Here is a 144,179-nt window from a genome sequence, read left to right as displayed (position 1 = left end):
AATTTGAAGTTGATTATATGAGTTCATTAGAAGGCGTTCCCTGATCACTGAATTATAAGGTATTTTGGCTTGGCGATATAGGATAGACCCAGTCCCTCATTTCCTCCTTCAGAGTCAGTAAGTGGCTTTGGAATGAACTTAGTTACCGTTTTGTGACACTTAGTGGAATTTAATGAGTGGCAAATAGTTTGTACAATAAGAAGTGGTGGTAACTGTTAAAAAAACTAGTCCTGAATGCTTTCCACTGTTACTTGACAATGTCTGTGCAGTTGTGACCATGTTTTGATGTTTATGTCATACTTAGAAAGTTGGGATTAATATTGTAAATCTCTGTGAATCCTTTAGATTAGATGAGATGTACTTACAAAATTCACTTTTAAATCTTCAAATATGTAATTTTACACAGCAATGGGCATTTGAATGCACAGTTTTGATTGCTGTTGAATTATATAATGAAATTCAATTTGAAGGCTCCTGGTTCTAGATCAAAGGTCCTGCAGCCATGAGTCACAAGTGATGTTGCATTACAAAATCACCCAGTGTCTCATGTGCATTCCAAAAATATTGCTTAATGAACTTGTTACCTATGGGGTTTATGCCAAATATTCTGTCTTTCCACAACTAGCATAAAAACACAAGGTCAGCTTAAATTCTGACTCCGTGCTTTGGCTGATTTGACAGCAAGATTCTGTGCCTGTGCTTAATCTTGAACTTATCTATATTTATAGGAATTGGACTGTAAAGACACGTACACAATGATCAGAACAAGATATGACATAAGTCAATATGAAAAATTTAAAAAAAAAAAGAAAACTCTGGGAAAAAAATCTTGATATATATCATTGTCAACTCTAAGATAGTACAGCCAAGCCTCACTTTTTCATTTTACTTAATTCAGAAACCTTTGGTGTCTATTCAGGATACAGAGGTGTTTTGATTCTCATTTCGCTGTTTGCAGCGCTCCACTACCAAGTAACACTTGAAGGGATCAGAAGTGCAGGTTGTTGAATATCCAGACAAATTCATGACATCACTGGATAACAAAGGTGCCATAGTTATTAGGTTCCAGAATTGCACTTACAGTTGAATTGGAAAAGCAGTTTGGTGTTATCCATCTCTGGATCAGCAACTGACAATTAAAATAGAAAATTTTATAGGTCTGTAATTTTTGAAAAATGAGTGAAATCAGAATTGACATAATGAAATCCTTGTTGGAATTTTAATTTAAACTCAAAGTTTATTTTTGTCAGATTTAAAAGAACATCTGTCTCCTCAAGTAGTTCAAGGAACACTCATTGTAGAAAATAAAATGCTTTGCTACCTCAACTTAAAAAAATTGATATGTTTAGTTTTCTACTTTCTAGTATTTCAGTTTGTGTTATGTCTGGAACCCAGGGAGATGAATCAATAGCATCAAACCTTCTCTCTGTGGGAACCCAGAGAGAGCATACTGTACCAGATGTTATTATGAACCAGCTGCAGAAGCAGAGCAAATGCCTAGTTTGTCAAAAATCACTGGAGCAGAAGGTTTCAGCAGCTTATTTAATCTAGCAGGACTTACCAAGACATGCTTCAGCAAGAGCGACTTACAAGTAGCACAAGTTGTTCATTCTAGTACTCTTCAGCCAAGTCAGTATTAACATCCATCTGATGATTTAATGTGGAGAAGCACTGCTACCACCGGATAAGATGGCTTCACAAATATCTCAGTGGCAATCACACACATATATATGCTTTTAGCTTCTAAGCTCATCTGTCTGTCAGTCTGTCAGTCTGTCTGTCTGTCAATCAGAGTAAAATGGTTTTAAGCCTCCAGCTTTTTCTTCCAGTTGGACGCCAGTCTCCCTGACCTAGGTAAGAGCTTCTGCTTTACATCAAAGAATAAGCCAGGTTTTGAACGCTCTTCTCATACCTGAAATCACATGGTTAGACTATGATAAAGCAGGTGTCAAGGACAGTAGCGAAAATGCAATGGATCTGTAAAAACATGTAACTTCCACCAAATATCTCTTCAGCGGATGCCAACAAATCCCTGTCTCCCACTCGAATGCTGTGGTGCCTGTTACAAAAAACTCTGTTAGGAAGAAAATTCAGAAGTGACATTAGATTTGTTGCTGCTTCTTAAGGTATTTAAAATGGTAACTGGAAAACTTGTAAAAAGTTGAACTAGCTACTGCTTAGAGACTGTTCTGTTCTGCTTATTATCCGTGATGGCAGCAAACAAATTCCCCTCTACATTAATTCTGATGATGAGTTCCCCTATGATTATGAAATCCAAAGAATGTTTTCACCACATAATTGTCAGACTTAATTTAGTGTAGCTCTTTCTTAAAAAGAAAAAGGGATCTCTTTTCTTCGGCTAGCTGGACACTAGTTGTTTCAAATGTACTTACACCCCTGTAAATCATCTTCTGCCATTTTTTTTTGTTGTTGTTTGGAGCATCATGAGCTCATAAATCAGTGGACTTTTCACATTTTCAGGATTATCTCTAGAAAATCTTTATAACCCTTAAGCTGAGTCCCACAAGAGTGTTTACCACACTTAAATGTCTTATGGGATAGTCTGCCTCCACACATTTAGATCACATGGCCAACCACTTCAAATGTACATTAGAGAAATCCCTGATGCCTTTGTTTTTAGTAGGACTTCAGTGTCTGCTACGTTCTGCCATGAGAGAATTTCCATAGTCTTTGAGGCAACTTAAGCAGAAGTGAGAGTTTCTTCATGTGGCTGTGTGACAACACAGTGGAGATGTTACAACATTCTCTTGCAGGACTTAAGTTTTCTTCTCAGTTTGATGCCTCCTCTCTTCATAGTCTCATCCAGAGTCTTCTAAAACCCTTAAAGCCTTTGATAATCTGTGGTTTATTTCATCATGTGGGTGTGCATACTATAAATGGTGCTTCTTAGTGGATGACTTCATCCAGAGCAGACAGCAAATGCCTAATGGTGATGTTAGATAGCATTTACAGGACCTGGTTTATAAGTGTTTCTTTATCTTTTTAAAATGAAGAGTAGAAACAAAGTTATCACAAGTCCTATGGACCTTACAGCTACCAATAACACAATTTTTTTCAAGAGAGTGTTAGAATCACCTAGATTATTGTTATGTGGAACCAATGGATCAGAGAAGGAGAGGAACCTAACACTGAGCTCATGAGAGAGCATTGTTAGTAAAAAAAGAAAGGTCTTCAGAGACACAGAGGATTTCATTAAAGATCCTGGGCTGAAAAGTATTGCTGGAAATGGAGACTAGGTGAAGACAAAGTGCAATTATTTCCCCATTTTGGGGAAGAGAGTGGATAACTGAAAGGCAATTCATAACATAGGAAGAAAGGTAAGATAAAGGAAAATAGTTAAATCAAAATGAAAAATTGCCCTCCTTAAATATTTATGACTTAGATCGATGAGATTCTTGTTCCTGATCGACAACTTGCAGACTAATGAGCTTTTAATTGTCCTTGATGCAATTAAAGGTAATGGTCTTTTGCTAAATCCTGAGTTTCAGCCATAGTTTATGTAAGTTGTTCACATTACTCAACCTATAATGATGTACTTGGCTTCATTGTTTGTGGTCTGGTTCTCATTTGTCTGGCATTACATTCTAAGATTGCAATGACTCAGATTTCCTTTAGTTTTACAACAAAAAGCACTAGCATGTATTGCATGAGGCATCTCAAATTTATTCACTTGTTTGTGGTCTTCTTGCGCAGGCTTCTCAAGCAGGTGTATCCAGACACACACCTTTGCATTCAGAGGATAAATAGGAACTCCTTGCTGTAATGTCACTATAGTGACTCCTTCGCTATCTAAAGACTGACTTACATTTGAAGTTTTTGATGCAATTTGAAAATTTTCAGTCCAGAATGTTCCTAAGAAATGATGTAACATAGTCCTTTATTTTTAATAGAGATTGAGATCCATGTCTTTCTTCTTAGAAATTTTTTTTTTTAAAGGCATGGAGGTGAAAGCTATACTGAAACCAAACTATGTAGGAGAAAAAAAAAATTGCACATAATCCACTTGGCAGTGCTTCCAGCAAACCTTGCTTAACCTTTATTCAGACAAAGCACTGCTAAAGTTGATAGGTCTTTTACCTGGAGCAGGAAGGCAGGAGATGGCCACTGTGGTGTTACAGTATGTTTTCACTTATAAAAAAAGAACTGCTATATGTTTTAATTGGCTTTAAGTCAATTCGTATTTTTGCTGTAAGCAATAAAAAGGGCTATCTGAATGTTCAGGCTGATAAAGTGAAATGGATTCAAAAATTTTAATAGACTTTGGGATATGACTTTTATGCATATTCAGACAGCAGAAACAATGGTATAAACTTCAGCAGATGCTAACCAAAGCATGTACTCAGATTCCCCCAACAGTCTATACTTCAACTGTTTCTGCATGCCCATGGCTTCATTGTCACTGAGTCCAGCTAGGATTATTAAAATTAAAATTATTCAAATTAAACCAAAGAGTCAAGTATATGCTATTGTCTTACCTTCACTTTGTCATCCACGTACACAACTGGAACACAGTATGTCCAGGGAGAAAAAGTCCAAAGAAAGAAAGGATGAACTGTAGGTAGGTACAGAGATTTTGGAAAAATAGAATGATCAGTTTTTCTGCTGGGCTTGGAAATAAGATAGAATTCAAAGGGACCTTGAATTTAATTCCTAGGTTCTAGATTCCTACGGACATTCCTTTGGGCCTATCACTCCAAATTGACAGGTGACGGGGATAAGAGTGGAAGAGGACATTGAAAAGACTTAGCAGGGCCAGATGATTTTTGAGAGAAGAATGCATATTCTTCTACTATGGATGGAGACTATTATTCCCAGGATTTCAATAATCAGTAGGACCCAGCTAGTAGGCTGAGCTCAGAAGCACTATATAATGATTACAGAGGACTCTGGATTAGATTGACACTGTGAGAAGCAACGCAGTGAAGCCTGAGAAAGTCACATTTTGGCAAAAAACAGATTTTCTTTTCACTTGCAAAGACTCAGTCACATAATAGTTTTAGTTCTACACAAAATTAAACTACAGTATTTAATCATTCTCTATTATGTTCAGCTATAGTCTAAATAAAAAAAAAAAAGTAAGTAAAAAACCAACAACAACAACAAAAAATCCAAAGAGATGACCTTGAGATCCTGAACTACAGACTGCAGCAGCTGGATGCGGAGAGCCAAAATTTTGTGGTCAGGGTCTGCAACAGCTCATCCTCTGTGGATAAATAAAGGGACAAATCGACTCAAAATACCTACCAGGAGGTTTTGAATAGAGTCTGTGTTGAAATAGCTCTATCTTAGTTATACATGGACAGATTTATCATTGACAGTCTTAGATATTTTCATGTTCTCTGATTATTGCAATGGTTTTAATAGACATTGTGTATTTCTTCAAATATCAAAACATGTTCTATCTTCCTGCAGTGGCCAAAAATTAACTAGGAAATCAGAAGTCCTCCTGACCATGGAGAAAACTTGTGTGTATGCCTGAAAGCTGTTGTTGGCTTACTCTCTTCCTTTTTATTTTCTTTTTCTGTGGTATCCTCAGCACTGACCCCTGAAAACCAGGCTCAAAAAACCAATTTATTTTTCTTTTCTGTGAAGAAATGGCCAATAACAAAGATAAATATAGAAGACTGGATGGCCATTGCCCTGATTCATTTTGGCAGTTCACAATAATCTTATTTAAAATTCAGTTGTTTCCTGGAGTCTGACCGTACATCATTATTGATGCATTTCCTGGGGTCCTAGCTCAAATTCACTCAATCAACCCCCCAGGCAACTCCAAGGATTCCAGATCTCTTTCTCCAGGGCACACTGTTCCAAAACCAGTATTTGTTTTCTCAGAAATTACTATAGTGGCATACCAAAAGAAACTTTACACCCCCATATGTGAATTTATAACATCATAGATGATCCCAAGATTTCAATAAGCAATGCAAAGTGATGCTGATGAAAGCAATCAGCTTTCAAACTGTTCAAATATAGAAGACAATGGATCTGTAGTCAGTGGAAAGGCTACCCTTTCCAAGGTCACTTCAGTTGGCTTCAGATTAGGCATCACGATTATTATTTTCCCATGAGGACAATGAGGAAGGTCTGCATTCCTCATTCCACTATGCAATTCACCTTGACGTGCTTTTTACATTTGAAACTGTCCCAAAAATGTAAAATATGATAGTCTTGTTACATAGATGTTTTATTTTCAGAACAGCATTAACAAGAACATTAGAGTTTCAGGAAGAGCAATAAAAGTAAAAACACATTACATAATGCTGTTTAAAGAACCTGCAAAGAATTAGCCAGAGCTGTAAATACACTCAGATGGACTGTAATAATTTTGAATCAGGAGGAGAACACTAAGACTCAAATTTCATATGGGCAAAACTCTACTTTCCTAACTCAAATGAGTAGCCCCGCAGGAGTCAGTGAACCAAGAGAGGAGTCATTTTGTTTATGCAGGGCTTACAGAGAAGAGAAACATCTCCTATTCACATATTCCATGCTCTTTCTTCTTAGGACAGACATGAAAGCTATGCTTCCAACTGCAATTATTTAGAATCCCATCTTAGCCTGCCTCCTTCTTGAGCTGACTGATTTGCAGTAGGAGGGGCCCAGAATGGTGAAAATTGAATGGAAAGAACCATCCGTCATCCCCAGCAGAAGTGCGGGATTAGGAAACTAAGGCAACTTCATCCTAGGAGACAAAGCACCTCCAAAGCAGAGAAGTTTGTGCAAAGACCATTCCCAAAAGCAATGTCACCGCATTGTCATAAAATCCTTCTAGTTTTCTGCAGCTCTGCATTCTACTACATGCAAATTCAAGACTGAAAAAGATAAAACACATTACTGGCTTACAGGTAGTGTTACACCCAGGAGAGGATCAGGGCTCCAGTGGGTTTAACTGTGTCTAAATTTCACCTAATGTGAGGTCTCCACCCATGGCTAGTGTGGCCCACTGGAGAGGAAGCCATTGTAAGATTCAGATGTGAACCCCAACTTCAATCTCAAACTGTGGAATTTAAAAAAAAAAAAATTAGTTATTAAGGATACTTTATGTTCCATTCCCATAATTTTAAGGGGGTTTCATATTATACAGAATTCTAACTAATAGCAGCTTGTGGATATTTTTTTAAAACTGTATCATTTTGCAAGTTTTCCCTTCCTCTATAACACCAGATAAAAACGTGCCATTTTAAATGCATCATAACTCTACAGCTTTTCGAGCTAGTACCACAAAGAACCATTTGAAAGATTAAAAATCAGTATAAATTCTGAGTTTAACAAGATAATTTAAAACAAATTATCCTCTTTACCTTATTCTTTATCAAACAGTCAAAGTAACTGTTGAAATTAAATCCTTATTAAGATTTATCATATTAAGTATACAAGAAACAAGTGCTAATAAACACAAAAAATATAGAATGCCTCCAAAACAAAGTAACACTTTCCATGTTGAAACTCCTTTACAGATTTATAAATACTAGAAGAAGAGCTATCAAAATAACTTGTTGTCCTCTCTTCATGTTATATTCACTAATATAACCTGACCTGCTCTTCAGAGAGAAGGAAGCACTGCAGCACTCGGGGCGGGGGCACAGGGTGCAAGTGGTTATCCTCATGAACAGACATCAGAGTCCATCTCTCAGTCCTACAGATTTTGACATGTTAGTGGAAGAGCAAAGGCCACCCTTACAGCACTTGCTCCTTGGCTGCAGATCTCTGACCACCACTCACGGCACATTCATACTTGAAAGCCCCTCTTTAACAAGAGTACCTATGGCAACACAGAGGAGATATGGGACTGTATTATCCCTTAGTCTAGTCCAGGATGCTGACAAAAATGGCATACCCTGTTCTCCTTTGGTGAAGCTCCAGGCACACAGAAAAAACTCCATGATGGCCTAAGCAGAAAAAATAGAATGAAGAAAAAGAACACTGATGTGAAAAAAATGTCTCTCCCTGTATCATGTGTCCTCCACATACAAAACCATCATAGTTCAATGACAAAGCAAAGATGAAAAAAGATAATCTTTGACGATAACACACCCATGTCAGAAAGGAAATACAGAAGTAGCAAACACATAGTTTTCCCAAAGAAACACACATCAAAAGTGAGTCTCTTTCTGACAATATAGAGTCTGCAGCAGAAATACCAATACCAAAGTATTCTGATACCTATAAGTTTTCAGTAGGCACAATGGTCTTCTCTTTCCCCTGTATTTTTCTCAAGAGACAGATATTCTTAGTGATAAGAAGCAGTGCATTATGAAAAATAAAACTAACTGAAGAGGTCTGCCTAAAATAAAGTAGCAGCACAAAGCTGACCAATTATAGGCATGCATGCTCACAAGGCAGTTAAACATTTCCAAGGTTAAGATATGAAAGCCTTATTTAAAAAAAAAAAAAAAAACAACAAACCACAAAAAACACTAATGTAGCGTCCAATGCAGACTTGATTAAAATTGTTCACAAAGCTCTTGGAATGATTCTAGCTGGAATCCAAATCTCTAACCTTTTGGCCCAGAAGAGAGAACACCAGTAAACCCATGCTAGCTTTTGCAGCATTTTGCTTGTACAGTCTGATCAGAGTTTAGCTTGTCGTATCCAAACATAGTTGAGCAACATTTGATTATGATTATTTTATTTGATTTTCTGAAGTATTTGCACAATATTCTTGTTACTTTGAAGATACCTCACTTCAAGCTGTTCAGCTTTTATTCAACAAAGCCAAACACAATTTCTTTTTATGAAACACTGTAAATATAGAAAGCTGTAAATTAATTTGCTTTGAAACAGAAAAAGCAATTTTAAGAAATGTCAAGTGATATATCTAGCTTTGAAATCACTCTCCATGGGAAGGAACAGGACTTTCCCTATGTTCCTGCCACAATGGGAAGCAAGAAGGCTAATTCAATTTCAGGACAGAAAAAAGAGAACTATCTTAATAAAACTGAGTAATTAAATAATTATTCAAGAAAGTACATATATTACAGTACTGATATGAATGGTTCTGTTAATGATACGAGCTATTCTTGCTTTTAATATGCCTTTCATACATTGAACCATCCAATCATTTTGCTCTAGATAGACCTGAAAGGTATTCTTCTGTATGGGCTGGTATCTATTAAAACCTTGCCACAAGCAAAGATTTTGGAGCAGAGGTTTCCAAACCGGTTTGCTGAGCAGAGCTTGAAGAGTTCCCCAAACAATGGTCATGGGTTACCTGAGTTGAAGCACTTCTACACAAGCAGTTCCAGCTGATTCCTACTATGTCACTGCTGTGTGCTGCAGAGGTCACCTCTTGGCAGCCTGTGTGATTCACAGCTTTTGCTGCAAGAATACAACCAGCACTGGAACCTGCTCTTCAGGCTCAGCACATGGGAGCAGGGCCAAGGCAAGGCAGCTTGCTTGGAGGAGGGAGTCGAGATGCTCTAAATAGGCTTAAGTGTACAATAGCCTTGGCAAGGCAGCTGAGTTTGAATGGGAATGCACAATGAGAAGGCAGGACCTTTGTAGTGGGGTTCTGCCTTTAGGGTTTTGCAGCAGAAAGATGGCAAAAAGGGGAGAGAGATGTTAGACTTCCATTTCACACACACAACCTGCATAAAACAGGAACAACCAGAATTTTAAAAACCCGCCTACTAAAAGAAAAAACAGAAGGCAAATTTGGGGATATATGTAAAATGTTATTTGTTCAAAACAAGTCCAGTTCAAGACCAGTCCCATACCATGCTGGTCAAGTGGGTAAACTGCTGAAAGGTAAGAGACCTAGAAAACCTGTAATCTTATTTCCACAAAACTGGTGAAGAAATTTTTATTCTAAGTTTCTCATTACAGGCTATATATGTGCAGGTTCTTGTATAGTGAATTAAGTATCTAAAAAATTCAGTAAGAAATTTTGCCCAGAAGTTGAAAGTGATTTCTGAAAATGCAACTCTATTGGCCCTAATGTGTATGATTCCACCATCTACTTAGTGGAAAAGTTTCTCTGTGTTTACACTCCCTTCCAATTATCACTGGTATTGCTCATTGTACTTTTGATCCTCCTTAGAAGCAGTTTTTTGGGGCAATATAAAACAGCCAGTCATGCTTTGTAGATTAATAACATACCTGAAAAATGTATAGATAGGCCTCCATTAACCCAGTGCTCAAAACAGTATTGGTGTTCAATTTGTTGAGAGTACACTAGTGATGATAGAACTAGAGCATTATACTGCGCAAGCAATATAAATATATAACCTCAGAAGTTATCTCCTAGTACGTTTTTGAGTCCTGATGATCAATACATCTACATAATCACACCTGAAACCTCTAACTATTCTACTATTACAGCCCCATACTATAGTGCTTGCTTATGGAAATGAAATTATTCATTAGGACATTACAAGTAAGGACCCCACTAGCACAAGCAGATTTTAATCTCCTACCCAATCTGAACAGAAAAAAGACGTACTATGAAAGCTGACAGTGTAATAACTGGTAGATTTTTCATACCCAGACTTCTGATTACAGCCCATTTTTTACCACCCTTCCCTTTCATTTAAAGAAAATTATCTACAGAACTTTTATTTTTGTCCAAACTCCTGAAATCCAAATAGCATGTCTCCCGACTAGGCTTTGTTAGTTTTCTGCTAAATTTCTGCCAGAGAGCATTGCTTGTTCTTTGAGATTATCAGCAACTTTTTGCCAGATCTATCAGCTGCAAGGAGATCTCTCAAGTCCTGAGCAATTTCTCCTCCACAAGCCACCTCCTATTAGGCATAAAACTTGCTGGGATAGTTCCAAATTCCCTCTTCATCCCTCTGGGATGTTTCTTAAATCTCTGCACCAGGTTCTCAACAAAAGAATGAGCTCTTGGTTTTGGAAACAACAAGAATAAACTGTTTAGTTTCTTAATTACTGAGTAGGCTCTCTCCAAAAGGGACTAAGTTTGGAATTCTTTTCCTGGCTACTTTTTCTAATCAAGAGCCAAGCATTTTCTGCTCCCTGGATGGGCACATAATTCTTTTAATTTCTTTTAGGCTTCTACTGTCTTTACTTGCAGCTCAGAACTGCTTTATACTCAGGAATACTGTGCTGAAGGCAGAGATATAACAACACTGCAACGACAGCTACCTAAAGAGGACTCTGATAATTATCAGTGCCTTTTTGTTAAGGCACAGGAAATCAAAAGTGCAAAAATAAGCTCTGGGAAAGTAATGGATAATAGAACACTAGCAAAGACAACAAATGTTATTTTTATATTCTAGTATTTACAGTCTTCACCAAGACTTTAAGCATTTAATTTGCAGCCTCCAAACTCCGCACCAATCAAGCTCAATTTGTTCAAGTGCAAATCCCACAGCAACTTTTAGCATTGCATAAAAGTAATTTCCCATACAGAAGCCGCAAGTGACTAGGATCAATTTGGAAATTTAACTACAATCTAGTTCATAAAAATCCTTTCTTCACCAATTCAAATCCTTTTTGCTGGTCCTCTGTCAAAAGTCACTCAATTATTTGGTACTACAATGGCACTGCCCACTCATCCAAACTGCATACAAGTCTTCTGTACTTTCAAACTGCTGAATTTCTTCCAGTCTTGAAGAAATTTCCTAGCCCTTTCTAATGGTCAATTCTGTAATTGGAAGTGCAGGAGCGTGGATGACATTACTTTAAACTTGCTTTCTCTTCTTGTGTATTAAGGTGTGAACTCTAAATTGGCAACATGCATTTGGATAGCTTCAGGATCCTTCCAGTTCCTACCAAATAGCTCTCCTCTATTCCAAATGATTTAAGTACTTGAGAACATCTTCCATTCCCAAAAACTTGGGTTAGCCTACTTACTGCCCACTGGCGAATCCAAAGAGTGTTCCACAATGAGGTTTTCCTCACTTCAATTATAGCCAGAAACAAAATATATCACACATTTTGCTCCCAATGTTTAAGATTGTCTGCTACAGGAGAAAGTAATTAACTATCTTGATCTACCTGTGCATTAGGGATCAGGATCAGCACATGTCCTCTACTTTCTGTCATACTTTTAAAATTATTACTGTAAAGGATGTCTAATCAGCTCATTATTTAGTTTCTTTTATCTTTAGGTGATACACCATAAAATCCTACAGAGCGACTTTCTGTCAGTAACTCACTCTGGTTTAAGCTTGTCCTAGTAATGCACCAGATCAAATCTCTCAAGGTTTCTGTTATTTTGGAAAATATAATAGCATATGTTGAGAACTGTAGTTACAATTGCTGCTTCCTGTTTCTTCGGTTCTCTCTTCCAAGGCATCCTCTAGATCTCTGACTCATGGCAGCTTCACAGCTCTTGTTCTCCTGTGATTAACTTTGCAGCATAAGCTGCAATGAACCCAGTGTCCTTGGTCTGGTTTCTAACTGACTGGTTCTTGGTCAGCCTCAGTATTCTCAACCATACATCCCTGAGGAGTACAGCTCTCCCCTACAGACCAAAGATTTTCATTTCAAATGCCAGTGCATTCACTGCCACAATCCATTGCTAGTTTTATGCACTTGCATTTCTACTTAATTTACTTTGGTTTCCGAAACTTTCTCACGTAGAGTTGGCCTTTTCCATATGTTGTCCCACTGACCTTAGATGATAATTTTGCCATGATTAAGCAGTATTCTGTACGTGTCATGGCTGCAGAATTCACCCCTGACATGTTCACCACATCGTTCCTCCCCCACCCCATGTTTCCTTTTATTCCTCACACACCCTATAAGCTACTGAGCTGCCAGCCAGGGGAGCAAGAAGAGTCAGCACAACTATTTCACATATACTTAGAGCTTCAAAAATGCTACTACATCATGAAACAGTATCCCAAATCATAAGATTTATGGACACCATTGATTAATTTTGAACAAGACAGGACAGACAAATTGCAACTACATGAAAGCAGCCACCAGATGAATCTAAAACTAAGTGTCTTAACTAGGTAATTTCACATTGATGTAATCAAATCAATTTGATCAAATCAATTAATTTAATCAAATCACATTGATTTAATCAAATCTGAAACAATATCAGCCAGGAGTGGGAGGGCAAGATGAAATTTAGATTCCTTTCTTAAAACTGAAATTTTTGCTAATTTCTCTTCTAGAAAGCTATCATGCTTAGAGAAATCAGACTCTTAGAAACAGTGTACTGTTTTCAAAAAGATCATGGGGGTGTATATGTCGAGCACTTGGTTTAGGTAGGCTAGAGCCAGTGAGAGTGTTCTCTGTTAAAGGAAGACATTTTGACCATCAGAAATGAAAGTATTTCCAAAGTCCCAAAAGATTTGCAGGAAGACAATTTTTTTCCTAGAAAATGAAATGTTTTTGCAAAAACATCCTGTATTTGAAAACTGAGTTTTCTATGAAAAACAAATACGACCAAAACCACTTGATCGCTTTTGGCTGGACGCATGGTGACATGTAGTGAATCTATTTCTGAAGGCTTCTGACTTACGGTGTTCCTCCCTTGATCATCAAAGCTTTGCAGATATCCATTAACTAATAAATCTAGGCAACATTTAAAAATTCATTCCTTTTAAAATAATTTTAAAATATGTAGAAATATAAACAGGACATTATTGAATTCTCAAGCATGAAGAAAGCAAGACTTTTTTTTGGGCATTGCCCTGCAAGAGGAAAAAAATAAAATATTCTCTGAAGCAATTAGAAGGATCATACTCAAGAAAACTATACACTCACTGTGTTTAATGTATGAAGTCATCACTTAGTCAGAAACAGAAGCAAAGTAATCCCATGTCAGAAAGTTTAATCTCTTCATTTTTGCTATTGTGTTCTCTTCACTGAGGCACTAGCAAGGTATTTTATCATGCTTAATAACTGTATTATAGGTGCACCCAGCACCACAACTGCAATTTAAGTTCTAGTGTGCTTGGTGCTGCACAAACTTTAACAAAAATACAGTTCCCTTCACAGTCCTACAGTTTCATAATTTGGATAAGATCCTAAGAATACAATTCCCATTTAATTCAATGGTAAGCACATAACTAAAACCCTGTGCAAAGCATTGAACATTTAGCACAGTATTCACTAAGTAGATCCAGATGATGGGCCAAATCCAGCTCTGATGTAGGTGGGCAAAATGCCATTGAAATCATTTGAGTTGCAACACTAGAGCTGAATTTGACCTTATATTTTTTGAACATGATGCCAAATGACTGCAAAAACAATGTAGTTTTTACTCAAGTGCAAATGAATGCGGTGGTTTCATCCTAGCCCCTGGAGGACATGTATTCAGAGCACAAAAGCATCACACAGTTTGGCACAGCTTGTAACTGCTTTTCTGCAAAGATCCAGGACTAGAGTGTTCAGGGCGTTGCAGGTCATGAGCGAAGGAGGCGAAGCAGGATAGCTGCGTGGACATGGCTACACACTGTTCGCCTCTTGCTAACCTCTTGCCAGCACTCGTTTCCTCATTTTCATCATTCACTTTAATGTTTCAAGAACAACAACAGCAATTTGAATTATTTTGAAGTCTTAGTGGATGTGCATTGCTCCTCCCCAGGGCCTACTGAAAGGCAACTCTGTAACTTTGTATTTATGCTGATAGAACTACAAGCTGAATTTGTCTTACTGTGGCTATTAACACTTGGCCTGTGTAAGGTTTTACCTTCAAAGACATCAAGGGTCTTTCTGAAGGCAAATTTATAGAGGGCAGTGATAAATAGGACCAGCATTTATAATGCATGTACTTGTTAGCCATTCATATTTTCATATTTAGACTTTGGCTTCCAGAATTAGTAAGCATAAGGAAATTTTATTAGCTTCCTTGAGAACTTTTATTAGCTTCCTTCCAGGGACCTCATTCAGGATATAAATCCAAGCCTTAAAGTTCTCCTTCAAGTCAGTGGCAACATCTTCAATTAGCACATATAAGCACAAGACATTGAAAAAAACCAACAAATCTAGATAGCCTACAAAAAGGCTGCCTGGGTCATGAGATTCAGCAACTAGTTAATAGGAATGTAATCAAGAAGGACTTAAACTTGTGCCTTCTCACCGCTTTATGAGGGTGTTGAGTAAATTAGCACCAACATCCCCTGACTGCTGCTTTTCCTATTTACCTTTTCTGTCTTGAGGGTAACAAGAAAATGCAGAATGTGTTCCACAGAAAAAAAGGCACAAAAATGGCATGGGGGAAATTTCCTCATTTTGAATATGGGGGGGACAAGGTCTAACAAGTTCAATATTCAACAGAGGAAGAAGGCACAAGCCTTCTGGTTTTGCTGGTATTTCATAAGAACAACTTTTGTTCTGCTCTTTGTTCATCTCATTTGTACTCTTCCAAACTGTACTGTCACCAAAGAAACTTCCCTGAAAGAAATCACAAGGATAACACCCCAGGGCCACAGAATAGCTGAAGAAATAATCTGTACTTGTTCTCTTCTCACATAGGAAATATGAAAGGCAATTTGTTCCTCACAACCTCCTCCTCCACTTTCTTAGCAGTTTTTATCACCAGTTTAATTCTTCTTTCCAGCATTCTCTGATCTGTCCAAATGAGATATTATAGCAGTGATCATTTTGCAGCTGTGTGGATCCCATACTACCCCAACCTGCAGACCAAATCTACAAAGCAAGCTAAAAACCTGAAGTAAACCCAAAGCAGGCGATACCAATGTAAAGTGAGCAGAAGCAACTCTTTGGTCACCTAGACAGACTATTAAGGAGCAATTGTGAAAAACACAAATGGAAACTGAGGATTTATCACGAACTTTCCCAAAAGCAAGTGGAACTAAAAGTCTAAATTCATTAACCCCATTTCAACTATCTTGATTTACTGCTCTTCAGGCTTCTGATTTGGGATTTTAATTTCAATTAGTAGTACATGCATTCAGTGTTTTCCAAGATATTCTAGAAGACAAACGTTCAGATCTCACAATTCATTTACACATCTTTCAAAGAATCTACTCAACCAACAGCATGCAATGTCGTTATACCTACATAAACTTACTTCATTGAGTTGCAATGCCATCAGAATTAGACGCTTCACAAGGACTTTTAAACTGCTGCTGAATAAACATATAAATTTATCTTCTGATAGGTGGTGGATATAGTTTTTCTTGCCCTTTTCACTGCAACAGGTATCAGAAAATTGGTACAGAAAACATCATGGAAAACAAGAAATATATTTCTCTATGAGCCAAAACCTAGACTTTTAAAATAAAAATATGTGCAACATAGTTCTTTTAAAAATGTACTTTACAACCTTCTTCTTTTTTTTCTCTAACTCATTTTTTCTTACACTTGGGATGTCTGGAAAACTGTACTAAATTGGCTTCCAATTCCAGTAAGCCCCCCTAGGAAAGCAGCTTTCCGTTCCAGGAGAAAATTTTTACTTAGTGGCTAAAAGACTTCCAAGTAATGATCCAGAACAGGCCAAGAGCACTTAAAAGTCAACAACATCATAAATTAGTTAAGTAAAACTAAAGTACTGAAGTATCTGAGGTTGATTTGGGGGATATCAAATCAGAACTTAGCTCAGACTTCCAAACGCTATTTAATTTTCTTATAGAAATTCTATCTCAAAAACCAGTCTGTACCAAGATACTACATCCCACAAAATCCACCACTGAAACCTTGAATAGGCTTTTGCATTACTAAGGCCAAACTTTTTTTTTCCCCTTGACCATCTTTTTGCTAAATCAGACTTCAAATAGAGCTTTTCTGGGAGGAATTAAAAAACACTCGCAAACTACCCGCCATTGTATATTGACTCTGACATTTCATAAGGATGTTAGAGCTAAGTCTAGCCAACTCTTGCGTGGAAGACTTCCAACCCCGGATTCTGCGGTGCATAGGGCTGGTGGATAGGTCACATTCTTTCCTCCAGCCATACAAACTGATGTCCTAATATGGTGCTAGGTGTCACTACGTTGTGAAGAGACTCTTTTCCAAATAAAATGTCACTCTTCATCACTAAATGCCACTGTACTGTTTGACAAAAGTGTGGTGTTAACCCATTCTTTGGCAAATCCAGGGCATGAGCTACCTTAGTCCCACAGCCATTTCAACCACCCTGTTTTGGTTCAGTTCATACATCAAACTTTATGTACTGCTGCTGTTACAGAGGATATAGGTTTTCCTGTCTATTTTAAATGCTTGTGCTTTCTAAGCAGGGTCCCATTAATCACAGAATCACAGAATCACTAAGGTTGGAAAAGACCTGTAAGATCATCAAGTCCAACCTAAAAAAAAAAAAAAAAAAAAACACAACAAAAAAACAACAACAACAAAAAAACCACAACACACCAAAAACCAACCCACCCAACACCACACAGCACCATGCCCATCAAGCCACATCCCACAATGCCACATCCATACGCTCCTTGAATACCTCCAGGGAGGGTGACTCTACCACCTCCCTGGGCAGCCTATTCCAATGTTTCACTACTCTCTCAGTAAAGAACTTTTTCCTAATATCCAGCCTGAACCTCCCCTGGCGCAACTTGAGGCCATTTCCTCTAGTCCTGTCACTCGTCACTTGGGAGAAGAGACCAACACCCACCTCTCTGCAACCCCCTTTCAGGTAATTGTAGAGAGCGATAAGGTCTCCCCTCAGCCTCCCCTTCTCCAGACTGAACAACCCCAGTTCCCTCAGCCGCTCCTCATAAGACTTGTGTTCCAGACCCCTCACCAGCTTCGTCGCCCTTCTCTGGACACGCTCCAGCACCTCAATGTCCTTCTGGTAGTGAGGGGCCCAAAACTGAACACAGTAAAGTTAAGGAAATATTTGAAAACATTCAATAGAGTATTCATTTGTAAAAGCTCTGTGAGATCCTTTAGAAGAAAGGTTCCAGATCTATAGGAAGAATTTTTTAATGAGATAAAATTTAAAATCTTTGCCCTGTGCTGTAGGTGATTCAGACTCATGTTGCCCTACTTCCTAATCTGCTGATTGCTGTAAGAATATATGGATGATTATTTCTTTGCAGTGTACCCTTCACACCTTCCTTCATCCTCTTTCTTTTTGGGCATCACTGCTGTACAAGGATCCGTGAAAAATAATTCATTGAGACAGGACACCTATTTAGGGGACTGAAAGCCAGAAACTTGAACCGGAGTACTAAATTTACAATTAACATCCTGTGACATTTTTAATCTGTGTGCCTCAGTTTCACCTAGAAGATAATATATGGCAGTATTTTTCCATGCTTATGACATGTCTTGACATAACTAAACTGTGGCATCCAAGTGTCTCTTATTATCCCTTCCATATTTCACAGATAAACACAGTGTATATAGGCAAGCAGATTTGCTTTCCAAAAATGTAAAGCAGCAATGAGGGGGAAAAAAAATCCCACCTCCTTATCATTTAATCTTCCAAAATTTCTTTCGTGTCTTGGTGTTGCAGTCACTTAATGTAGTATCACTTTCAGATGATACTTCCATCTGTAGTCACTTGTAATTCCTATGTCTCCCCAGAATACCCTTGGGGTTACTAATCTCTTGTATTTAGCTCAATTTCTTGCTATAGTCCAAGATTTTAAAAATAGCAACACTGGGGACCTCTAATAAAAGCAAAGCTATTTTACATTTATTTCTTGCCATCCATTCTTACTGGCAATTTGATGACATTCTGAAAACATTTGGCATTAGGCAAGCAATGTGATTGGGCTAATTAACAATGATGTTCTTAAATACTGCACATTATTGAAAAAATCCTCTAATAACAGACAACCAGTTTTCATTACAGGAAAGCCATAGAACTCTGTAGACATTAAAGCTATATTTTCCCAAGCATTTCAGGTTCAGCTTATTATAATAGGATACCTGTTGAAGCTGCATTCCCAGGTTTAGGCTCTCTTTATAAATAGTATAACAGACTACAATAGAAAGGTATCAGTTTATCATGAACACATTTTGTGGAAAGAAGCTCGCTCTTCATTAACTGCCAAATGAAACAAAGAAATAGCTCAAAATCAGAGCGGGGTGGGGGGCAGAGTGCATTTTGTTTTGTCCTTTTCCCATCCCCACCCCTCTTTCTAGCTGGGCTGTTCCCTTATATATTCTGTCCTGTGGAGGGGCATTTTGCACTCCTCTTCCCTGGTCTCCAATTTGCCCATCTCACCTGAAAGACAACAAGAATGGGCCAGCTAGCAACGGCAGAGCTTGCTATGGGTAAGGCAGCAGAAGAACTAGCACGTAGCACGGGACAGAGCCATGCCTCCCCTCCAGAGCGCTGCAGCCCGCACAACTTCGCCTCCCTTTCCGAGGGGCAGGTTATGGCCGGGAGGAGGGGCAGCCCCCAAGAGATACACTTTCACACTCCAGTCAATTTGCAGACATCAAACAGCTCCATGGGGTTGTTGCACTAACACTATCCCATTTGTTGTCATCTCAGGCTCTGGAGAAAACTTTTGAGTAACACCGAGTTTACTTAGCTGCAGAAAGTTTGGTGAACTTCAGTTCATTCTGAGGCCTGTTAACAGCAGGAAAAGTCCAGCCTACAGCTACAGAGGATTCACTGCTCGATGACATTAATAAGATCCAGATCCAACAGGTAGAGACAGCTTGATCTTCCGTACCCTCTGCCCTGCAGGGTGAGTATGCTAAAGCTTTTCATCCCCTTCATAATGTTAACTCTCCCCATTCAAGTGCTATGGGTGAGGGGAAAACAGGAAAAATTAGTGCTCTAATTTTGCATTAGTAAGAATTTGTAAACCCCCGCTGAGCAGATAAAGCTTAGAGAGACTGCTGTAAAGATACTCCAGCCTCACCAACTTTTTAAACAGACAGACTCATTAAGACCAGAGAAACAGAAGCTTTTTACAAATAGCAAAACCAGGAAAAGATAAACACTCGCATAAGGAGGCTGACACAGGCGTTTCTTTGATAAAGTCAAGATTCTGGAAATACAAACCACAGCAAAAAAGCTGAGGATGCATTAAGCTCTGAACATACTTTATAAAGTGATTTCTATGTCTATATTGTGTATTACACTAAAAATGTGTTTTTCATGAACAGACATAGATATTACCACAATCTTTAATGAAATGCCTTTGTATTTTCACATATCAGCATCACAGCTGAAAAATACAACAAAGTATCTCAGGGGGAAAAAGCAATGTGCCTCTTTAGCTTTTGTTGCTTTGTCTTTTTGAAAAATTCTTCCATTTCTAATGTGAGCAATTACATTAAGGGCAACAGTTTGCTTAGTGTCAAGTATCATTTACATATGAGTTATATATGAAGTGACTGCATGCCACAAGCTATTCAGACTAAACAATTTACATTCTCTATTCGAAAAACAGAGAGGGCCCTATTTTGAAAATCATGGCTTGTGGGTAGCCACTGATCACTGCTGGTATTTCTTTGAGCAGAGGTTAGCAAGAGTAAGTTGTCATCTGTGCACCTGACAACAAACCATCAAGGAAAATCCACACAGACAACAGATGTTTATCCTAAAGTTTAACGGCAACACACACAAACCACATCAGAGAAAACACAAGAACCCTTTTGAACTGTATTTATTATTGTCAGGAAATATTTACCTTTCATCTCATGTAATGGAATATTTTGGTTTATTAAATCTAACTTGAACAGGTGAAACAGTAAGAAACAGTTCAGTTAATAGCTTATCCTTTAAATTCAGATGATATCGCTATAGTTAAAGGGAATATCAACAGAAGGCACGAAAGATAAAATTAACAAAGTCATAAGAGACTAAAAGATATATTTGTTACTGCTTTAGACCAGTAGCTTCCAGCAAAATGTTTCTTCGGTTATTGACAGATGGAAAATCTATTATCACTAGAATCTTTCTAGTCATGGGTTGTTTTACTATCCTTATAAACATGATTAATTATCTGGTTTCAAAATAACTTTCATGGAATAAACAAATTTTACTGTATACAACTGAAGTTCAGAAGGAACCATTATCTCTAAATCAGTGTATTGCCTGTGTGATTTTTGTCTCCCTTCTACAGTACTTATATTTCTAAAACGTGCATGACAAACAAGAAATTTTAGCAGTTGTGTAATTCAAAGTTGCTATCCATGCTATGCCTTGACTTTAATTGTCTGAGTTCTGTGTCTGTATCATGCAATAGAGTTGGGATCTCATTTAGGTACGGCATTGTTAACATTGGTAAATAAAGCAGTGCTTTCAGAATGAAAGCAAAAGAATAAATAAGAATTTGAACATGCAGAAAGTTCAAATGTTGCAGATGGTTCCTATCAAAAGACTGATATCTGGATATAACTTTATTTGAAAGCTAAATATTTATAAAATAATTTGGGCTTGTATTTAAAGGTCATCTAATTAAACAAACAAGTAACATTAAATTAGTCACAAATGTTCTTAAAATATTGGTTTGTGCCATTTACAATTAGCCAGTAGAAAGTTGACTCATACTTCTCACATCTGACAAAGTGTTACTTTTGATTTTTAAAGCAATAAAAATGTTGTAAGCTGTATCAGGCTACTAATATTTAAATGGGAATTGAAAATTGGCTTTGAGTCATATTTGGCATAATCTCCTACTTTTCCTCCCAATGGTAAAAATTATTGCTGAATTTCCCACTAACTTTCACAGCAATGTTCTTTGGACACAACCGGACAAATTTTACCCAGATTTACACTCTGGAATCCCAAGCAGAGCCAGTAGAGATGCAAACTATGGCCAAGCAGCTATCTGCCAAAAGGTGACATGCTGTGATGTGTCTGTTTGCCATCAGGATACTGCTGTGGTAAAAACTAATATTACAGTTATCCCAAACACCTTTTCAAAGCCACTGCTCTTACTTTGAACATTTAGGCAGTGTTTACTTCAGAGAAACACTAAACTGAATGTATGGAGAGTTAATCTGATCCCTGCAATTTAGCACCTTTGTAGTACAGCATTTGTAAAGGAACAGATAACTAAGTGGTTTCAGAGGAAGGATTTTAATGAGACAGCAAGATGCCTTTTTTTTTTTAAAAAAAAGGATGGCACTAGATACATCTAATCACTGTAGTACCCACTAGTCTTCTGGTGGTGTTGACAAAGGCTTTTACAGCTTTATTTAATACCTTCTTGATTTTTACTATAGAAAGGGTGATTACATACAGTCCCTCACTGAAATGTTTGCCCATTTGCCAAATGATGTGAAATTAATTAACAAATATATACCAACAAAAGTGTTCCCCTAACTACAACAAGCCAACAAGCTGTAAGAAGTTCTTCGCCCAATACAGCAACATTTTACAAAGCCCTAACAGCATGGCCCTGGCAGGATTATACACACCAGTTTCAACTGCTGTAGAATTATTTTCACTTCAAGACAGTTCATGCGGAGAGTACGTTCAGTTTTAGTTTGCAATGCTCAAATCTATGATCTACAACATGTTTTGTTTTGATCTAAACTGGCTTCAGTTTGGAGGTCATTTTGTTAGCATAAAACAGAATTGATGAATTCTCAGTTGTACTTGATTCCATTTTTCCATTCTGGGCATAGCTATGCTCCTGAAAAAATTAAAATGACAAGGAAATACAACATATGCCCAAATCTTTTTCTGTAGCATATGCCAAATAGTAATATATGGGTTCCAGTTCCTGCTTCAGTGACAGTCTGCAGCAAAATTCCCATGGGTACAAAACCACATTGTGTCATATCCTCTTGACACAATATATAACAATATCCAGCAAGCTTAATACTCTACATAATATATTTCAACATCAGAGCCACAATTATTTTTAGACATCTAATTCTCTAAGCCTTTCTGTGTTATTGTAAGGAACTTTGGCCATCACATTTGTCCCCCACCCCTCCAAAGTAGGCTGGAATAATACCTGTCAAGAGCTCAGAACTCACTACAGAGCAGACTGGGAGACTGCCATCAACCCCAACAGTCTACAGAGTTCCTCCCACTAATGACACGCAAAAAGAGGCTGAGATTTTCAGTCTGATACAAACTTAATAGCCTTAAAATATTTGTAAGGTGAATTTGAATGCCATTGCAATTCACCTGTTTAATAAAATTTAAATCCATGTGAGACAGCAAAATATGCCTGCCTATTAAGGTCGTGTCCTTCTTTCAAGGATTTCAGTCCTTCCCTAATTAAAGAAAATTGCAAAACTCCTGCCCATTTCATTGGGAGAATAATAAGATCCTTTCAGATCTTTACCAGGGACTACACCCTGCTATGCATGTTTTTACATGAGAATCATCTATATCCAAAAGTATTTTTGCAATGGGAATTAACACAAAAAATTAGGCGCATAACACAGAATCCAGAGTAGACAGTCAGTACTATTTTCTCAACCCCTAGCATTTGGACGTCTTACTTAGTCCCAACAGGCTAGTTATAATCCATTTCATAGGCTTCAGGATGTAGGAAAGATCCAACAGTCAACAACATGTAGCTGAAAAAATAACAAATGTGCAAGTGGAGCAGGGCGTCCCACTTGCTTCATTACAAGGCCTAAGCATACATGTGCTCAGCTGAGTGTCACGGTCAATCACGCTGTAGGACATCGTAGTAACCAAAGCAGCTCTCACCGCAGTTGCTTTGCGTCCTTATCAGATTGTGCTGTCCCTTCTTCCCGGTAAAAATAGTCAAATTTTCCTCTTGGGCACACCTTACAAAACACTGAAGTCTTGGTATACAACCATTTCTAACACTTCTATAATTAGCTTGAGCTCTGGCTTGGAGGGGGTTGGGGAAGGAGCAGGAGGAGAGAAAAAGCTGTGTGTTAAATATTGTAAGACTTCCGCCGTTTTATATGTAACATCAGAAAGAGAGAACTTCTGCATAAGGTCGTTCTCATGGTTTTCATTATCGCATATAGTTAATCAAAAACACTTCAACCCCAGGCAACCAACACACTGCAAAGAGAATATTAAGAGGGTATAAAAGCATCCTACTCACTTGGAAACTAATTAACTTGGTTAAAAATGAAACAGTTTTTTAAAAAGTACTGTAGTGTCAGGAAGGGCTTGTTGATACCTCAGATTTACTATGTGTGTGCACAAATGAAAGCCAATTTTGCTTCTGTTGCAGGTAATGGCAAAAGTCCACCTCCAGTGCAGGCAGATCAGGCCTTTAGCATTACACTTAAATCTTGAAATAAATAGGATAGCTATATAGTGGCTCAGGTTTTAAAAAAAAATAGGGTTTAGGTGCCTGATGCTAGTTTAAGAGCAATTTAGGCACTTAATTCCCAAATATCCCTGAAAATCCCTCTTCAACAACTTCCTAAACTTTGCAGTGCATCTATTATTTTGAATATCTATTTCCAGTTTGGCACAGACTAAACAGCTTCTTTCTTAAGTGTTATACCGCTCCCTACTTAACTTACCACTTACCCGTGGCCAGATGTAGAACCAACGCTCTGGGGCCAAGACCCTTCCATCGAACTGCAGGGGTCTCCAATGGTAGTGCCCCATTCTGACATTATCAGCAACAATCTTTCTATGGTCAAGGGAGATCAAGTCACTGTAGTTAATGGATTTTGGGACACAACTCATCTTCTCCCAAGATTTGCGCAGAAGAATTCTGGCATAGACTCCACTCACTCTATCAGCAACAGGACAAGTACATCAGATGTTGATACTTAGAGGTAGGTTAAGAAGAGCTCTGCATTTGGGGTTACTCTTCCTATTTCTCTTATCAAGCATGCATTCTCTGAGCATATCTACTGAACACTAGCTGAAACAGGATCTGCATATAATGCAGTAGCAATTCCTTTCATTTAGAAGATGCCTGGAAGAACTGCCTTCCCCTTTACACCAAGAGATCAGAGCGCACATGCAGATTATGCAAGCATAATTTTCTATCTGAAGACATTTGATTTCATGTCCCCAGATATGCCAAAGCCCTCCAGGTATTGGCAAGTTTGACGACTATGTCAGATGAGGCATTAATGGTTTCAGACCCTCTTGATGAAGCTGTTCCACTAAATAAACAAACAAAAAAATTTAGAGGTGGAAGAAGACAGCAAGAAGGAGCAAGGCTTTTTGCAGCATGACGTGCAAAACCCCAGTCTCCTGAGCAGACTCCAGAAGCAAGTGAATGCATTCTTTCTCTTCTGCAGGAAACCTACCCCTCAGCATGAGCCCATATTCCCACCTCTCATGAGATGGCCATGCTCAAGTGTCCCACCCACTTGGAACCCCACAAGGTTTCCAAATTGAGATCCCTCTCTGAAATCCTGAATAAAATGTATAAAACATCCAAGAGCAGAACAAAAACCATCTTGTTCACCGCATTTCACTCAGACTAGCTTGGGTGACTCTAATCAACTGGTTTGGATTCCATCTTGAGGTTTTTCTCTGTATGGAATTGGTATTAATTCTGGGTTATTTTCCAGGCACCAGTTTGATAAGAAGAATGCAGCTTCCTTAAAATGTGCTCAGTCTCTGCCAATTTCAGTCCTGAACTTGCACTGAAAGCCTCCCGGCTAGACCCTGTACCTATATGGGAAGCCAATGAAATCCTCAGCAAGTGCTTTAATATGTTATGAGAGTTTCTGAAGAATGGAGGCCCTGATTTGAAATTCTCCCTTGCTGACATGGATTAAAATTAGATTAGGCAAAATGAATAAATATTTCTACTTAAAAAAAAAAATCACATCAAATCCTACATTAGAGTATTTTTAGTCATAGGATCACAACGATTTAAACAAGGATCTCAAAACCAGTACAGAATAGGTCTTTAAAATTGTTACTGATGCCTATTGCGTACTGGGATATTTTAAGAGTTATTCTATTGCACTGATTAATAATAGACAGAGCACATTAGAGTGGTTTTATTTACTCAACTTTCTCTCAGATGAAACTAATCCACACATACATTATTGATAAATAATGCACACCTCTCCAGTTCACAGCATCTAAATTATGCAGAATTAGGAACAGCTGACAAACTAATACACATAACTGTTTATCCTAGTAGATATCACTGGTTTTGTTGCCAGCATACTTGGTGAACTGCAGTTTTGAGTAAAACCTGCAGTTTTATATATAGATGGAGTTTTTCCATAAATGCCACAATGTTTGGCATTCAGATGAATACCACTCTCATCACTCTTTTGTTCAGATAAAATATATTAGAATTAACTTAAATATATTCAGAAGTATCACTTGAAAGCAGTAATGCAGCCTTTTAAAAGTGAAAAGTTTTGCAGTATTTTAGAGTATATTAACTTGCAATGTTTCAGTACTGCATTGCACTATAGTTGTTCCATCAACAATAAATAACCTTCTACCAGTGCTCACTCATGCCTTGTTTTTTCAAAGCAGTGCTTATTTTCATCTGGGAACTAAACACAACATTGTCAAGCAACATCTCTCAACAGCCATGAAGTATTCAGCACAATGTTCACCTGAGAGCATCACCTAGCGCAGATTTTCAAAGCAATAATCTTAGGTTACATTTGCATTGGGTTTCCAAGAGGAAGTATGAGTTTTCCTATGCAGATTCACAAGGCCAAATTCACCTCATCAGTTCACTTAATTCACGTCTGGAATGAATTTGGGCTATTCTCTATTCAACTGTGTTGAATTAGACTTTGCATCTTCAGCTTTATTTAGATGGAAGTAATTACCTGAGAAAAGCCCTATGGAATATTCATTGTTTAATGTTACAGTATTACAGAGAAATATGCAAAATTTCGCATAAAGTTTGTTATACACCATATGTTCTGCCAGTTATGACTGGACAGCTTTGGTGAACAATTCGTAGGGCCAATGACGTACATTGTGGGGTTTGGGGCTTTTTTGATCACTGGAGCAATACAAGGACGAGACGAAAGCTTAAAACCCTAAAAGCAAGCCATTCTTCAAATACTGAAATCTAAATCCCATTTTATTATGCTGTCAATGAACTGCCGAGATTCTCTTTTGCTTGTTAACATGATAGCAGACAGATGAGAAGAAATAAAAAGTACTGGCCTGTGAAAAGCAAATCAAAAGGGGAGATTGAAGGGAGATCTCGAGTTACTCAGGTGAGTCTTTACGCCCCAGCCAGTGACCCAGCCAGTGGTCAGAACGGTGCAGGTTCCGTTTGGTTGCTCCGAACGCTTAGACACGGTATCCAACTGTCTGCCCAAAAGGCTGAGAATTTGCAGTTTCTTTGTAAGCTTACTGCACAATAAACAAAAGAGGGCAATTTGATACTAACTAAACAGAGAATGAATAGTCAATAACATTGTATAAACTTTTTCAAGTCACAAATCTTTATGCAGCAGGAGCGACTTTGCATGTTACTGGAGTCTTTCACTGCAAAGATTGCTTTTTTTGTTCCCTCCCCTCATTTTTTAGGTGTAAAATGTGTTTTTCTAAGATGAAACCCTCACCTGTTGGCAGATAATGGCATTGAATCCCTAGCTCCTATAAAAGAAAGGTAAACCATAGATTAAATATAATTTAAAGTGAATAAAGAAAATTAACAGCACTATGGTTACAGAGATACTTAAATATTCTGCAGAACTGCAAAATAATTATTTTATTACTTTCAATATGGGTGTTTATTTCATGTTTTTGAAATAAATTAGTCCAGTTAAAAAAAAGTATATTTTTTCCATTCTTGGATCTCTAATTCCTAAATTTTAAAAAGCATTTAAAGTACCATGACCAACATTTTGAATAAAAAATTAAAATATGTAACAAGTTCCATGGTATCATAACTCAACAACTATGAAATGAGGTGGCATGCGAAGAAGAAGCACAGAGGACAAAATGCAAACACAAGGATATTTGTACAACAATTCTGAGTGCAGTTAACTAGAGTTTATAGACCTAAACCTGAATACTCTTACAGTGGAAACATTATTGTATGCATCATGGTGTATATTTCTCAGAATGCGTTAGCTGTCAAGTTTGAGTAATACCTTACATGCCCTTTTCGTAACTTGCAGAATTAGCTTTATGAAACCCAGCTGTTCAAAATAAAGCCTGGACTAGCAGTGCCATCTAGCATCTTTAAAAAAAACCCCAACAACAACAAAATCTCTGTGCACTTACAGAATTGGTTGGTTAGCATTTATTAAGACTATCAATCTTTGTAATAGATCTATGCATCAAGTCGTAACCCTCAAGTGAGCAACAGGACATGTTTTGATAATCAGTGTATTACCAAATATAACATCTGTACGCGTCACAAAACATCTGGACAATAAAAGTGTCAGATAAAACTCTTTAGCCTTTGAAAGTGCTGAACTAAGGCTGGGAAGAAGAGGGCTGCATTTACTCATGCAATGTTAGGTTATAATACAAAGATAGAGTGAAGCTGTGATAAAGATGGGAAGAAGGAGTAGCAAGAGGTTTTCTTCCTTAAGCAACATAAAATACATAGAATGCTTTAGATGACCAAAGAAAATATTTGCTTATGCCAGTAAAGAGAAACATCTGCTTTGCATGTCTTAAAAAATGAATTCCCCATTCTGAAATCTGATAGACTTCTGCTTTGCGCAGGTATATAGTGACACGCAACAATGCATATGAAATATATTCTTTTGCTCCTCTCTATGTGGAGTTACAAGGCTTAAGATTTGCAAAAGTGTAACAGTGAGCAAAATTTCACCCACTTTTATTGTTTGTTGAACAGAATGAATTGCTTGGCATTGCATAAGACAAAACATGAAAACAAACACTGCTTCTCAGAGCCTACAGTATAGAAGACAGGCTCTGAAATGACAGGATGTACTGGGAAGCCTTCAAACACAGTCATTAATTATCATTATTGTTAGGAGCAAGCCTTTAGAAAGAACTTGAGTGCAAACAAGGATGGGAAGACACTGTAGCATAAGGAGCTCTGAAGAAGAGAAGTGAGATGAGTTATTATTACAAGCTCAGCCACAGCAGCCCCTTGGCACAATACAGTGTAGATACAGGTACAGGCACACACCTTTGACCCATAGCTAAGAATCATTTCTATACTGCATAAGACAGAGGAATTAATTATATCACATGCATGATAATTAGATTATGAATCTTTCAGTTGAAAGCCCCTGAAGAACCATTACATTGTAAAAAATTATTAATGCCATGGTGACTTTCAAACAGATTTCATCCGTCACTGTTTTCCCCTGTTCCTGTGCATTTTTGTGTGAACGTTCCCTGAGAAAAATTTCATTGTTCTAGAACTGTAAATTTAAGATACAGCTTGCAATACCCTAGATTATGCTGTTCATGAAGCAAAATTCTTCCCCCATCCCAGCTAACTTTTCTTGGTATAGAGACAAAAACAGAGTGCAAAGATTTAAACAAGTATCTCTGGAGCAAAACTAATCCCACCAAATCTAGATGCCCAGTCACCCAGCTCAGGTAACCAACGTGTCCAGTCTGTGACACACCACTAGCGAACTTTGTTTCCACAGAAATACATACAAAACATATCAATCAAGAGGTAGTTTAATATAACATTCTGCATCTGGCTTACATGTTAAAAATAAACTAAGTTATGTCAATGTAACTGTTTGGCAGCCGCTATAAAGTCACGTGTAACTATCTCAAAATCATTGTTCCGTTAGCAGCCCCGGGAGAAAAGTGCTATATCTAGGTATTTTTTAGGTGATTTTGTTTCAGGGAACAAGTGCCTTGTATTAGTCAAAAGCCTCACTTTGTTATTATCTACTTATTACAAGTGGTATTACATAAAGTTTTATAGGCTTCAACTATGGCACAGCATTCAGCTGAGTTAGATACAAACACTAAATACGTATCCACGATACTCTCATTTTTCATGTCAGGACTTGGACTGTTTGCTTGTTTATTTTTCCAAAACACTTTTTTCCTAGAGAGAAATGCTACTCTGTAAGAAGAGTTATTTTTAAAATATAATGTGTCTGCAGCACTTTCAAAAAGACCAGCAGGTATTACACAGAGAAGTGGAAAAGCAAACTGTCAACACTATAGTTTGGATAAAATGTTTTTACCTTTGTAAAACAAATATACAAATGGTGGCAGCATGACATATGTTTTCCAGTACAATCACCTTAACTTTAGACCTACCAACAGAAGGAAACACCATGCACTTTGAAAGAGAGTCTGAAGGAAATGTGGGAATGGAGACATGGCAGATGTTTTACAGAGCTCCCTTCTGCCCTCAGTTGCTTATTTCAAGCTTGCTAGAAAGGAAATGCTATGAGATGGTAACCCAGAGAATGTTTTCTTTTCACACTCTTCAACTTTCTGTTTAAATGCAAGTTAGTATCTTACCTTTTTGCTGTGTTCGAACTAAGAAACTTTTATTTTCCCTACTTATTTCTGTTACAGCAGGCTGGTGTGATGGGGAATTCATCCCCACTGGGTGAGCCTCTGCTTGTAGACCTAGGGAAGCAAGGTGCCTTACATACACTAGTATAGCTATTTATGCAGATCACATCAGTTTATTGAGAAGACTCGTCATATCCCTGCAGAGCTTAGGGCTTGATATGAGAGTGCTCCCATTTGTTAAGCATCATCCCCTTAGTGTTTAAATAGTAAGAATGTTTCCAAAGGAAACCAGCAGCAGAGAATAAAATATGGGGCAGGGGGAAGGGGAAATACACTTAAACTAGACACTCAACCACACAACTAACCCACGGGCACAAAACTGATTAGCCACCTAAGGCCACAGAGCGCACAGGCACAGGATGTTTTCCTTAAGAGAGGAGGGGCTAGCTTGACCTTTTAATTTATAAAGGGAAACCACACACCCAGGTGTTGCAGCTCTGCTCACTAGGACCAATTAGGACATAATCTGGGTTGTTTATTTTGTTGGGTTCAGAGGTCTATGCTGAAAGATCAAAAAAGACTTATAGTCACTCAGTAAGCTCCATGCATGTGATGTTTTTCAACTGGCTTTTGTGTTGGTATTGTCTAGTTATTTGTTTGTTTGGACGCTTTAAGTAGGAAATCGCACTTGGGCTACAACAAGGCAAATTGCCCCTTCATGTTAAAGTTGGATTTGAAAGGAAGAGAAACTTGAAAGGAAATCTGTCTGTACAGTGAGCAGCAGCCATTCAGTTAAAGGTGTATTCTTACAACTGCTACAGTCAATCCTTTCTAGATGAATCCACTTTTACTGAATACTTTGTGACTTAAGGTATATTGTTATAAATAAACTTAGTAAAGAGACTGATTTGGTATATTTTAAACCAGTAACAGGGTTCAATGGCTAGAACAATTCTGCTTGTCATCTACAGAGACATATAAAAGAAAACATACAGCCATCAATTACAACAGGTGCTTTAAGGGACTCTTCCGGGCAACAGTGACACCAATGTCACAGCCAAAGTTGCACAATTACCTCTGTGACCTTCCTAGAATGAAAAAGCCAAGCTCTTCTGACCTAAACTGTGCCAGCATGGCAAAGAAACTCGGGCAGTATTTCAAAGAAGCAATAAAAAAAATTTTCTCAGGCTGTCAGCACAGAACCAATAGTGAGAAAGAGAATATGCTGTGGTATTCCCAACCTCTGGTATCTTGAATCTCTCCAAAGATTTATAGGTGCTGTCCTAAAAGTTCTGCCCATTAGTGTGATCTCAGGTTTCTTTAAAACAGTCCTGAATCGAAGATGTGCACAGTAGACCCTTTAGCCATTAAATGGGTTCAAGGATAAATCTGACTGTAACAGTTTGAGTCACTTTTTTTTGTAATGGCGGTGGAATATAGTACTTAAATAACAATTGCTTGTGTCATCCACCCAGGAAATGTAGGTCCCTCTGTGGGATAAGACCTATCATTTACTATATGGATATGCAACTTTTAGCATATTGTAATGTCTTGGACAATCTTCAAGTAAGAAAGAGATTCTTCCCCTCTACTAAAGTGCCTGGTAGTTGATCTGTCATCAACTATCCACAAGAGAGGAGGGTAAAAATAGCCATTCTTCACAACAAATTACTTTCCAGATTTTTCAGATACCCTGTTATGTAACAACTGTTCTTGCAGCTACAGGGGACCTTGGCCAACAGGACGGCAGGTCAGCCATACAGTGGAAAGTCTCTGAAATCTTGAGATCGGCACAGAAAGATGTCAAAACTCACCAACAGAGTTACATTACTGCAACGACTAACACAGGCTGGGATACCACAATCTAGTCTTGCAAGTCTTGCAAAGACTTGTACACAACCTCAAATGAACATACTGTTAGCCCAAACCAGAAAACACTGATATTAACGGAGAACTTTTTCCAGCTGATGTGACAGACGTTTGGCTCAGGAATTGTAAACAGCCTTGTTTGTGTGAGTAGGGTTTCTGTCAGTGTGTGAACTTAAATCATGAATGTTATGACAGCAGCACCTACCTGGGACATGTTGGGATATGGCAGTCAAAAACATTAGAAAGGAATTTATACAGGGTGCTTTTTTTCCTGAAATATTCTGTTTATTTCTAATGTGTGCTGACATTTATTCTTACATCAACAGGAAACTTTAAATAAAGACAAACTAGCTGTTTGGTCTTCAGTAGTTAGAAATTTCCTCTCTAAGGTTTTAATGGAAAGGAAATAAAACACAAGGCTAACATCTCAACCATAAGCCTAGATATGGCCATTTCTTTTCTTTCATTTTTTTTTCCACAAAAATGAAGCAAGTATGTTTTTCTAAAGGAAATGGCATATAAAAAATTTGGCACTGTAAATCTGATTCACTGCAATGTCGTCTTCTTCCATTTGATTCTGACTAACGCACAGACCAGTGATGTAGAAATGTCAACCCTCGTTTTATATTACGTTAATCTTTTCTACAGCTTTGCTACTCTAAAACAAAAATTACAACAGAATCAGTTCTGCTATCTTTAGCTTCAATGAAGAAAAGCTACAGCATTCTATAAGATTCCCAAAACTCATTTTTCTTTCATCAGAGCTAAAAGTTAATTCGCCGTGGCACAAACAGGAAAGAGAGAGAAAATCTGTTTCTGAATGCATCTGCTGGTTATGAACACAAATTAAGCTGAGTTTTTGTTCTTTTCAACTGATGGAAAAGTTTAAAATCTCAAAAATACAGTAAGAGCAGAAAATAAAATATAGAAGTTTCAACATTTCATCCAAAAATAAATGTTCTAAACTTAGACACCAATTGCTTCACTTTTATATAACTGGAACATGTTTTCATTGTTTCAGTTTTGATTTTTTGGGGGTAAGGCTATTGTACAGATTCGTGGATTTCTAGTCCTTTAGCCAGTGGGTGTCATAATCAGAGCTTGTTCCTCCTCACAGTGTTGACTAGAATCCACTGCTGGAGGCTTCTGGAAAGTTACTTTTAGCCTCAAGTTATTGCACCAGCTGCAGGAATTGTGTGGAAGATAGACAGGGGAAAGAGGAGCTTTCTGTAGCATACGTTAGAATGCAAGATGGATCTGATAGCTGTAATAGTTATTCCTGGCTCTAGTGTTTATGAGAAAAATAAAATCTTTATCAATGACGGATATAAATTTTATTCCATATTTTAAAGAAAGCCTACCATCTACAAAGCTACAGAACCACAAAGCTGGTAGTAATTTGAAAAGAAAGGCAAGATGTAATTGAGAAATAGAGAATCAAAGTCAATGGTTTATTTTTTAAAATTTTAAACTACATCAGATGAGCAAAATAGCAAATGAACAAAGAAGCAGATGAGCAAAATCTTATTTTGACAGCTATTTTACAATCCAAAGTAAGTGGACACTACATGGGAAGAAAGAATTTGCTGCATAGATGGAGTAGCAGACTCGGGTTCTGGAGATTTGGCTCTTACCTCTGCTACTGGCTGCCTGGGTTGCCTTCAGCAAGTCACTTCCATAGCTTGTACCTCAGTTTCGTAGTATATAACATGGATTACCTCTGAAAAGCATTTTGAGATCCCTTGATAATGCTATCACAGTTAAATTGTATTGTTTTCCTATTCTACTGTGATCTTATCTTTTTTGAAGGTAAAATATAGTTTGGGCATGTGGGATATAATTTATCCCACAGCACTACCCCTGGCCAACTAGTGTTAACCTTGGACTATTTGCAGTATCCAAAATGGGATTTAGGGCGGACTTATGCATCTGAACTTTTGAGAAAACCTTTGCTCAGATGTTGTTTAAAGTTCATAGGGGCCTCAGGCTTCAACAAAGGTGCACTGGCACCTACAGATCAACTTCTAGTACGTAAAAAAGCATCTAAAACTGAACAGGAGCAAGCAACTCTGCACACTAGTGCATACCTTGTATCATGGTGTAAGCACATGTCCTGCTGGAATCCTGAAACTAAATCTGCTTATTTCCATGAGGGATTCAATCCAGTGGGTGTTAACAATCATACCTGTGAGAAGAGAGACTTGAATTTCAGTGCCTACTTGAACTGCTGCTTATTTGTTTTGCATTAGGCAGTCATAAAATGCGTAACTGTAACATGGAGCAATGACTGGAACCTAGATCTTTATTTTAAGAGGAAAGCTTTAACCCTAGGCAACAGTTGGTGTTTTACTGGACATGAGTGCATGCAAAGTGGAAAAATGACATTAGAACTGAGTAAGAAGGACAGAGATTATTTCATGTAACAAGGCTCAAGCACTTTGTTGGACGGGAGGTGTGGACCTAAATCCTCTTCAGGCAGAGGGATTTGAATTGAAACGTCCCATCATATTAGTAAGAACCTGGGGATGAAAAGCAATCACCACTTGTGCTTTCACGTCTGTTTCAAAGTACTGATTCTTACTTCATTTGAACAACGAAGATTTACCTGAAGTGTCTATAAATTCAAAGGAGAAGGCAGCACCTTCCTCTAGTATGAAAACAGCAGCTAGGTCTCCAACAGAGTGGTAACTGGGTCAGAACGTTTTCGATATACAGACAACAACCTAGATGCAACAGGCTGTAGCTTCTTCTAGAGGAGCCAAGCATCTGATACTTAGTGACTGTAATGAACTTCACAGTGCCGAAATCCTTTATTATGAACAGATTCTCATGGTAGTTGTATTGCACAGAAACAGGAGCTTACTTGTAGACATGATGATTTCTCCAGACACCCAGCAATCTTTGGAGGTTCTTATAGTGTTTCAATTCAGATTCCAACTTTGAAACTCATACATTTTCTCATAAAACTAGGTAGGAAGAATTTTTTAGATATCTTGCACTTACCAGTAAGAAATGACATTCAGACAGTCACATAAAGGCATAATCAGTAACTAATCTCACATGAGTCAAACACTGTCCATGTGTAGTTCAAGTTCTTAGTACCTTAACCCACTGTCATATTTATTAAAGCTAATTTCAAGAACGTTGCAAAAAGCTGTCGGTAGCAGAAGTGGGGAGTAAGGGTGTGTGTATACACACACATTTCTGAAGAGGTTGATTCAGTCAGGATTTGTGGTAGTATAAATTACAACTTCCTGAGTTTTTACTACTAAATTATTTGTTTGAATGCCGACTATCTGAGGATACAATTCTTGGTATTGTTCCCTGTTTTTCACATCTTTTATCTATACAGAAAATACCACAAAATCTGGCTCAATAAAAGACAAAGACAAGACTACCTCAAATTGATGGAGTATTTACAAAGTTAATTTTTTGACACAATTAACACGGTTAAATTTTTGACACAATTTAAAACTGGCAGGACCTCTACGAGTAAACAAGCTGCAGAATTGGTCTAGGACCATTTACAGGACCTGGATTGTTTAACGTAGCCTTGAGTAAGAGTGACAAATGAACAGCATCATGACAGAAGAAGCCCTTCTGAGTCAGATAGCCTCTCAGGACTTTTTTCCCCCTTTCCATGAAGGCTGATAATATCACCAGCAAAAGATTCCTTCCTCTAACTCAGCACCGGAGGATTAAGAGGAACTTAGTTTACCGGTTCTCTGCTACCACCATCCCCAGCTAAATACCTTGGTGCACAAAGCGCATGCACACATAGCTCCTACTTACCGCTGCCATAGCAGACCAATGTCCAAGACAGCAGAACACGGGTAGCTGAAGAGGTCCTCTTTTTCTCAGCTGTAAGGATGCATTCTTCAGACTAATTGGTTGCAAATGTTCACTTAACAAGCAAAGTTATTCATATGTTACAGTAATGCAATAGTGAGTCTTGAAGACTTTAAATGTTGTTCACTTGTCTTTCTAAATCAAAATCACCAGCAATTATTATGGAAAAAAAACCCCAGTACTTAAAGCAAATGTCATTTTTAATCTAGGGTAAATTCGTATCCCAGAATTTAATGGATTGTTAGCATTCTTTTTTCTTTTTTTTTTTTGTTTTGTTTTTTTTTTTTTTACCAGAGAGCAAACCCTGTATATGAATGCATAGCATAGCTAAAAAAACCCAAGGATTAGAAATAAAAGTAGAAGCCTTTTGCTGCTATGCTATTGATTTTTTCACTCAGATGTGATCAAATAGTCATACTCTCTGACAGGTATTCAGTGCACTGTACAAAACAAACTGCTAAATCAAACTCTAAGGGATGTACACACATGACACAAATATACTACACTGGAAAAAATATAGGAAGAATGAAAAAAATCAGCATACACTGAATGAGCATTAATTACTGCCTTCCTTAGTCTACACTGGGAATTTCTAGGGAATTTTTAGAATTGCCATGCCCTGATGTATTTTCTGCAGTTTGGTCAGCGCAGTAAAACCACATAGATTCTGTTGAAGTCAGCTCCCAGAGTCAACTGAAATTTGAGTCCTGTTTATTTTCTAAGTTTTGCAGAATTAGAGTTTTAGAGAGAGAGGATCCTCATAAAAAGAAATGGAAAATAAATTATTGTGAAAGGATGAGAGAGGTTGCTCTGTTCTTGCTTATGCTGTAGTTTTGCAGGAGATGTCACTTAGTAATGCAAGCATTTTGTTAAGCTTTTAATCAAGATCAATTTGTTTTCTTCAAATTCACGAAAACTATACGAAAAGAATCCAGCAACCATCTAAACTGATCCCTGCAGCAGATCAGGTCCGCCTAGAACAACCGAACAAATTTCTTTCTAACTTACTTCTGAAACTTCCCATGAAAAAGTTCATACAACCTACTCATTCCTTATAATGCTTATCAAAAGCACCAAACATTGTGTCCATAATAATGACCTCCTCCTGAGAAGTTATATAACGGCTACTTTGGTACCATTCTTTCCAGTTACGAAAATGTTAGTAACTTTCAGACTTGAAAAAGTGCCATGCAAAAATAGTTTTTTATTCTCACATTTTGGGTGGTTTTTAATCCCTTAATAATCTTGATAATGTCACTCCTGATACCCTGATATTCTTTATGCAAGAATTCCACACCTGAGGAACTTTTATAAGCCAGCTGAAAGTCTGAGTAGGAAAAGCTGAATAAACCTGTCCTAAGAGTACTTAAACACACACATAGCATTGAACATGTGTGCTGTCATATTGAAATTTATTGGAATATGCAGGTGCTTAAGCACAGGCATAAGAAATTGTCTAGATGGCTGGCAAAGGGCTCAAAGTTCTGTAGGGCCAAGCCCAGTTTTGCTTGAAGACTGCTAAAAGATTAGAGGGTCTTATTTATGGATAGTGTTTTCTACGTCATGATTTGACAAGTGGAGTTGCGTTTATTTCCCTAACATTAACCTCGGTAATTATTTCTTCACAGATATGACTTGCACATTTGCTCCTGTTGTAGACGACAATACTTTTTACACATTAGCTGCTGTTGATTGATTTGCTTTTGTCAGAAATCCAGGCTGGACATAGTCATTCTTGATGCCAGGCTGCTCCCTACTCCAAATTCTATTCAGTGTTCAGAAAGGATATCTACATGAGTCAGCCATCAATCAAAAAACTGGGGAGACGACATCCCAGCCATCACTTCTCTGCAGATGCCCCATGTTGGGAGTAGGATAGGGTGTTTTCAGGGTCTGCAATACTGTGCATTTCTGAACAGACCTTCAAGGACAAGTTTCTGTTTTGGAGGCTGTGTGGCTTCTACCTAGCTCCCATTTGAGGTCACTAAGCAATTGCAAGAGAGTGAAAGGATCTTTGTTCTGAAGGCCACCAGGGAGCAACTTGTCCAGTGGAGCTGTGCATAAGCTCCCAGTCTTAGACTTCTGGAGGAGCACCTTTACTGCAAACTGTAGAGAAAAAAGAGCTTTATTTCCCTCACCGCCTCTCCTCAGAGAGCTGACTTGTGGTGGCTTATCTGATGATGTGTTTTGCTGACAAATTTGAATGCATGTCCATAGGAAACCAGGAGCAGAAAGACTGTTTGGTAATTAAATTGGCTGCTCTGAGTTAATACATCATTTGTAAATGCTTTTTTAAATTTTTCTGTCTAATCACCATTTAGTAACCATGAATCTAACTAGCTGTCTCTCAAGCCTAGAGTTTTTTGTAGGGAGACTTTACCTGCCACTTTGCTAACTAACTAATTAGCTAACTAATGAACTAAATAAATAATATAATTGTTAATTTAAGAGTTTTCTGCCTTTTGGTGTATGCCTGACACAAGCACCAACAAGCGAAGCTGACCTGGGGCAGGCTGAAGCAAGGGTCACCAGAGCCACAGAAGTTCAGAAGACACTAAAAGCAGCAGTGTTGAATGCGTTGGAAATTAAGCAAATATTTTAACCCCTGCATCATCTGCGGATATTGTATGCTGGCCTATCTATTCGGCCCTTCCATATCCTCTCCTCTGCTTAGACAACATCTTGTATAAGTAGTGCTTTTCCACAGACAACAGTCAACGTTTGCCACAACTGAGTAACTTGTTCTTTGTTGTTTGTATTTCTGTTGTTCAGACATACAAAAAGGGCTCCAAGATTATATTCTTTTCCCAGTAACCACGTGAATAGGGTAACTTGGCGATTCAGGCCTTCAAGGAATACCAGAGGCAAGACAGTATGACAAGCAGAGTAGAAGAAAAAGAAATGGATGTGTCCCTCCTTTGGCTTCCTCCCTCCATTCTTTCGGTGCAGGAAGCTCTTGTATGCTTTTGAAAACTGCTCAGAATGAGCTTATACCATATACAGAGGCTTCTACTGATTGTTATGATCAGTAATGTCTCTTGGTTTGGCAAATTCCAGCCTGGTTTAGGGGGTACATATTTCTGAGCTGCACTGAAAAAAAAATGCAGCAGTTTTTTTTAGTATTTAGAAATATCCAGGGAAGGTATTTTACCAATTATTGGCATGCAAAAAACAATGTGTGTCATTTTCAAAGTTCCTTGCTTTTAACTGCATGTAGGATACAGAAACGTGATGTCAGGTTTACTGAATGTAGCATTTAGGAGCTAATCTTTATCAGCAGTAACTGGCAACACAGTTAAAATCTGCAAAAATTTGGATCTATGTGGCTCGTTGTTACCCGCATGCTGTAAAGAAAAATAATCTCTTTAAGCCTCACAGAGTGGATGACTGCTCTTCAGAGAGCTGCTTAAATCTTTAACATGCTGTAAACATTTAAAACAATGCTAGAAAGAAGATACCATATTGTTATCCTTTGTCTCTGTGTTTTGATCTTAATAAAAAGCTAAACATTCTGCTAATAAATACAGAACTAATCAAGCTGCATTTCCAAAACCATAACCAGCAGCTGGAGAGTACCCTATAACAGAAGAAAAACACCTTTAAAAAGATCACAACTCAGCAATAAGCTGACTTTGAGGGACTCGTTCTTTGATACAGAGCCTAGCACAGCAGTAGAGCCTGGCTGTTCTTTCTGAAATCCAGGACTAAGTAGTAAGAAGGGCGTATGCAGCTGGGCACTTGTATCTGAGTCATGGTGTTCTTACTAATAACGTTAAGGGTACTAGTATGCCCTAAACTGTGAAGTACTTAGGAGAAAATCCCATATATCTGAACTGACTCCACATTTGTTTTTTGTCTTCACAGTATCTTTGACGAGACGTTTGTCACATACATGTGAAAAGGTATGGTCTTAGGAAAGGGGATGTGCAACCCTGCACAGCACTTCTGCGGAAAACAGGTGGAATGTACCCTGTAATAGATACTGTGCGCCATATCTCCTGGATGATGCCATACTTAGGAAGGCTGACAGGTGTCCAGCCTGGCTTGCAGCAACTCCAGCAGTGCCCGCTTGGCGGGAGGCATGGGAGCTGTCCGTGGCTTCCCAGCCCTGCCCCACGCTGCTCTGCTAGCGAAGGGCTTGCTTCCATCACCCTTCCTCACGCTGAGAGGTGCTTACTCACAGAAGTCATTCCAGTGACTGCTACAAATTAACTGACAAAGAAGAGGCAATGTGTGAGCTCCCCCTGAAATGTGTGAGCTATTAACTAGCTCAGAGAGAGCCCAGCTGGCTACCCTGGTTGCCTGCGGTGAGGCAAGTATGTTCAGCTGTTGGGCTGATGTTCCTAGCTGTCAGCTCTGTTTCAAACAGCTCCACAAGCAATGCCTAGAAGTGACTTCTTTGCTCCCTTCCAGTAGCACTCAAGAAGGATGGAGCCTAGCAGAGCTGCAGAGTTTTGGTTTGGCTTTGTTGCCTTTCTGAAAGGGATCTTGGTTGGATCCAGGAAGAATACCGGATAGTTAGCACCTTTCAGGGTACACACCCCTGTTCATAAAAAAAGCTTGTATAAATTTTCTGGTTTTGTCTCATTACATGCCACGCAAAAACCTTTTGCAGTAAATTACTAGAAACAATTTAAAGATACAAAGATGACATTTAAGTACCAAATTGTCTCTATTTGTGGAAAGTTTCCTCCCAGGAATGGGAGCTTCAATGTCACAAATAAGCCATCACCTTGTTTCAGCTGAAGGTTTGGATCCTGGCAATGATAAGTGAAAATGTTTATAGTGTATCTTCAGAAGAAGTTGTATAAACAGTTAGAATAACCAGTATGGGGGAAAAAAATTCATTACCATCAGCATTATCCATTACAAGGAAAACTCACAAGTGTATAGGTTTATGCGGAGGGAGCGTGTATCAGAATGCACAAAGTATTTCCTCAGAGTCCTAGTGGGTTTCCCCATAGAAAGTGTAGGCTTAGATGAGACTGAATGCGGAAAAAAAAGACTCTGGAAAGACCTGACTGACATTTGCCTCTTCCTGGCAGTTTCTGACAGTTTTGTTCTCAATCACTCATATTTATATGAGTATTTAAGTGGCCTGCATTCATGGTAGTTCTGTATGAAATGAGAAAGCAAAACAAATCCTCTAAGATTAAAGTAACTCCTTGAAAATATTGTCTTTTCAATTATGTTTGTGCTGCAGAGTATGCAAAACTGGCTGCCAGCAGACCATTACTAAACACGGTCAGTGTCCAACCCACGCACATAGCTATTTATGGCACTTGCAGCTCAGTGTCTGGGGGTCTGTAGTCTCCTCTAGCTGACCTCCACAGAATGTATTTTTTTACTTATTTCTTCTTCTTTTTTCAATAGTTGTAATTATCAAACAAAAATCATGCAGATATTTTCAGATGTCATACATCTCTGTAATTTCTTTGTCAGACATAGCATAACTATAAACATGTTCTAAGAGAATAGCCATAATTAGCATTTTAATAACTATAAACATATTCTAAGAGAATAGCTATAATTAGCATTTTAAGAAGAATAAACAATTTTCTTAATTGTCTACTTAGAGCACAGCATTCAGACAGTTTTGCCAATACATCTATGAGAGACAAACACATATTACTAGTTTAAATACTGGGGTAAATCCTGCCTGGTCCCACAATTTATACGTCTGTTTAAAAGAAGATGACGTGTGCCATCCTAAGAGTCACTCTATTTTGATTCTGTTTCTTAAAGAAAAACATAAAACTGGGTATATTCCAGCTAATCATTACTTATCACCAGTTGGCAGTGCCAGCCCAGACAACTCTTTATTCTTCCACCAGCTCTCACCAAGTGAGTACCATCTTATTCCTCCTGAGGACTGGCCTCAGCCTGGGCAGGGCATTTGGGTGGTCTCACTAGTGACTCTGTAGGCTGGGTGGAACCAGCTCTGGCTGAACTACATTTTGGTTATCTCAGACTCATTTTGCACATGTCTGTTGTTATGTCTGACCTAGAAATGCAAGTCATTTTGCAATAAAAAAGAAATGCTGAAACAAGCATTTTATTAACCTCTGCTAAATTCTGCTCAAGTTTTTCTCCAGTTTTAGATACTTAGTTGGAAAGGAGTATGCACAGCGGAGCCAAGGAGTATGCTCCACACACTACCAAACCCCACTACAGGCAGCTAAAACCGTATTCTGATTTTATATGTCTTATTCCAGCTTCATACACACAGATGAGTTACACCACCTTCAGTCTTGATCTTTGACAACTTAAGGGCTTATTTTATACCTCATTCTATACATAAAATTAGAATAATATTTGTATTTTGACACTTTTAAAATGACATGGAGGTACATGAAATGGTGAAAAATATACGATGGTGATTTTGCAGATTTCTCAGAAGAAAACAACTGTAATGATGATTTTTTTTTTCCTCAAGCATTAAGAGATTCTTTATTCAGATAAAATGCAATGGCCTACAGTCCCTGTTGATGGTGAACTCCACAGTGTAAAGATTTCAGTAAGCAGCACTGCATCTCAAATCAAACAGCTTGTCCCATTGCTGGTTGGTGATTATGGACACTATGTGCCACTGCCTTTTCTTTATAACCAAGATCAGTGCTCTACAAGACTGCCAAGTTCTGCAGTTCAGAACTGACATACAGACAGAGCCATCTGAGCCATCACTGGCATCTGGCATTCCTCACCTCATTTCTGGCAGAGCTGTCTCTCTGGGCCAAATCTCTCTCAGTGAAGTCACTGGCAAATTTCCCAACACCTTGAATAAGAACAGAATTGGGTCCCATGACCAGAAGATGCATGTGCATCTCTTATTGTACTGTAAGCAGCAAATGTTCATGATTGCTATCTAGCAATCCAAACTGAGGGGTGGTGACATCTGAGAGTGAGTTGATTATATTAACATTCAAAGGCATAGACAGAACTTATTTATGCCACCAGAAAAGATAACGCCTTGCCTAAGGGAAATCATACAAGGCAAAATCTATTCCAACTACCTTAAAATATTCCTTCTCTGATTCAAGCTATCTACTTAACAAGGAAAAAAAAACCACAAACAAAAAAAAGCTCAAAACACCCCTCCTTGCTGATCAAGAGACAAAAACGTGACATAAGCTATTGCTACAAGAACCAACAAATATTTTGTTTAGGCTCTTTGTCATTAAAATTCACCTGTGTAATTAATTTCCCTGAACAGTCTTTGGAAAGAAAACATCCCAAAAAGAAAATTGTTAAAATATTTTTCTTCTTTTTGCACATTTTTTAGAAAGGGTTTTCTTTATTTTATTCTGGATGGGTCAATGTAGTCCAGCATTTATAAAACTGCAGCACAGGAAACTTTTCACAGAATCTTAGAGCGGTAAAAGGCAAAACAGAAACACTGTTTTAGAAGCAGCAGGTACCATTTCTGGTCTTAGACCTGTACTGAAGGTAGCTGCTTTTCAAGCTTAGCAATGGAACAATTAATAAAGGAATCCATTAAGGTCTGATTGTTGCTGCTAAAAAGGAAGGTTGAATTTCAGTCCTTTGAAGTAACTGAGAATGATTCAGGCCTCATTACAGAGATATAATCTACATTCATACATTTATGTTAGTGATTCAAATCTGTTGGGACAGATTGAATTCCGTTAAATAGTGCATCTTTCCTGTGGAACTTTTCTCAGGCTTTCTCAGGCTAACCTAAGAGGTGACCTGACAATACAAAGTAGTGGGGTATTTAGGGATTCAGCTGTGCTATAAAAGAAAGGCTATACAGAAAGTAGAAAAAAGAATGAGATATAATCTAAAAAGCTATGTCAGCTTTTCATTTGGACTCTGTTTTGTAAATGCCCTCCCTGTCATCGCACAGGATAGAATGGACTCTATGCGTTGTAGTAATTTTAAGTACTGCACTGAATACTGCACCTGCCAGAAGCAGATTTAATATGAAATTCCAGATATGTGGGTTTTCTTCTTAACCACAAGATCTTACAACCAACACACAGCCAATCACAAGCTAGAAACAGGTCTAAGCAGAACTCTTCTTGAGTAAATTCAAGACAGTAACTTATTTTTTTAATGAGTAGGGGTTAAATATATGTTTGATCCCAAAACTACTAACTTCTCCTGCCACCAGAGATCCTAAAAGGCTGATTCATTGTATTTTCCAGCATTTGACAGGAAAAGGAGAAAAAAGGAAAGGATTCTCCAAATGTACACTTTCAAGACATTATAGTAATTATTTATGATTTAAGCTGCTGGAATCAAAAGAACTTCAATTGTAGAAATAATGTGTTGTAGCCTTCATGACCTAGACAGCAAGCAAACGTTGACATCAGCTTTATAGACGTACATGTAAGCTGTCAGGCATTCACCGAAAAGTACGCTTTTGCTTTTCATTCTGGTTTTATTTCTTTTTTTTTTATTAGTTGCCACAAAAGGAAAGCCTAAATCAGATTCACAAAAAAATTTCTGAAATGCTTTGCACTCAGTGCAAATACAAGCAGAATAAATACTCTGAAGTACCATAAACAACATCATAAAACATATTGATTCTAACATTAAATGGTTTCATTTTTAAGGCTGTTTAAATGTCACCCCCAGAAGCTGAACACATAAATTTGGGAGCCGACTCTCTCCAGAATAAACAACATAATTGGAGAAAATCATTTCTAATTTCTGTTGTGAAGTTAACAATATATTTAACATCCTAATTTAATGAATCAGTCTAATTTTAGAACTATTTGTTCTTTTCTGCATTTTCTGTTGTTTAAATTAAGATTTACTCCAAATGCCAAATGTAATTGCATAGGCAGTTTTCCATTGCATTCCACTGATCTGCGTTATTAAACTGCCTCTATTTCAAAAAAGTTCTGGGTTTACATATTGAGCTACTCACTGCGTTTCTGTACCGCTTCACTTCTCCACTACTCCATTCTCTTACCCAATGTTCCACCTACTTGCATTCCAAAACAGAACAGCTATTTTACAATACTAAATACTAAACCTAAATTTAACGTCTTGCATGCTGCCCATATCCTGTCAGTCCCTGATCCCTTATCCTGGTGTTAAAAGATGGTACATCATATGTTAATTACTGGGAAAGTTGACAGTTCAGTGACGGGCTGGAAATATGAATCTGTCATAACATTCAGTATGTGAAATGACAAATTCATTAGGAGAGATGAAATCAAAGGAAAAACCAACAAACACATGCCCCTCCAGGAAAATAATAGCTTGAAAAATCTCTTTAAAATAGCCTTGAAAATGGAAAATATGGTTTTTTCTGGCAAAGGAAACTGCATCAGTTTAAAAAAAAAAAAAGGCAAAATATTCAGGCAGATTTTACGGGGAAACCTTTGCAATCCCAATAAAGCCCCTTTTGCTTTGAAGTCAGACGCGTGATTCAGTAAATGACTCATGTTAGCAATTAGAAAATGGTCATTTAGGGCCCTTATTTCTTTTGAGACAAGGAGGGTGAGGGTGGGGAAAGAGACACAATAAATCTTGAGAGGCTTAAAAGGAAGAGCAGGCTAAAGTGTGAACTTTTTATTTCAGCAACGGAAGTGAGAAATCAGTGATTCATTAAAGGAGGGAGAAAGACCTCCATGGAAGCTGGCAAAGAAGAAGGAAAAGGAGCTAATTATGTCTCTTCCCTTTCTACTCTCTCTGACCAGCATATAATCTGCTTTTCCAGGGTCTGCCTGTAGTATATACTCCTTTCCAACCTCTCCACCCAACCCCTCCTCCAGCGGGGGGGAGGGGGAGATGTAGCAGGCAACAAGCTCCAGGTGGCTTTCTCAAGCACTTCACTGCCAAAAAAATAAAATCCTTCGCTAGAAAACAAGTTTCTTTTTTTTTTTTTTTTTTGGGGGGGGGGGTTGGGGGGGGTGAAGGGGGAGGGAACCCTCCCTAGAGGGGATTGGTTCAGCCTGGAAGACAGGGAAATTAGTAAAGCATGAGCCTCCAAGCCGTGCTGGTGGCCGGCGCTCCGAGGAGAAGGACGCTTTAGGAGCAATTAGCAGCGAGCCGAAGGCGGCGGCGGCGGCTGCTGCTGCCGCCGCTGCAGCCCGGGAGGAAGCGAGGGCAGCTCCCGAGGCTCCCTCCGCAGCAGGCACCGCTCGCTGCAACTGCAAAAAGGTTTCAGATGTCCCACCGCTGCTTGACCCCCTGCAAATAAGGGTTGACCACCAGAGGCACATCCCACCTCTGACTTGTAATCGCTGACATTTAGGCTACAGCTTCCAACCTGTTTACAACCAAAGGGGGAGGGAAAGGAAGGGAAGGGAAGGGGGGGGGGGAGACAAGCTGGGATTTTTCCCTCTCTCTCTGGATTTTTTTTTTTTTTTAATACTGTTCTGGAGAATTCAAAGCAAAACAAAGAAACTGCCTCCTCTGGGGTTGTCAGTGAGAAAGGACGAGTTGTGCAACTGGTTTGGGATTTGCAAAAAGGCAAGGGGGTGGGGATCAGAAGAAGGTGCAAAGCCACAAAGTGTGAGTGTGTGTGTGTGTGTGTAAAGGGGTATGTGTGAAAAATCCCTTCCAGCACCCCTTTCCACTGGTTATTACTTGTTGTTGTTGTTGTTGTTGTTCACTTTGCTGTCATCTATTTTTCAGACCTTTCTGCATCTAAGATGGTGAAGAAAGGAGTGAGGAAGAGAACAAAATAACTACTGGGAAGTCTCAAACCAGGTTGGGGAGTGTGTGTGTATGTGGGGGGGTGGGGTGGGGAAGAGAAAAAGGAAAGAGGATTAACCACAGCAACCCCCCCAAAAAAACCAACAGCTCTTTTTTCTGAGGGAGGACTCGAAGGATTAAAAGGCAGCAACTTCTGAGGCGATTTGTCCCCTGAGTTATGGATGTTGGTGCACTTACTTCAGGCCAGATCAGAGCTCAGAGGGATCTAACCAGAAGCAGCAACCACCGGCTCTCCACTTGCCTTTTACCAGGTTTTACCCTTCCAGTATGTTTCTTTTGATAAGACATTTTCCAGCGCCCAGAGTTTCAGTACAATGTGCAAATGGATACTGACAAATGGTGCCTCAGCCTTTTCCCACCTGCCTTGTTGCTGCTTGCTGCTGCTCTTCTTGGTGTCTTCTGTGCCTGTCACCTGCCATGACCTCGGCCAGGACATGCTGTCCCCGGAGGCCACCAACTCTTCTTCTTCATCATCCTCCTCCTTCCCCTCGTCCTTCTCCTCTCCTTCCAGTGCGGGGAGACACGTGCGGAGCTACAATCACCTCCAAGGAGACGTGCGCAAGAGGAAGCTCTACTCTTACAACAAGTACTTTCTCAAGATCGAGAAGAACGGCAAGGTCAGCGGCACCAAGAAGGAGAACTGCCCCTTCAGTAAGTACCGCTGTGCCGCCGCGCTGCCGGGCAGCGGCTGCCGCCCCCCCCCCCCCCCGCCCCGAGCGCCGCGGCAGCCCCGGCCCCGGAGCGCCCGAGCCCTCTCGCTGGGGTGGGAAGGGGAAGGTGACGCCTCGGCGGGGAGGGGGTGCGGGGCAGAGGTGGGGTGGGCTCCTCCGGGACGCCGGTCCCCGCCAGCCCGTATCTGCAAATCTCTCCGGTTACATTTGTTTTGCAAATGGCTTCGCCGAGCACAGTTTGTTTCTTTGCCTGGCAGAAGAGCAAATTAGAAAGATTTGTAAGGATGTGGGGCGGAGGGGGGGGGGCATTGTCTCCCGAATCTGAAAATCATTATCCCCGTCATTAAACTGCCTTGACGAGAACTCTATATTGAAACAATGCACCGATTTCCCCCGCGCACCCACACGCTCTTCTCCCCGAGCCGCACAAGAGCTGTCTGCTCCTCGCTCTCTCATCCCCGAGCCCGGAAGAAGGGGTTTTCCTTCGGGCGGGGGTTTTGCCTGGGTTTGTCTTCTGCCGTGGGGGTGCCCGGCGGGCGCTGGGCGCCGGTGCGCTGCCGCGCAGCCGCCCGCGACGAGGCGATGCTGGTGCCCGGCGCGCGCGCTGCGCCGCGCCGCTCCTGGGCTGCAGCGCCGCTATACCGCTACTCGCTCCATTGTAAACATCTGGGGCTGGCTTCGCGCGGACCTCACACGCGTTTCATTGTCATTTTTTTAAAAAAGAAATTGTTTCAAAGTAAAAGTCATATGGCTGCTTCCGTGGCTGAAGTTTCGAGCTCTTCTGTTGTTCTAATCAGGCTTTTAATGATAGTGTGCTTCTGGTGATGTATTTTTGGCTGTCAGCGCTAGAAATGTAACCTTTATTTGCTTTTCCTGCCTGTGCAATCTCAAATTGAAGTAACTGTAGTAAATCACAATATATTGCATTGTAACTCTTAAGGGACTGTGTCCCCCTGTAGTAGGATGCTGAGAAAGTAAGCTCTGTTACGCAAGTGTTGGAGGAAACTCTTTGACTTGCTTCGCTGGTGGAGAACCACGTTTTGGTCCTTGGGTTGTTTTACATTAAATCCAGAAAAATCTGGGGATAAATCTTCTGTTAAATTAAATCTACTTAAAGTGATTTAAGTAGATTCCTTCTTAGCTAATGTGTAAAGCACAGAGTACTTCAGCAGGTTGCCATGCTGTATGATAGACATTACTGCTAATTCAGCTGTATTTCTATTAAACACCCATAATACAGGCTTACAAACAGGGAGGAGAGGGCTGCTGTATCAGATGTCACTACTTCACTTGCTCCACCTTGCAACCTCATACTTTATCACGCACTTACGTTTGTAAAAGCTTTAGATGTCAAAGCAGTTGTATCTTACCACCTCCCTTCCCATGTTTCATAGAAAGACAAATTCTTGAAAAACAGAGCTATGATGAAGGCTTCACTTTGATGAGTTTGTGTGGAATGAGGTCCTAGCACTCTATTTCTTAGATTACTTTTGTTTGTGGAGGAGGACAGTGTCATTCCCCTAAAATGGGATTCTGAAAGCTTTGTGTGCATCTCTGAGAACACCAGCCATGCTGTGTAGAACACTGCTGCCGAAAAGGCTATAAGGGGCCCAATTTGACAACAGTATACTCAAGGAAGTAAATACTTATCTGAGCAGTCCCACTTAGCCAGCAGAACTGCTCAGTGAGTAAAGTTGCACACATGCATGAGCTTTTGCGAGATCTTGCCAAGAAGAGGTAGAATACGCTGAAATGCACATACACATCTTTCTGCTCTTTCAGTCTACTTGCAGGAAAAACCCCCTTCAACTGTAGGGTAATTTGTGATTCTTTTTTCCTAGTTTTCCAGTCAGTGCATCAGAAAGAGAATTGGCATTCTTGGTGATGTCATGGTTATCATCACATCTGCAGACTACCTACTGAAAGAGAGGAGAATGTGATTTGTTTCATATAAAAGCAAAACAATGCCTTTATTATACATAGTTGTATCCTGTCCCTCAAGTTTACGTGCAGTGAAGAAAGGATTCCCATCATCTTAAAACTTGCAACTTGCTAACCGCACTTATATCACCAAGTCAGACCTAGTGTACAACATATTTAAATACAAAACAATTAGGATCTTCTTAGCAGAAGATAAGTCAAACAGTTGTATGTTCTTCTTCAATAGTCATTATTAATTTGCAGTGGGAAATTGTGTTTTCTGTAAAAGTACATAGTCTTGAGACCATTTAAGAATATATTTACTGTGCCTTTATTTCAAGGGTGTCTGTGTAGCAAAATGTTGCAAGTGATGCACAAAATCTATGCTTTTCATAACCTCATGGTAGCAGTGCCATCACAATGCTGCTGTAATCCCCAGCTGGACTGATTCCATGCAAATATATGGTATCTTTAAGATAGTCTAAAATATGTAATTACATGTGAATAGACTTCTGCCATGCAGAAAGGGTTAGCCAACCAGCCCACTAAATTGCAGCCTGTTTAACATTAAAGGCTGTTTAATCTCTAATATAAGTTCCTCTTTTGAAACCATGCTTTCCTAAACAAATAATAGTGACAAGACTTTGAAATATTCTAATTTGGAGGCTCATTTTCTTTTTCTCATATGCTAATGTTTAAAATCCATTTATGCTGCAGTAAAGCCTTATCTGTAGGGCTCAAAGATCATGATATGTTGTGTACTTAGACAACAGCTTTCATGGCTGGCTGCCAATTAAGCACTGTCAAGTAAGAAGAACTGTTGGAGAAAGTCAGAATAAACATCCAGAAAAGAGAATTTAGTCTCCAACCTTTAAATGGCTCAAGCAGCATTCATAGATTTGCTCTATAAATATTGTGCAGAGTGTGCTAAATTGAAGTTTACTCTGGCAGATGTTTTCTAACTTGATTGCTTGGAACTATTCCATCAGCCTTTCTCTACCTATAGGGTAATGGGAACAGAGGTAGCTTCTGACTGCTCTGTCAGGAGGCTGCGGGAACTTGCAGCATTTGGAATAGCTGGAGGGTGTCTGTCACTAGATAGAAAGAAGTAGGGCACTTTATAGGGTTTGTTTTATTGTTCCTTACATCTGGAAGTTTGTCTTCAAAATGCAACTACTGGCTTGTCTTGCAGCACCACAGCTGTGAAGTCCCTTGCCCCTGTACTTGACAGAGCCATCTGCATGCGTGAGTAAGGAGAGCTGTACCACTTTCTGGTGATTTAAGTACTTGTTGGGGGAAAAACAAAACCAAAAAGCCTCCAACGAGCAATTACAAAAGCTTTCACTGTAACTTGAGATCTGGGGTGACCAAGAGAAGCTTAAGCCATATATTAAAATGGAGAGAGAACTGCATGTATGAAGATTGTGACTTGACTTGCACCCAGAAAGCTTTCTTGAAGGTAGTGAAACTCTTTGGGTTTAATGGATGGCATGCATTGGGCTACATGATATATGACAAGCTGGTTCAGGAAAACTTGAATGTATTTTTGAGTGTTACGCTAGTTTCAACTGACTTTTAAAGGAACTGTTATTAGTGCTATGAAGCACACAGACTTCAAATTTATAGGACAGATCTTAGTAGCTGAAGAACAGTAACACAATATGTGATGCTCAATTAGCTAACTTGCAGTCTGTGGAGGGAGTTCTGCCTGAGCAACGGTTGCAGGATCAGGCCATTATTTAGGTACGTGTTTAGGGAGTGGAGTCTGTGTCACTGAGCCTGGATATTAGTGGGAGGAATTGCTGGAGCGATTCCTGCGTGCTTTGGACCAAGCAGTACTATGCAAAACCTACGGTAGATGGCGGCACAGCCACTGTCTGGTGTCACCTCTGCTCGAAGTAGGTGGACAAGAAGGGGCTGGATCCTCAGCTGTATGAGCTAATTTAGCCCAAGTAAAGCTAAAAGGGCTTACACCAGCTGAGATTCTATTAATTAGCCTTCCGAACATCCAAAGTGGATTAATCCAAATGGCGCAAAGGCACTGCAATTGCGGAGTAAGAATGTTCACTGGGGGAGCTAGCATGAAATAATTAGCTACTTCTCATGAGCTAACCTATTCCAGGCTTTTCCCCCAAGTGTGCAATTATCTTTTATATATAGCTTTAGGATCTGCTGAAGTCCGTGCTAGTCTTTGGTTTTGCTTTAGTTAGTGTGGGATCGGATTAGCAACACAGTGACTAATAGCAAGAAAGTTTTGTGCCTCATTCTGTAGCCCCCAAAATTGTAAACAACCGCTCTAATTACTAGAAATGCTGAACATTACTACTGAGGGTTTTAATTGTGTGCGTCTATACATGACATAGAAATACAGATTTACACTATATATCAGGTTATAGATGTAAAAATAGCATTAAAAGTGTTTTGATTAAGTATACTTAGTTTGATACTCAGTTTTTTGATTATACCCCAGGTGTAATAAAATCATAAAGCTTGCTAGGTACCCTAGCCTCAGCTATAAAGCTCAAACCAGATTAGAATGCTTGGCAAAATATGTTCTTTTGCTACTAAACATTTTTTAAGCTAGCTGTTTGGGGTTATCAATTCCTCATGAGCTGGTGTTTGTAAATTAATGTGAGAACTTTTCTCTGTTTTTTCTGAAGACTGATTAGGAGGCATATGTATTTTGTTTAGTCTCCATAGAGATCTTACTTTTTTACCAATCAAAAAGACTTAAAGTAGGAAATAATACTGTTTTAGTGAAGTAATTTGAATCTTAGGTTCTTTAAAATGAAATGCATAAATTCTTAGGGAGTTGATTTCTCACTTTTCTTTTCTTTTAGAAAAGTCTTTCCTTTTTTTTCCCCTCTGCAGAACTCAGTTACATAATTTATAACCAGCAGTATACAAGCTTAGGCAGTTAGGATTTATGAATGTGGAAAGAATTGTACTATTTAACGTCTACATGACACTCTCCTGTTACCCTTGCTGCATTCCTGCCTTGTGGACCCTCCATGCTGATACTGTAGTCCTGCCATAAATCTGTTCAAAATATACAGTTGTAAGAAGTCTTTTCATCTTCATAAATCTAACTTATAACCACTTGCAAAAAAAAAAAAAAGAATGAGTTAGGGGCAATTGGAAGTTTGCTCTTCTTAAAACCTCAGAAGAAAGAAACCAAGGGGTATGTAGGCTTATAGATGCCGTGCTGCTGTTTTAATGGGAGGGTTCTTAAGTAGTGGCTGGGTCAAAGCTTCCCTTGAAGATGGCATTAGCTGATTGAGCACTATAGAATGTGCTTACACTTCTGAAACATCTTGGATGCATTCACTCGTTAGGATAAGATCCTCTGTTTTGAAATAAGGCATTTTAAGATGACTTTCAGATGTCTTTGAGTCGTGTGTGTGAATAGGGGCCTTTTCACTTCAACTGGGAGTCAGATCAGATCCTGCAATAGGGGAGTTTTCATTCATTCCACAGAGCCTTTCATTTTGGAAAAGGAAAAACCCTTTTATAAGCAAATCTTGTTCACCTGTGTATCTTTAGTTAAAAATAGCAGGCACCTGTATGGTACATAGGGCAACAACTCCTGTCATGGTGGATTCCTGACTTTTCCTCTGAGCAAGGAATATAATTGCACAAGGAAGGTTCTAATTAAGAAAAAAAAACGCTTTGTAAACAATATTGTATTTCTAGTCTTAAGCTTAATATTTGGGATGATAGAAATAATGTCAGCAGAGCAGAGAAATTATTCAGTCAACTTGGGATTTGTTACAGTGCTCCCTTTATGACCTGCTTTTGTTTGTTTGTTTTCTCAGTTTTCTGAAGAGTTTTCTGAATCAAGTTCTTACAGTCCTTTCTTCCCCAAAATAGCACCCAGTTGAAATTTCGGTTTGCACATTTTGAGCACTTGCTACTATTGCTTGCAGTCCCCATAAGACACTGAACTACCTTATCCTAATATTCTGGGGTTTATCATCTAATGACCTCTTTGCCACTTTGAACAGCCCAAGTAGTTTGAAAGTTTATCAGCATTAACAACCAACCTCAGCTTGTTGAGGCTGTGTGGAAAAGTAACCTTTGCTTGCTTTGGTCTATGAAAACCAAATTATCAAATCGGAAAAGGAGGATGCATTTTGTTAACACTAGCACACGTATGTTTCTCGGTCAGTAGGTATACTAGCACCATTAGTTTTACTGTATGTACTTGTCAAAGCAAAAGGAGAATTTGTTGATAACTTATTTTGATGCAGTATTTTAATATCTTGCAGCACTTCATTTCTCAGATGCTTTGAACACAGAAAAGTAGTCAATGGTACTTGCAACCATTAGTTCTGTAAACTAGAAAGATCCTTTCCTAACTGTAGTAATTGCTTCTGTTTCTAGTGCCAATTTGCTGTAAAACATCTTTGTTAGTTACAACATAGTAAAAGGGAGACAGGAAACACTGTTACATGAAGTTTTGAAAAGTCAGCCTGGGAAAACTCGCTGTGTTTATGAGGAAAATTAAAATCTTCAAGGGTAGGAGTGAGGAGGAAGTGGCTTAATCTTTAATCACTGAATGGATATTAAAACTGAATTCATTAGCTGAGTGGGTTATTAAAACTGATTATGCTACTTCATGAGTACAGTGCAACAAATGGAAGTTGCAGGGGAAAGAAATGGTTGCAAGTGAGCCAGGTCACACGCTAAATAATAGCTTTAAAAGCACTCTTTGCTTTTAAATTAGGTCACTTGTGTTCTTTCTTTGAACATTCAGTTCTAATTGCAACAGTAAATCAAAGAATACACTCAAAGTAGATTCCCATGTAAGGTGGACAACTGGACAGTGCCTTTTTACTGCTACTAACACGTGCATCCAATTACTGGGCTGATATACTCACAGTGTCAGCTGTAAAGCATTCTCCTATTTTATAGTTAGCCTAAAGAATTATTAGCCTGTCCCCTTTCACATTTACCTCTAAATAATCTGTCAGTAGTGTATATCTTCTACAGTTAAAGAGGACTTTTCACACGCATCGAAGCTGACTTTCAAGAAAAAGGAAACGCTGAAATTACACCAAAAAGTTTCATTCCTTTCTCCCTCTCCCCTTCCATAATTTCTGGTTTGTACAAGAGAGGAAAAGGCTGCGGATACTAGAAACATGAATGCGCATGAATTTTATGTAAAAACAAAGATCAGATCTTTCATAAACCTTGATTTAGTAAAGCAATATGATACCTACTCCTTTCATGGTGGAAAGCATATGTGAAGGACAATAAACTTAGTTGGCTTTTGCAGTTCCTGACTCCTCTTTCTACATGGGGAGCAGAAGTGAAAATGAGTCTAGTTGCTCTTCCTTCTTCTGCCACTGATACTGCATGTTCAAACACTGCATAGAAATAAAGGAAATGTAAGTTTTCTTTCAGGTTCCCAACTCACATCTGTGTAGCTGTAGTCAGCATGTGGGGGAGTTGGCGAAGGAATGCTGAAGCATTTTGGAAGCATTCAGGATGTTGTTTAATTGGAATTAAGGCATGGTGCTAAGCGGAGGCTGAGTATAAATCTGTGCCCGCATTAGAGGAAGGCGATGGGAAGTGTGACGAGTGCCAGAGCAACCCTAGAAAGGATGACAAGAAAGACATAGAGGCAGCATGTGTCATGAGTGGGAGAGAAGTGGGGAGAGGGGGAGCATGGCTTACCCCTTTTGGCAGCTGTGAACCGTCACTGATGTTCTGAATTGTTCAGTCGCATCTCACTGCATCATCAGTTTGCTCACAGCCTGAACCTATGAAGCCATTAGGGTGCCTGTGGAAAGACAAAAGAAGTTGGAGTTTTGTTTGGTTATTTTTTCTTCAATTTTTCACTGTGCTAGTACTATCCACTATATTTGTTATGAGAATCATATACCTGAAGGACATCAAGATATCCTAAACTTCTAAGTGTTTTAATCTTTTGAGGGTGCAATAGGGTATTATGATGACTGGTATGTTTAGTGTTATCAAGTAAGTCATATTTTGTAAGCTTATCTTTAACATTTGAAGTAGTTACATAGTTACAAGTTCATATATTCAGTAATTGTTACTACAGTGAGCAGGGGAATATATGCTCTAGAATAGGATACTGGATGACTGTATTTAATATGAAGTGGATTTTACAAGTCTGTGGTTTTAGTGCTGCCTTTTCATACATTTTTATGATGCTTTAGGAGATGCTAAAGCTCCTGATGTTCGCTGAAACAGTCTTTTGACTTCAACAGAACAAAGTCTGATCTCTGTGTATTTCCCAGATACTTATTTTTCCCTTGTGGTTTTCCTGGAGGTAAACATTAAAAGTGTAAACCGTGTTGATCCAGAAGTAACTCTCTCATCCACATGAAGTATCTTAGTACCTGTGGCACCTGTCCCTTGGAGGCAGGGAAGCTAATGAAAACCTTCCCCTGAACTGTAACCTTAGCTGATTTCACTGTGTCCTTCTCTCCTGTCTCGGGGGAAGCAGAGTGGTACACGTGGCCCACGTTCTGATGACAGGACACCTTTCCTTTGTCAAAACACTAGTGCTAATGACTGCAATACAGAAATTGTGTGCTCACTGAGGAACTGAAACTGCAAAACCAATGGTAACATAATCAGAAGCAGCAGAAAGAGTCTAGAGCTAACGACATGAGCTGAGCCGTGGCAACTTTTTGTTAGTCCCCTTCAAGGTCTAGGCCTGGTTGCTCAGCTGGCTCTTCAGAAGTTGAAAAGATAACCTTCTCCCATAAAAGATACATGTGCGGTTTTGGTACTACCCTTACCGGGTAGCTGGGTCAGCAGTAGGTGATTTGGCCGAAGGGCTGGGCTAAGGCACCACTGTGTGTAAACTGGAGCAGAAGTTAGTATGAGCTGAGTTTCACCAGGTGTTCTGAGGTACAACCAGACACCCAAACCATTGCAAGCTCTTTAAATTACCACTTCACCTGGTTCTGACAGAAATAACATGGAAAGTGAGTAGCATGTAAGAAATGGAAGGAAATTATGATTATTTCAGCTTCTTACAGGTGAAGGTGCTGGGTGAAGGCATGCATGTGTTGTTCAAGTACACCAATTATTACAAACAGTAACATTTACTGTCATGTCTGTTAGCATTTACTCACAGACCAGCATCACTTTTGCTTGCAAAGACCCATGGGCACACACAAGCAATGATTCACTTATTAGGGCAATGCATAGTTTAAACCACGTAAGCAGCTAAACCAAAATTTTCTGAAGTTAGCACTGGGAGGTGTAAATTATGCCCTTTCTGAGGCCCAGAAGTGGATTCGATTCAAGCAGTTTTGCTGCTTCGCTTGGGTTTGGCTTAGTGGGCAGCCCTAGTCCTAGGCCAAGGAGGATGGAGGAAGATGCTGAGATCATGCAGACTGGCAATTCTATCCATTGTGGCAATGATGATATTTCCTATTGCCAACATATGGTGGGAGATACTGCAAGACGGGGGAGGGGGTTAACACTAACAAAAATCTTTGCTCAAAGTACTGTGTAGAGAAATGGAGCATTTATCTCACAGCTTCACAGTGCCTGAATAACCTGAGGAGTGGTAATTGGAACCCAGTCTGTACATTCCATGGCATTTAGACTACGTAACAGCTATATATGACTTAGTTATTCCTTGCTACTTCCTTTTCTCATATGGCATAAACCAGTCAAGAACAGAGACCGCAGATTGCTTCAAAGCTGAAGCTAATTGTGTATTAAGGAGCTACAAGACTGAACCCACTGACATTGCTAAAAACATTTTAAGATCACTGTATGGAAGACATAGAAAGATTACTATTAGTAAATGCAGTGTGTAAAATACTTTGGTATAGAGCTTTGGATGAGGAAATGCATTTCAGCTGGATGGTATACCTCACAGAACAGCTACTCCATCAAGGTTGCAATTAAATTGGTTGGGAAAGAAAAGGTCCAACACCAGCTTTCTTTGTAGAAGAGTTTGTGGTTTTTTTGAACTTAAGAAAGATTCTTAATGATCACAATAGATATTTTTATCAAAACAAGACTGAAACGCATGAGGGCTGGAATAATGATGCAGGATTGTTGGAAACTAAAGGCTCATGTCCTTCATCACGTGCTGTGAAGATACCCTGGGCATAAAGGGAGCTGGAGGACTCTTCTGAGTTGCTGTGCTGCTCCTGCTGATGGTCAAGCAACACAGAGGAGGAATATGCTTAAAGGGAGACGGAAGGAGACTGAATAATTTGGCACAAGGATAGTCTGCGGGAACCAAACTTTGAGTATAGGGAGTGCCATTAAGTGTTAGGTATTATGGAATATCAGGTCTTATATGTTTGTTATCCATTGTACCCCAAAATTTATAAATGTATTTGACTCTAATCTCTCTTTGGCTCTTTGCTGCTTATAAAATGAGGATAGTAATACTTCCTACATAAGCAAGGGTGTTATGAAAACAAATGATTTGTGAAACACACCAGTAACACTGTGATGAGTGCCAGGAAAAAAAGTCTACCCAGAGGGTAATCATTCTCTTTTTACAGAAGGGTTTGGATATAAGGAATAACAAGGGCAGTTTTATTCTCTCATAGAATAGGAAAGAGTAGGCTACTTCTTAACTTTAGCAGACTTAAGTGTTTGTCTTTTGACTAGAAAAATCTTAAGATTCCCCAGAAAAAAAATTATTCTATAGCTTCTCTTGCAAGCACTCTGTGAAGGTTACTCAACAAATTTGTTGCATAGCATAATACAAAAGTTAATGGCAAAATAGCTCCTAACCAAACAGTAGGGGTGTACACACAAATTGGATCTGTCCTTCTGTCAAGCTGAGATCTAGATCTGGTTGTGCCGCACGAACATTTTAGTCATAAGTGATGTGAAAATTTATTTTGCTTTAAAGATATGAGTATTAGGATGTTTCAGCTCAAGGATCTATATAATTTCCATAATTAAACAGTTAAAATACAATTACAATTTCACTCTCCTCTCTTTACTGTCAGGCCTATCAAAGACATTTGAGTATGATCGCCACCTAATATTTATCGTATTTGGCCCTATTATATATTTTTGGGACTGCCTTAATTTCCCTGAAACGCTGTCTATGTGTTGGAGTTAAGCTACTGGAATTATTTGTTTGGGTTTTATTTCTTTTCCTACCATTTTTTTATTATTGATACTTCCCCTTTAGTGTCACAGACATCTTTCTTTCAGTTTAATTTATTACAGTTACTTTTACACGTCACAACTTCTCTTTGAAATGACAGCCATCCAAGTTAAAGTCTTTTCAACTTTAGTGAAAACACATATAATGAGGCTGACACTTGGCTCATGTGGTATTAATCTGGTCTCTTGGTCATTTCTTCTGTGTCTCCTGCTGCAGTCTGCTCTCAAAAAGACGTATCTGCAGCTGGGGAGTACATAAGATTAACTTCCGCCTCTCTGTGGCTTCTTGCCTCAGACCACACACCAAATAATTCCTCAAAGCATTATCCAGATTTGCTCAAAATTCACCATGCTTGCTTTATTCCTTCAGTTCTGCCACACATGCATTTGTGGACTCTGCTTGCAGCTGATTCTGCTTATGAAACAGGAAACATTTTGCAAAGATGAGGATTTGGAGACAAACACTATTGTAATATATCTATAATAATTTTTCTGTGGAACTCCGTCCCTTTTTGGTTTTGCTGATTTTTTAAATATACACAGTAGACCATAAAGGTCAGCAAGATGTTTTTAACTGTACTCAGGGCATAACAAAGACTGATCTAGCTTTTCAGTACAGTCTGAATTATAGTAACTCCTGTATCCAAAATGAAATTAAAAGAAAAAGCAAACCACAGTGCTTATATTCAGGAAGATCTTTAGTGCTGTCTGAACTATTAAATTCAATAATGCTACCAAAAAATTGCTACTGTGCAGGTGGAAGAAGTGTTAGTAATTTCTCTTACCCAGGGACCTCCAAACATTAATCACAGTTTAACATCCTTAAAAAGGGAGCCACAGGTGTGAGGAGTATGAGTACCTGTGCTCACACACCAATGCAGACTCAAGAAGTATCTGTAATGATGGGCAGGAAAACCAGTACAAAAAAACATCTAACTACTTTCTGTTACCTTGTGCTTAATACAAGAAGTTATAGCCAAGGTTACCAGACACTTCTCATTAAGCCCATAATGGGGATGGGAACGTAATTTTGGTGTTTGAGTAAACTTCAGTCTGGCATTTTCTAATACTCGTTTTGTTGGTTTGTCAACTAAGTATTTTTTTCATTATAGTTTCGGAATCTTTCTGCTTTTCACAGTAGCCAGTCATAAATATATATATAAAAGATCTTCATTTATAGATGTGTTTTGTGTGCCAAGCTGTGGAAGTTTTATGTCCAAAACTCTTGCTACACACTCACAGACATACTGATAATGCAAGAGTAGATTGTGTGATTATGCAACTAATGTACTGCATAAGATAAAGTTTCCAAAGAATCTGTAAGAGCCCTAACTGAAGAACACACTTATGTTTTCAGGTGTAATCCTTGTGCAGATATTGCTGTGAGCACTTCTAAGAGCTCGCTCTATCGAGTGTATGATGTAAAAGCTCTCATGATGTGAAACATCTTGAGAATAAGTAGAAATCTGTGTCATTATTGCAGTATTTGGACACATTAGATTAATGTCTTCAGGAGGACCATAGCATATGCTTTACTTGGCAAAGGATGACAAATGTTAGACTTCTAGATATCTAATAATAATTTCAGAGTTTAGTCAGTTAAAGAATTTATCTCATTCTCTTGTTCCAATAAATACCTTGCTAATGAATCCTAGTTAACATGACCTTGTAGCAGAGATTTTTGCTGTTGCTTTTTTTTTTTCATTCCTTATCCAAATGGTACATTTGTTTTCTGATTTTGAAGGAGAGCTGATACTCACAAGTCGTATGTCACAAGCCACTAAAAGTGTCAAAATCTTACAGCAGGCCCTTGGTGGCTTGTTAATCTCTCCTTTTTTTCCCCCCTCCTTTTTTAAAGGAAACAGACTAATTCACTTAAATATAATGAGAGCCATGCTTGCTGTAGTCTACTTTTTAAACAGTGTCAGCCCAAGTAAGATCTGTCTTATTTCTTCACCTCCTTTTCTTGGCTCCAACAATTAAACACAAAACTGAAAAATACAGGTTTTTATGGCAGAGCTATTTCATATGTCAAATGAGAAATTGAGGCTGCCGTTTTCATGGCAGAAAAATATACAAGTGTTAGGGCAGGGAAGTTTTTCTTTTCCTTTGTGCCCCCCCTTCTAAATTATCATCAGCAACATGCAAAAGATAAACCTCAATGTTAAATAGGGAGACCAGATGTATGTTTAACCTCATGCCCTCATTTTTCTCATTGGCTTCCATTAGGAACAAAAAGTTAAAATATCTCTAAACAAAAATAACTGATATGGTATGGTGAACTTTTCAATTGGATAAGAGCTCTTTAGAAAAAGACAGTATTACAGAGTCCTGTGTTAGGTCAACAGACTGTTTTACTGTAGTGATACATCTATACTTGGAACAATAAGTCGATGTTTACTTTTGATAAGTAGTGGCAAAATTTTGTTGAGTTGCAGCAATAATTAAAGTAACAAGTAGTTAAAATTCTCATGTGTTAAAGAAAATATAAAAATATCATGCTACAGATCTTAGGTTTGCTATTCAGTGTTAGACTTTTTCATCTCTACAGACATTAGCTAAGCAAATCTTGAAATACGGCTGTGTTATTTTCCCCTTCTTCAGGGACAGGGACTGAGGCAGAGAGTTTAAAGACCAGGATTTTCTCTCTTTTATCTTTATTCAAGCTTAGTCCACCATAAATCCCTGGACTGATGATTCTACTCTGTTCCTTATTTTGTGTTCACAATACAAAGAATTATATTCATGTTCTTAATAGAAATGGGAAATGAAGGGCAAAGTGTAATATTGTTTATTTTGTATAGCAGACTGTGTCCAACATAGATGTACGTGTATGACAGATTATATGACAACTTTATACACTAGTTAAAGATACAGAAAGTAGAAGAAAAGTCTACAGAAGCAAATGAAAAGAGACAATAAGCAATTCTGTCTAAAGACAGAGGTATTGGAAAGTGTCTTCTCTTCGTAAAAATGTGTGTCAGCCAGTGGAGTCAAGAAAATGGCCAGTGTTTGAAAATGAGTTGTTCTTAATGAGCAAAGCTAGGAACTGCTGGTAACCGGTGAGCTATCCTTCGGAAGAGTTTGGGAACTGAGTTTGTTTTGTCATGAAAGATAAATGTTTTAAGTGCTGTTAATGTATTCACTACAGATACCAGCTGGAGAGAGTCTGTTCTTTTGGAAGTGTACAGTCTGAAACCAACAGATTTTGCATATGAATTCTAAATGCATAATTCTAATTGCTTCCTTCTCATATTGTTAAGCTTTTATGGACGAGTTAGTGTTTAGGAGAGATTTAACTGAAGAAAAGGTATTCACCCAGGAACAAAAGAAAATTGCCTACAGAAAGGCAGGAGAAACATGAAAAAAATGAAAATGAAGATACTATTGCAATCGGGGAATCACTACAAGAAGGGAGTAGAGGAGAAGCCCTCCAGCAACTTGTTCTAACTCCTCTGCTGGAGGTTACTAAATCTCACCAGCTCATGTTAGCACTCTATAATTTTCTCCATACAAAATCACACATCTTAGCTTTACTGGCTTAAATACAAGATTTCAACCATCCTGGCTGATATTATCTAAAGCAAGTGTACACTGGAGTGTTGGGAGAGCAGCTAAGCTCCATGTGGAGAAATCACATAAAGACTGACTGGTATAGATTTTTTTTTTTCTTTAGTCATGATTCATAGCAGGGATGCAGGATGTTTTAGAAGGAAAAAAAACTAAAGGGAGTGTTAAAAGGAGTGACATTTGATGTAAAATCACCAAAATCACTTAGCCTTTGAACAGAGAGGATGGTACAGTTAGGTACCTGTACCTAAGTATAGCAGTCCAGGTTCTCAGTTATGCATTCCTCATATTTCTCTGAAATTGGCAATTTAAAGTAGCCAATTTATTCACACTGTGATTTCAATTTCTACCAAGAGTATAATTTCAGCACCTTATAAAATAATACCACCTTAGAACCTAGTCCAGGAGAAGATACCAGGTCATTTTATGTGTTGTGCCAATCCTGGAAAAAGTTGCAGATGTCAGCTTTACAGAGGGCTGAAACAGCCAAAGGAAAAGGTCAGTTGTGGGATAAAGAGGAAAAGGAAATGAAAAAAGAATTCTTTGTGCTGCAAGATGCAGTTGGGAAGCAGGAGCACTCTGAATTCACACAATAAGCTCCTCATCTTTTATGCCCTGCAACTACCTTAGAAACTCTGTCTTCTCCTTATCTGCCTAAATTTCAAAGGTAAATATGGGAACCATTCCTACCGGACAGCTTCAGCAGACAGTTTCTGTGGAGCAACAGTCTATGCACAGTATCAATGGCATCTTTACTACACTTCCAGAACGCTCCCTCATCCACAAGATGGGCACTTCCAGGTGGCCTCTCCCATCTACAAACATCCAGTCTGTGGCAGTTTGAGAGCTGTAGGTAGGTGGAGAGCTGTTTGTTGTTCTTGTCCTAGAACAGGGAAGTTCCGCAAAGCCATGTCATATGTAACCAGTGAACTTACGGTACCCAAAAAAATCTCTAATTATCTCTCTCTGGCTTCTTATTTTAACATCAACTTCTGGTGGATCACTTCGAAGTGGTCAGGCAGGCCTTGTGTCCCAGGATCAGGAAGCAGCCAGCATTGCTGTGTGATCTGCAATGACTGGGGAGCTCTGCTGCGTACACAGCCTCGCTACGGGCATTTGTTACGCTTGATCAGTGTGCGTCCATTAATTAAAAATCTGTCAAGTCACAGGAAAGCAGGATCAAGGAAAACCTCCTGGGAACCCTAATATAGTCCCTGTTATCACCAGTGCTTGTGATATAAATTTGTTCAGAAGCTTATCAAGTTCAATTAACACCAGGTAGGCTTGCTCCTTACCATACTCCTTAGGAAGGCTGTTCCACAATCTCACTCCTTTAAGGGCTACAAATAATTCTTATTTTCAACCAAAATACCTTCATAATTGTGCTACTTTTCCTGCTTTTTTGCCCCAGTAGCATCCTTCACTGCCCCACAGCTTTTCTTCTTTAGCCTTCACCACCACAACGTACATGTGGGAAGCAGTTATATTCTCTCCTTTTTTTTTTTTCCTCTGCTAAATACTTAATATGCCAAGCTTATTGCTAAACAGAGAACAGTGTGCTGAGACATAGCCCACCATCTTCCTGCTGGTTCTGGATGCAAAGCAACATAGCTATATCCACATAGGCTAATAAACTACGTGTCTTTATGGAACATATTAATTCCTGTGTGTCACGCTGGAAATGGAGCTGTCTTGCTTTCCAAACACAAGTTTAATAGCTTTTCTGAGGCCGTTTAATTTGAAGTATTTCTTGGGGGTCTTCTGGCTGGTTCTGGGTAGACATGCCCTGTTCTCGTAAGATAACGCTTTCATTCTTTCTGGACTTTCTTTCAGCCTTTCTGGACTTGCTTCTAGGTGCCTGGTCTTAAACCAGAACTGCGCACCATGTCCCAGACCTAAAAGAATTCCAAGATTGCCAAAACTAACAAACCCCCCAAACAGACCTCACATTAGCCACTCGGCAAAGGCTGCCCTCTGCCCAATTATTAGAAGAAATGTGGAGTATAGAAATGGACCTGGTTTACAGTGTATTTGACAGGGCAGAGTGCTGGGAAGGTTGAAGTACTCTGCTAAGAGTGATGGTCAGAATACAGCTGAGTAGACAAAGGTGAATTGAAACATTTATCACAAAATGTTTTACTCTCTTTGACTTGCATGCAAGACTTCTCTTGAAATTTGAAAGGAGAATATTGGTTTATTGGTGTTTTGAGGAAGGAACATATTTTCCCCACTTTCTTAAAGATGTTGAAATGCCAAAGCATTTTCCAATTAGAGTGGATATGAAATATAGAAAAATACTTTCCTTCAAAATCAAAGTCCATAATAATGTCAGTTTAGAAGCAGCATGACATTTTGTGGGAACTAATTAGAAATATATCATGAAAACTGTCCAAATTGAATTTTCTTTTTTACTGTAGTAAGTGTAACAAGATGTTTCACTTTTTCTTTTAAAAGTATAAAAATTAATTTTATCATAATTTTTAGAAAGTTGACTTGAAAATTTGGTTGAAGCCCATTATTTCTATGGGAAAATGAAATTAATTTAGTGATGTTTTCAAATGAAATAATGTTTGGTCATAAAAGTTGCATATATAGCTTACTGTTTTCAAAATAGGAAAAGAATTGGAGAGAGACCAAATAAATGCTCAGAACAGAGTTGTAGTATTCTTTGCCAAAATAATCAGGCTCTTCACTGACATGATGCTAAACACAGAAAATGACTATGTTGTGTTTTGCACAGGCCTGTGTCCAAGTTCTTGGTCCAGGCAAGCAGTTTGACCGTCTGTAAAATGTCTAAGTTAATACTTGAGGCTCAAGGCACGGATGTTTGTACGACTGAAGGAATAAACAGTTCCAGCCAGTCCTTAGGTAGCTTCAGTCCCTAAAAGTTATTGAATTAGAAATACTAGAGAATTAGGGTGCACACCCATAATGTCTTAACACTGTGCACAGAACTGTTGCTTTCCATGCAGAAACCTGCCCATGGGTCATTATCTGTCCCACATGTGGAAGGGAACAGGCAGAGCTCTATCTTTACTTCCTTCTTCATTCCCCAGTGTTATGAATGTGTTTAAGGTAAACATTAGGAAATGTGCTTGTTTTCTGCTCCCCAAGCAAAGCATTGCTTCCCCTGACTTTTTTCAGGAGTAGCAAGACAACTGCCGTTTGCTCTGGATACAGCGCAAGCTGAGCAACCAGGACTGTTTTTCATGAAGTTGTACCTTTCTTATGGTACACATACATTTGTATTTAGAAAAGCACATTAGGAAACAGTGTGTTTTATGTAGCTGTGTATTTGCATTTGATGTAATCCAAACAGGTCTCCTGCTTCTGTGTTGAGGAGGGGTGAAAGGAACATGTTGACAATTTTTTTTTTTTCGTATTGTGACAGATCTTTTCAATATAGTATTTCTTGAAGCCTTTAGGTATAATTTCACTTGTTCCTGCCATTCACAGATAGATATATCAACCAAAGCTATTCTTAGCACTCTCCTGATGCATCAAGATGTCATAGAAGCAGTATGGACTGTTGCAGCTGATATATGGAGATAATGGGCACCACATGACAATTTTTTTTTTCTGTTTTCCTTTTCTTTTACTGTCTGTATGTCTGGCTTTTATCAGTGACTTCTCTGTGAAATGTTGCAATTGGGCCTGAACAAACTCTGCTCTTCTCTGATATGGACCTGTGGATTATAGGTGAAACTGCATTGAGAGCCTACAGAGGTTAATTATGCCTGAAAGTTTCCAGTACAATGCACATCAGTTGACACTCTCAACATCCGCATAAACAATCTGGGAGAAGCTATCATTAGCAAAGCAGGAGAGCTGTGCTTGCCCAGTCCCTGCACTATCTGGTTGCATTTCAAAGCCCTCACACATGGTTGTACATTTTGCATCAGTCATTTATGCATTCAAATAAGTTCGTTGGTCAGCTGCACATCTTATGTGTGGTATTTCTTTCATATATACAAGGAAAGAGATTCCTACCTATCCTCCAAAAATTTATCACGTAAATAGTCCTTTCTAAAAGCTTTCTTTTTATGTAAAGTGCCAGATCTTTCTTTTTTTTTAATAAAAGCTTGAATTAATTTTGGTAGAACACCTGCATATATTGTACTTGTCAAGAACTTTTGAGGTTCTATGATCACATTTTGCTAGTTCAAAAATTTTTTTTCTCTGTTTTCTCGTGGAAATTCCCTAGCGTGCTGGAAGCTAACTTTCATTGGGAAAATAGTAAAACTGATTAAACAGAAGCATTGTCAAGAGTGCAGTGTAAGCATACTGATAAATCATTGCTCTCTTTTTAATAGAATCCTTGTAGGTGTTAGGTTAAAAACAGAAGGCATAAGGTTTTCAAACCAAAGCAGTCCTCAGGACAATCATGTCTCATTTAAAATTATTTGATTTCAAACCAAATTCCAGTGAAATCAGTTGTCTCCTATGCAAACCAAAGAAATTAAAGTGCAAGTACCTGCTTCCCTCTATCTCTTGTTATGATGTTTTCTTACATTCCAACACCATTTTCTTTACTCTTTTTGAAGAGAAGAGGCAGCTTTATGCTTTGGTGTTTGCAGGAAGAAGTCAAGAAAGGGTTGGAAGGTCAGCCAGTGAGCTCAAAGCATGGCATTTCACTTCTGTCTCACCTCATTCCTGCTTCTTCAGAGCAGCAGCACAATAATCTTTTAAATCTGTTTGATATGGCTTATATGCTTGAAGCAACTTGGACACTGCTTGCATAGGAGCTGTCTTGAATTTGCCTATATGAGATCACAGCAAAAAAAACTCTTAGGACACTCAAGGAATTCTCCAGGTTGCTAGATTTAATTACCAGAATTTCTATGGAATTCTTTTGTACCAAAAATAATTGGATCATCATTTTTTTAAGTGGATTAGATATAAAAATATAATGTAAAACAGCTATTACATTGAGATATGATGTGGGACATTTTTAGCTGTCAAAATGTGCTTAGAAATGTATAACAAATGCCAGCATGATACTGTGAATTGTGAAAAGGAAAAGGCACAAGTTCTGCTGTTTGCTGTTGCCAGTAAATGTCTACTTTTGTTTAGACATTATTACTACAAAAGCCAAGATAAGATTGTGATTTGCCAAATGTTGCGTTGTGGTGTCCAACTCGGGTTTTGAATTAAAATACAAATATGTCAAAAATTATGTTTATATAATTCAGTATGTTGTGTAATAAAAGTGTTAGGTAGTCCAGTTAATGAAATTACTTGATTTTGGCACAGTGGTGTTAAATTGAGTTTATATTTAATATTGGTTTTGGGGAGAGTGGGTGGAAGGAGAGTTGAATTCTACTTCATATTAGTTGAAACAGACTAAGCTGTTGATATAATAAAGCCTGTAAATAGCCATTAACTGCTATGTGATGGTAGATTTTTCTAAGACAACTTGGAAAGAGTTGCTTCTAGACCAGAGTAGTCTAAAGTGGAGCTTTTATTCCCTGTAAGCAAGAGTTTGTGTAGCTAACTTCTTTATTGGACAAGTGCGATGTTGCTGGTCCCAGGAGAACCATGTACCAGGGAAAAGGTCTTTTAACTCATAGTGCAAAAAATGAGGGCTAAATATTCAGTGGTAGAAGCTGGCCCATGGGAATTAGCACACCTTATTATCTTCTGTCAAAAGAAATCTTGGTTCTCAAAATGAGTGCAGTCTTTTCCATTTTTTGTAAATTAGAGTACGTGTACATTTAAAGGATCTAATTCTTTGTATCAAAACCTTATTGTAGTCACTTGAATAGTTTTCTTGAGGTTACGTATCACTTGGAGGGAGGAGTTTGCAGGATCAGCTTTGGTTTCCTTGCAAGTTGCCCCAGCACTTTCAGTTGGACAAAATCTGCACACCCCAGCTTTTATGAGTTATGTTTGTTGTTTATTTTTCCATTATCAAGACAACCAGTTATATGTTTCACAAGTAGTTTTTTGATTAAGAGTGTGGCAAACAAGCTCCATTCGTCCCTTATTTAGTTTGACACCCTTCCTGGACGCTGACACTTAATTAGTCATTGCCCGATCTGAGGAATTTGAGTAGCTTGTTGGGTTTGTTTGTTTATTCCATCCCATCAGTAAGTAGAGTAGTGTAAGAATAAGTTCAAGTATCCTGAAACAGAACATGATGTGAAATGTCCATGTTGAAAAATTGCTTATTATGGGTAACAGAAGTTACAACGTTGCACCATTCTTAAATTCATGTTGGTTGTGCAATGAGAGATGACACTCTTCTAAATTACATACGAGAAAAACAGAGGGACAGATTGAAATTGTAGCTAGGATTGTATCTGGAGCTTGAAGGTGAAATTAAATGCTTTTCTGGGAAAAAAAGAAAGTCAGTCAAAATTTTAAAATACAATGTATTTAAGCCAGTTTGAAATAAAGCTGTCTGAAAATCGACAACAGCAGTTGTAAAGGGCTTGTGCTGTCAGTCTAGACATATAATACTCTTTCTTTCGAGCATTAGCTTTCTAGTTTGGGTTTCACTGAATAAATACATTAAAAGAAAATTCAAGTTCTAGAAAGACTTCCACATAGACAGAAATACCAACACTATTCCTTTTTGAATTATTTGTATAAACACTTGCAACAACTCAATCCCAAAATGTTCATTAAAGTCGTCTGCTAAGCTACACAATTTCTGGCTTTACTTGAGTATTTCCAGTTGTTGCAAACTAGGTAGTTGGGTTTTTTTCCCTTTTACTTAACATATTTTGCTGTAGCAATAAGCAAAGAGGCAGGTAAAGGTGTTTTAAAGTATTATTTTTTTTGGATCAATTCAAGCCGAAACCTTGACAGCTTGTATGACATTTTTCCCTTCATATTCATTTTAAATTAGAAGAACTTTAAAATCTTTGATACTGGAAGCTAAACCTTTGGATATCCACTGATAGTGTCCAAATGTGCATACTTTTTTGCACATTCAAGCATTAATAGCTGCTGTCCAGAAAGATACACAAAATAATTTCATTCTGGTCACATACATTGCGACAAAATAGTTAGGCTTCGATAAGAAAGGCAAGACAAGGCCCAGAACAATCAGATAGAAGATGAGCGATCTGGTTATTTAAAATTATAAACAAAAATGTCATCATTGACATACATCTCATGAGCATTTTCTTAGATGGCCAGGTCTGACTGCCCAGCTGTAAAAGAGTATTGTAGTGTTATGGGTGTAGAGAAACCATAAGAATTGAACAGAGTATGTGTGTGTGTGTGAGTTTGTGTGTAAGTACAAAGAATAGATTAGATAACAGATGTTATCTTACTCAAGGTGGTTTACTGCAAAATAGCTTTTTTTTTAATTAATTATTTATGTTGTTGTCTAGCTGCCTGGTTTTGTTCTCATGGCTGCAGTTGTTTTGCCTAGATACACAAATGCATGAACATATATTGCAGGGGATTTGGAGGAAGGATTTACAGTAATTTGCACAAGTTAGCCACATGAAATAAAAGCAACGGCATTCCTGTTAGAAACCTGGCTTCAGCTAGTGTCTGCCTAACCACTGTTGAGTCTAATGAATAGGAATGGAGCCTGGTATTATGAAGTGCAGGGAATCATCAAAGGTAATAAAATTGGGATCAGACCAAAGCAGCATCTGGGAGTGAAGTTTTAAGTAGCAGACAGGAATGTGTACTAATTATTGCATTGTTAATATGTTGCATGTGTTGGTTGAGTAGAGATGGTGTGACTAAGGGCAGGCAGTAGCACAGCCAGTAGCCCTGGATTTTATCCATCACAGATTCTGTATTAAATCTCCAGCTGCTTTATAACTTTCCTAATACGACATATTCCCATGCAAAACCTGTCTGTCCAACCGAGCACACCACTTCTTTCAGATGTCACCAAATTTATGTAACAGCCTAGGACCATTTGGCTTCCTGCTAAACTGGATTGAAAGCTTAGAAGAGACAGCTGGACAATGTTTCACTGCTACTAAAATATTTGCATTGTATACATCAGACACTCAAGTTCATCGATGTGCTTTGATGGCTTCTTTCCTATATATACAGGAGGAACATTTAGTTGAGATGGTGTTGCGGTGTTCCCTTCAAACACAGCATTCCAAGGTGTCTTTTATCCTTAGAGAAGACTGTTGTTCAGTCTGTTCTTACTTTTTATAGATCAGGAGGCTTTGGAGAAAGTATTGTTTTCTTTTCTGTACAAGGTGTGCCAAAGAAATACAGGGCAAGCACACTTCACCAGACAAAAAGACCTCTTCATCCTGAATTTTACATGTTTATTACTTGAAGTATCAAAGCTGTGAAATTAAATTAAATACTAATCAACCTGTTGAACAGAACAATATTTAGCATTTATATTTCAAATTTTCAAAACTATAGCAACATAAGCTAATTAATGTTCTAGAAGCACAGGAAAAAAAGTCCTGTAGTGCTTTGAATTGATGTAGCAGGATAACATAATCAGCTTACATGTCTGCTTGAGAAATAGTCTTGAATATTAGCTGGAGTAATAGTGTGGTAAATGAAGCCGTCATTTTTCTCTATGAAGTCTTCCAAATTTCAGGCTTTTGCTATCAATATCTGTTTAAAATGCAGAAAATTCACCTGTTACAATCACTGCTGTTTGCATTATTCTCAGGTTATGTCCTCTTCTTCTTCCAGACTTCCTTGGGCTATCTGATATCAACGAAAAATCATAGGATTATGACAGATGTCAAGGGAATTTGCCTTTCACACCTAGTAGCCTTGTGAAGGTCTCATGGAAAATTTTTATTTCTCATGTCAGTCTGAATGTTTTCTTCATGTTAAGGAAATATTTTAATTGTTTATAAGTAATATGAAGTGGAATTTGTCTATCAAGGGCATTTGTAGATTGTGGTATCGAATACTTCATGGACAGTCTGCTAATGTAGTTGTTGATCCCCAATGAAAACTTTTGGTTAGAATTAGTGAAAAGTAGAGAGGCCCTGAAGGACCTCACATCACCATCCCTTTGACCTGGGGATGGAATTGTATTTATGATTTGATCAAGAGCATATGTCAAAAACAGTCACATTTTATTGTGGCCACTGTCACAGGGCCATCAAGAAAGAAGGCATCAGCGCACAGGCCACCAGCTTGATTGTGGTGCTCTGGATCTGCCCTATAAAATTCAGAATTTCCTCACCCGTCTTAAACTATCCAATGACCAGATGCTATCACACTAAATAATTTACACTTGGAAAGAGAAAGGGGAAGTGTGCTGTAGCTCTTCCAGGTTTTGTCCGTTCTCTTGTACTTGCCAGGCTACCAGGATTCTGATTAGGTTTTTCCTATTATAATTTTGCTCTCAGATTCCAGTGGTGAGAAAGTCTGATTTTTTTTTTTTCCCTACTCTGTAGATTTTGAAACCTATCTTGTCACTCTCTATTTTGCTCTGTAACATATTTTACTTTGGACACAAATACCCAACTATCTTATTCCAGTGGTAGCAGTGGCTTGGTCAGTCTCCTTGGTGCAGAATGGGAACACTTTTGAAATCTTGAAATGTTTCCTGGGCTAGAGAGATGGTTTCCCACCCAGATCTTGCTAGCAGTCACATACTTATCCATGGAATCCCCATATGGCTTTGTGGGTGGTAATGTGTAGAGGGCAGCTTTCCCACCACAGCAGTTTTCCTCAATACAGATTTATTTCTCTTTTGCTCTGCAGAGTTTCCAATCTTAATCACTGCTAAACTTAGGCCTGGTGTTTGTAGGCCAACATTAACTGTATGAGGAAATAGCCTATATTGAACCTTACAGCTCCTTGGATACCCATTTGTTACTTTTTGTCTTTAAAATTGGATAATTACTTTGAAAGTTTCCTCATCCTGACTAGAGGCAGAATAGAATGTACAAAATCCTGGCACCAAGACTTTCATTACAAACTCCGGCCTGGAGGCAAATTGGTGACTCTCTGAGGGTTGAAAACCTCAGCCATGCAGAAAGCAAAGAACCAACAAAGGCAGAGTCCTCTGGCTGACTCCTGCAGATGAGAGCACTGCAGTGCTCTGTATACATAGCAGGGGGCAAACAGCAGTCAACTTTTGGCATCTTTGTCTGCTCTGAAGTCAGCTCTCCTCAAAAATTCATAGCACAGAAGTATAAGAGCAACAGGGTCACCCTGAAATTGATAAATACCAGTTTGAAAATGTCTTCCCTTACAAAATGATTGGCCAGAACCAGACTGATTGTCACATATCTTGCCCTGTTAACTTGTGAGCTGACTCCAGGAATCTGAGATGTGTACTTGTCTTTTGTTATTAATGTGCTCCAAGGGGCTGAGAAGTCTTTTGGTTGCAGTCCAGTAGATAAGGACCATAGCTCAGTTAGAAGATGCCTTTCTGGTAAATATCGCTTATTCTCTTATGTTGAGGAAATATTGTTATTATATTGCGGGGGAAAAGGGAAGGAATAAGGCATGGTTCATATAGCCCGTCCTCACTTGAGACCTAGGGTGCACAAGGCATTTAATGCATGTTGTGGGCTTCCATTGCACCCTGGTCCAAAGGTAAACATTGTGGCTAGAGACAGCAGGCAACCACCTCTCCTTGTAAGGTGCATGGAGTACCACTATCCCACTCCTGCCATACTCATGGGGACCTAAGTAGATTGTAGACGTCACTTTTCTTCATTTCATGGACCTCATTGGAGGTTTCATACCCACAGGCCAAAATTTTTTTTTAAAACAGTAGTTTTTAACAATATGATATGAAGATTTCATATAAAATGTAAAAGCTGTTAGAGGTGTGGATGTCCGTGCAGAAACCTCACAATGGCATACCAGTGAGTATCATCTGGCTCAAGTCTGAATTTTTGTTTTAAATTTTAAGATTGCTTTCAAAGTATTCTTCTCCTTTAACTGCTTAAAATTCAATTATCATCATCATCTCACCATGTTTTGTTATTTCATAAGTGCTACTGCCTAGCGTAATAAAAGTACAAACAAAACAGGAGGAAAGATTGGTTGAGTCTAAACTCTGTATGGAAGTGCAAAACAGTGCCATTCAGATGTTGCCATTCAACTGTCTCTAATGGATACTGTTTAAGCAAAATAAGGAAGTAAATAGGACCAGTTGATAAAGTACACCAAAGCAAATCAGTCAGTTACAATTCATAATTAATTTAATTTTTGTTCACGTCAGTAAGTTATCCCTGTATTTCGAACCATTAAAAAACCAAAGTTGTGAATTAAAACCAAGTGCAAGTGTATATGTAAGTACGCACCTAGTGAATGCAACTTCCTTTTTCCTAATAAAACAGCCAGTAAAAGAATTTGATTTTCTACTACTGCAACTGAAAGAAAGATTGCCCTAAATTGTGTATGTTGTTTGCAAGCTAGACATGAGATAGGTTCTCCTCTATAGTAATGTTGTTCTGATTTAGTCTTCTCATAAAAAGAAGTACTGAATATTTTTGAAAAGTACACTGAAAAGATGTCAGGCTGTTTTTTCATTGTTTCTAGTTGTTTGCCTTTCACTTGTGTCTTTGGAAGCTGCAAAGAACAGAGGAGGAGGAGGAGGACGTGTCAGGAACTGTCCTGGGGATTTCAGAGTTTGTTGTAATAATTGTAGGACCTTAACATTACAAAATGAGGCATTTGCTCCTGGTTTAGGAACAACTAAAGGTTTCCTTCTCTAGTTACAAGTTTAGTGTAAGAGAAGATTGAGTAGAAGAACAACTGCGACTTGCTCTGGAGTAAACTGTGGCCCAGGCACATTTGCCTAGTTGGGTGAAAGGGATAAGAAGAGACTGGTTCTTGGTGCAAACTCAGAGAATTAGACTGAACTAAGGGAACTGAGCACTGAAAGGCACCAGAAAGGGCCCTTGCCCCTCCATTTGCTTGAGTAACTTAGTGGCAATATATTAGAAACCTCAACTTTGACTGCAAGGGAAACAGAAAGTTCATTGTTAGTGCCTGCTAGTGTCTCTTCTAAAGAAAGAAAACTCTCAGAATAAACCTTAAAAGACAACAATTTTTTTTTACTTCAACAAATTTGCATAGGTTCCCCTCTCGTTTCTTTGCTGGAAAGAACTAAAGAACTCTTGCTTAAATCCAAGGCAAATCGAAGTTATCTTCCCATGACACTGTGGTGCAATCTCTTATCAGTGATAGATACAGAGAAACAAAATATACTGCTTTCATTTTCTTTCCTAAGATGGCAAAAGTTAGTTTCCTGACAGAGAGAAAGTCAGTATCATCCTCAGTGGATTTTATGCATCTGTTCATTGTATGACACCATAGTGAAAAAGTAGCAGCTGGAATTGCAGGACCTGGTGTTGTTCTCCTTCAAACCAGCAGTAGTTTTGCCATTCACTTCATTGGGAGTAGGGCCAGTTCACATTCCACTAGAGTGTAAACCACTGATTTCTGAAGACAAATGGCACTTCTAAAGCTACCCTTGGACTACCTTTCACAGTCTTCAAGTGTTAAGTGTCATGCAGATTTTATCTCCTACGAAGTAATCCATTGAAAAAATACTGCCGTAGAGAGAAGTCGCTAACAGAGGTATTCCCAAGGGTACATAGCAGAACTTAGTAGAGAGACTACTTCATTAGCAGCAAGGAAAACCTTTGGTTTTTTGTCTTACAGTGGCATTTTATTTTATGCAGTTATAGCAATAGCATAGCAGTGTGCACACTGACAATTTGAGGCAGATTCTTGGGTACCTTAGCTCCAGGCTTATTTATCTTTTGAAATTGCTGAGGGTTTTTTTTGTGTTTTTAAGTAGCCTCTTAATTTGGTGTTACAAATAGAAATAAAGAAGAAAAACATTTTCTGGGCATTAGTTCTTTGTGGACTACTACATTCAGCAGGTAACAAAAGCTCTGGGCATCCCTATTAGAAAGTCACTATATCACTGAAATTCCAGAAACCAAAAATCTCATTAGGCTGTTATATACCACGCGTGCCTTTACGTATCAACCCACTCCAAACAACTTCATACCCAAGAAACTAATTGAAAGGATTTTTATACTACCCAAATAATATTAATAAACAGAATAAGACCTCACTGAGGTTTAAAAGAGGATACTCTATTGATTCCAGGGGAGCAGCTTTGATATTAAGTAGATGAGGGTTTGATCCTTTTATTTTACTTAGTTACAGAAGTTTTTGTTTGTCTTTGTGAGTGGGAAGGCCTGGTAGTATTTTTGCTATTTTGTTTTTGGTATTCAAATATTTCCCTTCAAGAGGTCAAATAGGAAATGCCCCCTTGCATATGTCTGCTGAGAGTTGTTGATAGGTGATTATAATTGTTTTTTGAAGAAAAATACGTCCTTCATTGTAGATTGATAAAAAACAACTGTGGACTTTATCTGGCACAGACAGAGCTGATCATCAACATACATTAATACCTAATTTTAGTGTGTTTTATTTTACAGACATTTTCTGTGTTGCGTGTATATTTTCAGACTGTGATAAAGTAATATTTATTCTGATTGAGATTTGAGTTTGAGTTGCAAGGAAATGGACTTCACTGAGATATGTGCCATTAAAGGGTCCAGTCTGAAATTCATGGAAGTGTTTCCACTGACTCCAGTGAACTTTAAATCTGGTCCCTAACGAATGTCAAATTAAAGGTGCCTTATTTTCTTAGACTACTCAAACATACTGCCTTGCACTTTTGGTTCACAAGAGAAGAATAACAACAAGTAGCTTCAACACAAGAATTTCAGTTCTTCTGTGTAAATCATTATATTATATGAGAGAGGTTGGTCCCTACATTGTTAAAATGTGTTGTTAAAAAGAAGGTACTTCTTTACGAGGTGAGGAAAGGGAAAATCTTTCAAACATACAGTTGACTTCTATTTTATTTTTAAGCCTCTTGTCTTCAAGAGCTACTCTTTACCTTAACTTTTAAATGGGAGTTGTTAAATCAGGTTTAAACGTAGTTCCAGATAACTTCTAACATGGCTGTCTTGGCAGAATATTTGTTTTTGGTAGAGCTAAGAATTAAAATGTGTTTTGGCTTAGATAAAAAGGTTGAAAAGCCCAGAGATTTTTATATCCCTGTTTCTCAGGGTACTCCAGAAGATTCCCATTCTGTGTTTCCAAGCTTTAATGATCCATAAAAATTATTGTATGTTTGGGATGGATGACAAAGTATCAAATTTCTTGCTTTGCCTTAGAGACAAGCATGCATCGTCCTGAAAAATGATCCTGGATAGCAATTTTAACATGACTTTGAACTCATCCTTGACAGCATCTTATTCTGAACACCTTTTTGTCTCAGAGGGCCCTACTGGACACATGGCTGCCCTCAAAGATTCAGGTCTCTGACATCTGGAGATGATCTCACTGTGATCGCTTTCTCTCATCTCCCACCAATCTTCTCTCAAACAATTTCCAACTCATTTTTCTCATGCAGGCATTATTATGCCCAGAATTCATCTTTGGAGTATTTTTATGTGCACAAAGAAATGGTAATAGTACAAAGCTATGACTCATTGAACAAAGTCTGTCAGTATGCATTCTGAAAACTGTCACCTTCAGAAAGCTTTGTTTGGCTTCTGCTAGCCACGTTAGTCTTTATTGACCATTTACTCCAGCTTTTGTAAATCTCGGTTGCTACTTCTTGTCTGTTCCTTCTCACCTTTTTTACACTTTCAGTCTCTGCTTCCAATTTGTCTGTCACACTACACTCAGAAAACTGCTGCTAATTGACCTCGCCATGCTGTCACAATGTTAACTTGTGCTCAGATATTCTTTTTGTTGCATCTTCTCAGTATTTTTTTAGGGTGGAAACCCTTGGGACCAGGGTCATTTCAAGAATGCGCATGAATATAGAGCTTTGCAAAATAGTGCGGTAGATCCTGCATGAGATCTGCAAGCACTACCACAGCTGAACAGAAATACTTTTTATACATGCACATACATGCATAGCCCACACTTACCATGTTAGGAAAACTCTTCTTGTCATTGTAAAGAAGCAAGGCACATGCTTTAGATAGTTTGTGCAGGACCATGTAGAGATACGGTTATGGACAAAGATCTGGTGTAATTCACTCCTATGTGCAATGTCTTGTGTATATTAAGTTCAGCCTAAGCGTGTTTGCAAGATAAGAGCAATCATTTTGTCTTGGTTTTCCAGTGGTGTATTCATCCCTTACTTGCATGTGCATTTACCCTTTCGATTGCCTGAAGACAGCGAGGTTGTAATTTCCCTTCCACCTGTTGATAAACAAGGAGAGACTGTGATTCTTTACAGTGCCCTGCTGCTTGCGTAGGACATAAACTTTTTTTCCACAAGATGGATTTGAGCATTTTTTCAGAAAAACACCACTTGGTGAGCTGTTTTTCAAAGGACATAGGGTCTTAAAGACAGGTTTTAGCAAAAAAAGTGGTATCTTGAGACTTTTGTCCTGTGGTAGCTGGCCACACCTGTCCATTACATATTCTTTACTGAGTGGCATCAAAAAAAGAAATGGGATGCTTTGCCACTGGCTATTATCAGGCAAAAAAATTCAGCAGTGTTGGGATCTTCCAGGAGAAGGAAGACTGCTCTTAGTGATTCTGACTGCTCTGAGATTCTTCTGCTCATTCCTTTTTGACTTGTCAAACAACTAAAAATCAGATAATCTAAAAATCATGGGATATAATTATTCTCTTCTTCAATATTCACTTTAAATGCATGGAAATAAACAGAAAATGGGATAAAATTTAACATGGATTTTCCAAAAGGGCATAATGTCAGGGTAATCTGATATCTTTCTTTGGTGATTGTCTTTTCTGGACAAGGGAAATAAATGAGATCTCATGTCTCTGGCTGGACTTCAGGAGAGGTGACACATTTTCAATGCTTTCCGTAGTAACTTGGACAACAAAGCAATTCAATTTGGTGGTGTGACATTGAGAAATCTTTACTAGAAAGCAGTAGTAATATATAGGAATTATTTTATGAGATTGGTGAGTGGAGAGGTGGGAGCAAATTTGACAGTTTAAAGAGCAAGACATACCATTATGGGCTAATAACAAGAATATATATTATAGGCAACTATTGATTAATCTGAAAGCAGGTTTTCAGCATACAGCTTCATCACAGAATGAATAAGAATTTCTAATGTGATGCAGCCATGAAAAATATAAACACAAGCCTCTAGTGTTCTGCATTAGAGAGTTCCTGTAGAGGTGGAGTAAACTCCAGCAGTGTTAAGAGCTCATCTGAAACAAAAGGCATGATTCTAGTCAAGAAAAAAATGGAAATGGGAGCTGAGGCAGACATGAACCTGTGGATTGTTCTGCAATGGAGAGGCACAGTTTTACCAGGGAGTCTGAAAAAAACTTACTTGTTTAACTGAGCAAAAGAAAGTCTGAAAGAGGATGTAAGACTTCTCTGTTAATATATCTACACAGAGAAGATAAAAAGGAGTAACACTACAGATACAGAAAGAAACAAGATGACTGCTTACACTAAAAGAGACTAATGATAAAGAAGAAAATGGGTAAAAACTGACCCTTTAAAAATTTTGCTGGAATTTATATATTTTAACTGTACAATACAGGAGATTTTTGAAATGCACTTTCAACAAAAACCTAAGCAGAAATTAAGGTTTATCAGTTTATGAAATGACTATATGATGCAGTTCCTTCACATAACAAGTAACTTAACTCAGCTTTACTACGCCACTACTACTACCATGATTTAAAGCATCCAACAGGAATACTTAATTTAAAAATAATCATTTTGCATTTGTTGGTTTTAGTCATTTTGTTGCTTCTCACTGCTTGGTACTGTTTAACACTCCTCTTTGCTAACCACAAAGTATCTGCAGATTTGTATATGCATAGTTATATGGTTTAATGAACAGTTATTCAGATTCGTAATTTTTTTTTTGGTTTTGCTAGAAAATGGTGGATGGTAAGTTAGTTATTTACAAGATAATCAATTACATATGGCTTTTGTCAAGCCACATTTGGAAAGTAATTAGCGTGTAACTAAAAAAATTAAAACCCAACAATTTAACATTGTTTTGTTAGTTAAATTACATTAAATGACATTATGTTGAAAACATAAATAATTTGTCAAAACATGCTTCGCATTTAGTATGAACTAATTTATTAAGCAAAAGAAGTGTATGCAGTTAGTGTACTAAACTGGCTGTTTCTGCTTACTGTTTCCTTTGGGTTTTTAAGAGTAGAACTCATCTTCTGACACCTTATTTTTAATCACTGATTTCTTTCTTGTTACAAACTTCACTATCTTTCAAAATCCCAATTACTTCTTAACTTTGAATGGATGACTTACTGACATGAGTAAGTTGAATAAATGATAATGAAGTTATTTTCTCTGCTAAAACTCTGATACAAAGTGTTTCATCCATGTCCTTTACTATTCGAGTGTTTGACACCTAACTTCATTAGTAAGTGTACTATTTCATTTAATATTATGATTTGTGTCAGTGTTGTCATATAGTTGAACTTTCTTATTAAATAATACTCGTTGAATGAAAAATAAATCAGAGAAGGAAATATCATGTTAAAAGTAAATAGCATGTTAACATTGATACTTTTTTTAATTAAAACAAACCTAATGCTACAGATTGGTGTTTTTCCAATTATACCACAGAGAGACATGGTGGACCATTTAATAATGGGGAGTGCTATAGGACTATAATAATTCCTTAACCAATTTCCATGATTCAAAACTGTCATGGTTTAACCCCGGTAGGCAGCTAAGCTCCACACAGCCGCTTGCTCACTCCCCCACCCGGTGGGATGGGGGAGAGAATCAGAAGAGTAAAACTGACAAAACTTGTGGCTTAAGATAAAGACTGTTTAATAATTTTTAAAAATGAAAAAAAAAAAGAAAACAATAAAGAAGCCAAGAAAAACAAGTGATAAATCCCCCCCCCCCCAAAAAAACTTGTTCACCACCAGTCAATGCCCAGTCAGTCCCTTATCAATGGCAGCCCTGGCCAAACACCCTCTCCAACCCAGTTTTATTGCTGATCACGACATCATATGGTATGGGATATCCCTTTGGTCAGTTGGGGTCAGCTGTCCCGGCTGTGTCCCCTCCCAACTCCTTGTGCACCCCCAGCCCACTCACTGGTGGGTGGTGTGAGAAGCAGAAAAGGCCTTGACTCTGTGTAAGCACTGCTCAGCAATAACTAAAACATCCTGTATCACTAACACTGTTTTCATCACATACCCAAAACACAGCACCATACAAGCTGCTATGAAGAAATTTAACTCTATGCCAGCCAAAACCAGTACAAAACCCAATATTGTATTCACAGTTTTGTACACCCCAGTACAGTCAAAGTAATATCTGTTTATGTATCTTAAGAGCCAAATGCTTAATCAGTAGACACTGAGGAGGCATAAAATTATAACAGGATAGGGGAATGCAGGGTTGAAAGAAATTCAACATTGATTTTAGTGAAAGCAAATTTAGCACAAGAATGAACTGTTTAGGTTTAGGCCAGTCTTAAATGTCATTGTGCATTTATCTTATTTGTCCACTGTACTGGCACAAATAAAATATTACTGCGATAAACAAGGCAAAATAATGTTGCCTTAGAAGTTGTATGATGAACTGTAAATCTCCTTGTGTACTATAATATCTACTAATTCTGCAGTATTCACTAAACTCTGTTTTTTGTTCATGATGTTTTCAGGGACCTGAGCCTTTTTTCAAGCAGTGATTATTTCCAGTTTTGGCAAGACTTCCAGGCTGTAAAGTGAAAATATTTTATGTGGAGAAGTCAGAGAGCAAACTTGAGATTTAACTATAGCTGACACATCTCTACTAAAACTGCTGTCACCACTGTATTTGCCAGCCCTGCTCATGGCTCACAGGAAGAAAAACTATAACCTCCAGCCATTTTGTACACCCATTTTCAGACACTGCGTTTAATAATTACATTTCACAATTCCTTTTCAGCAAAGCCAGCCAAATGTTTCATTGCGATCTCTTCTTTATTAATGAAGTGTCCCTGTTCAGACAAGCTTTTTGATGATGCATTTGTGATGTATTCGCGGTTAGTCTGTGAGTATGCTGTGTGAATACACTTCAGCCCTGTGCTGAAGTGCACACTGCAATGTAGTCCATCAATTTCGGTTTCCATTATTTATTAGCTTTTATGTCACTTGACAATGTTTCTGCTTACTTATAAAATACTTATAGTAAAAAATCATGCAGACAATTTCTGTGGTGTGGAGAGAGATGCAAACACCTGCATTAATGAGCTTAATATTAATCAACTAGATTATTATTAGCAGATATTATTATCTTCAGGGATATGTCAATGTAAACATACATGTTATCTGATGTCCCCAAAAATGAATTGTGTTTTTCATAGCTGTTTGCTAACAGTTGGCTAAACACAGCTAAGCTGAAAAGCTACCCATAATTAGTGAAAAGCTTAGAATACTTTCTGAAAGACATCCTTCTCTGGTTCTAGCTGTTATTTATTTGTTTGGCCTGCCTCCAGATGGGAAATAGTTTAGACAAGATCTATCCATTACACAACATTGACATCTGTCTTGTGGGTAGAAATATGAGAAGGGAAGATGAATGGTGTCTCATGCCTGTGCTGAAATATATCAAATTTTAAGAGAAGCAAATTCACCCTGTGCCCTTGGATTACATGAAGTATTTACAAGAGGTCACTATCATTTTGCCTGCATGTAGAATCCTGTAACTTTTTCTACATAATTTTCTGTATCAGAAATATTCATTACTAGCTAGTGCATTTTATGCATGTTCAGTGCGTTTATGCATGAGAGTATGAACAATTTGATAGCTATGCAGCAATTTGGCTTCTAATGGGAAATATACCAGGGATTTCATATCCAGTTTCGTGTACTTCAGTGTTTAGGAGTACATTTCTAAATTATATGTTAAATGCTCAATATATATAAGAAGTCTTCATAAATAGTATTTTAGTAGCTAACATTCATATGATTGGATCTATATTTTTACATAAGAGACATAGTGAGGTACACATATATACAATGATATATAAGTTTAGTACATACGCAAAAATATACATGTGAAAAAAAACTTTTCCTACATGCAGTTTAATGTTGCGAACAAGATGAATGTAGATACTTGCAGGTGCATGGGTAAAGATATGACCTCAATCAGTCCAGGTTTGTTGCTGAACTTCAAAGAAGTCATTTGTTTTTCTTCTGTCTTTTAAGTAAAGGGACATGTAAAACTGTTCATGGCAACTTAGCCTTTACAACCACGTGCCAGTTTATAAATACTGTCTGAAGACATGATAAAATAGGAACAAAAGTGGAAACATCACTGATCAGCTGGACCAATGGCCCACAAAGAGATAATGTCTAATGCAGGCGAATGGCTAAGCACAGAGACTCAGAATGAGTCAAACAGAAAGGGTGAGGTTTATTCTGGAGAAGAGACAAAGTATTTCTTCACTATGGTATTACAGAGCTGTTCAAACGAGCTTTAAACTAGCTGCCTGAGTATCAGCAGTAATCAAGGCACTGGGCTGAATCACTCTGCAGAGCTAACACGTTGCGTGCTGAGCACCTAGAAATCGGTGGTGCTAATCCTGTTATGCTAAACACAGTACAAGTACAAAATAGGAGACCATTCCTCTGAAAAATGTTATGGCATTAAACATATCATTTGCTTGTTTTTTATTTTTTATAAGAAACAGTGTAACGCCTCTCAAGGCATTGCATTCAAATCAAATTATTTCAGTAAATCACTGCAGGCTCCCAGCCTGTGTGGGAGTTTGTCACACAGGCAGGGCTGCTCTCTCAGATGCTGAGATGTCTTAATAAGAAGACAAATCACGTTTCCTTTTAAAAAATTCTCTGTACTGCCTCAACTATTGCAAAACCTCTGTAGTTTTGTTTTAATTGTTCTGGTAAGTGACGTTACCCAAGTTTCTCTAGTCACAAACACTAACGAATTCCAAGGATTTCAGAAAAGCTGTTTTCAGTTTACGCTGCGGTATTTTCATTTCTCTCTAGCAGGCAAGCTCCTACCTCCAGCACCTACACATGCGATTATACATGTTGTTTCTACACATCATACATATGTATTACTTAGAATTTTATTGTCACAGATGTTCAAAAAACTGTATTTGAAACCAATGCTTGTTTGAAGGAAATGAATGACAAAGTGACTTTAGTTTAAGTCGGTATTCACTATTTTAGCCTTGCATACCTAGAAGTAATTGTAGATGTGCTGCTTTGTTTACAGTACTGATATAATCTGTGGTTTCAGGCAAAGCAACAGAGGGAGAATGGAGGAGAATCTTAAGGAGTAAAGATGGCAGAATTAGGGACACTTTGTATTTATCTCAAAGGAGCAAACATATTAAATTTTGATACTAAATTAAAGCATATACGGGCTAGATAAATCTAATAAAAAGGCTGAATTGTAACAAAAGCTTCCTAGCAGCTTTGAACTGCCACAAACAGTTTTAGCATTTATAACAAATGCTATAATAACCAAGCTAGCATTTTTTGCTAGTTGGTGACCATTTATCTACCACAGAAAAAATAAATTAGGGTGGTGGAAATAAACCATAGATGCTTGGGGACAGCAGGAGTGTACAGGCCATTTTATAATATGTTTTCTTTGAACTTACACTGCAATGGGGAAGATGAGGAAAGTGCTTTACTGGTATTTGAAACACATCAAAGGCTTAAGAAAATAAACATGCAAGACAGATGCTTTTGTTAAAGTGTGCTGTATCTCATTTCACCATCTTTAGCAGCATATACAGCTTCATGATTTGACACAATTACTGTTCCGCTGCTTACTGATGTGAAAATTTGATACAGTAGGAATCACTTGTTTCTGGAGGGAAATCTTATTTTTTACAATTCTAACCTAAAAATACAACTTTGAAGAAAAAGAAAAAAAAGATAATAAATTGCTAATATACAGCAAATCTTAAGGGTTCTTAATAGTATGGAAAGAGCCATAGCATCTAGTCTGACTGCTTATATATCACAAACTATTGCACTTCCTACAGCTAACACTGCAAAGAGAATAGTAACCTCCACTTTAAGCCTAACTAATATTTGGCTAATCATATATCCAAGACAAGCATTAGTCTTGGTTTAGACACATCAATACATAGAAAATCTTCATTTTTTCTTTGATAGCTGGTACCAAAGCCTGATCAAAATTTTTCATTAAAATGTGCTTTCATTCTTAATTAATTTTCCTGGCTTCAGTTTCTACAATTTGATTTCTGCTGGGCCTCTGAGTATTTTACATTAGGCAGTCATTGTTGTTTTTTTTTAAATGAGCAGAAACCTCAACACGGAAATAATCCTAGAATTGAGCAATGTTGCCAGCACGATTATAACAGCAAATCCTTCCTAACATAGGCCCAACTTTAGATTTGTGTTCTGAAGTTTGAGTTGGAAACAGTAGGGGAAAGGGAGTTTGGATCTCCCTGTTCCTGCATGTAGATAGCCCCAGCTGCTCTTCCCCTCAAAATCCTGTATTACCAGCTTCTGATTTCTGATATTTTGTCTTGAAGTAAAACAATAATGATGGTGATGATAATCTAATAAATTGGCTAATTAATATGAAATAAATAGGCTAATGAATGCTGCCCTCTACCACATTGACTCTAGGGTATGCTTAAGTCTAGCCTGTTTACAATTAAAGACAATTCTTCCTAAGTTCAAGTGGTACAGAGGCCTGTTACAGCAGGAAAAGACTGGGTCCTATCCCCTCTTCTGCTTTGTAACCACAAATTTGTTACAGTACTTTACACACACTGTTTTCCATTTGTAGACCTCATTGAAAATACTCACCTCTAAATATTCCCAGCCTTCCCCCTCATTCAGAATATGATATACCACTGGGATTTCCTTATCTTGTTTAAACTGAAAATGGGCATGGACTAAGACTGTCAGTTTTGGTTTATTCCATTATAGTTAAAGTAGCAGCCTTTAATCATTACCAGCAATATTAGTGCCACAACAGTGTTTACATCTCAAATATGCTTCTAATTTTCCCAGTCAAAGGCAAATTGTTGGTGATATCTTAATGTTTTTTTAGGTAGCTAATGCCAAAATGCAAGGTTATGATCTTGATCTGAATATTTCCCAGATGTGTCGTAAGGTGAAAGGTGGAACAGCTAACAGAACTTGACTTCCTATCTGTGTTAGTCTAAGTTAAGTGAATTCTAAGTCAGGCATAATTAGAGAATGAGACCCCCAGAAGCCTTCACCTTCACAACTGTTTGAGATGAAAGCTTAGTGCTTGGGTGGATGTAACATAATCCACATGTTGGAAGAGAAATCAGAATCAGGTCTTCACTGTCTTCTTGCACATGTTTTACAGTGCCCCATTAGCCACCTTCTTGTCAAAAGTCAGTGATCTTCTCCGAGCTTAATGCTTCTGATTCATTTACAGTGGAATCAGGACCAGATTCTGAATCTGATGCCAGTTTTATCCCAGTGACTTCCACTGAGCTTGCAGTTTGCGTATGTCAGATCCAGTTTTGGAAGAGATCGTTGATAGAGATGGATTCTAAGGATCCTCAGTCATGGAAGTCACTTAACTTTTTTCCAGGACAGCCACATCAGAGATAACATAGATACCAAAAAGAAGAAATAGAACAACTGAACAAAACTTTGAATTTCTCCCCTGGGGTTTGGATCAGATGACCTCCAAAGGCCTTTTCCAATCTAAATTATTGTGTGAATTGAAAAGTCATCTAGAAATCTTTTTTATATCCCACAACACTGGAATTGTTAAGCTGGGAATCAGAGATTGACATTCAAATAGTTTATGATAATTAGGAAAATTTGCTCTTATTAAATATTGTAGCCTCACTGGATAAAATGCTGAGATAGAACTCAGATAGCAGAGTTCTATTTCAAGCTTTTCTATTATTATGCCAGGTCACTGCTGCAAAGCTATCAGTCTCCTGAATCAACAGTGTTTACTGGCTTCTCAAACTGATCTTACTGGTTCTGATACCTAATGATCCTGGAATGAGGGTCACACTTTTTCCAGGTATTGTAATGTGTATACTAATATGTACATAAAGGGAAAATGGCATTCAGGGGCATGTCTGTTAACAGTAAACAGGTAATAGCCTATTTTTAATGTACATGATAAAAAATATTTTACAAGGGCAGACTGAGAGGACAGTATAGAGTAGTCCTACGACAAATCCATCAGTGATTTGCTTTAGCCCACTTGTAACTAATAGGTAAGCCAGATTTCTTGAAGAAGTCAGGTTTAAGTACTCATGCTAGTTGTCTTCTGCTAATAACTTTTGCATCTGCTGGGAATTTTCATTAGGTTTGTTAATGAACAGCTTGGAGTTTTCATGTAAACAAAGCTATAGTTCTCATGAGATAATAGGCAAGCAATCATAGGTGTCACAGATTATTAGTTCTATGCTGAGAAAAATGGTACATTTAATCAACCACAGGCCACAGATCTGCAAGAACATTTGTTGTTAGTTTTCAGAGCTGTGTATATTTTGTCAGAAGCAGCACAGAAATAAGGAATTGCTGAAGTATCAGCTGATGATTATAGTATTTTTTGAGATAGTACTGATCACTGGCTCTATGTGTTATACATTAATTGAGAAGAACAGACAAGGCTTCATAAATTAGAGCATACTGCTCATTAAAATCTTTCTATTTCCGAGCACTGGACTTAAGATGTTTTTGAGCAAACAATGGTGAACCAGCTGAGAACTGTGCCAGTCTGGTCACTTATCAATTCATCTGACATCTCCTGTTGAAACGGGATTTAAGGAGGAAGGATAGATCTGGCATAAATTTAGGTCAGCCTTTGGAAACTTCTAGTCTTCCTGACTGTGGGTAGTCTGCCTCGATTTGGGAATGTGGCCACAGATCTCCCTTTTGTGTGCCCCACAGCACTGGAATTGTTACACTGGAAATCAGAGATTGATATTCAAAGAGTTAAGATCAATTAGAAAGGTCTGTGTGATTGCTGAGGTCAGTGGGCACTGGGTCTCGTCAGCTGACATTTTCAGCCGTGGCACTGACAGCTTTGAGATCCTTCAGGACATGCTAGAACTACTTGCACCAGAACTGTTCCACTTTGATACTAGAGAATTCAGAAGGTAGTTTGCCAACTGGAATTTCATCATCTCTGTCTTATTAAAGATTTTACAGAGTACTAGCTGTTGCTCAGTATGTATGTGAAACATGGGACATGGAAATTAAAAATGACTTGCAAATAGTGTCAGTAATATATTGATGTTACTCTATTGTCATAACAAAGGAAATATTTGCAATATAATTTCTATCTTGATACAAAAATTTTTTCCATCTTTCCTACCAGAGACTGGTTTATTATCTTCTGCTTTCCCTCAGAGCTTTCATTTTTTCATAGGCAGCTGACAATGCAACTGGTGGGACTTGAGTGGGGTCAGGCAGACCAATTGCTTTGTAGTTTCATGGAAATGAATTATGATTGTGCAGATGCATGACAATAGATTTAGCAGTGTCTTGTGACTGTTGATTATTGTGTTAGTTTATACACAGCAAGGAGCTCCCAGAGCGTGGTCTTGGCACACACAGGTTTCAAAACAGCAAAATAAATAAAGTAAATAAATAAACTGACAGTTTAAAGCCAGCCACTGTGATTCTTAGTCGTATGTTTCAACTTACTCCTTTTTTGTCAAGTTGTTTTGTTAGTATCTACCACAAGGATAGAGAAGGAGATTACAGCATGGGCTTCAGGGGAAAAAGAGGCACCAGGAAAATGATGACTAGAAAGAAAGTAATTCACTAGAGGTGGACAGAGGAACATGGACATTAAGAATCAGATTTTCAGAAGTGGTTCTGTTATCTTCATGCTTTGCTTTGTAGAATGCTTGCTGTGTATGAGCCTGGTTTGTGAGAGGAGTCCCACAAATTTGTAAGCCTTGCAGGAACTACAGTTGGGAATCCAGCTTTCAGATACTGAATCCCAAGTTCTGTATTTACCCGTACGCAAGCTCATTGTTTATTTTTTTTTAAGTAGAGGTCCCTTCAAATTTCAGTACAACAGGCCTAGTACTTTTGTCATAATTACGCTATTCATTACAGAAATAAATAGGCGTCTCATTTCTAAACACCACTGACTACAGTGTTTGAATGGTTTCTAATAAAACAAAAAGGAACTATGGTTAGTGTTGCATTTGATCAGTTATCACTTAGGATCAATAAGTACAAACCTGCAAATGAAGACCATGAGGATAAGGGATGTATTCACAATTCAGGGGCAAGATCGTCAAAGTTCATACATAATCTGTAAAGACAATGCATTGTGAAACAATTTATGGTCTTGAACTTTTTGTGAGCAAAATCTAAATGATTGCACTCCTACTGTCACCTAGAGCTACCATGTATCTGAACTGACCTATTCTGCTGCCTGGGCCTTTTAATGATTCTTTGCATTTCTTCTGGGATTCCAATGCATTGATCAGAATGATCATACAGTAGTTCTGGCTGGTTTCTGTGTAACCAAAAAATCCTGAGTATTTCAGGACATCAGCTGCACACCATGCACACTGTAAGTCTGTGTATTTCCGGAAGTGTTTGACTTCCTATGCAAATACTGTACAGAATACTGCTCTGTAGCATAGTAAGTCCAACATTTTCAGAAGCATTTCATTGACTTCTTGTGTGTGGAAACACAGCTTAATAGGCTTGGAAGAAATTTCAAGAGATCATGTGGTGCATCCCCTTGTCCCACAATGTACATATGGATGATACCTATTATCAACCCTGCTGAAAACTTTTATCAACTGCTCTTAAAGACTGCACACATTCCAAAGCATCTTTAATGAATACAGAGAGTTTTTACCACCCTTATTAAAATCTAATTATTCTTAATATCCTCTCTTACTCTTCTGTGCTGTTGAACCCATTATTTCTGTTGCCTCTTGCATGGAATATTGCCCTCCTCTTCCCAGCTATTTTTTAAGTATTTGAAAGTTACTGATATGCTTTCTTTTCCCCAAATCTCCTTTTCTTAAGATAAACAGGATGAATTTATTTAGTTTTCCATTGCAAATCATGTTTTCTAGACATAGGGCCATGCTGGTTGCCCTCCCTAAATATATCTTGAAATGAGCATAGAGCCCAGATGAAGCCTTCCAAGTGCTGGATGATGTGGCAGGATTTTCTTTTGCATTGCACGTACTTTATTCATGTTCAGAGATGTTACGAATATATTTGCTTTTCATGTTGTTCACTTAAGCCCAGGTTGTGGACTGCTAGCCACCCAGATGCTTCTCTGCAAAATGGATATCTCATTCTTCTTCTTCCTGTATTGGCGTTTTCTCAGTACTTCATTCTGTTTTGGCAGTGAATTGTTGAGAATGGTTCTCTAAATACGGTTTTCTAGCCTGTTTCTCATCCTACTTAAAATACAGTTTTATATAAAACTAGTGTATTTATGATAATGTAATATGATAGTGTCAAAAGCCTAACTCCGTAGCTCTTTTCATGAGATGACCTGTTACATTGTCATAAAATGAAATTAGATTTAATAGAATTTGCTCTTGACAAATCTTTATTGGCTCTTTCTCTGCTTTCCTCCATTTCTCTGTATGAAATAAAGGGCAACTCCACTGCTTCAGACTAAAGGTCAGTCTGGTTTCCTGTCTCTGATAGTAGCAGTAGCAGTAGCAGAAGCCTGAAGAGAAGAACAAGCATATAGTGACAACTGCCTATTATACTTCCCTAGTGTCCATCAGTATGCAATTCAGAGACTAACGATGATACCTATTTACTTGTCCTAGGAACATATTTTTGGAATTAATTGTTCTGATTGCTTTTCAGTTCATGTAAGCTGACATCCCACCAATGACACCTGTAATCTAACAAGTGTGAAAAATTACCTTCTTTTGTTTTAAATATCTGGCCAATAATTTCATTTGAGATTCAGTGGAGATTCTTCACTTTCTCAAGGTTGCTTACAAATTTATAGATTCCCCCTCCTGAAGCCTTGTGAAGCCCTAGGTTTTAGTTATTCCTCAAACAATAGTTAATACTTATTTCTGTTCATACACGTTGCCTTTTCCTGTAGCTTTTCCATCTCCGCTCCATCTTGTATGAGATGAGAGACTAGGGTAGCATGCATGTTCAAAATGCAAGCATAGATGGATTTAAACTTTGTTGCTATATTTTCCATTTCCTAAACATTCCCTACTCCTGTCCTGTACATTCTTAATTTTTGTTTTGCTATTTATTATAAGACTAAGAAGTTATAGCTGGGTCATAAGCCATTCTGTAATGCATTCCATGTTTATAAACCTAACATTACATTCCCTATGTGCACCAATTTTACAACATACACCTACATAGAATTTTATCTTGTATTTTATTGCCATGTCAGCTTGGATCCTGAGATTCTTCTGCTGTTACTCCCAGTTCCTTCAGATTTACTACCCTGAATAATTTCGTATAATCAGCAGGATTTATCATGGCATTACTGTGGATCATTAATGAATAGGTTGAGCACCAAGAATGCCAGGACTTTGCTGACTACTTTCCTGAGAAAACCGATTACTTTCATTCCCTATTTTTAACCCATTATTTATTTATTGTTATCTATACGTCAGCTACACAACATGTGTCTAGAAAAGTTGATGCCTCCTGAAATACAGTTGTGGAGTTGGTTCATGCACAAGCAATAAGACATTGTACATAGACAGTTTTATATTTATTGTCTATGCCCAGGCTGTACAAGCAGCACATGCACCAGTGCTCTGACATTGCTCAGAAGTGTCTGTTTCCACATGCAAAATCCCAGACAGAAATATGGCAACTCTGTTCTTCAGCTGCTCATCTCCATAGCTGTCTAAGGAGAATTCACTACAGGGACCAGTCCTAAGAGGGAATATGGACAAGACCAAGCCAGGCTTGGTTCCTTTAGTTTTATACACTCATGCCAGACCCTGCAAGAGGATGTCTACATGGCGTTGGCATCAGGCCATACAAACATCAAACTGGTGGGCTGCCACAGTCTTCACAATATGTCAGACACTCAGAACAGAAAAACCACAGACAAGTCTGAGGGCTATGGGTAAAGTCTCTAGAGGTAATAGTCTGAGGAAGATTGAACTGAACACTTTCAGGGATGCACCAGACCACCCTAGAAGGTGCAAATATGATTGTCAGCCAGTTTTCACCAAATGGCCTAGGGGCCAGGTGCTCTTTGCAATGTTAGACAGTAGTGTAAGCAAAGGTATCTCTGAGCTTGACATAAAAGTACATGGCGAAGATGGGAGGTTCTTTGCCTGCCCTCTACACATCCCCTGACAAGGATTCTGCTGGGATCACAGCAGAAATTGCACTCGCTGTCAGCTGAGCGGTTGATTTGGGTTGGTTGGCTGATTGTGATTTTGTGCTGTTAGACTCCAGTGAGCAGAAACCCCAGTTTAAATACAGAAGGTTGAGTAGAAAAGCTGGAAAGAATGTATCAAACCTTCTGAATCATATTGTCTGTTAACTGTTCCAAGCATAGTTTTGTGAGTATTAGTGCAAGAGGCTTATATAGTTCAAGGAAAGGAAAAAACAAAAAAGATTTCAGCAATGCAGGCTAGGGAATTGGAGTTTGTCTAAAAGGACAAGACATGAGGCGCAAGCACGTGCAGTTAGATCACATAATCCTATGTGCAAAACCTGCTTGTTACCTGCTATCTGAGGATGTCCGCAAGGAAGATGGGAAACAATATAGAAGGAAACTTGAACATAATGAAAGCAGAAGGGTGTGAAGTGATTGTGGCCTGCAGATCAGCCTTTTATGTTTCTGTGCAAGATTGACGATTTTGTCATCCTGCTTTTTGATGAGGTGTTGAATGAATGTTTAAGAAGACAGCACTTATCACTGCTCATCAGAGTTTAAAAAAAGCTGTTTGTACTAGAAGACTGAAGATACCAGGTCCAGCCAGGTTAGGAGACAGTCAAGTATTAAAGATGAAAACACTGTGAAAGACATATATCAGGTGCCTGCACTGTAGCGGGCAATAGTTTACATCTGTGTGCAAGAGTACAGACCTTGTTACTTGCTTTAGTGTTTCAGCATACCTTTGATGATGAAAGAAGTGTACAGAATATGTAAGACAAAGTACAAATCTAGCATTAAAAAATGAGAAGGTGATCACATAGCATTATAACAAGAATAATACAGTTATTGAATGGTGTCTTTTTGATTGGTTGTAATTTAGGATGAATTAAGTATACAGAATTATTTATGTTGGAGAAAACAAAAAATGAACAGGTAAAGAAATAAACTGGTGATTAGAGGTCATTGAGTTCTTTTGAGCTGCTAAATTGTTGGCCTTAACATCTTCTCATATAGTAACAACTTGCAATTAATTTATCTTTATTTACTCCAAGACTGTTCAATAACAATTGTTATAATAATTGTGTCTTTCAATAAATATTGTGTCCAAAAAAGTTTAGACAGTAGTTTGTTTGCAGAGTACCCACAGGCATTATGAGCTATTCACAGTCTATGACTGGTCATCTTAAATCATGTACAACATTTACCCAAACTGTGTAAATATGAGTATTAGGGTCAGAGACCTGCCTTTTATTTGATCACATCCAGGTCAGTTAAGAAAAGAATTTGTGGAGAAAAATAAGCTACAAGTGACAAACAACAGTTAGGAATTTTAATATATACTGAAATACTGTTTGCAGTCATTTTCTTAATACTGATCACCCACACCATACAGCTGCCCTAACCTACACTTCTCAAATGTTCATTCTGTTCCCACAGTCATTAAAAAGTTTCCTTAGAAAAAGTGATTATTGTGACCAAGCAATATTAGGAATATTTGTGGCATTGTAGAAGAAAACTGTGTTGATGAGTAACTGCCACCAAGGTAATTATGTAAAAAAGGGTGATCATTGTAGCTGTCCAGGGGTAGTCTTGCATTATAAACATGTGGATCCCATATATTAAAATACTACGGATTCCTTTTTCCTGTGTGAGGCAAAGACAGACATAAACTATTAGAACCAACAACTAATTGATGTGGTGGATTAGAGTGTTTGGCAACTTTCTGATTTGCAGGGAAAACACTAAAATGTCCTTTTTTTTCAGAGAAACATAGCAGTAGCAGGATACTGCTAGGAACTGTACCTAGCTATGGTCCCTTAAAGAGGAGCCTGTAGAACTTTGTGATTTTTCTATTTTACCCCATTACTAGGTCATTAAGCCCGTACCGATTTAGGGGAGGATCCTACCTGCCACAGGCAGTGCAACGCACGTTGCCAAGCTTTGTGGTACAGTTATGCAGTGAGTTTCCTTCTGTCTCCTACCTTCCACAAGAAGATAAGTATTTGAGACTAGCAAATGAGAGACCATATTTTTCCAGTCCTGTTTTGCACAACAGGCAGTCAAGTTGAGATACATCATAAGAACAAATGAGGGCCAAAATTAAACGTAACTGTTGAAAGAAACTGTTGCTCATTTTGATGTGCAGCTGAGCAGCCTTAGCTAGAACAACAGTTACAGTATGTGTCAGACAGGCTCAGTAGGAGACAACAAACCTGTCATTTTGATAACAATTGTTGACAGACAAGTAGCGGAGGCCATCTGCAGCACACTGAGTTTCCTAAGTCTCACAACTTCCATAGAATGTCTCATAGGGATACCTTTTTTCATCTGTTTGTACATGCCTGTGTATTATCCCTTCCTTGTGTCTTAGGATGGGCAATAAATGGAACAGCCTTAACTCCACCCAGTTTCTTCCAATTTCCAATTATTCACATTGAAACTTATACAAGTGGTAAAATGCAGGAGGTGAACATAATGATCATGAATGTGAAAGATAACTTGGGATTCCATGCAGGTTGAAATAGGCAGCTCTGCACACCCCTGAGAAAATTTACTGAGCTGTACTAGTCTCTTATAAGCTTTCCATTTTCCTGTGTATTGTGGAGACCTAGAAATTTAAGATTTGGCAGAAATCCTGAGTGCCTGGTCCTGTCTACTAAATGGAAACATATGTGGACTGCCAAGTTTCGATTAGGATTTGGATTGGGATCCAAGTTTCCTTATAAACACATGAAGTAATCTTTCTGCTCAATTCAGTACCCATCAGGCCTTAGTTAGAACATCGGCCCAATCTTGGGCACCTCACTTCAAAAAATTAGCCAATTGGAATGAGACCAGAAAGAGAGCAATAGGAGGTCTAGAAAACATATATTTCTAGGAATGACTGAAAAAACTTGGATTGTTTAGTCCTTAGGGTTTAAGGTTGATTTGTTTTCTGTTGAGAGTTATTTCCAAGCCAGATAATTCCAATGATTATGTTTATAGTGCTGCTCCACAAACAGTTATATTTGAAGGATTGGTGAACAAAGGCAGGAAAAGTATCTGGGGGAAGGGAGGGCTGAAACTCCTTAAGCTATCTTTGTCAAGAGATCTAACAAATCAGATAACTACAACCCTGCATCTAACCATATATACTAGGTGAGGGTGGAGGTGTTTTGTTTTCTTTTCTTTCTCTTGGCATATGAATTGCTACTATTCCTTGGTCAGTATTAGTCGTCAGTTATAACTCCTCCATCCCAGAAACAGCTCAGATAATGAATTCTGACACTGTGTCTAATCTACAAGTTATCAAATGTTGCAATGTTGGGGTCAAGCACACTGAGATGTTCAGACCCTTATATTTTCCATCAACATTCATGTATCTGGCTGTGTCTTCCTGTCCTGGCTCAAAACATGCAGCTCAAGAAATCTGAGCTCTGATTAACAGAGCTTGGTACAGCTGGCTCTACCTGTAGCCATCCCATCTCCACAGCATGAATTAAATCCATGTGAAGGAAGCAAATGTGTTTATATTCCCTCCTGCAAGATAGTTCCAGCACTTTGTCTAAAACTGATGATATGCTTGCATGTTAGTGATGAAAGTGATGGACAAGGTGTCCTTGAGGGCAAACCTGAACTCATCTTAACTGACAGCGTAGATGTGTCCTCAAAGTCACTTCCTGCATTTTGTTTGCTTAAGTTTAACCCATCTACCTCTGGACATGTAACAGAAGGGGTGGTGGTGTTTAGAACTGTTCTTTGGAGTTGCATCCCTTCACTGACATGTAAGCTAACTGTGCTCCTGAATTAATTCTTTCTGTTATATGTCAGGATATATACTAGCTAAATTGATTCCTGACATTCTTGTAGCTAAACTTAAACTCCTCCTTTGCAGTTCTCACTATTGCATCACTAGTGAGGTTCTCTCTTCCCATGTACCCTACTGCTGCCAACTTTCCATTTACTTAGCCTACAGAGAACCATTGGTTGAGTAGTCCTTGCTCTGCTCTGAAATTAAAGCCATAAACACAGTAGATAAGGAAAGGAGAAGCAGTTTATTGTCCTTTAATCCCCTTGTGGGTCTGAGAAGGGGCTCTAATAATTAGCCTTTTACATGGTCTTTATGCATCATGGAGATTTCATATCTTATGCTGATATTGTGCTAATGCAGGAAGGCTCAGAGGTCCTGTTCCCATAGCCTTCCAGAAGTTTGGATACATATCTCAGGCTTATCCAAATGCATCAGATACGGGAATTGGATTGGAAAGCTCATGGGACATTCATATTTTGGCTATAGTTGATCTAAATACAACATATTGGCAGCTTGCTATGTGGTCTTTCAGTACTTTCACTTCTGATTTAGAGCAGGAAGGGTGGAGGTCTCAAAAAATATTAAAGAATAATAAAAAGCACCAAACAGATTTTAACTTCAAATAAAATTTTAGTTTTAAGTCAAAGCTCAGTTTATGGTTCAGGTTGGTTATTATTTGAGACTTTTGCCCATAACTGCGGCATTGTGGGTTGTGAGATTTGTACCTTAAGCTGCCTTCCAAAGACAACCACCAAGTCTGTAAGATTACATTTCAGAGGAACTACTTTGCTTCGTTGAAAAAGTTTCCAAAGGCAAGTCTTGCTTAGCCCATCTTCCGTTTCCTAGGTTTGTTGTCTATCTTCTACTCCACTATCTTCCTCTTTCTGTTGTCAATAATTCTTATGCAAAACAAATAAAAGATAGGAATACCAGTATAACTTCTCATTTGGGGATGTTTTACTTCACACAGGTGTAAATGGTGAAACAGAGTGGAAACAGTCAGTGGCCTCATACTCCTTAGCACTTCAGTCTTTCATGACCACATCCAACCAGTTTACTCATTTCTTGAAACCACCCTTTTTCAAGCCATCTACTAAGAGCAAATTTTTGAATTATCAAATCTTTAACATTATGCCTTATCACCAACTTTGTTTGACCGAAGCCAATGCCAGTCAAAGGTACCCTTTCAGAGAAGCTCCCTGGAGAGTGCACAAACCAGTTCTGAAAAGTCAGTTTAGAGGAATGTTACCAAGTTCTGCCCTCTCCAGTTACCCACCAAGAATAGCGGCTGCCTTCACAGACCCAGCAGCTTCTTGTCACCACTTGGGAAACTGGAAAGTTTTGGAAGCTCTCAGTCATCATCACATTCCATCCAGCTGATCTCACTCTTCATCTGCAATATTTCTGCAGACAGGAGAAAAGGCAAGGGAGAGAGGGACTGCCTATGGATTAGCGTGTATATGGGATAATCTCTGAAAGGGGGAGACAGATGCAAGGTGTTCCTGTTCCTTTACATTAAGAGGACTGCAACTAGGGTTGCAGGTGTTTAAAGTGCATTTTAAGAACCTATTACACAAATAATGCAGCTACAGGAAAATGGTTGCAAGTGGTTCTCATTGCAGGGCATGTTTGGATCCATTGCAGTACTGCCTTGATAATACATCTGATACTCTGTCAAGTTGTCTTTCCTAACAAACTGCTTGATATAATGTCACTCAAGTTCTAGGATATTTTATAAATTTTTTGCTTCATATTACCAGCTTTTTTATAAAAACATAGGATATTTGGAATTAGTGTACAGAATTATGTAAGTGCAATTTTTCACTTGTATTTTTTACAGTCCTTCTGTGCAGAGCAAGACAGACAGTCAGCTCTCTGTTCCCTTGTCATTTGTACAATGATCGCTTTTATAGACTATCAAAATACAGTTTATTTAAGTTAAATATCTTTGGGTTCTATTTGGAATATGTTTCTAGCTTTTGGGACCTGTAAAGAGAGCACATGCATAGCTACAGGGCACATCTCAAGTTGATATTTAAAATGTTTCTAATTATAATGAGTTGGAAATTGTTTGGGTATTGAAAACTATGCTTTTACAGTGGATGTGGTCAAAGGGGATTAGTTGTAATTGTTGAAGTTTACAGAATTATGGCTGTAAAATAATAGTGTGCTATCTATTTAAAACCATAATGGAGGCCACAGCATTTTTTTTTTTTTTAAATTATTCTTTTTTCCTTGCCAAGTTCCTAAAAAGCATGGAACCAGAAATGAGTAACTACTAATGAGAATTCCCGCACCCCAAGAATATTAATTTTTTGTAGGGCTTACTATCAAGCCTAATTACAAGTCACATTACATCACAGAAATTATTTACTTCACACATTTTCTTGGAGTGAAAAGTTTTAAGTCATGGAAATGCCTAACCTCAAGCAATGATATAAAATCAGGTGCAAGAAACATACAAGGAAGTATGTTGAAAAGCCTTTTTTGTTTCAGTCTTCACAGAAAAGAAACATGAGATCCAGTGAGAAGCTAACATTGGTTGGAGTCGAAAAAAAACAAAATGAAAATTAGTTGGATGACTTATCTGTTTTCCGCTTGATAAGATTTACTCACTCTACTGAGTAGGTTGGCCAAGCCTCTAGAGATTCATTCTGAAAACTTGAGAAAAATTACTCCCCAGATAATGGAGGAAGTAGTAAATATAATACCTATCTTTAAAAAGGGAAAAAACAAAGACCTAGAGACAAGTCAGTATATCCTGAGAAAAAATATGGGAGAAGTAATTTTTAAATATATGTTTGTAAACACGTAAGGAATTATCAACCAAAAAGGATTAATCAAAGAATTAGTCAAAGGGAAGTAATACCAAACCAACCTAATTTTCGACTGTGATGAGATAAAAATCTTCATGTACAGGAGAGAAGCAGTATATACAATAAATTTGGGAAAGATTTTTGAAACTAATGTCTCTAATGATATTCTCTTACCCAAGGTCAGCAAGCAAAATCTAGGTGAAAGTCTTACAGCATGGAAAGCTGTAGTCAGGAATTAACAGTTTTTCACTGCCAATCTGAACAGAGGCATCAAGTTCCACAAGAGTCTCTTCAAGGTATCTCCTAATCAAAAATTAATTAATAACTTAAATGAAGGAATTGAAAATACGGTTATAAAAGTTGCAGGCAATATGAAACTAATAGTTACAAGTATTTTGGAGGGCTGAATAAGAGCTCCAAACAACATTGACAAATTATAGAAATTATAAAATAAACAAGAGGCCACTTAACTGGGGCATGTGCGAAGTACATTTAATTGAGAGTAATCATATTCACAACTATAGAATGAGGAATGATTGTTTAAATTTCTTTCATGTATCTGAGTGTGGTGGATCACAAATCAAACATGAATCAGTATTATCATATTACTGTAAAAAAAAAAGGAAGTATGCATAAATGTATGAGTATGCATATATCTTTTGCAGGAAATATGAAATATTCCTTCATGTATCAACACTGGTAAGAGTTCATTAAGGGTATTATAGCCATGTTGTGGACACAAGCAACAGGAGTGTTCAAAGTTCTAGAAAACCGGAAGGCTTTAAGGGAAGCGTTGAAAAACTGGGCTGGCTTAGATAGCAGAAGTTTGTAGGTAGATAGGTAGGTGTGAAAATAATTCCTGAATATGTAAAAGGTTTCTGCAAAGAAAAAAATTAATCTTTTTTTCATGTTAGTTACAACAAGGCCATTTAAATTGGATACTAGAAAGACTTTCTAATCTAGGTAGTGGAATATGTTATCCAGAAGGTCATAGAATCGCTTTTTTTTAAGGTGTCTGAGAACAATCATCTGTCAAGAATAGCTTTCCTAGGGCCAGTGGAGTACCCACAGTGGTCTAGCATCCTTTCAGCCATACTGTCTGTGACTACACATAGGCTCTTACCTCCAAGCATACAGCACTTGAAGAATATGAAATTTTACAGAGTTAATCTTGACAGCCCATGGAAATTATATTTTTTATTTCAGTAGTGTAGAAGTCCAATCACGGCTTATGAATCTACTACACAAACCTTGAGGAAAATACAAAATTTTCTGTGCCCTCGAAGAAGTCAGTTTCATTAGATGGTGAAAACACTATTTTTAAGCTTCATACTGTATGTCTCAATTTCTTTTTTTTATACTTCCTTGCTGAATTTAATAATGACTAAAGAATAATCAAATACGTATTTTCAGCCTTACATCAAAGGCATTTGATTTAAATCCAGTCTATTTCAAAGTTCTAAAAAGTCCTTAGCACTTCTACTTGTAGATCCATGTCAGATGAGTTGGTGCTCTCATGCTGACCTTTGAAATTTGTGTGTACATCCCTGACACCTATGAAAAGATTCCTATTGTCTTCAGTAGTTTTTATCAAACTCATGAGAGAATCTCCTCCTGAGAAAATCTGTAAATAATACTGAATAATTTGTAGTCTAGACAAAAGCTAGTTCTGTGCTTGCAACTGGCATGTAACTCCAGTGAAGTCTCTGGGGTGTACAGAGAGTAGCAAGGTAGATAAGTACCAAATTAGGTCCCTGTTAATCAAGGGGTAATAGATCTAGAGCATTAAATCCATTTGGAAGAAAAACAGCCATTAAAATATCCCCTTCTCCCCACAAAATACCGCAGAGTTTAGAATATGCAAAATTGTCACTGAAAATTACACATCTTTCAACTTCCAAATACACAAAACACACTCAGTAAGAACAAATCCAGGATCATTGGTGATGAGATCCAACTGATAATAGTTCCAAAGCATTCGGCTACATTTGGCTTCAGTTAGCTAGTGTAACTAGGTATAATCAAGCTAGTTACTGTGGATATAATGTAAATGTAGTAACATTTCTCCTCATGACCTCCTTTCAACTACCCCAGCGGGGATATAATGGAGTGTGAGACTGAAAACAAACTTTACCAGAAAAAAATACTATTTTTTCATAAACTATATGAAAACTTCTGTTACTTTAACTTAGGTATTTTACTGAAGAGCAGTGTATCTCCATCATTCAAGTGCAAAACACTTATGGGTTAATTCAGTGTAAGTTTCTTATTTAAGCACTGTTCTCCTTCAGCTGCAAGTGTAATATCAATTGAAATGGTCTAATATGGTGTTATTGTTACAAGGATAACATGACAAAATAAAACTCAGTTTAATCCATTTCAACATAAAAATTAATAATGGCATGTTATGCCAATATCTTTTTTTTTTTTTTTTTTTTTGTTACTGCTGTTGTTAGAAATAGACCCAGCCTAGTTTTGCTGCTGCCACAGTTCAGGTTACAGCAATTAATTTCTGTAGAAAGAATTAACTAAATTCTTCTCATCACTTTTTGGCATGGAAAATACAAAAAAAATGTCAGTTATGGAAAAAGAAGTGGGCACTGTAGCAGTGTTCGCACCACATTCTTACCCTCCAATAGCTTGTCATCCACATAAATTAAGGCACTCCACTTAACTCTGTTTCATTTTGAGCACAGATACTTTAGCAGATGTCCCATGGGAGATAAATGTTAAAGACCACTGTTCTCTATTAATGCTTTTGCAGAAAATCAAGAAAGCAACTTTGGCTTTTCTTTGCTGTGAAAATGAACAACATTTTAAGAGTAATACAAGCATAATAGGCCTTGACTGGTATGGACTCACTGATCTGGTTGTATCAATGGCATGACACTGGTATATATGAGCTGACTATCAAGACCTAATTAAGGAGCCCTCACAACTTTTCTTGAGATTAGAGAGTATAGTTCTCTTCATCTTACATATGGAAAAGGATGGCTCCTTTGCAACAGTAGACAAGTTAGCCTTAAAAGTAGCTCATGGGTCTTAACTGACTCTTCCCTCACATTTTCTGGGTCTTCACAGATTACAAAATTCCCCTAAGTTATAGCTCCTCTTATTTCCACTTAAGCACCTTGTGCTAATTCTCAAGGTAACATTACATGTAAGTAACTAATAGAAGTTGGGTTTAGAGTTTTCATTTAAGTAGCTGGCCATATCTTTCCTGTTAGTTAGGCAGCTCCAGATATCAGACAGGCCTTTGCTGCTGCTGAGTTGGATATTACTGATGATGGAGTGAGCTGATTTTGGGAACTGTTGGTTTTACCCCCTCATAGGTAGCAGACTTGCAGTGCCGTATGTAACTGTGCATTCACTCTGTTTGTTCAAGTCTGGATTTCAAGCCTGAGAGGCAATTAGTGACTTACGGCTGTAAGAAGCTCAGTGGATATTCAGATCTTTCACAACATAGGTGACATTTTCTTAGTTTATATGTGCAACTACATCCTTAGCACTGCTGATTTTTCATGCTGCAATTAAGAATCTTACCATAAAAATCTTACAGCAGAAGGCTTTATCAGTTGGGTTTTTTTAATAATACATGATCATTTGTGTCTATCAACATTTATATTTGCATTCTGATATCGAAATTTAAACAAAATAATCCTCCACTTTCAGCTTTTTATAGGTTTGGACAAGAAACTATTTTGTTATTATTATTATTTCTGGTTTAATATGGTCCATTTTCTGAAGGGCTTCACTAGATCCTAGACCTACTGTTGTTTATCTTGCAGCTCTCACTGAAGTCTTTCTCATATGCAAGGGCTATAGACCTTATAGCTGTGGCTAACCTAATATTTCTTGCTAAGTGAACATAAAACGTCTGGTAATTGCACTGTAATTTATATATCTTCATATCAAAATTTGTGTAGTTTATATAAGTGTAGAATTATATATATATGCATTTTAAAATGCATCCAGGAAAGGCCACCCCTCCTTTCTTGACAATAAAAGGAGGTCTTTCATGTTAAATTGTCTAGTTTGATGTTCTCTCTCTTCTTCATACACATAAACTATGTCATCAGTTTACTTCCCAATAAAAATCAGCTATTACTTTTTCATGCTTGATTCACTGCCCAGCTAACATCAAAGCCTCTACTTCTAGTCACAGAATAAGTAACACCCTCACTCCTGACTTGCATAAACCTCTTCAGTGGCCATACAGAGTGGCTTTTACACCATATATGAAACAGCCATTTTCAAAAAAATTTGCAGTGAAAGAACTTCCTTCTCACCTCCTTTGCACACTGAAGTCCACATGGTTCCACAGTCTGAAGAGACTGCATTCAGTTTTCAGGGACAGAAAACCAGCATTTCCAGAAAAAGTGATGGTTTTATATTTCCAGAAAAAGCCAAGTTACACTGTTGGCTTCAGTTGATGAGTGGTTATCATAAGGAATTTTTAAGTAAATGAAAAAACATAGGGATTTTCCAGTACTACCCTGCTGAGACAAAAAGCATCGAACATATTTAGGAGGAAATGATTGCAGATTCTTTTTTTTTAAGCAGGTAGCAACTTATCAATGTTTTTCCAGCTGATCTATTAATCACATTATTTGTTGGCTTGATCTAGGATGTTCTTTACAATTTCCCAACACTTTTGCCCCTCCTGTAATTTCCCCATTGGTAGACCCTTAGTGACCACTGAGTTAGATAGGCTATTGTTCTGACTCCTTTAATATCCACTTTAATATCAGGAGAAATGTTGGCGCCAGGCATGCTACCTGGACAAACCATTTAGAAGTTATTTGGTTGCAGCCATATTTATCCTGTATTAAGACACGACACCCAAACAACATAGCCATCCAGTTGCTCTAGTAATAGCTGAAAAGGGATCTCTAAAGTCACTATCTAAGTTGTAGTAACTTCTACTACTCCCAAATCAGTATGCTCTTGAGCAGAAAACATAGAGATTAAAAGCTCTGTCTCCCATTATTGGGCCCTTGACCCATCCAGTATCGCAGAAAGAGTTTGTTTTAAAGAAAAAAAATTAGTCGTATTTATTACAAACAGAGCAAAGTATTCCCAATATCTGAAAGACAAAGATAATGTGGCCATTAGAGTTAGTCTTACTGTATCCCAAAATGTCAACACACTTGCCAAATGTGAATTTATCAGCTCAGTGCAGCCAAGAGATTTAGTTTATCTAACTGTCCTACAAGGAATAAATAGCTTACCACTGGTTTTGAAGATTGGGGTAAATATAACATTCTATTGACATAGGCTATAGATTTAATTTAATGCTGTGGTTCAGATGTCTTTTCTGATAAATTTTAGTAAAATCTATGCTAAGAAGAATGGAGTTGTTTCAGTATTTATGGGTTTTAAAATGCAGGGTTAGCAAAGGAAACATGTTAATTGAAACAATGTTTGTGTATATTATTGCAATGATTGAGGGAAAAATTTTGCTAAAGTTTGTTGGTCAGTTGGTTCCGAATATTAGTTTAGTATTTTTCGGGTTTATTGTCTTTTCTATAGTGAGAAAATCCTCTAATGAAGTGATTAAATAGCACCATTTTTATTTTTTAGGCATATTGGAGATAACATCTGTAGAAATTGGAGTTGTGGCAGTTAAGTCCATTAAGAGCAACTATTACTTAGCCATGAACAAGAAAGGAAAAGTCTACGGCTCTGTAAGTACTTTTTTACCTTCAAAATGGATTGCAGTAGTCAGCATAGTTCCCTCTCTTACCTACTGAAAGCACCACTTGTCTGTGTATTACTACTAATTAGAGCTGAAATGAGCTCTTCATCAAAATTTCATCCTCTGGTAAACCAGCAGCCCCCCTCTCCGCAAGCTCCCTGTTGTTTGTTAAGCTCATATCATACCAATGCAGCTGCTGGGATTTATCATGCTTACTTGCCTCAGTCAGTTATTAAGTAGTGGCCATTGGAGAGGGTCCTACAAAATGTGGTCTATAAGGCTGTTTTTCCCTGTTTTTCTGCAGTACAGTCACATTTATCAGTAATGGGGGGATAAATTCTATCTGAAATCTTGGCAACTTCAACTGATGGAGCAGACACATCAAATTATCAAACTACAACTTCTAAGGATAACATTTCTAGAGTAGCCAGCTTTAAATTGGCTGTAGTAATTAATACACAAGATTATGGGCCATACAGAGAGATATGAATTTATATATTAGCAGATAGATAAGCTTTGACTGAGCAGAATTTGGGTATCATTTGAAAATTGTCCATATATACTCTATTTGTGTTTGTGTAAGTCTGGGGTTACTGATGCTTTCAGGGGGGAAAAAAAAAACAACAAAAAAACTCCCAAAACAATGAAACCCAGTAACTATCCAAATATTTTTAATAGGAAGCAATATCATCTATAAATCTGACAACTAAACTCAAGTGTACCCTTACACATCCACATAATTATACAAACACCAGATTATTCTGGTATTACATCTGGTTTGGTTTGTAGTTTTGCAACTTTTTGCCAGTTCCAGTGAGTTTGAGCCACATAAATGTAAACTTCCTCAAGTCATCTGTAAAGGTTATGAGCCAATCTTCAGATTGCTCAGTATTCAGAACATCCATAGGCTTTAAAGAGAGCAGGTCACAGATAGGCACTGGGACTGGGCTTATCCTTGGGCAATGTAGCTAAGCCTCCTACCTCTGCTGAAAATAATGAAGTAATGCCAGTCTCAACTGAGACTCAAGGGGTTTGAAGTCATTTGGCCCTCTTTTTTAAGGAAGCATTTCTACCGAGTGGGTTTAGTTCATACAAACTATATGAACCGTCCTCCCTCGTCTGCACTGTGACTAGTCACTCCTGGTTCAAAAGGTTACTTCTGACTTTCTAAACTCCTGGGCAATGTCAAAGAATCACATTAAGGAAAGACCAGAACAGAGAAACGTTTCTTAAATTCCTGTAAAAGTGGATTGTAATTTCTGCAGTTACACTGGTCAGAAATATAGGATAAGCAGTGCTCAGTCCTGCACCACTGAGAGGTATAACAGGATACTGAGTTGCTGAGAGTATTACCAGTTAAGCTACACTCATTGATCATGGGTATGCTTCTGTACATATGTAAAGGTGTTAGCATAAATCAGTATATTCAATTCACACATCTCAGTTTACAGTGTTTAATTTAGTAATTTTTAATGGTCCATCCCAAAGCCTGAGAAAAGTTTTCCTACCAAAGTTGTGAGCTGTGGCAGGTGTAGTGAGAGTCCATCCCAACCCCATATACACACAAAAGAAGTCAAAGCAGCTTTCATGTACTATAGGTGGAAACTGCTGCCATAAGATTCAGTAATTCATAGTGTATTAGAAATAGTGCTGACAGGAGGATACGAATGTGGAAAGCCTTTTTTTTAATTCCAGCTGAGATAATTTTTCAATATTCACATCATAAAATCACAACATAATGACTTATCAAAACCTATTCCATAATACTTCAGAGATTTCAAGAATGCTTCTGTTATTATTTTTCCCATCCTCCCAAGACTTGCAGTTAGACTCATATTACTACAATGTGGCAGCTTGCAGATGGATATGAAAAACAGAACCAATAAAAATTGTAAAAACACTCTTAAGCATGTGTACAATAGACATTGGTGCAGGGTTATGCTGAAATTTGTTTGAAATGAGCAAAGCATTCTTGGGCTAACACTCAGACCCCTGCCAATAAGACTTCTTAACCACATCACAACATCATCTGTTCTCTCTGTATTATCTAAGAATAGAGATAAAAGTTTGGATTCGAGTACAATTCTGCATCTGGGAAAACAAGTCAAGTAAGACTGTTTCTATGTTTACCAAATATGTTTCCATTTGACTGACTTTGGTTAGAATGAGGGAGCAAAAGAAGACTCACTGTTTGGTTTCTTTAACAAAATAAGCTCCTGGCAGATAGTTACTGCAGTTTAGAGCTGTGGTTGATGGTTGCCTGCCTTCTTAATACCTTGACGCCAGAAGTGGCATATTACAGCAAGTAAATATTAAATGATCTATATGTAGCTCTGTGAATACAGGCAGTATCAAGGGTCATTTTGTAGAGAGTCTTCTCTTGATAGCGTCTTCCCCAACAGCCATTCCTCAACTAACTACTAAACCCTAAGTCAAACAGCATTTTGGGAGCCAAATTGAGTTTGAATATGCACAATTCTGTTAGGGAAACATAAGCATGTGTTCTGTGGTCTTAGCAGCAACCAAGTAAAACATCAATTATAAACCCAAAAATTCTTACTGTATCAAAGTACTGAACATGAAGTAGTTTAAAAATTCTAATTTACATTAATAATTTACATTAATACAAATGTCAAATATATTTTTAATATTCTTATGTTGGTTTTGATTAATGTGGATATTTTCTGTATCTCTACTAGCTGAATATCTAAGGATTTTCATCGTAATAAAAGATAAAACATTCCTGAAATTCTTATCTGTACTATGAAAATTGTTTTATTAATCAGACATATTTCTTGTCTTGTTCATAGACATGTCAAAAATACCACATGTAGTTAGTATATCATCCTCTGAGATTCAGACATGCTTCTGCCTGAGCTGTGAAATAACACCTTATTTTCTGAAATGCAGAAACAACAAAATGCTAATTTTTTGTTGTAATTTAAGTGTGTTGTAAATGTTCCACTTTCAAAAGCCATCTAAATGGACTATAAGTAACTTGATAAAACTGAGGATTTTTATATGTAGGAATTACTTGTTTGTGAAAACAGAGCATTCTTGTCTTCATGGTAGAGAAACAGATCTGAGTAAAAGTGCATTTAACATTATAGAAAAAATAGTCTCCCCCTACATGCTTCCACATGCTTGTATTTTTTATTCTTTCTAATAAACTGATAACTGGTTCTCCTTTAGGAATAGAAAACCTTAATCCCTGGTACCATACACAAAATTGCTTTCCAGTTGATTTAGTCAATAAGATACAGGATCATACAAGATTCTCTTTTAGGCTAAGCCCCTTTTCATGTCAGCAAAGTAAACAGGCCTCACATCTGTTGTAGCGGGAGTGTAACGGTGATTTGCACCCATCCAAAAAAGCCCTTTTTCATGGCCAGTGTGGTGTAAAGGATCTTACTTTAAATAAGAAGTAGGCCTATGCCATGCATATTTGTTTAACATATGGTATCAATAATCTGGTTCAAGATATTTAAGGGTTGTATTTGTTAGAACTGAAATATGAAGAATAATTCCAAGATTGCTACCTCATACTTTGAGTTTATGACTGAGAATTTGATTTAATATACTTCAACACAGAGAAGTTTAATTTCAACTGTGAGTGAATTATATCGTTTCACTGCCATAATTATGCACTGAATAATTTATTACGTCTTTTGCTGGTTTCACTTTTTGCAGTCTAACTGATGTTGTTTTAAATGCTGTGGACACAGTGAAACTTTTTTTTAAATACACTGTAGGATCCTAAAAGGGTGTCACGTACAGAACACTGAAATCTTCCAAAATGTTTTTAGAAACTATTTACCTTCAGTATGCTGAAACTCTAAAAAATCATGTTTATTCTGAATTTGTGTATTTGTTTTCTTCTTTTAACAGAAGGAGTTTAACAGTGATTGCAAATTGAAGGAAAGAATAGAAGAAAACGGATATAACACATATGCATCCTTAAATTGGAAGCACAATGGAAGGCAAATGTTCGTGGCCCTGAATGGAAGGGGAGCTACAAAGAGAGGACAGAAAACAAGAAGGAAAAACACTTCAGCTCACTTTCTTCCAATGGTAGTAATGTCATAGATGAAGAAACTATTTTATTGATGCAATTGAACCAGAGGGTCTTATGTCAAGAATATTTGGTAATCCTCTTGAAGAGTAAATGCAAAGAAATTGTGCACACATCTGCTTGTTTGAAAAGAGAGCAGGGGAAGCCTTTGAAGGTTTTGTACTCATTGCTGGCACGTGAAATACTTTTATTTAGTTCGGTGTCATATCTTATAATCAAGATACAAGCTGGATCAAATGGGATGGAAGTTATTGCCAGTGTGAACAATCTTTTTTAATCTCTGCAACAGAACTTAAGGGACATGAGACAATCTGTTGAATGATCTTTATGGGGAAAGTTATTTATGGAATACTAACTCATATCAAAGACCTTAATTGCTCATTCAAGCCTAATGATCCAATGAACAGTTAGACATGCAAGCATTTACTGGAAGCACTTGGGTCATATGCACAAGTATTGACATTTCTGGAGAAGCCTTGTGGAAGAATGGATAGGATTAAAGAGTATAAGCAAAGTAGTGTAAAACTGTTCTAACAAAACGAATAGTATGGTTTGCTTATATGTTCTAACTTCATTTCTTTTTATTTCTCTCTAAGTTATTTATTTAATAGGATGTTAAATATCTTTTTGATTTAAAATGTTTTCCTCATTTGCTTCTTTGTTGTTTTCCCTTTTTTCAGTACTTCACACAGAGGTTGATAGGTTAAAATGTCAAAACCTCAGAAGTACTCTGAGAATAGGTGTTAGACAAGGCTTTAACGGCAGAATTTAATGTGTATAATCCATTTTTTTCCTAAACTGTCTTGCACTTAAGCAAAAAGACCAAACAAGCAGTGCTTGGATTTATGGTATTGGGTGTTTTTATGTAGGAGAAACTTTTTACTTATCAGCACTCAAGAACAAACTTCTAGAAATACTTTGTTCAAAGGGTCTTTCTGCTATTTTGAAATTGAGAGAAGCGGCCACATCTATACTTGGGTGTCAATGCATCTGTGTGTATATTCATCTGACTTTGATTTCAATTTGGAACTAAGATCTAATGCATTGCAATCAGTGCAGTATTCTGCAGCAAGCATTGGGCTGGAACCTAGATGTGGACAGCCCTGTTAAAGTCACTGAGATTGCAAATGTTAAAACTAAACAGCATGTAATTCCCAAGTGTAAAATTTGGCCTCTGAAAGGTAAGCAAGAAGGCGACACAGTCCTGCACTCCTTATTCAGTTAATACACCCATTCAGCACATTTGTCCTTGTTACCAGCTTGTAGAATTACGGGCATATAGTGGGAGCAATACCTAAGTAAGGACTGAGGGACAGGGGATCCAAAATCATGCTCGTGCATTTATCAGAGATTATTACTCACATGTATATTATATATGAGAGCCAACCAAAAAGCTGTGCTGGTATCCAGCTTTAGCATGCCTTTCATATCCATCATAGTAACTGAAGGCTCAAAATACATAATACCCAGCACATTTTTATGAAGTGTTACTAGTCCCATGGCTTAACTTGAGCAACTGCAGTATAACAAAGTTAAGCATAATACGAAGTCTGTTCAATTAAAGGTACATAAGGTTTGTTTTATGTTTTGCTTTACTGTGTAATTTTAGAGAGCTCTGGATAGCTCACCAATGTAACCATATTGAGATTCATTTTGTTAGAGCAGATAAATAGAAAACAGTACATCAAACAATTTGTACCACTGTGTTCACATTGTATTCCACTAAATAAATAAATAAGCCTTTGCAGTGTCTTTAGTAAGAAACAAAAGTAGTATAATATTATTTTGTTCTAAATACTTTAAGTGATAACTATGAGATTATATTGATGCTGCAGTTTTATCTTCAATATTTCTTGTTGTGAAAAAGTTGGTTTTATTTTTGTTGTTTGGAAACTGTATTTTGGTACAAAGGAGAGCCTTGCTTAATGTGTCTTTTTGAGAATGTTTAACCTCTATAAAGGCTGGTGGTGTTGGAATCTTCTATAACTTATTTAAGTCAATGTTTAACAGGGCACTTCAATCTTAATCTGTTATTTAAATTTTAGCTGTTTTTAAAAAAAGGTAAAAAATAATAGCTTTCCCATAAAATACAAAAAGGGTCAGACTGTATCTCCTGTCCTTAAATAAAGTCAACTGTTTTAAACCTAGGAATTCATTGAGAGACAACATTTTAGGTGATAGCTGACATTGTATTTCATGGTACTTTATCTCAAGCTTGCTTCTTCACAAATTAGATTTTTCTAGAATCTCAGATTTTAAATGTAATTGCAGGTCAGAGCAAAACTTAACTACAATGATAAAAGTGAGTTTCTGTTGTTTAAAATTTGTAATGGATAATTAAAACTGACAAGACGTAATGGATCACCTGCAGTGAACATTCAATATGAGCTTGGGCTAATGCAGTATTGGATGACTACTTAAAGAACATTTAGGGTACAAATGAAATTCTCTTTTGACAGAATTACCTAGATGACTTGGTCAGGGGAGGGATTATGCATAAATATTATCATAGTACTCAAAACACTATGCTGCTCAGAGCCCAAAATTGGGAAATAACACTTTTCCATAGTGAGTCAGGAACCATCTGTGACATGAACAGTGGTTTCTGAAAATTAACCAAAATAAAAAAAAAACTTGAAGGAATCAATGATTCCTGTGTGTTTGGTATACTGTAATACGCACTGTAGTGGGAGCAAACTGCAGACACTCTTATCTAGAGTATCACAGATCCTCAACCATAAGCTCTGTTTTCTGTCACCCCCAGCATAACAGACTCCTGAGGGGGAGGGATTTAAAGAAAGAAAAGGAAAAAAAAATATCACTGAGCAACAATGTATTGTATGTTATATTTAAATAAAAATAATAAAATATGGGGATAGAGAATAAGACTATTGTCCTTGTTTTTTTTTATTAACCTGAAATGATACTGCACAATAAAAATAAAAAGGGAAAAGATCCGTTGTACTACAGGATGTGGTTTGGTGCTGTATAGCCCCGAAACAAAACAAAAATCACTTGAACATTTGTAAGTTTCTTTAATTTTTTGCATGTGTGAGTCAGCTATTTCCACACTAATAACAACCAAATGCTTTAGATTCTTCCTGTGAGTATTCAAAGCCACCTAGTTTATACAGTGGAAAAAGCAATGAATTTAAAGCAAGCAGATTTGATGAAAGAATTAAGGGATTTAGGAAGAACATGTACTCACATTTTTAAAGTAAACTTTAGATACAGAAAAATAGTTACATTTTATATCAGACTTCATTCAAGACATTTCAGGTTATAAAGTTCACTAAAGGTTAGTAAGCTTTAGTAATACATGAATACCAGTGTATGAGCATTTTGTAATTCATGCCCCTGCTGAGGCTGATTGTTTCTATTCACACAATCAGTAGTAACTGCTTCAAGGAAGTGCTAACTAGTGCTTAAAGACAGCCCCTCTTTTGAGGTATCAAATATCATTATTTATTCTATCAAGTTAGATTGGGGGGCAGAATCCATCCTCCTAATTTCCTATTAAGCTGGAGAAAGAAAAGTGCAACGCAAACACAGACATATTTTCTGCTGCAGCCAGTCAATGTGTGATTACTGATGGTATTTTTCAGAAAAAGCTCATTGACTGAAACAATTTCAGTGCAACTGCAAATAACAAACACATGCAAAAAAAGTTGTTTCCCATCACATTATAAGCAAGAAATAGAATATGAAAAATTAATTGGGTTTGGACCTATCAGATTATGATTTATAGTTATGCTTACCTACTCAAAATATTTGAACCTCGTGTTTAACTATATTGGAGCTTTCCTGGAATAAGATTTGGGATTTTCTAATGAAGCACGGTGAATCTCAAATACCTGTTTGATGTCTTTTCACTCACTGCTCCCAGAAAAAAAAATGTAGTATGTCCATTGCCCACCCTAACAATGTAAAGAAAATACGCTCCTGTGAAAGGCAAAAGAAAGAAACCGTGACTAAGCCTCAAGTAACTGATATGGGAGCACTGATTTCTAAGTTACTGCAGTATAAATTAGGAAAATTTGCATTCATGAAATTCCTCACCAGGACATTTAGTGGTGCCACTGTATACTATTTCATTGATGCAAAATGCTAACTCATGCAATTGAATGAACGGATATGTTGGTGGTGACATCAGAAATGCATGTCCTATTAGACCATTGTCCAAATATAAGGCTAACAAAATCGCAACATCTGAAAAAAAGTACAGAATGTACCCCACTGGATAGTTCTATGCAAAATATTTAGGGCACCAATAGTACATAGATAATGTACCACGGTGGAGAAAACAGAGTCTATATTTACATCAAAGCTCAGACTCTGTATTTGTCTTGTGATAATGTAGTAAATGAAGAATCAAGGTATTACAGGTTCTTTATTACTACTGAAATGTAAAGTGTGCGTAACTTTTGTGCAGCCATTCATCCTAGCTCCTGATGTACTAATTCACCATCTAAACTATTCTGTGGCTTGGTTTAAATTACATGATTTTTTGATTATGAAACTGGTTTACCAATTGCTCGATTAAATTGAACCCTTTCATTTGCTAACATTCTTCACGGAAGTGTAGGAAACGGCCAAACACTGGTCTACACCTGAATCTGCACTTTTTTTTAGCTATAAATAGCTGAAAAAACAGATTACATTCAATGTTGTACATGCAGGAGCTTGCCTTTTTCAGTGAGGTGTGTCTGAGTGGGATCAAAAATGAATCTCTCCAATCCCTTGTTTTTATGATGCCCAGCTAATTTGTATACTTTCTTGCATTAGAAATACTCTTGAAGTCTCACTTCCCCATGTTTCTAAAATGTACATCACAAAATCATGTGAGCACTTTCTCTTCCTCTTTTATCTCTTTTGGGTTTTTTTACAAGTTGAGACAGCACTCAGAAAAGTAACTGCCTTATCAGGACCCTGTACATACCATTTAACATTCTTTCCAAATTGTACTGAAATGATCTATTCAGGACAATCAAAATGTTTTGAGCTTGGTCTTCTAGTATCCATATCAGTAGGCTTCAGATACAATTAACCACTTGAATAAACTATTTTATTTATACTCAGTTGTGGAAAGACTAGTCCAGGAACAGCAGAATCTTGGGAAAAAACTCAATAAACACCTTCTAGATGTTAGGGTCAATAGGCTGGGACCTTTCCGGCAATATTTCTAACAAATCACACTAAAAAATGAGGGTATTGGGTGTAACTAAAAATCACAGTGTAAGTATTCATGTGAGGTATTTTAAATTTTAAAATTTGCACTGAAACTGTGAGCTCAAAAACACATTCTTCATTTAATTGTTTTGAAATACACAGTTTTCAGTTTACTCTTACACTGCTAACTGTGTGCAGAATATTTCTCGTCCAGTTATGGTAATTTCCTATTATTTCTTTCTTCTTTTACAGGTAGTGATGCCCCCAAACAACAGGGTGCTTAAATGGTTCACTGAGGGAGCTTGCACGACTGATGTCTGCAGTATGTGGTCATTATTGCCACAAACATAAGAGTCTCATTTCTGGTTCCATGTAAAACATGACCCAGAGATCCAGGGATACTGTAGTGTTTTGATAACCCTTGGCTCCCCTGAAACTACCCATATACTTACTATTAAACATGCAAATTAGGTTCAAAAGTTAAATGTGCATTGTGAGGCTAGCTTGGCTATTATAACAACCACCATGCACAAGATACGTTGCAAATGAAAATGCATTTTTCTCCTTCTTTCCCTTTCCGTGGTTCACTCAAGGGAAGAAACAGAAGGAAAGGGTGTGATATTATTATTGTAATTTACAGACTTTGTTGCTTTTCTTAATTGGTAGCCAATACGTGACCTATGCTGGTCTTTGACTGGATCTTATTTCAGTGATAAAATAGAATAGAGATATCAGCAATCTTGTAAAAGAGGGGTCAGCCTCTTTCTTTTCCTTATGGTCAGCCAGTATGACTTACTGAGTGCTACTGATATATCATACAGTTTATGCTCACTTAAATATAGATTAAGCTAAAAGATTCCAGCTTTGGAAGCAGAGTTATGGCTCTGCTTATCCTGTTAAATGAGTACTGTATCCTTTGCCTGACAGAGATGGATAAGATCTAATTCATTCATTTATTTAATTGATTGCTTCTTAAATGCTCTGAGGTGAACGATACAGTGTGAGAGAAAAGTCTTGCTGACAGCCGTAATTATTAAGTTTCTACAGTAATTGGGAGGTGCACTGGGAAGGTGCAGTGTCAGGACAGTTAAAGTACTTCAATACAAAATCCTGCAGCAAGGTTCAGCCTATACTGATACTGAAAGCCACCACCGAGTTGCAAATGAATACCTGAGCCTCCAGGTTGAGGAAGTCAGTTATCCAGAAGCAATGGCAGGCCCTTTGCTCCTCTGACTGCTTTAGCATCTTAACCATTCTCCACATTAAACTTACAACAAACTTGACTCTGATTACATGTACAGATGTAGAATGTGAAGCAAATTCTATTCACAGTCAGAAATTGACAGTGACCAAGTTTAAGTCACCTGTGGCAATCATGTGTTTCTTCCCTTTCACTCTTGTAACATTTTCCCTGGACTTCTCGTCTGAGTCCTGACACAAATACAGTTTTTCCTCATTGCACTTGAAGTGCAATACAGCATGAGGTTTCTAACACCATCTCCTATGTATACCAAGGACTAAGGATGAAAACGCACCTGAGAAAAAAAAATCAAGTGAAAACAGTCAGGTGGCACCTTGCAAACACAACCATTGCTGAAAACTGCCTGTGACACACAGGACCAGATGAAAGAGCAGACTACTCCCTAGCACTTTTGTGACAGGTATTCTGCTTGGGGTTAAACCTTACTTATATTAGACTTTCCCCAAACTTGGCATTTATTTTGCCATAAAGGTCTTCAGTGAGCTGCGGACAGTTGTCTCAGCTTGCCCACTGAGAACTATTGATAGAAGACAGCAGGTTTTGCCCCAGGAAGTACTTGAGCTTCTTAGTGCTGGACTTTGGAAGTGTACTTTAAGGAAATACTATAAAACTGTTCCATTCTTCTGCTCAGCCCTCTTGCCACACTTTTGTGCTCACTGTTAGAGGCAGAACATTTTAGAGGATAGTTTTTAGTCTGGCACAATATGGCTGTTCTCATACTTTATTTGGCATGTCAATAATTCCATTTTGGCTTCTAGGCTTCCAAAAAATGCCCACCTAGCCACTGTTCTTATGCAGATCAACACATAAGCAGCACTGCAGTAGCTGGGCATGCCCAGCTCCATTCAGACTGACTGCAAGTCATTTGTGAAATGTAGAGACGACACATACAATATATCCCAGAAAGCCAGACCGTCATCTTCTACTCTACATGTAATACCTGTGTCCAAAAAAATCAAGATACACAAGAAATAGTTAAACATTTCTGCCCAAAAATGTTTATATTAGATTACTAAATCAAACAGCAATGAAAGAGGTATCCAGTAACAAATTCTGCAAAATAATCCTGGATTGATAATCCTAGAGATTGAGCTCTTCTCAAAAACTGCAATGCTTGTGACCACCATATGACAGCATTTCCTTATCACCCTGTACATCTGGCCTCATCTGACATAAGAGGTAGAACGACTACTTCTGAGGAAGCTGTTCTATTTCCAGAATCATTATTCATCAAATATGTTGAGACCAGTCAAAACTAGTTGTGTTGATTTTTGATACATGTCCAGTTGGGCTATTCTGTTATGTTGATAAATAAAATACCTTATTTTCACCACACATAGTTTAAGAACAAATTACCAAACTGAAGTAAGGGAAATTTAAGTTTAAATATTTGGAGAAAACTTCTTAACACTATGGGCTTTGAAGTAAATTGATTGGTATAATTATACAACTTTCTTTCTGAGTTTTAAGCATGTAGGAGCTATCGGGAATGGTTTACTTTGTTGATTCTGCCACGGACAGGAGGATAGACTTGCTGTCTTCCAAGGTCCCTTATAGCAATATTTTCTATGATTCTATGAGCCACCAACTGAATCTATATAAAACAACTAGGCAGCCAGCTGCAGTTGTAACTTTCAATTATTACGAACAGGCTCAATCGCAAGCCAGTAACATGTAGAGCTCCTATAAAAAAATACCCAGAGCCATCCAGTTCCACCCCCCGCCCCAATTACTTTACACAAGTGCTGAACAGGAAAGAAATATAAGTAGCTAAAATCTTTCTAACTAAAAGAAATCAGAGTGACTAAAAGCAGCCCAAGTGTAGGTTTTTTCAGCAGAGCACAAACTCTTCCAGGAAACGTCAGCAAGATGGTATTTGGTCCCTTTTTACTAACCATTAGAGAGACATGCAATCTGGGTCTGACTCAAGCTTCCACTGCACACTGATTGCAGGAAACGAGACTGACCCAGGCAGTTACAATATGCAAAGGTCAGTATCCACCTCCTTTTGACATTTAGTGACTTGCACAAAAAGCAACAGATAATTTTCATAGATAATTGCTATATTTTTCAGTGGTCTTTGCAAGAATAATGCCACATTGAATAAACCTCTCCATTAACCCACTCCTCCTCAAAATGTGCTATGTCCTAATAACAGTTGACTTGTGGATACTGTCCAAGAACCTTTACTTATTTCAGCTATCACTAACAGTACTATAAATTAACCAGTAGATCAGTTTGTTGTGTTTAATGCAGGTTTTCAATCTGATGGCAGCATAATGATTTGTAGTGCTCATTTTACATTTATTTTCTTTTGTTCATTTTTAAAGTTAAGTGTGGTAGTTGATCAAATGACAGACTGACCCTGCATCATATAGAGCCCTCTATTTATACTTGGGACAGCTCAGCCACTCACAGTTTCTTCTTCTCACACTCCATATCACAATTTTATATAAGACCTGAAAAGAAGGACTGTTCTAGGGAAGAGGGAAAATATACAGTGTTCATGACTATTCTGTTACTGCTTATACTCTGCAAGCATGGGAAGGATTCAGCATAACTAAACTACAGGGAGAAGACGGTGAAATTATTCTTCCAGTTTGTTGCAGCACTAAGATATGAATATATCATAAAATATATAGTATGCTACACATCCTAATCTCCATTTTCTTAAATTAATTCTATGTTTATGCATATAGCATGTAACAATATTTATACCCAGTAGTCATAAATACCACACCCATGCACACAGACTTATACCTCTGACAGTTTCCTGCCAAACTCATTACGTTGTTTTCATTTTTTCACCCCTTAGGAGCACCAATGTTATCCCCTGCTGTTGCTTCTATAACTTAGATAGGAAGTTAGCTTAATGAGCATCCTTCAGAGATGATGCACGTCTCTGAAGTTCACAGCTCTTATAAATCCATATGACAAAGCCTTTTACTGCAAAGTCATTAAGCAGGTGTTCTCATTTCTCTGTCTATTTAGCAGCCATCAGTTTACTATTCACAATGAAAGTACAGTTGTTAGCTACAGCTGCTGCTGTTATCAAAACTCCATTGTTTTAGGTGCCAAACAATAAAAGGTAAGAGAAGACACATTACTGCTCCAGTATGATCATAACTCTCTTGTCTGATATGGTGGAATATGACAGAGAACAATAAATAGATGAAAGTATTATGACTGAAGTATCATCATGCATACCTGTAACCCATATCGGGGAGGATGGGGTTATGGTCCTTACTGAAGAGGTGGAATTCAAGGAGTGATTTATGAGAAAATAAATTAAAAACTATACAGATTTTCATCTGGAGGGTTTTTTTTCCTCAGTCCAATGGAAGGAACATGAACAAAACCCCTGAAGACACACTGAAAGCAGAGGCAACAATCACAGCTAGTATCATGAGACCAGTAAATCATATAAGCCATATCAGGGAAAGTGTCAATGGAGCCCTCTACTTTAAGTGTGGTCAAAGATAGAAAGACTATGAAAGGGTGCTAAGCCCTGTGACAGAAGAATTATTTTAGTAGCTGTGTCCTTATTACTCATAATGAGAGGACTCAGCACAGCTAGCATCCAAGCCCAACAGCAATAGGACATAACCCTTAAAGTATGTGATAATGATGGTCTTCTCAGAGCAAGGTACATCTTTCTCACTTAATAGGTTTGGGAGGGAATTAGAAGTAAATTGATATTTAACTGTTTGAAATATAGTCTCTAAACAGGACCTCATTATTTTAATTTAGCAAACGAAGTTACTGAGAAAAACATAGTAGTCATGCATATACAGTTGTTCTTCGGAAGAAAATACTACATATATTTCAGAAGAGCATAAGATGCATCTTACCAATGCACTGTAATGACCAACATAAATGTTCAGTGTTGTTCAGAAGTGGCAGGATCAACTATGTCGACCAAGAACTGCAGGAAGGGGAGACTGGATAGATCTAGAGCCACACACGAAAGTTTTATTCAAGATGTTTTACCTCTAGTTACTTCTTCTTTAAGCAAATAGTTAGTTTTATTACCTGAGAATAAAAAGGATTATATCAGCATTATAGAGCAAAATTAGAGCCTTAATCTTTACTTAGAAGGTATGCCCTAAGTGCAGCAAGGTTATATAAGGAGTTTTATGCATAGGGGATCACTGCAAGAAACTGCTGGGCAAGGACAGGTATCATATCACAAAAGCAACAGAAGAATTTAAATGTGGCTAGACCAGGAAGCACAGCAGTGGAAATAAGGAGTATTGGGAAGAATGAGTTAAATTAACTTTGCAGAACCTCACAGAAAAAGTTCAATTTAAGTTTTGGACAGTGCCTGAGCCTCAGGGAGATGTTAAAATTTTCTTCAAATCCAGTCCTAGAAGCAAGTTGCTATTTGGTTCTAATTATTAAATTAAATGTGATTTTTGTTTGTTTCAGTCCCTCCCAGATTGTCCATGTTGTAAACATTTTACTGGTAACATTATTGTGTTTTATGTAAATATGGAGAATTTTCTTAACTTGAGCCAGATCACATTTAAAACAAGCACCATGTAACAAGGACAGCCCTAATTAAACAGAGGACAGCTGGCAGTACAATTGCAATACATAGAAGTCTTGTGCCTTTTCCTGTCTTTTTTTATTGAGCATGAAATCCACAACAGATTTTTTGCCACCTAGGTAGAACTGAACAAGACACACTCTCACTCTTGTCCTTCCCTGCAAATGCATATAGCTAGTACTGTATGGAGCCACAGCATTGACTGCGGGACTATGCAGCAGTCTGTGTTTACCCAGGCACATGATACAGAGCCCATGCCAACCCAGGTGCTTCTGCAGGGGACATAGAGGCAGTTTAGCATGCATGGTAAACCAGATCTCTACCATTGAACATGCTTTAGAAAATCCATTAGGGAAGAAGTTCTTCACTTTGGTAGCTATTCTCAGTTGCCACACAACATCAGACTTCACTCTTTGGAAGAATGGCAACATAAAGCAAGAATGGAAGTAGTTTACACAGTGGAAAAAGGGCAAATAGAACTGATATAGTCAACGTTTTATATGACATGTTCAGGTAAGGACTCCACTCTGCTTTAAATATTGCTTCCTACAAAGACCAATATAAGCAAGAGGAGAGAAAAGATCAGAAAAAATTAATGAAGTCAGGACACAAGAGGAAAAATGCTGAAGTAGAAAATGCAGGAAGTTGACTGCACAGTGGTCTGGCAGACCTGTGTTGGTGCAATTATCTGTGCTTTACCATACTGTCCTCAGTGTCCAAGAGAACATCAGTAAAAGAAACAATCTACTGATTCACTGCAAACACTTGACACTGTTTAATGAACCACTACTTCCACATTCCCATGATTGTTGTGCCTTCGATCATGAGTAATTATTTGACCAATAGTTTTAGACACATATTCCCATATAGAATTTTTCAGTAATTGCTTTTGCGAACAAGACAATTATCTTGTTCATCTTTCCCTCATGCACCCAAAAACATGAAACTAGAAGGGAATATCAATTCACCTTCACAAATTTCTCTATCATAGCTATATTTAACTCAATCAGTTTGTAACTGACTACGGCCTAATTTGTGTTTGACCAAAGCATATCCTCTTGAAAACTATATTGTCTTGACAGGAGTACATGAAGAGAGAGTGAGATCAGTTTTGTCCCAGTTACATACTTTATTTAAAATTTGTGTTTGTCTGACTTTAATGCAAATCTTTGTTTCAATTCTACCTTTTTTCCACTGGAGTTAAAAGGCAGTGTTTTACTCTCTGTGAAGGACCAGAATCAAGTCACTCTCAGCATTTCTGAATAGTCAGAATTCTTTCAGTTGCTCAGCATAAAGCACATTGCTCCTCCTCTGATAATGTTTAAGACTTTTTTGTGTGGCAGCGTCTATAGTATCTACAGTATCCTATCATGTAGAAGCAAAAAAAAACTTTCAAGTTTTATCCCCCCTACTTATAAGTCTGAGGATGACACTTGTTCACCTTTAGGCACAGAATGCTTTTTTTTTGTGAACTTAGTTTATACAGATATGTAAGATGTTTATGTTTATGTCCAGGTCATTGATTAAAATCCTGAATAGCTTCAGGCCTAATAAGCTCACTTCTGGACCTCCTGTCTAAACCCTCTATTCAGTTGTCCTTCTCTGATTGGTACTTTTTGCCAATTGGTATATCATTTAACATGTGTTTTCCTGCTATTTCATAATGTTGATTTTTGTAACTGCAATATGATATGATGCTAAATGGAAAGTTTATAAAACATAGTATATCTACACAGTTACTTTTATCTATCAAACTTGTTATCTTAGTAAAGAAAATCTAATTTACTTCATAAGGTCTAAATTTCCTTTGAGGACTATTAGCTATTGCTATGCTTTCATTCTCTCGTTCACAAATCCTGTATCAGGAATTATATCATGCTGGTTGGCTTATATACCCCTGAGTTATCCCACATGCCTTTCTGATGATAATTACAATTTTGTATGCTATGTATAAGGAATCTGATTTATTTCAATAATTTTGAATGTACTCTGTGTAGATAGTTCCCAAAAATTCCAAAGGATCAAGAGAAACAAACCTATCATCAATATGCCTAATTTGCTGAACATAGGTTCACATCTCCATTTCCATTGAATCTCCAAATGGGCTGAAAATTACTCATTTAATCATTAAGACAATGGGTTGCTGTAGGAATGTTACAAATAAGAAAATCCATGCTGGTTTTGTTGCTTATGAATCATTAATAATGAATTACATGTGAAATCTGGCAGCTTATCCAATAAAACAACTGAGTAATTAATTACTGAATCTCTCTGAAAATTTACTGTTGATTTTCTATTTGCCTAGTACTTATTACTTTTATCAGTGAATTGAAGATACAAAACTGATAATTTTTTATTCCAGAGCTTTTGTCTAAGGTATAATCCATTACCTAGACCAGCCCTGACAGAAGTTCATCCAACAGTTTCAACACATCTATTCATGGAAATTCTGCTGCTTCTTCAAGTAGCCTCCTTGGGTGTTGAACCAGTGTTTTGATGTGGAAATTTTTCTTAATATCTAATATAAGTGGTCCTTGCTACAAATTCACAGAATCACAGAATCACTAAGGTTGGAGAAGACCTGTAAGATCATCAAGTCCAACCATCAACTAACACCACCATGTCCATTAAACCATGTCCCACAATGCCTCGTCCACACGTTCCTTGAACACCTCCAGTGGCGGTGAATCCACCACTTCCCTGGGCAGCTTATTCCAGTGTCTCACCACTCTCTCAGTAAAGAAATTTTTCCTAATATCCAGCCTGAACCACCCCTGCCACAACTTGAATTAACCTAACTAACTGGAAAGCTCCCCTGCAGAAAAGGACCTGGGGGTGTTGATCGACAGCCGGCTGAAGATGAGCCAGCAGTGTACCCGGGTGGCCAAGAAGGCCAATGGCATCCTGGCTTGTATCAGAAATGGTGTGGCCAGCAGGAGGAGGGAGGTGATCGTGCCCCTGTACTCGTTTCTGGTGAGGCCACACCTCGAATGCTGTGTTCAGTTTTGGGCCCCTCACTACAAGAAGGACATTGAGGTGCTGGAGCGTGTCCAGAGAAGGGCGACGAAGCTGGTGAGGAGTCTGGAGCACAAGTCTTATGAGGAGTGGCCGAGGGAACTGAGGTTGTTTATTCTGGAGAAGAGGAGGCTGAAGGGAGACCTTATCACTCTCTACAACTCCCTGAAAGGGGGTTGTAGCAAGGTGGATATTGGTCTTTTTTCCCAAGTGACAAGTGATAGGACAAGAGGAAATGGCCTCAAGTTGTACCAGGGGAGGTTCAGGCTGGATATTAGGAAAAAATTCTTTACTGAGAGAGTGGTGAGACACTGGAATAAGTTGCCCAGGGAAGTGGTGGAGTCACCATCACTGGAGGTGTTCAAGGAATATGTGGACAAGGCATTGTGGGACATGGCTTAATGGGCATGGTGGTGTTAGTTGATGGTTGGACTTGATGATCTTACAGGTCTTTTCCAACCTTAGTGATTCTGTGATTCTGTGATTGTGTGATAACTTAAATTAACCTAACTAATTTGTGGTATTTCTTTGGCAGGGATGAAAACATTGATCACCATCTTCTTTGCAATAGCCTCTTACACATTTGAAGCCTGTTATCATATCCCTTATTCATTCCTTTCTTTTCCAGACTAAACAAATTAAATTCTTTCATACTCACTTCGTATGTCATGTTTTCCAAACCGCTTATCATCTGTATTATTTATGATCAGTGATCTTCAATTTCTGTGTCTTTCAGAAAAAGTGTCCCCAGAAGTGCTCCCCAATACCAGGTAGCATGAAATAAACACATCCTAAATCTAACAAGTGACATGGTTTTAATAACTTTCCGGAATGACATTTGCCTCTTTTATAAATGAACAGTAACTTGCATCTGTATCCCCAACTTTTTTCCTGCGTTGGCCAAGCCAGTCCTTGCCCATTTCCTATTCATGTAGTCAGTGAACGATAGGTAAGATGTTTTTTGACCATCTGTGACCTCACTTTATGTCAGTTTCACTGAGACCGTATGTCCCTATCTTGCTTGATCATGGAACAGAGGACTTCATGGAAAGCATCCAACCAGTGCAGATAAATAGTAACCCAGACTCTGATAATTCCCATTCAGAGCCAAAAGTCATATAAACTAAAAGTGTCCTCTCTCTGCCCTCCAACCTTACTCTCTACAGACCCCTATCTACCTGCTGCCTACTCCTGCTCTAACAATTTAGTTATCAGGTTTGCTTCTTGACATCCAGAAAGATTGAAGCTAAATTGTCTGGGTTTTCATATAAACCTCATATAGGCAAGTGTTCACTTTAGTTAGTTTACTCTAACGTGTAACACGTGTAACATGTTTACTTTAACATGTGCCAAGCCTGAGTGTCTAACAGACATCTAACTGCATCTGTAATAATCTAAAGCAATTCTACATATCCCAGGTATCCTGCTTTAAATACCTGGAAATAACTAGTTAGCCTGTCTGTAGTAACAGGCCATTTTCTGAATATTACCCCCAATATTATATAATACAGTCATGGTTATGAGCAGCTAATTAATTGAGGTCACCACTAGAAAGCCTTTTAGGTTTTTGCTTCTCTGCCTTAAAACAGGAGTGATCAGGATGCAGTACATCCATGAAATGCACCCTATACAGCTTGTGAGCATGCCCGTGGTTGGTCTTATGTCTAATAAGAAAACACAAATCACAGGACTCCAGCAATAATTCCATATTTATCTCATGAAAGAAACAGACATTTCAAGATGAAATAAAATAACACAAGAACAAAGAAATAGCTGTACATAGTCAGACCAAAAAAAGTCCTTCTTTTTGGAAACCTAGGAACATCAAACCACACAGGTACAGTGCATCAATTAAATCACATTATTCATAAGTTTTTCACAAAGACACAAGTTTCCCTCTACGGTATCCATGTTGTTCTCCTTTACTTTTACTGTGTTTTCTATGCATCCACTAGTCCTACTTGCCAGTATAGTTGTATCAATTTGCCTTGCATAGTTCTTCTTTCACACGTCACATACAGGACAACCAGGTGATCAGGCCCAGTCAGCATGGGTTTAGGAAAGGCAGGTCCTGCTTGACTAACCTGATCTCCTTCTATGAGAAGATGACCTGCTTAGTGGATGAGGGAAAGGCTGTGGAAGTTAGTTACCTGGACTTTAGTAAAGCTTTTGACACTGTGGAGAAACTGGCTGCTCATGGCTTGGACAGGTGCACTCTTCGCTGGGTAGAAAACTTGTCCGGGTGGCCGGGCCCAAAGGTTTGTGCTGAATGGAGTTAAATCCAGTTGGTGGCCGGTCACAAGTGGTGTTCTCCAGGGCTCAGTATTGGGGCCAGTTCTGTTTAATAGCTTTATCAGTGATCTGGATGAGGGTATCGAGTGCACCCTCAGTAAGTTTGCAGGCGACACCAAGTTGGGTGGGAGTGTTGATCTGCTCGAGGGTAGGAAGGCTCTGCAGAGGGATCTGGACAGGCTGGATGGATGGGCCAAGGCCAGCTGTATGATGTTCAACAAGACTGAGTGCCAGGTCCTGCATTTGGGTCACAACAACCCCATGCAATGTTACAGGCTTGGGGAAGAGTGACTGGAAAGCTGCCTGGCGGAAAAGAACCTGGGAGTGTTGGTCAACAGCCGGCTGAAGATGAGCCAGCAGTGTGCCCAGGTGGCCAAGAAGGCCAACAGCATGCTGGCCTGTATCAGAAGCAGTGTGACCAGCGGGAGTAGGGAAGTGATCATCCCCCTGTACTCGGCATTGTGAGGCTGCAACTTGAATCCTGTGTTCAGTTTTGGGCCCCTCACTACAGTAAAGATATTGAGGTGCTCGAGCATGTCCAAAGAGCAACGAAGCTGGCGAAGGGACTAGAGAACAAGTTTTGTGAGGAGCGCCTGAGGGAACTGAGGTTGTTTAGTCTGGAGAATAGGAGGCTGAGGGAAGACCTATCCATTTGTTTACCTGTTTGTCTACTTGTTCTCCAGAACTGGTCACTACGTAGTTACTAGGTAAGTTTTATAAGTAACGTGTTACTCAGCTCTCTTTTCTTTAAGGTCAGACCCCAAACACTTTTACACCTGTACCCTGCAGTGTCAATCCCCCATATGCAGAGTCAGAGCAACATTATCTGTTCACATTATTCATGGAAACAAACAAAAGAAATACTATTTCTGATAAATTTTTTTTTCTTCATTTTCTGTTGTTTAGTGATAGGCTATTTTTTTTCACTCTAAAAAAATACTTTAGAGATTCAGTGAACCTATTGAGTAAAAGCAGCAAGTCATCAGCTGTAAAGCTTTTTAACTTTTTGTAAAATTTGTAGATTAAAAGGGGGCAGCCTCCAATTTTGCAAGACATTTTAGAAAACATTGTAAATATATCTGCTAACATTTCTACTACACACCATCTAGGGTGTTTCCTATGCCATTGTTGCAATAAAACAAAAGGTTAAGATACCCATGATACAGGGCTTCAGGAGGGACTGGAAGTGAGACAGACCTTTAAAACACATTGGATTGTGTTTGGGTGGTAAACGAGGAGTATGAAGATTAGCTTATCTTTGAGACTAGAAATCTACAGAGGCTCTGATATCATGGTGCATGCTAAGAGCAGGTTGCTGAATATAAACAGTGCCTTACTGAAACCTGCTTGATGCTGAAACTAAGACGCCGAGGCTGGTGCCCTGATGTGATTTAAATGTGTGTCTTTAATTACAAAATGACTAGTTAACTTTGCAATTACTTAATGCTGAACTTAGGGCCTCAAACAAGCATGTTTTTCAACTGGTTTTCAGTGTGTTCTTGAGTTATATGAGCATTGAACTATTAAGGAACATCAGATGAGGAAAGCAGGTTAAATAATATGAAACTTCTATTTTATTTGGCTTTGACAGAATGAAATTCTCTTTCCAGCCTAAGCTGGGGAGAACAGGAGAAGACCCATATTAAATGTATTATTACAGCCTTATGCTCCACTTCTGAAGGGCAACTGTTGAGTGCTAGATCCTCGTGTCACCTCAAACCAAAAGCTATCCCTCTTTGAAATGTTTACTGTAGAAGACAGGAAATCTGTTTGCAATCTTAACCACAGACCACACTTTTCAAAAGATGTCTCTAGTGTCTAAGCATAAAGATAATCTTGTGGGTAAGGCACTGGACTGGAATTCTGACCTCAAATCTCAGCTGCCAAAGTGGCTGTTTATGACCTTGGCAAGCCATGCAGAGCCAGATAAAAATAAAAATGCCTAAAATAAAGACTCAAAAGTACGTCTGTGGCAGATGATAAGTGCCTGAGACAAAAATTTGTAAATGGACAACCTTCATTTGGTTGCTGCTTAAATTCCATAGGCATTTTTCTCTTTTTGGTCAAGATTCCCTACACTGTATGTGTTGTACCTCTTATTGTGATCCACTATCTCGGTTTCGATCTCCCTCCTAGGCATGTTTTTCTTCTGTGTGAGGTACCCATGAGAGCTGAGAATTTGGGCAGCTGATCTTACATCAGCAAAACCAAATCAACAAAAAAATATGGCTGCTGTCTTCCACAACACAGTGACTGGCAGAGCTGTTTCCCTTATCTATCCCTCAGAACTTTGGTAAGTAGAACCTTTTCAGGCATTCATCCACCCTTGTGGGACAAACACCCTCTCTCTGTCCATCACATCGCAGTTGCAATTACTAAGGAAACAACTAAATTCTTCTAATTTAACTGGTTAAATTAAAAGAGTAACCACTGTTGTAAATTTTTCCTTCTGGTACTTCATAGTAGTTAGCTGCCCCTGGCTAGTATAAAAATTCTATGCCCTTGGTGCATATGCACCCACCTATGGCCCATTTGGTGATTAACTTACTGCTTAGACTAAACTACAGGTTAGGTCATCTGCCAAGGAAGTAGAAAATCTATGTTCAAGTTGGTTTTGATTTATTGTCCTGCATATTAAAAAAATGACATTTCTTGTAGAATCAAATGCTGAATTGTGAAGATTTCTCTTGAAACTGCAGACTGCACAGCTCTGTCTAAGAAGTTAAAGTCTTTCCTATTAGCTTGTTCTTCCCATATTGCAGCCTTTTCTTCCTGCCAGAAACAGAATCATGTGCAGCAGGGATGTTTTCAGGGCTCCCAAGAAGAAAATCCCAGGAGGTTACCTTTATACAGGTTAACACTAAGCTGTGCAGAAAATTCTCTCAATCTGTGTGTCCTGAGAAGTCAGCTCTCTCCCCATTAGCTACAAGAGAAGGTTAGGCATCTAGCTCAGACTAGATATTAACTTCCATAAAGCTAAAGGCAGAACAGACCGTCTTAAGACATTAATCTCTTCAGGAAAAGTACCATATTTATTATGCGCCGCTTCCTTCCACAAAACATCTATAATCTTGATAGGAGCTTCTGCGGCAACATACAGCAATTGAGGTGTTGTTATTAAAAATTATGACTTCTCTAAGTTTATCCATTATTTTAAGCAATGCATTTTAATAGCAAAAAGCATTAATGGACATTTTTTACTCTTTGCCCACTGCAGAAAGAAAGTAGCTGTTCATTTTTTATTTCTTTGGTCCAACTGGACCCACTGGTATGAATTAAGTCCTCAGATCAAGATGAGATTAGTTTAACTAAACACAGTTAAGTGTAATTCATTAATCTCATACCAAATCTCTAAAGTGCAGCTCCTCCATTCTGACCCCAAGGAGGTCTGTATGGGGTTTACAAGCTCTTGTGTTTTACAAGCCCTTCTTCAAATGCTGTATTTGATACAGTTGTTCAATGCTTAGGAAGAGTACATTGTTACTGGATGTTTGTCCCAATTCAAAATACCACGACATTAAACATTTTCAGCCGAACATAACGTCTAGAGAATGTTCCACATGTTTGGCCCACAGAGAAGAGGTTATAACACTATTGCAATTACATCCTCTACAGATGGCACATGCTGTATGGATTACAGTGTTGCTTGTTCTATTGCTGTGGACTTGGTTTGAATTGTCTGCGAAACATTGGAACCATAAATCAATTCTTCTCCCTCTCAAAGAAAAGAAAAAATATTTCAAAGGGAATTTTGTGCAAAATGGCAAGGGCCAGGGAGGCTAGGGTAACCTTCCACTTTGTATCAAGGAGAAGAGGCCTTGTGAATAAAACGAAGAAGAGAAAACCACCTGAATAAAACAACTTTTTTCTCCTGACCTCGTACATTAGAAAGAAAATCTACATTGGAACAAACTATAATGGAAGGCAGACTATATTCAACTATGTCTTGTATAGATCTCCAGGGCTGGCAATTGTTCTCAAGAACAGCTTTACTAGCATCAGTGGAAGACTGAGCCAAACTCCATATCTAACACATACTTTTTAAAGCCAAATTGTTCGTGGCTAGAAGGATTGTAAAATACTATAACAAAATGGTTTTCAAGCTGAGTGTTGAACCAGATGACAAAGTAATATCATGGCTTGATCAAGCCTTATGTCACTGTTCTGGTGTGTGGCAACATTAAATGTCAGCTACTCTTACTAACATTTATCTTTATATATGAACTGATCATTAGAATTATCGTATTTAGAGAAACCCTTTTGATAAAAATGTCAAATGATTTTTGCAAAATTCTATCTTTTAATCTTGATCTTGTGTTGCAATTATTCCCAGACCTTATTGTGGTTTCCTGCACAAAATTATATCCTTAAGCATACCAGTCCAGCATTTAGTACAGACACAGGACAATAAAAAGTCAGCAGCAGGAGACAATATGTTTTATATGTGTAGTTAACTTTACACAGTGCTGGAAAATATTGGCAAGTGGCACTTAATTATGGTACCCCTGGATTCTTGCAATGTATCACAAAGAATACAAAGGCACAAAGCACTTATTTACTGTAGTTACTTTTAGGAACGACTATTCATAAGTACAGGCTTTGCATCTTAGAATACGATTTCAAGATGTTCAGATTTTGCTAATACAATTATTCTTTCTTGTTTGCATTCTTTGTTTACTTTTAAATAATTTCCAGTTAATAATTGTATTGAAAGTGGTTTCATTTGAGACATCTGAGAAATAACTCCAGAGAGATCTAACTGTAATTTTTTTACCATGTTGGCTCTGGGTCTGTAAGTTTCAAACAACACCAAAGGTAGAGGATGTTGTGCTCCACTGCACAATACCTAGATATGGAAATAGGATCAGTGATGGGAAGTACCCTATAAAAGGAAAGGCAGGGTACAGAGAAACTAACAGTATGACATTTAAGTTTGTGGCCCATTGAGACTACATCCTAACATGAAACTGCTGGAAATGCTGGGCTGAAAATTCTTCAGAAAAAGAAATGAAGATATGATCTGATGATCAAACCTTCCTATTTTCTACTTAGCGGTGCACTCAGATTCCAAAGATATATCCACGTCTAGCTAGCACTGACCAAACTTGTATGCAGAAACCATGTCCCATTTTTTTCACATCCTGATAAAATGTTCTGACAAGAAATGAAACTAGCTTAGCACAGTCATATCTCTAACTAAATGCAATGAGAGCAAAAACTTACCATCTGACAGTAATCTGCTGCTTTAGTAGCTTGTACAAGAATAATTTTATATATCAACATAAAGAAAAATATTTAGGACAGTAAACACCTCCTAAAAATTGTATCTACTATCTACACTGTAGCATGCCAGTGTACAGTATACTCCCTCACTGTCTGAAAAAGACTAGTTCAGGGTCTGATTCAAAGGTCCCTGGAAGTACTAAAGGAAATTCTAGAAAATATTTGATCAGAAATTTTCAGTTAAAGGTGAAAATGGTAAAAAACGATAGCTGTAAAATACCTTATTCTCATTTACTAAAAATGTTGACCACCTACAAAAAATCACCTAGAGGAATTGACTTACTCTTTTGTAGATTGTAGGCTGACAATTTTCTTACTTTTATGATTGAATTTTATTAGGAAAGTAAATCCAAAATATGATAATCCCACTTGGATTCCACAAAACTTGATAATGCTGTACTTTCAATAGTATGAATGTATCTTAACAAATAGTGCCTTTACTTTCACCGGGTGCTACAGACAGCATTACAGCTCAAACACTGTGTTTAATAAACAACCATTTTTGTTGCTACTCTGGGAAAAGTGTGCTATTGAGTTATTATTAGAATCAATACTGCTAATTTTTGAGTCACACGTGGAGAAAGAGTCCAACATTTTTTCTTACCAGCCCCATAGTTTGGCTTTATTGACAACATTTTAGTTTTGCCAGCTTGATTTAAAAATACTGACATTTGTCTCATTGCAAAAACTTCAGAAAAACAGCCATTCCTGCCATTCTCTTTTTAAGTTTCTTATTGCTACCAGGACTGCACATAGCCACAAAATTGCTGTTGGCAATTCAGAAGCACATCTTCTCCTGCCATCTGGAGATGTGGAGTGTGCATGACACAAGGCCTTGTTCATGGGTCTACAGATCTGTTAGCCCTTCCTGCTGAACCCATCTTTACAAGCAAAATAGAAAGTGTTGGGATTTGTTTTGTGTTTGAATGTTCTTTAGTAAATTTACATTTGGTTTCAGTTCTAAAAGAAACAATGGAGAAACCTTTGACCAGACCCTTCTCTGACATGAGATACTTACTGTTCCACTCTCTTTAGTGGCATCTATGCTGATTTATACCTGCTTAGGATCTGTTTCAGCAGGTCTGTGTTAACTCCAAGTCAGAATCTGAATCTGTGTTGAGGTCTACTGCTCAATGAAGGCTGCAAAATGAGCGTAATGAAAAAGACATCACCATGTGAGAAACTGGTATGTGTTTTGTCATCCAGCCTCACTTAAAGAAAAATGGCTGTTGTCTTTGCACACAAGAGGTGCTTTTGAAGGTCAAAATGCAATTCAGAGAAAATGAAGACAGCACAGATTTAAAGTTATATAAACCAAACACCTTTTAAAAGATTTAGATTCTTCATCCAGAAAAAGTAATGAGAAGTTCTTTGCGATAAGCTTGCACTAAAAACTTGGAGGAAAAGAAAGGAATTCTGCTCTGTATCAGCCTGCAAGGAACCTCCTGGTGTGTACCTGCACTCACAGAAGAACACGGCTCAAGGAAAACTCAACATCTTACATTCTCAGTCTCCTTCATATTAAAAGAAAAAGAAAATGCCACTGGGCATTCCCTGCCCTCATAAAGTAAATAGTACATGCTGAGCCAGGTATTTTATAAAGAATTTGTGGTTAGACTGGCAGCCGGAAGATGAATCCTTGTTTTCCAGACATTAGTTTAGTAGATCATGGCACATTAAAATGGATTCTTTATTTTTTTTACACTCTGCTAAAAAAGAATTACAATTTGAGAACACATATATACTTTTCTTCAGCCATTTAGGAGAACCATTGCAATATATCCAGTTAGTGTAATTTCACACTACTGGAAATGCAGGATACAGATATTGATCCTTACCATATGAACTAATATTAGCCAGTCTAGCATTTGCTTATGACATCTGGAAGAATGGTATCCTCCTTTGCAGGAATGGTATTGTAATGTTGTGGTTTTATCTTACTTTAATTACAGTGGACAGTCTGTCAAACCACAAAGATGTAAATAGTTAAACTTTACTTTGATCCTTTAACATGCTTCTATCTCATTAAGAAGATACATTTGCAGTTTCCACTTCCTTTTCAGAGATAATATATATTTGTTTTTCCTACATTTTAATTAAATAAAAAGTATGCTAGATAGGAAACTCTTTCCTGAAGTACATTTTTAAACCTGTTAGTTCAGATGATATAAATAGATTTATAGATATAGGTTCATCTGATTTATCTTTAGCCATCTAAATGGCAACAGGGAACCCTCTTTATTCAGTCTACAAAGTGACATTTTAGGATGACATGAGTCACTCTCCAGAGGTGACAACCTCCTTCCATTGATCATCAGAGGGAGTCACTCACGCTAAGACAATAGATGAGAAAAATCTTACCCTTAGCTTTCCAACAGAATGAAATGTGTGCATTCAGGTATATTGATGGGCGTTCTTTGGACACAGGCTATTTCCGTGGCCATGAACAAAAAAAACATTAAAATCAAGTGATGCATAATTTCACCACTCTACAGTTTCTGTGGGAAACATTTTGCAGAAACAATATACACATTTTCTCCACAAACTTTACAGTTCTTAACTGAGCAAAAACAGAATGAGTAAGGGAGATTACAAAATACCTCTGATATGGCTGCACTTTGGATACCCCTGTGGAAGTCACTTCTAAGTATGTATCTATTCTGAAAACTAAAACCTTGCTGCTACTACTTCTTACATACAGTCTTCAGAACCGGAGAGCCAAGAGGAGTTCTGTTCTGCCCATGAAGAGGCACTTGGCATTTGAATAGACTGTGCGTTTTCAGCAATTTAAATCTACCTGAAGCATTTGCAGAGCCTTAAGTGTAAGGCAATTTTAGATCTCTATCATGTGGAAATTACACTGAAATATAACAGTGAGCTCATAATAAGAGTATTAACAGACGGTTAAATTTACATAAGCAAAAGCTGAAGCAGATCTCTTCAATATTCCAAATTGGCTGTTGATTTTTTTTATAATAGCTCTTGCATCTTAAACTACTGCTGAGAGGACAGGCCAGCTTCATGGGGCAAAAAGATTTCATCAAAAAGGGACTGAATAACCCAAGAAGGTGGAGAAGAAAAATTGTTAAAAATAAGAGAGTATATTGAAAATCACACCTATTTTTTCTCTTATTTTTCTACTGGTCTTTATTGTTTGTAGTGAAAAGATACAGTATATGAAACTCTAAAGACTTGAATGAAATATGTTAGCAGCATTTAAGACCAATTAATTACGTCAAGATGTACAGCAGTGTGCTATCAACCCACTTCTGAAGATACTGAAGTCTCTCAGCCTTTGGTCTCCAGGCTCACATCACATCCAATAAGTACACCAGCAATCTGCTAATGTGCACCCTTGTTGTGGCTTATTATTATATGTCTCAGTGCTGCTTCCACATGTTCCAGTTTTAAAACTGTCTGACATTTTTGATTGAGTGCATTGCAGCTAAAGATGTGCAGCAACACGGTTTCCAAAATTATGCATTTATTTATTTTAAAATGTTTATTTCCCTGAGTAGCCAAAAGTACCACTCCACAACCACTACAGGGTGGATTGGGAGAGCTTGTAAAATTACATTTCAAAAAACAATGCAGTGTTTGAGTTAGGGAAGTGTGGAAGAACATCTGAAAGCACTAACTTCCTTTTTTTTTAGTTTTGTTTGTGTTTTTTGATTTGCACTACTGTTATTTGAAAAAGAACCAAACAGGTTTCTCAAATATTATGAAAACAAATGTGCTGCTGGATTGAATACGTAAGTGTCAGACTGGGAAAACATTTTTACAGCCGCATTATAATTCCCTGAAATATATCAAAAGTCTTATTACTGAGTGGGGAATAACTCAAGTTTTAAAGCAGTTCTATTTTGCTTTGCATTGTTGCATCCATGCCTAAAGATTCAGCACTGTTTGAGTGTGGAAAAGGGCAGATGTATTAGGATCCCATCATAGCTTGTGGAACTCTTGTGATCTGAATGGAAAAGAGCCTTCGACTTTTGGGAGATTTTCTTTTATACCCCTATCATGTTTACAGGCAGTTTTGTTCAGCACTTTGAGAATGGAACATTTGATTTGTTTGTTTGTTTTCGTAATTTTCTTCTTCTTTTCCAGTTTTTTTAAATCCATTTAGGCCACTCCTATTCAAAGGCTCTCTTTCTATTAGAAATCAAGCAGAACTGACTGACAGTTAATAATAATCCCTATAAAATGTCTCTGCATCTATTTCTCACTTCTATCCTTATCCTTCTTCTCCCTTACTCCCAATTCATTTCAGGCAGTTTAATTACATCCAGTTCTCAATCCCATCTTTCAACATTTCTTTACTCACTTGCAAAGACCCCCATTAAATCCTTTTTGATCTTACTTTTAGCCTTCCTCACCCACTCTGCTTTATGGAGTTGCTTGCAAAGCAGTAGTTACGCTGTCAGATGCAAATGCCTCACAGCCATCCTAGTGAAACTGTAGTATTGTCAGTTGAGGAGAACATTGCTGCATTGTTGTTGATCAAGACAATGCCAAATCATAGCAATTGTTTACCACTAAAAAACCTCATGCTCCAAAAGACAACCCATAACCAGGTTATTCTTTGCTTTAAAAATTTAATATCCTTTTTCATTCCACTTACCTAGGCGTGGTCTTCACACCATCTCCCTGTAGAAGTGACAGCTGACCCACAAGAGACATAGATGAAAGAATATTGGAATTCATATATTTATGGCCATTCCTCAGTCCATAAAAACTATAAAAGCACCACTCAGTTCAGTGTACGTTGGATGATTCACAGTTCCACAGGATTTGGCCAGTCCACATAGGAATGGAAAAAGAAATTGCACACACGTAGTTGATTTTTGTGCAATAAATAAGCAATGCAACATTAAATTTCTAAATAAATTATTTAAAGCTGCACTTAATTTGCCTGAAAATATAAACAAAGAAGTATAGGAATAGAAAAGGTTCTTACTTGTAGAATTAACAGGTCTTGGGCATGGCTAAATGTTTTAAACAAGCACTATAATACTTTCATTTTATTCTGATCTATTAAAAATACAAAATCTGCCTGTTGTCTTAAAAAATGGGTCAATATTAAAAGGCAGGCATCAGTCTGTGAACATTGTTCAAGCAATCAACAATGTAACCCAAAATCAGATTTCCACATACACTGCAGAACATCCTAATTAATTTCCTGAAACTATGCAGCTTCAAAAAGAAAAATATTCAGAGAATGGAAAGGCTGGAAGAGTGTTTACATCTGTACATGCAAACATATTAACATATAGTATTTATGATTCGAGATACACACCTTGAGGCAAAATTGTCACCATTGTTATAGAAACCTACAGGTACAGTCTGAAAGGCCGGGTGAGGACTTCTAGTCTATGCTCCTACCTAAATCAGAGTCAGTATTTCACTTTATCGTTCCTGAATGATGCCTTTTGGACCCAATTTTTAAAGCATTCAGTAATGGAGATCCCAGAATTATGTCCAAGAAAATCTGCTTTAGGATTTATATAACTTTATAAACTGCAGGATTTCTTTTTCCTGTTTACCTTAAATTTCCCATACTGTTGCACAAACATATCAACTTAAGAAAAGAGTTTATTTCCTTACTTTTAATAACCTTTCACATTTTTAAAGAACATAATCACGTATTTCTGCCTTCTCTTCTAGGTAAATCTAATTAATCACAACTACTCAGTCTTTCCTTATGGAGCATTCCCACACTTGGGTGAGCAGAAATAGTTTGATCCATTACCTAATGCCAACCAGCCATACCACAGGAACAACTGAATGATGTTAAATAGAATTCCATTTCATACTGAGCTCTGCAGTTCTTAGCACAGCTTCCATGGAATTCTATGGAAGTTTACAACACTCCTGAGGTACTCTATACAGGATAATTAGAAATTAAAGTATATTATTTTGAATAAAAGTATAAAATCAGCATATCTTTTAGTTTTCAAAATACAGGAGACTGTGAAAACATGTTTAACAGAATGGTATATAGATATGGACTGTAACCCATTACATTAAAATCTATTACTTATTTCCATCTTGACCTATTCCCTTGTCTCTTAAAATTGCTTTGACAAATTCAGTTGCCTGTATCATTGTTAAATAGTAAAATATGTTGGCCAAATTTCCATACAGGTCCCTGAAAACAATTTGATGAAAATCTCAAACGTATTGATGAAAATTATTTCCTTTACTGCAAAACTATTTAAAAAAAAAATGGACACTATACCAAATTGCAAGGAGAAAAACCTTGTAGGCTGGTATGATGCAGGTCCACCAAAACTGCACAGCACGTGGTCTGCAAAATGTCTACCTGAGACTGCAGCTGTTGAAGCAAAGGATGGTATTACTGCTCTTGGAATGACAAGACAGATTTTTGCCTAAGTTAAATTGCTGGATCACTCACTGCTGGGCTTACATCATGTGTAATAATTTAATCACACCACAGGTTTGGCTAAATTAAAAGCTACATATCATGAAGTGGCTTTAATGGGTCTTCCCATAGAAATTTGCATAGAAATTTAACATTAAAGCAAGAAACTTATTTCAGTTTCCTAAGAATCAACACACTTTATTAGCTAAGGTTTTAGCTAATAAAAACAACTAGCTTAATAATATATGAAAGGATAAACGCATTATTTCTGTGAGTCTTTTTCTTGTACTGACAACACCATTAGCTTTAATCTCTAATTAACTACTTGCTTCTATAAGTCTATATCCTATCTCCAACTGTAGAAGGAGAAAAACACAGACGAAGAATAGAAAAAAAACAACTTGAGGAAGATTTAAATCCCAAAATAACGGAGCCTGGATGGGAGTGGAAAAGGTTAACACACAAAAAATTAAGTTGGTAACCATTATTGCATCTGCAGACAGACAGTGTTCAGTATTCACTGGCAAGTCTTGATGCTACATGCAGCTTAACCAAGATCAGCGAGTGCAGTACTCAGTATTTTGGGAAAAGATGGAAGGACTCTTTACTTAATTCTGAGCCCACTCAAACATTGTGGTTATCATGTTTGTTTTCTTTCTAGGAGAATAAAAGAGTGACAATCCTGCTATAAAAGTGAATTAAAAATGACTCACAGAAAATAGAGAGAACAAGACAACAAACATAAAAAGACATAGAGCAAAGAAAGAACAAAGAAAATTCAAATGGAAAAAAAAACAGGTGGAAGAAAAATAACTAGGAGGAAGAGTCTGCTTTTGCTTTCCCTGGGATGTCCCTCACGCCTTATAACAAACCCAGGATTGTTTCCACTTTAGCTAAAAAACCCTCCCATACTTTTAGCAATAAGTTTATTATGCATTTTCTAAAGTGCATGAGTTTTCAGTCCTTACCACCTCAGCCACTCTAAGATACAAGCAATACAAGTGTACCTCTTCCTTTCATTTGCCGGAGCTTTATACAATTGAACAGTGGGTCCATACAACTGAAGTAATTTTGCAGCTTGATTTGGAAATCTTTTTTTGTTTTGGCATGTGATCAAGAAGCTGAAGGTATAGAGACTGATGTAAGGCTGTGCCTGAACCGCCTGTTACCTACTGTTTGGAGTTTTATGAAAAGGGAATGTGTGATTCCAGAGTCACAAAGCGGAACTACACCAAGTTCCAAAATACATTGTAAATTATGATTCGAGACTGCTTGTGCAAGTACAGATGATATCATAATACATAAAATTCCCAAAGCAATTTGCTCAATTTAAAATGAGCTGTCTTACTCCCATGGTCTTAAAGGAATAAGAGTTGCCAAAAACCTACACTGCATATCTCACAAGTAGAAAACAGGCATAACCTAAGCTGTAATACACTTGATAAATACCAGAAGCTGGTCTGCTCAAACCTATCAGTAATGTATGTGAGCACCTTTTAGTTACACATTAAGAAATATGATTGACTGTCTCATGTCTTCTCCTGTCTTCTCCTAGATGAGCTGTAGACACAGTGGATTGTTCGGTTTTGGAATTGTTTGTGTGTTATCCTATATTACACATGCATATACATCTTGGTCAGTGCTAGAAAAGTCAAGGTCAAAGAAAGATATTTAACATTTAAATTAGAAGTCAGTGAGTTTTGTGATGGTTGTTAGATCACACCACAGTTTTGGTCTGTTACAGACACATTTCCTGTACAAAAGAGAACTGGCAGAAAGGAATTTCTTATAAATGCATGCAAATATGACAATGAGTATCTTCATCCTGGAGCTTTTGGGGGTCATCAACTACCCTAGCCCAGACAAGCGTGGTCTGACAGCTAGAGAAGCACAGAAACCACTCCCCAAAGACACCTTGCAAGTCACTGCCCTGTTTTTAGAGTTAAGACAATTTACTAGTATAGACAGGGGTCACATCATGCTGGTTGGGAACAGTCTCAGTGCCTGGAAGCATTCGTCTAAACGGCAGGGGATGGAAGGGAGGGGAGAGGTACAGGGACCTGACAATCATAAAGTGGTATGACAGACATTTGGCTGTCATGCCAGTCTGTAAAATACCCTTGCTATGAGTTCACCAGTCACTGGAAAAAGGTATTTGAGAGAACTTAGTATATCAAGCTCAAGAAATACAGCACTCATCGGTGCACTCATCATCTGAGAAGAAAATACCTTTTTTTTTCTGTTAGAAAGCATTTTTTTTCAACTGTAAATGAAGCAAAGGAAGTTCCACTACTGAAAAATAGAGATTTAATTAACTTGCCATGTACAGCAGCTGACTTTGGCAATACGGAAGGGTCAAATGCCGCATTTTGAGCTCCACCTTTTTGCCATACCTCTGCCAAAACTAGATCAGTTTCTACAGTCGTTTTTTACTATGTCTGATTCCACACATTAGAAAATCGTTACTGATTTCTACAGACTTTCTCACATCTTATACATAAAGTTGGGTATAAGCACATCATCAAGATTAGATATGAATTAATTATGACTGTTCACTTTTATTTGATGGTCATAAGCAAACCAAAGCAAAAGTCATCAAATACAAAAATTAGAGACCAGAGATGAAATAGAAATAAAAGGAATACAAACTCATTGCTGTGGGTGATATGTGACTTTGGAATTCCATCCAAAAAACAAAACAGAGAGTATTTTTTTGCCTTGTTTACACATCTAAAAAACTTTGTTCCTTTCCAATTCTTGTTGCATAGCTCTGCAAAATATTACAGAAACAGAAAAAGTATATATATATATATACAGATGCACTCGCTCCTCTGGAAATAGCAGCTTAGATCAGATAAAGCAGCAGTAAATCGAAACTGGCACCTAAAATATGGACTTTTTCAAACCTTAAAAGGGTTAAGATGACAGGCTTGCTAATCTGTTTTTTATTGTTTTGTATTTCTAAAATTCATTTCCTTCTTAGGTCTCATTCTAAAAATCACATGAAGACAGGCATTCTCCAAAGGTTTTGCATGTCTTTTATTCTGGACAGACAGACAAAAATAACTTCTTTTCTTGTGATCTATTAGCACATCTGATTTTAATGTTTTTCCAGTTTGGTTTTAGCTTAGATCAGAAAATACATAGATTTCAGAACGCACAAGTTCTTTTGCTATTTTAGGTATCCATTTTCTGCTAATCACTATGGTATCCCAGGTGCTTTTAACACTAAATATATCCCTCGGGTATTCTTTTAACATTAAATATATCCCTTGGGTATTCTAAACATGAGATTCTCTGTCTTTTGCCTTTTGCTAGGAAAAAAACCAGACAGAAGTGGATACACTTCATAAAAGGTAAGGTAAAATGAAAGTGAACATAGTGCTTTTGTTCTCTGTCAAGAGAGTCCTGTGATAACTACCTGCATTATTCTAGCTTTTGGTCTCATTCTGTCCTAAGTGTGGCCAATACTCTGAGATGTCCTGACTCCCAGCCCAGTGCTATAATCACGCTTGTAACAACTTATTTTCAGAGAGTATGTACATATATGTATATATGTGATGTCTGTCTGTGTGTAACATACACATCCATCTCAAAAGCTGTTGATATGCCACTTCTAGCTCAGTTATCAGACACTAAAAAAGTAATGGTTCAGAAAAAAAGTTATAGGATTTACATTTTAATGACCATAATCCTCAAGCAGAATAAATCAACATATCTTTAAGTTAGAATTTCACTGATTTACACTGGCCAAAATCTACTCTAAACACTTGTAAAAGGCACTTTATATGCGAACCAGCCTGTCTTGTATCAGTGCTATATTCCATCAATGAACTTTTTACAATAATTTCTATTCTCCTAAGCACAATTACAGTCACTAATAAAATCACCATGACTTATGTGGATTCTTAATAAATACAGCATAGTCCTACAGTTAGATGCTTTGCTCTATTCGCATATCAGTCCTTGTATTGTCTAAGAGATTCATGCCTCATATAACTTATGTAGGAGGTCAGATTCTAGCTTTAATTTCTTCTTTCCTGTGTTCTCTGTATTGATGGATAGTTTTCTTACTTAGCTGAGAAGATGAAAAGGGAGTTTTCCTGTGAGGCCCAAGTAGGTACCAGTACTAATCTACTTAAGAAAAGCCAACATAATAGAAAGAAAAGATGAAAGGAATTGTAACAGACTGATAATTTATGGGACAGGCCCAATCCTTTGTCTTTTTCCCCTTCGGAAGTGAGGCAATTCATAGCCACCTCAGAGTATTATTTACAATTTTCTCCCTGTGGATGTGCATAAGGCAGTGGAAAAGGAAGCTGATTCCTTTTGGACTGCCCCAGAACAGATCAGGTGTACATTCATTATCTGGACTTCCAACAGTGGAAAACTACTGAAGTGATTATGGACTATAACTGTGTAAATTTTTGACATGATGTTAAGGAAATTATCATAGAATCATAGAATGTTTTGGGTTGGAAGGGACCTTAAAGATCATGTAGTTCCAACCCCCCTGCCATGGGCAAGGACACCTTCCACTAGACCAGGTTGCTCAAAGCCCCGTCCAACCTGGCCTTGAACACTGACAGGGTTGGGGCATCCACAACTTCTCTGGGCAACCTGTTCCAGTGCCTCACCACCCTCATGGTGAAGAATTTCTTCCTTATATCTAATCTAAATCTACTCTCTTTCAGTTTAAAGCCATAACCCCTTGTCCTATCGCTACACGCCCTTGTAAAAGTTGCTCTCCAGCTTTCTTGTAGGCCCCCTTCAGGTACTGGAAAGCTGCTAGAAGGTCTCCCCGGAGCCTTCTCTTCTCCACGCTGAACAACCCCAGCGCTCTCAACCTGTCCTCACAGGAGAGGTGCTCCAGCATATATTATACTATATTCAAGTTTGTATGGAAAGGTCCTTTTTGATGAGACAGTTAAAAACGCTTCAGCCTTGGTATCCACCGCTGGGCATGTAGCAAGCTAAGAGAAACACACATAACTTTATATGTAAAAGCTTCAAAAAAATGTCAAATTTCAACTACACAATGAAGTAGTAAAAATAAGTAACTGTTGAACATATTTCCAGGGTTTGTTCATCTACTTTAGTTCTGAAGCAAGATATGACACTAAAGAGAAAAAGCATTAAAAAGGGAGGGACTAAACTTAAGTGTACATGGTCTAGATTCTAGTTCTAAAAATATGGACTGTCATTAGCTCACCAATGAACTAACAACAATGAACTTTGCAGACAGGGGCAGCTCTGATACACAAAGATTTTTTAGGGAAAAGACATACAAATTTTATGAGCAATGTTTACATGAAACCTACCAAAAGAAAAACCCATAACTTTCATCAATGAATAACAGGACCAGCAAATGCTGCTGTGATGATTTGTGCCAGAAAATACTAAGATAATATTCATTTTTGAAAGTATTAATATCTTGGCATTGAATTCACTGGCACTTTTCAGTCCATATTACTAACTACAAAATAAAGAACAAACAAGGATTTGATCATTGCTACCTGTTCTGTGTAGTTTTCATTTACATATGCAAATACAGCTTCAAAGTTGTATTAAAAATTAAGCTTTTACTAGGGAATTGTCAAATTACGTCCAAATCACAAGTTTATTGTTAGTTTTGCAGTTTTGGTTGTCACTTCCTCAGGGATGGAGCCAGGTAGGGGAGTCAAAGGAATAGGTGAAAACCTTGTGTTGTCTTTAAGAATCAAATTTATTTTAGCATTTGTGCATTCACAGAAAAACCTTGAATACCTAAGTTCAGAAGACTCAAACAGCAGAAGACATAAAATCCCAGGAAGCATTTTATTATATCTTAAAATTTTCAAGACAATCATCATCTTAGTGAGACAGAATTATGGAGTTTTGAGTGTCTGAAAGAATATTGTATATCTGCTTGCTGCATGAACTGTGTCTGGGGTGATGAAACAGAAAGCCAAGTGGAACAGCAGCTGTATTTTTGCTCCTCTGAAGTGACTCAAACTTTTGTTAACACAGCTGAAGATACCATATTGAAATGAATCTTCAGAGTCAAGGATCTGCTAGAATTGTGGGCATCCATATAACTGTTCTGTATTCAGAATGCTTTTTTTTTTAAGGAAAAGCAATAAGCAGCATAAACAAGAAAATGGAGAATTATGTCCCACCCAAAAGCAATGTCTTTATAATTTTAAAAGAAGTGAAACGCTAGGTTTTAAAGTTAGGTGTTTGAAGACAGAAAGAATTTAACCTGTTTCAGAAGGAATTTAAAAGCACTTGTCCTTAATTTTCATGATCACACACAGTCTGTGCATTTACTAAATGACAAAACTGACAAAAGATAGCACAATAGGAAGGATGATTTTCTTGTATTCTGGCAGTTGGGTGACCTGAACACAATTTCTAATTTAGACTTTCTATGTAACCAAAGGTAATTATTTCACGACACTCTTTGCCTCAATTTTCACAAAAAATATGAGGCAATACCTCCAAATTTCACAGAAGTTTTTTGAGGATAAAATTCATTCACATGAAACGTTCTAACACTACAAAACTGAGGGCTATGTACCTTGTTTTCCATTACAGTGAAAGGATGCAGAGGTCATTCTTTTGTGAGGGGCTGAAACAGTGGCTCTGTATCAATAGCACACTGGCATGTCATGATGACAGGCCATTTTTTTAATTAGTCTTCTAAAACAAGAAAGAAGTGACGAAAGTAAGAGTCTCTAAAGTGATTCGTATGCCTTCTGCCGTAAAAAAAAAAAAAAAATCCATAAACCAGTATGATCTTGTTAGATCAGAGCACAAGTCTCTTAGAGCCTGAATCCTCTCTGAGCCCACAAACTAGGTCCCTTTACAGTACTCCAGTAAGAAAGACCTGATCTTGTTGGAAAGCTTAGAGAAGGATCACAATACTTCCTTTTAACGCTTTGCATCACCTTGTCCAGAATATCTTGACTTAATGACTTAGTACTAATAAAGCCTTGTCTTTATAACATGCTAGGCAAATGCAAAAATCTATTCTAAATCAAAACAAAATAGGTAAAAGCAGCATGTTTTAGAGTTATTCACTATTAACTTGTTTAGGTCACTTCATCTCCCTTGCTCTTACTCTGTATCTTCTTACAATCCAAAGATAAAATGAGCTATGCAAACTTTGAGGCTGCTCCATGTGTCAGAGAGTCTTCAGAAACAGCAGAAATCTGCCCTGTATCTGTGTCAGCAGGCATGGGTTTGGAAAGACAAATGTTGTCATAACCTCCACCCACTGGAATCTGGTTGTTGGTTTAGTTAACACATCCTCTGGCTATTTGAACTGGTCACTCGAGAAGTCAACAGTAAGTGAAGTTGTCATACATTCCTTATTAGTCATTTCCTCCCACAGCTGGATCTTCTGCATTCATGTTTACAAATTGGCTGAAATCTTGTTTGTACTTTGAGGATGAACTGAAGACATTAGAGGAGTATCTACTGTTCAACTCTGCAAACTAAGAGGATTTAACTACCCCCATGCAAACAAACTCCACCAATTTGCTGTTTGCCAACTGTCATACTACTGCTGAGTTGCATGGGGTTTTCAGTATCTGTTTATTTCTTTTTTTTTTCTTCCTTTTTTTGTGTGGGGAGTGTGAGGGCGGTGAGGGAGATGGGTGGGAGAGAGGGCCAACACATCCTCTGATCCCTTCTGTGTAAAGTACCCAGGCAGGAATCTCAGCTATTTTCAGTGAAGGAAATGCTTGAGTTATTTCATGTAGTTTTTGCTTGACGTGGTAGCACTGAGTGGTTATGTTTGTTCACAGAAACATGTTTATATAATGACTTTTTCTGTCTTAATGCAACAGCTATTTCTGGACAATATTTCCAGCTACCTGGGCAACTGCTGAGACTGTGAGTCAACATAACTGCTTACTTTTGCTTACTTTCACAGAAGAGAATAGAAATTCTACCTTTAGGAATTTTTTCAGTTTACTGACTGCAGAACAGACAGCATATGAAAGCGGGCAAAACAGACATGATACAAAGGAGGAATCTGGAAAAATTCCAGCCAAATCCAGCTCATTGTCAATGTTATTTCTCTTGAGGTACTGCATTTGTTGGCAAAATCACTCTTTCTCTTCCCTCTAAAGAGTTACCTAAAACATGCCCCCATCCTGCCATATCTGACTAGTATGTCAGTCTTTTCCACAAAGATCTTTGCTCATTAAACACAGAAGACTTCATCTATCTTTTTTTTTTTCCTTAAGTATACTCACTGGACCTATCTGGTTTTTGACATTAAAAAAAAAATTAATTCTGTTAAGAATTGCCTAGAGAGAATGTAGAATTGCCCGGAGACAAGCAGAATACACTTGCATTAAAACAAAAGCAAAATCAAATACATATGTCCCACAGGTAAATTTTGTTGATCTATTCTGAAAGGCACACTGCCTATGCATTAATCAGAATATTTTTAAAAATATGTCCTTTCAATATTTAAAGTCATTCTTTAGAAATAACTACTACCTAATAATCATCTTTTGGGAGAATTGTTTGTATTCTACTTCTATTTTTTATGACATCCCATTCCCACGAGGTTAATAAATAGAATACACCAGCTGTGAAGGTCAAACATGTCTACTGAGTTGGAACAACTGAATCTAAGACTCACTCCTAATTTTTAGAACAGTTAGCCATATATTGCTCTTTGACTTCAGCTGGAGAGAGAAATGCCAAGACTA

At 37.8% G+C, this 144,179-nt stretch overlaps 1 protein-coding gene across 1 annotated transcript; it reads left to right on the top strand.

Annotated features, from left to right (window-relative positions):
* Positions 1-46,875: 46,875 nt before the first annotated feature.
* FGF10 (fibroblast growth factor 10) lies at positions 46,876-107,542 on the top strand. Its single transcript, XM_059834130.1, has 3 exons — positions 46,876-47,227; positions 103,334-103,437; positions 107,337-107,542. The coding sequence occupies exons 1-3, from the start codon at positions 46,891-46,893 to the stop codon at positions 107,532-107,534; spliced, it is 639 nt and encodes a 212-aa protein (XP_059690113.1). The 5' UTR covers positions 46,876-46,890; the 3' UTR covers positions 107,535-107,542.
* Positions 107,543-144,179: the final 36,637 nt, after the last annotated feature.

The sequence above is a fragment of the Gavia stellata genome, chromosome Z, assembly GCF_030936135.1.
Source record: "Gavia stellata isolate bGavSte3 chromosome Z, bGavSte3.hap2, whole genome shotgun sequence".
Lineage (NCBI taxonomy): Eukaryota > Metazoa > Chordata > Aves > Gaviiformes > Gaviidae > Gavia > Gavia stellata.
This window is presented reverse-complemented; position numbering and strand designations above follow the sequence as displayed.

What these genes read in the sequence shown, in the direction of transcription:
- FGF10 (XM_059834130.1), top strand. Translation starts at nt 46,891, where the DNA reads ATGTGCAAATGGATACTGACAAATGGTGCCTCAGCCTTTTCCCACCTG. An exon ending in GAAGGAGAACTGCCCCTTCA is followed by an intron (nt 47,228 to 103,333) that starts GTAAGTACCGCT and finishes TTTATTTTTTAG; the next exon opens with GCATATTGGAGATAACATCT. An exon ending in AAGGAAAAGTCTACGGCTCT is followed by an intron (nt 103,438 to 107,336) that starts GTAAGTACTTTT and finishes TTCTTTTAACAG; the next exon opens with AAGGAGTTTAACAGTGATTG.